This window comes from Microtus oregoni, unplaced genomic scaffold (assembly GCF_018167655.1).
Source record: "Microtus oregoni isolate MIOR12 unplaced genomic scaffold, Mior012 000014F_ref0000157, whole genome shotgun sequence".
Taxonomy (NCBI): domain Eukaryota; kingdom Metazoa; phylum Chordata; class Mammalia; order Rodentia; family Cricetidae; genus Microtus; species Microtus oregoni.
Window position 1 is genome coordinate 39,281,200 of NW_024543073.1, and position 111,916 is coordinate 39,393,115.

At 41.6% G+C, this 111,916-nt stretch overlaps 1 protein-coding gene and 1 non-coding gene across 4 annotated transcripts; one reads left to right on the plus strand and one right to left on the minus strand.

Moving 5' to 3' along the window:
* Window positions 1-17,221: 17,221 nt before the first annotated feature.
* LOC121455795 (gamma-tubulin complex component 5) lies at window positions 17,222-65,079 on the plus strand. Of its 3 annotated transcripts, none has more exons than XM_041663480.1 (23): window positions 17,222-17,367; window positions 18,734-18,787; window positions 18,885-18,993; window positions 20,388-20,484; window positions 21,269-21,348; window positions 22,521-22,656; window positions 26,755-26,869; window positions 27,466-27,555; window positions 28,355-28,448; window positions 29,189-29,435; window positions 31,767-31,969; window positions 36,709-36,824; window positions 37,490-37,758; window positions 49,750-49,948; window positions 50,503-50,691; window positions 51,544-51,726; window positions 54,947-55,031; window positions 55,115-55,235; window positions 56,328-56,506; window positions 57,733-57,858; window positions 58,742-58,830; window positions 63,991-64,091; window positions 64,942-65,079. In XM_041663480.1, the coding sequence occupies exons 1-23, from the start codon at window positions 17,222-17,224 to the stop codon at window positions 64,986-64,988; spliced, it is 3,075 nt and encodes a 1,024-aa protein (XP_041519414.1). In that variant the 3' UTR covers window positions 64,989-65,079. The 3 variants fall into 3 exon arrangements, 2 of the variants coding, with proteins under 2 accessions (XP_041519414.1, XP_041519415.1); XM_041663481.1 differs by having other exon boundaries at window positions 17,238-17,367; window positions 26,752-26,869; window positions 37,490-37,761; XR_005975544.1 differs by lacking the exon at window positions 64,942-65,079 and having other exon boundaries at window positions 57,733-57,815.
* LOC121456007 lies at window positions 25,039-25,145 on the minus strand. The gene has a single exon (XR_005975561.1). It is a non-coding gene; the product is annotated as a U6 spliceosomal RNA (small nuclear RNA).
* Window positions 65,080-111,916: the final 46,837 nt, after the last annotated feature.

Sequence of the window (111,916 nt, forward strand, 5' to 3'; positions counted from 1 at the left end):
TATAACCCCAGGAACACAGACATTGAGAGAAAAACAATTGATAAATGGAACCTCCTGAAAGGAACAGTTTCTGTAAAGCAAAGAATATGGTCAACAAGACAAAACAACAGCCTACACGATGGGAAAAGATCTTCACCAACTACACATCGTACCAAGGACTGATCTCCAAAATACACAAAGAATTTAAGAAATTGATCATCAAAAGAGCAAATAATTCAATAAAAATTGGTAACAAACTTAAACAGAGAACTCTCAACAGAGGAATCTAAAATGGCCAAAAGACACTTAAGAGAATATTCAACATCCTTAACCACCAGAGAAATGCAAATCAAAACAACTCTGAGATTCCATCTTATACCTGTCAGAATGGACAAGATCAAAAACACTGATGACAACTTATGCTGGAGATGATGGGATTAAGGGAACACTCCTCCACTGCTGGTAGGAAAACTGCAAACTTTTACAATGACACAATTATAAAATTCTTTGGGAATTTCATGCATGTATACAGTGTATTTTGATTATATTTCCATTATAAACCACTTGCTAATGGTTTCTAATCACTCTCTTAATTCCAACATTCCTAAATTCATACACTTTTTTATTTAAATAATCTACCTAGGGCAACATTGCTTGCCCATATGCTTGTAGGGATAAGTCCCGCCCCTTGGGGGGCGTGTTCGCCTTGGGCTAATGTTTGCCTATAAATTTGGCGAGCTTGCTCCCAGGCGTCCCTTCTGCTTTCCTGGTCTCCGTGGGAATGGTGGTTCTGTAAGTCTATTTCGCCATTAAAGCTACATATATTTTTTTACAATCTGTCTGCATTCGTTTATGCCATTACATTTTGGCGTCCAACGTGGGCTATTTTGCCCCCGGCTCAAGCTGGTAGTCCGCTACCTAACACAGCACCCTCCCGGGTTCTGTTTTTTAGTTCGTGACTAGGGCCCCAGTGCCGAGTCCGAGACACACTCAGCCACACAGGCCCATTCTGCCTGCCTTGGCTAAGTTTGCAGCGGAACCCCACTGCCTGAATTAGCCGAAGCTCAAGTACCTGTGGTTTTGCAAAAAAGCCGCCACAGTGGCAGATTTGGTCTAATACAAAGTGACTTGGCCGGGCGGTGGTGGCACATGCCTTTGATACCAGCACTTGGGAGGCAAAGGCAGGGGGATCTCTGTGAGTTTGAGGCCGGCCAGGTGGTGGTAGCGCATGCCTTTAATCACAGCACTTGGGAGGCAGAGACAGGTGGATCTCTGTGAGTTTGAGGCCAGCCTGGTCTACAAGAGCTAGTTCTAGGACAGGCTCCAAAAACACAGAGACCACCACTGGCAGGAACCGATCATTGCAGGTAAAATTTTTTCTTTTATAAATAAAATGTCTGCACACATTAGTATTCAAGAATTTAACAGTTTTTTTAATTGTACCATGTGGGAGATTTTACAAGAGGTGTCTATCACCCCACATCTATGGATCCTTCTGGGATTCATAGTTTTCATTGTCACTAAATGGTTTGATAATAGAAATATGATAAAGTCTTTACAAGATGAATCCAGGATTCTTAAGGCAGAGATCGAATGCTTAAAAACAATTGAGAGTGACAACAATCTTCTCAAGAATCAGTTTGAAGTTCTCCAGGCTGATGTTAAGGAGAAATTAATTACTATGGAAGAGGGAACAGCTGATTTGGATCATAAGCTTCAGTCCATTTCAGTAGGAACTAAAATATTAGTGGCTGATATTAAGGAGAAATTCATTACTATGGAAGAGGGAACAGCTGATTTGGATCATAAGCTTCAGTCCCTTTTTGTAGGAACTGAAACATTAACTGAGAGAATCAAAACTGCTGAATGTGACAATCGAATTTTGTCTAAAGCTTAAGAGAGATTGACGGAAAGATTGTCAATGCAAGAAGGCACGGTTTATGCCATAAAAATTATGTCCAAAGATGAGATGTTATCTCTAATGGACAAACTTCATACTTTAGAATCCTCAGTGAAGGCTTTGGAACATAATTCTGGACAGGAGATTCAGACATTGCAGAAGGCAATGGTGAATAGAATTGAAAAGATTGAGGAATTTCTAAATTCTGATGAAGAAGAGCAAAGGGTAGAAAGGCAAATTTTAACTACATTTATGGGTAAATCCCTCCGGGACAATTCCCACAAAGCTCCTCCTACAGCTCTACCTGCCTTTCCAGAAATAACAACAGAGAAGGTGATTGGTTCCAAAAACCCTAGGGTCATCAAGGAGGATACATGGGAGCCTGTTCGTATGAATGATCTCAAGGAAATAAAACAGGCTGTCATGACTTTTGGGATGCAAGCCTTGTTTGTTAAAGAGATGCTAAGATCTTGGGCCACAACAAGCAGAGCAACCCCCTCGGACTGGCTTCAGCTGAGCTCTGTGGTTCTTGAGAGTGGACCACAATTGAAATGGAAATGCTTATTCAGGAAAGAGGCTAGACTGTTAGAACAGCAGGAAAAGGCGAAGGGAATTGACATTTCCCTCGATAAAATTCTAGGTGAAGGGCTCTTTTCCGACCCTCAGGAACAAGCTAATTTGGATGAAAACACACTCTCCATGTGTACTACTGCAGCCTTAAGGGCTTGGGACAGGGTACAAGACCCAGGACAGAGAATGGAATCATTTGTCAGAGTTAAACAGGGTCAGAGAGAACCCTTTAGTGACTTTTTACAAAGACTAACTGAGGCTGTACAAATAGGGATATCTGACCCAGAAGCAGGACGTATAATGATTGAGTCTTTGGCTTATGAAAATGCAAATGTGGAATGCAAAAAGATTTTGGGGCCTTTAAAGCTCAGATCAGCACCCTTGGAAGAATGGGTCTTGCATACACTGAGTGTTGATCCATTTGACTATGGCACTGAAGCATGGGTAGAAGAAGCAATTTCCAATGGTAAAAGGAGACACCAGAATACAAATGTTTTAATTGTGGCAAAATGGGTCATATGAAAAGGAATTGTAGACAACGGATTTTCAGAAATAATAATAATAATGCATCTTTCAGAAATAATAATAATAATAATGCATCTTCTAGAAATAATAGGAATAGGAGGACTCAGCCTTCAGGTTTATGTAGAAGATGTGGAAAAGGCAGACATTGAACGAATGAATGCAGTTCTACATGAGATAGACAAGGCAACCTGATACAGACAGGAAACGTGAGAGAGGGGCCTCACAGGCCCCCATGGCAAACATGGTTCAGTCATTTTCAGTTTCTACAGAGAACGTGCCTCGTCAGGACAATTAGGAAACCCCATGCCTACTGTTACAAGCAATAATGATCAGAAAGATAAGTTACCTGTGTTTTGGCAAACTTCTGTAAATGATCAAAGACCTAAACTGAGAGTGTGTGTAAATGGCATTTTTATTACTGGCCTGCAGGACACAGGTGCTGATGTAAGTATCATTACCCCAGAATCTTGGCATCCATATTGGCCTTTTCAGAATGTAAATGTTCAGCTCCTAGGAATTGGAACCCTATCTCGAGTAAGGCAGAGCATGAGATGGGTTTTACTTCGCTGACCTTGGACTCACAATCCTCCCACCTCAGCCTCCCAAGAGCTAGAATCTTAGGTGTGTACCATCACACTTTGGAGATACTCTCTATAAGCACAAAATTCCACCTTGGAGAGATGAAAGAAGTTATGGAGATGAGATCGCCAGTCTTAAAGGCTATTTCATGTTTACTGGCTGGTCTTGTGTGACAACTTGATATAAATTAGAGTCATCAGAAGAAGGAGCCTCAGTTGAGGAAATGCCTCAGTGAGACCCAGCTGTGAGACATTTTTTCATTTAGTGATCAATGTGGGAGGGCCCCCAGCCATTCCTGGGCTGTTGGTCGTGGGTTCTATAAGAAGGTTGGCCGAGTAAGCCATGGGAAGCAGGCCAGTAAGGAGCTCCCCTCCATGGCCTCTGCATCAGCTCCTGCCTCCAGAAGCCTGTCCTGTTCGAATTCCTGTTCTCACCTCCTTCAATGGTGACCATCAGTGTGGAAGTGTAAGCCGAATTATCCCTTTTACCTCTACTTGCTTTATGGTCATGGTGTTCAGTGCAGTCATAGAAACCTTAAATAAGACATAGGTGAATATGTATTTTGGGTCACCTACTGACAAGCTAAAGCAGAAAAATTTGGCAACTGTGTAATGCAAATTGTTACCATGATAAGGTAAAGCCCTCAAATACATTGCTGGCAGCTTTTCAAAAAAAATGAATAACACGTTAAATTTATCATACATTTAATACAGTTTGCTGATAAAAATTACAGATGAAAACCAGCGTGAGATGCTAACAGATACCAATTAGATTGCTGAAAGTAGTGACTGAATAGATGAATAGTTAAATATCTTCATAATTCCAAATGCTGGTGTGCATGGCACATACAGAGTTCTAAAGCTCACTTAGTGGGGGTGCAAATGTGCAGTGACCTGGGGAGCTGTTTGCTAATTCACACAAACTCAGACCTGCTGGAGCATGCATGAGCAACTTAGAATCTAAATATATTATTTACCCAAGTGAAACAGACTCACTAGCCAACAGACTCCGGCTTGTTCATGTTTATAGCAATCTTAGTTCACAGATCCCTAAACCTACCTGGTGACTGGGCACAAGGGAATCACAGGAAAAAAGCTCTCAGTGACACAAAGGGCCACACTAGAGACATCACAGAATCACATGGACGACCCTCCATTGCTACGCTGGAGAGAAGTCAGACCTTAAAGCCTGTGCTGAGTGACATGAGAACCCATCTGATTTTCAAGGTTATTTTCATCTTTTTATTAGTTCTTGGATAATTTTGTGAAGAGTATTTTGATCAGATCTCCCTGTCCCATTTTTTCTAGATCCATCCCCTTTCCCTACCTACCCAAGTTTGTACCCTTCATATTTTTTTAAAGATTTGTTTAAGTATCAGATCACACAGTAGATGACTGTGAGCCATCACGTGGTTGCTGGAAATTGAATTTGGGACCTCTGGGAGAGCAGCCAATGTTCTTATCTGTAAGCCATCTCTCCAGCCCTGATCCCCTTTCTATTTTTTTTAATTTATTTATTTTTTAAGGATTTCTGCCTCCTCTCCGCAACCGCTTCCCATTTCCCTCCCCCTCCCCCGATCAAGTCCCTCTCCCTCATCTGCTCGAAGAGCAATCAGGGTTCCCTGACCTGTGGGAAGCCCAAGGACGGACTGCCCACCTCTATTCAGGTCTCGTAAGGTGAGCATCCAAACTGCCTAGGCTCCCACAAAGCCAGTACGTGCAGTAGGATCAAAAACCCACTGTGATTGTTCCTGAGTTCTCAGTATTCCTCATTGTCCGCTATGTTCAGCTAGTCCGAATTTATCCCATGCTTTTTCAGACCTAGGCCAACTGGCCTTGGTGAGTTCCCAATAGAACATCCCCATTGTCTCAGTGTGCGGGTGCACCCCTCGTGATCCTGAGTTCCTTGCTCGTGCTCCGTCTCCTTCTGCTCCTGATTTGGACCTTGAGATTTCTGTCCGGTGCTCCCATGTGGGTCTCTGTCTCTGTCTCCTTTCATCGCCTGATGAAGGTTACTATTCATGAGGATGCCTATGTGTTTGTCTTTGGATTCACCTTCTTATTTAGCTTCTCTAGGAACATGAATTATAAGCTCAATGTCCTTTATTTATGGCTAGAAACCAAATATGAGTGAGTACATCCCATGTTCCTCTTTTTGGGTCTGGCTTACCTCACTCAGGATAGTGTTTTCTATTTCCATCCATTTGTATGCAAAATTCAAGAAGTCCTTGTTTTTTACTGCTGAGTAATACTCTATTATGTATATATTCCATACTTTCTTCATCCATTCTTCCGTTGAAGGGCATCTAGGTTGTTTCCAGGTTCTGGCTATTACAAACAATGCTGCCATGAACATAGTTGAGCCTATACTTTTGTTGTATGATAGGGCCTCTCTTGGGTATATTCCCAAGAGTGGTATTGCTGGATCCAGGGGTAGGATGATCCCGAATTTCCTGAGAAACCGAAACACTGCTTTCCAGAGTGGTTGTACAAGTTTGCATTCCCACCAACAATGGGTGAGGGTACCCCTTTCTCCACAACCTCTCCAGCAAAGGCTATCACTGATGTTTTTTATTTTAGCCATTCTGACAGGTGTAAGATGGTATCTTAAAGTTGTCTTGATTTGCATTTCCCTGAACGCTAAGGAAGTTGAGCATGACCTTAAGTGTCTTTTGGCCATTTGAAATTCTTCTGTTGAGAATTCTCTGTTCAGCTCAATGCCCCATTTTATAATTGGGTTGATTAGCCTTTTACGGTCTAGTTTCCTGAGATCTTTATATATTTTGGAGATCAGACCTTTGTCAGTTGTGGGGTTGGTGAAAATCTTCTCCCAGTAAGTGGGTTGCCTTTTTGTCTTAGTGACAGTGTCCTTTGCTTTACAGAAGCTTCTCAGCCTCAGGAGGTCCCATTTATTCAATGATGCCCTTAGTGTCTGTGCTGCTGGGGTTATACGCAGAAAGTGGTCTCCTGTGCCCATGTGCTGTAGAGTACTTCCCACTTTCTCTTCTATCAGGTTCAGTGTGTTCGGACTGATATTGAGGTCTTTAATCCATTTGGACTTGAGTTTTGTGCTTGGTGATAGATATGGATCTATTTTCATTCTTCTACAGATTGACATCCAGTTTTGCCAGCACAATTTTTTGAAGATGCTCTCTTTTTTCCATTGTATACTTTTAGCTCCTTTAACGAAAATCAGGTGTTCATAGGTTTGTGGGTTAATGTCAGGGTCTTCTATTCGATTCCATTGGTCAACTTCTCTGTTTTTATGCCAATACCAAGCTGTTTTCAATACTGTAGCTCTATAATAGAGTTTGAAGTCAGGGATGGTAATGCCTCCAGACGCTCCTTTGTTGTATAAGATTGTTTTGGCTATCCTGGGTTTTTTGTTTTTCCATATAAAGTTGATTATTGTCTTCTCCAGATCTGTGAAGAATTTTGATGGGATTTTGATGGGAATTGCATTGAATCTATAGATTGCTTTTGATAGAATTGACATTTTTACTATGTTGATCCTCCCAATCCAGGAGAAAGGGAGGTCCTTCCATTTTCTGGTGTCTTCTTCAATTTCTTTCTTCAAAGACTTATAGTTCTTGTCAAATAGATCTTTCACTTCCTTGGTCAGAGTTACCCCAAGATATTTTATGCTATTTGTGGCTATCGTGAAAGGTGATGCTCCTCTGATTTCCCTCTCTGCTTCCTTATCCTTAGTGTATAGGAAGGCAACTGATTTTTTGGAGTTGATCTTGTATCCTGCCACATTACTAAAGGTGTTTATCAGCTGTAGGAGTTCTTTGGTAGAATTTTTGGGGTCGCTTATGTATACTATCATATCATCTGCAAATAACAAAAGCTTAACTTCTTCCTTTCCAATACGAATCCCCTTGATCTCCTTATGTTGTCTTATTGCTATTGCTAGAACTTCAAGCACTATATTGAAGAGGTATGGAGAGAGTGGACAACCTCGTCGTGTTCCTGATTTTAGTGGGATGGCTTTGAGTTTTTCTCCGTTTAATTTAATGTTAGCTGTTGGCTTGCTGTAAATAGCTTTTATTATATTTAGGTAGGACCCTTGTATCCCTATTCTCTCCATGACCTTTATCATAAAGGGGTGTTGAATTTTGTCAAATGCTTTTTCAGCATCTAATGAAATGATCATATGGTTTTTTTCTTTCAGTTTATTTATATGCTGGATTACATTGATAGATTTGCGTATGTTGAACCAGCCCTGCATCTCTGGGATGAAGCCTACTTGATCATAATGGATAATTTTTCTTATGTGTTCTTGGATTCGGTTTGCCAGTATTTTATTGAGAATTTTTGCGTCGATGTTCATGAATGAGATAGGTCTGTTATTCTCTTTCTTGGTTGGGTCTTTGCGTGGTTTTGGTATCAGGGTAACTGTAGCTTCATAAAAGGAATTTGGCAATGACTCTTCTGTTTCTATATTGTGACATACATTAAGGAGTATAGGTATTAGTTCTTCTTGGAAGTTCTGGTAGAATTCTGCATTGAAACCATCTGGTCCTGGGCTTTTTTTCGAAGGGAGATTTTTGATAACCGTTTCTAATTCTTCACGAGTAACCGGTCTATTTAGATCATTCACCTGGTCTTGGTTTAGCTTTGGTATATGGTACTTATTTAAAAAAATGTCCATTTCTTTTGTATTTTCCAGTTTTGTGGCATATAGTCTTTTGTAGTAAGATCTAATGATTCGCTGAATTTCCTCTGTGTCTGTGGTTATGTCCCCCTTTTCATTTCTGATCTTATTTATTTGCGTGTTCTCTCTCTGTCGTTTACTTAGTTTGGATAGGGTTTTGTCGATCTTGTTGATTTTCTCCAAGAACCAGCTTTTTGTTTCATTGATTCTTTGGACTGTTTTCTGTGTTTCTATTTTGTTGATTTCAGCCCTCAGTTTTATTATTTCCAGTCTTCTACCTCTCCTGGGCGCGTCTGCTTCTTTTTTTTCTAGAGCTTTCAGGTGTGTTGTTAAGTCCCCAATGTATGCATTCTCCGTTTTCTTTAAGTGGGCACGTAATGCTATGAACTTTCCTCTTAGCACTGCTTTCATTGTGTCCCATAGGTTTGAGTATGTTGTCCCTTTATTTTCATTAAATTCAAGGAAGACTTTAATTTCTTTCTTGATTTCTTCCTTGACCCAGGTGTGGTTCAGTAGTTGACTGTTCAGTTTCCATGAGTTTGTCGGGTTTTGGGGGGGTAGCGTGGTTGTTGCCTTCTAACTTTAATCCGTGGTGATCTGATAAGACACAGGTGGACACTGATATTTTTTTGTATCTGTGGAGGTTTCCTTTGTTTCCGAGTATGTGGTCAATTTTTGAGAAGGTTCCATGAGCTGCAAAGAAGAAGGTATATTCTTTCCTATTTGGGTGGAATGTTCTATAGATATCTGTTAAGTCCATTTGCTTCATTACCTCCAATAATTCTCTTAATTTTCTATTAGGTTTCTGCCTGATTGACCTGTCCCTTGGAGAGAGAGGTGTGTTGAAGTCTCCTACTACTAGTGTGTGTGGTTTGATGTCTGCCTTGAGTTCTAGTAATATTTCTTTTACATAAGTAGGTGCTTTTATATTGGGGGCGTAGATATTCAGGATTGAGATGTCATCCTGATGAATTGTTCCTGTTATGAGTATAAAGTGACCATCTCGGTCTCTTCTGATTAATTTTAGTTTGAAATCAGTTTTGTTAGAAATTAGCATGGCCACACCTGCTTTTTTCTTAGGACCATTTGCTTCAAACACCTTTTCCCAACCCTTTACTCTGAGTAGGTGCCTGTCTTTGTGGTTGTTTCTTGCAAACAGCAGAATGTTGGATCCTGTTTTCGTATCCAATCTTTTAGCCTGTGCCTTTTTATAGGTGAATTGAGCCCATTAATATTAAGTGATATTAATGACCAGTGGTTGTTTACTCCGGTTATTCTTATTGCTTTTGGTAGTAGAGATTGTGTGTCTCCCTTCTTTGAGATGTGCTGGTGACGGGTCACTAGATGCCTGGGTTATTGTAGGCAGTGTTGGCAGTGTTGGATTCCTTGGGTTGCGATTTTCCTTCTATTACTTTCTGTAGGGCTGGATTTGTGGCTACGTATTGTTTAAATTTGTTCTTTTCCTGGAATGTCTTGCTTTCTCCATTGATAATGAACGATAGCTTGGCTGGGTATAGTAGTTTGGGTTTGCATCCATGGTCTCTTATCTTCTGCAGTACCTCTATCCAGGACCTTCTGGCTTTCATAGTTTCCATAGAGAAGTCAGGTGTAAGTCTGATCTGTTTACCTTTATAAGTTACTTGCCCTTTTTACTTTGCAGCTCTTCATATTCTTTCTTTAACCTGTATATTTTGTGTGTTGATTATTATATGGCGAGGAGATGTTTTTCTTTGATCCATTCTGTTTGGTGTTCTGTATGCTTCTTGAATATTTAAATGAATATCTTTCTTTAAATTGGGAAAGTTTTCTTCCATAATTTTGTTGAAAATATTTTCTGGGCCTTTGAGCTGTGACTCTTCTTCTATTCCTATTATTCTTAGGTTTGGTTTTTTTATTGTGTCCCATATTTCCTGAATGTTTTGTGTTGAGAATTTGTTGGCTTTGCTGTTTTCTTTGATCTGTTCGTATATATATGAAAAAGGAAAAGAGGATCAATTTTGTGACTCAATAGGCCCATGCACTAGCTACATTTCTGAACATGGTGGGAGGTAGGCTGAAAACTGGACACATCTGAGTTTATCCCCTGGAGCAGAGTTGAGATCCTCTCTACAGAATTAGGACAACAAAATCAAAAGTTGAGAACCTGTGGATTGCTTTCCAGGCGTATATGTTTTCATAGACCATGCTCCCCTGAAAGGTCACTGTGAACACCCTCAAAAAATTACTTCATCCAACTGCTGACTGAGATGAACCTAGCTCGCAGGATACACCATAAAAGACCCGAATAACAGCGCTCCCCCAATCAGCAGGAAGCAGTATAGACAGAACTATGTTCATATTACCAAAGATTGTTTATAATTGTTCTTTTACATTTAAAGGGGAATATGCTATAGAGATTTGCATTGATATGGATCTTGGTTTATTGATACAAATTTAAGATCAATTTTCTTATATGTATATGTATTTCTGATCTTGATTAAGGTATTGTGATTGTGTAGCTCATTTGAAATTTAATGTATAATTAAGAAATACAGATTAATAGATAATCATCTGTAATAGTCAAACCTGTAGTCATGTTAGTAAGATTTTCTAGATGTGCATAGATATATTTCAGATAGATAGGCATTCTTCATATTTTTCAAAGACTACAGAATATGGCATTTAAAATGTTTTAAGAACTTAGGATTTTTCATGACAGTGAGACACGTCTGCTCCTGGCAGCACCAATTACTTTGAGAGGAAGACGGGCATCAAAGAGGCTCCTTAGCCATTTGGGCAAGAAACTGCTCTTGCCTGAACTGCTGAAATGGACATGCAGTACCTGCAGAAAAATGACTGCTGAACTTGCCTAAAAATGAGATGATCCTTCTGGATTTCTGCTTCATGAAAGACTGCAAGACATTCTGCAGGATACAAAAAAAAAAGTGACTGAACTGGCTTTAAAATCTCCTGCATCGTCAAAAAGTCTGCTAGATACTATGGGCCTGAAGGTCAAAGATGGATGCCCCAACGGTACAGAAGAACTTTGAGTGACTGTCCAGGCAGTGAGATGTCTCTGTCAATTCTAGAGTTTTGGAAGTTGTTCACAATGCACTTCCTGTTTATTTAGGTAATATTATATCTTTCTGGAGTCTTTGATGGAGCTGAGGAATAGATAGATAGTTATAATTATAGTTTTCCTTAGTTATGATAAGATAAAGTAGTTATAAATATTGTAACTGTAATTCTTGCTTGATACATGTTATATGTAATTTTATTATGGTAAAGTTAAAACCTTCCTTTTTATTTAAACAGAAAAGTGGAGGTGATGTGAGAGTCCCCTCTGTGTGTTGCTTGTAATGGTTAATGAACAAAGAAACTGCCTTGGCCTGATAGGGCAGAACTTAGGTAGGTGGAGAAGACAGAAGTGAATTCTGGGAGGAAGAAAGCAGAGTCAGAGGGATGCCATGAACCCGTGGCCAGAGATAGATGTGCTGAAACTTTTCTGGTAAGCCACAACCTCGTGGTAATACAGATTGATGGAAATGGGTTAAATAAAGATGTAGGAGTTAGCCAATAAGAAGCTAGAGCTAATGGGCCAAGCGGTATCTAATTTAAAAAAACCATCCATAAATCCAGGGGAATCTGATGCCTTCTTCTGATTTCTGAGGGCACCGGGCACACATGTGATTCAAAACATGCATGTAGGCAAAATGCTCGTAAACATAGAATTAAAGACAAGAAGGTGTGTCATCTAGACATGTAAAACCTGAAACTGCTCAGTAAGTTCTAGGTTTCAAAACATTTTAGATTTTAAACTTCTGAATGAAAGATATTCACCCTGAGGAAGACAGATTATTACTTAATTAAGTAACCAGTGGGGGACGGACCATATTGGTGACAAAGACTTTATGTGGGAAAGGACTATTTCTAATTGTCAACAAATTGGAAAATACGAAATGATATTCATGTATGTATACACACACACACACACACACACACACACACACACATATATATATCAATGTACATTTGTATATGAATATATGTGTGTAGAAATTCATATTTGCTTTGGTCTTATATATATTCGTGTGTGATCTATGTGCGCACTGGTGTGTGTAGGGATGCTAACCTGTGCATATGGAGGCCAGAGGAAGACTAGATATCTTCCTTTCACTTTCTACATTCTGTTTTCAAGACATGTAGTAATATGAGCGGCGGGCTGCATCCCTGGCACCCGGCCGCCCCCACGGCTAGCTTTACCCGAAATAATAACACGGACACTGTATTCTTTTAATCACTGCTTGGCCCATTTCTATCTAGCCTCTTCTAGGCTAACTCTCGCACCTGGACTAGCCCATTTCTAATATTCTATGTAGCACAGCTAGGTGCGCTTACCGGGAAGATTCTAGCCTATGTCCATCCTGGGTCGGAGCTTCATTGCATGTGTCTGCCCAGGAGCCTGTCTGAGGCGTCTTACCTCACTTCCTCTTCCTCCCAGCATTCTGTTCTGTTTACTCCACCCACCTATGTTCTAAGCTATGAGCCCAAGCAGTTTGTTTATTACTTAACCAATGAAATCAACAGATTGATATATGACACTCCCACATCAAAGACACAGTCTCCAGTTGACCTCAGAGCCCCCCATTTTGGCTAGATTTGGAGGCCATCAAACTCTGGATTTCTGACTGATTCCACGCTACCTCGCCCGTTTTTATATTAATGTGAAGTCTGGCGATCTGAACCCAGGTCGTTTGCTATTGCAGCAGCCACTTCACTCATTCATCTCCCTTGACCCCAATCGTGTATTTTTCTGACACAGATGAGAAACAGGGACTGAAATATCAAGTAAAAAATATCACTACTGCCCTTTCAGATAGTGAAGGACATTTGGGAAATTCAGACAACTTTAAGTGACTCAATCTTACTGTTAAAGTCAGGAAAATTTTATTATAAAAATTTTTTCTTTAAAAAATGTTCATACAATATATTCTGATCATGGTTTTCCCTCCCTCACCTCCTCCAGATGCTCTCCACCTCCCTCCCCATCTAACCCCATGCCTTCTTTCTCTATCTCTTCAGAAAACAAGCAGGCTAATAAAACAAACTAGCCTGATGTTTAAAAAGAAAAGGTATGAGAAACACACATATGAAAAAAAAACACATAAAAACACAAAGCTGGAAATAATTTTATACGAGACAAGGACGATGAAGGTTAGAAATGCTCACGCAAAGCCATAGGAGGAAAATCTCCAAAAATAGCAGGTGAGCACGGGGCCTGCCCTGAAGGGTAGTTTATAGACCCATGAGAAACTACTGGAGAAAATTATTCTTTCCTTTATAAGTTGTTTTCAATTGGAAATAACTTCTTGACTAGGGTTGTGCCTGCTCTCCCCTCTCAAGTGTTCCAGGGTCTCAAATCAAAGAAAAATTTTGAAGGCAATAATAGACTTACAGCCTTGGTGGTGGCTCATGCCTTTAATCCCAGCACTCAAGAGGCAGAGGCAGGTGGATCTCTGTGAGTTTAAGGACAGCCTGATCTAAAGAAAGAAACCCTCTCCTGAAAAACAAAACAAAGAAACAGAAAAACCAACAACAATGACCTTACGTACCTAAGAATTGTTGAAATGGAGGAATCCAAGGAAATCAACATGAATTTTATTTAACATTATACATGTACATGATATAATAATATACATGATATGTTACAGCATGTCAATGAACTAAAAGACATAACATAATCAAAGCACCCATTATCCAAAAACTGGTCCATGAATTCAAGCAATTGTAGACAATATTTCAATAAAAGATTTCACACACACAGATTCCAACAGCTATAAATTGAGAAGCTAAATCTCATGTTTATAGAGTATAAAGCAGAAGAGAAAAGTCAAGAGAATTTTGAACTGCATGACTATTAGCACTGAGGCACACCACTGGCCCTGCTCCTTGGGAATCTGCCACAGTGCATCAAGCCCTGTTCCCTGTCTCATGTCTGGCAGACAGTACTCTGTCCCTTTAAGAGACAAGCCCAACCTACTCCTGCTGTCTTCCTGCTCTCCTTTCTTTCCTTTGTCTGAGGAGGCAGCTTTCTGTCCTTCTGTCTCTCTCTTCTTCTTTCTCTCCCCCCTCCCATTCCCTCTTTCCTCTCCATTCCCTTTGTCTCAGTAAACTCCACACTCAAGGTCTATCTGTATGTCATATTTGTCCCTCACCAGTGAAGGTCCCGACTTGCCCACTTATCATAACATGGACGATTTGCAATAAATCCATGGAAACAGAGCCATTGCCTACACAGTTAGAATAAAACTCCCCCTATAGCAGCAAGAGTTAGACATTCCCAGCCTGGGAGTCTCCACTCCAGGTCCCCTGAGAACGCAACACCAGGGGTCTGTTGCTGTCCCTATATTGTCCATCATCATGTGGTCTTCCTTCAAGCACTCTGCCCCATTGTTTGTTGCCTACCCCACCCTCTCCAATATCCAGTGTCAAGGAAAACTCTTGGGTGTGGTCAAAGGGGACCCCTTTTTCACTGTGCGGAAAATGCCACCCACAGGGAAGGATGATGGGGTAAGGGATGGACAGCAGCAGTCATTTATGGGGCATGTTGGTGTTAGGAATCCAGAAGTAACCCATAGTAGGTTGTAGTAATATGAGCGGCGGGGCTGCGTTCCCAGCACCCCGGCTGCCTGCTAGCTTATGCCCGAAATAACACACAAACTGTATTCATTTAATCACTGCTTGGCCCATTTCTATCTAGCCTCTTCTCGACTAACTCGCACCTGGACTAGCCCATTTCTGATCATGTGTAGCCCACGAGGTGGCTTACCAAGGAGGTTCTAGCCTACGTCCATCCTGGGTCGGAGCTTCATCGCGTGTGCCTGGGATCTCTCTGAGGCATCTGCTCCTGAGAGGAGAGCTGTCGAGTTTGAGCTCACTTCCTCTTCCTCCCAGCATTCTGTTCTGTTTATTCCTCCCACCTATGTTTTAACCTATCAGGGCCAGCCAAGCAGTTTCTTTATTTCTTAACCAATGAAATCAACAGATTGATATATGACACTCCCACATCAGTAGGTGACTGATCTTCAAGGAGCCTAACAGTGCCTGGGTCTGATGCTCCTCTTCCTGAGGCAGCCACTGGCCTCACCCCCTGCTTCAGGTAGGCCTTACATCTCTTTGTTCTTCAAAGAGACAGAGACAGATTTCTCCTGATAGCCCTATTGCTATTGCTGCTGCCGCTCTGGGGGGGGGGTGAAGGGGTGGTGGGTGAGGCCAAAAAGAGTTATACCTTGAGGAGAAAGGGAGGTGATGGTGCAGAAGGACCTATGTGCCCATGTACCCTGCAAGCCTGGGGCCAATCACTCTAGTTTAAAATCTGTGTCTTTATAGACACAAGACAATTTCAAACCAAACCTGTACTGCTGACTGATTCCAGTCAACTACTGTAGAAAATCCAGAAGAAACTGCCTTATGATCCTTCCTAGGCAAGGATTCACCCTTTTAATGCTGTATAGTTTGAAAGAAAACGGCCCCCAAAAGGGAGAGGCACAATTAGGAGTTGTGGCCTTGCTGAAGGAAGTTTGTCACTGTGGCAGCGGGTTTTGAGGTCTCATATATGCTCCAGCCACATCCAGTAAGACAGTTCACTTCCTATAGCCTGCAAAATGTAGAACTCTCATCTCCAGCACCATAAACGCCTGCACCCTACCGTATCCCACCATGATGATAACGGATTAGCCTCTAAACTTTAAGCAACCTCAATTAAATGTTTTTCCTTTTTATAAGAGTTGCCAGGGCCATGGTGTCCCTTCACAGCAATAGAAACCCTAACTAAGACAAATGCCCCAAAGAAGTTTTGGGAACAGAGCTGGGGATGCAGATAAGACAAGAGAGTAAAGCCTGGAGACAGTAGCATCCAAATTAACACAAGAATAAAGCCAAATTAGGGAGACTGGAATCTTCCCCATCTGATCCTTATAAAACAAAGACTGAGTCCTGAGTGTGTGTGTGCTGCGTCTTTCCACAATGTCAGAATTTGTTACTTTATTGGGGTCTTGGGAGGGAGGGATATGCTTTGCTTTTCTCCATCTAGTGTCTGACAAGACCTTGGGTTTGTTTACCTGATATGGTTGGACTATGCCATGTGCCCTCACAATTTCAATTCTCCCCCATTGGACTCACAGGGTGGCTCCCTCTCTATTCCCAGGGATAAGTTAACAGCCGTTGCTTGATAGGGGTGATTATGGAATGATGATTTTTCTGGGTCTACCTAGTAGCAAAATAAAGTCAAAAGCTTCTTAGGGCAAAGCACAGTGTGTGTGGAAAAACCTGTATTATACAATCGAGGTACCTTAGTCCTTCCTCTGATAGGGATCACCTATCAGATAATTACAGAAGCAGGATTACAGTTATGAAATCGTAATGAAATAATTTTTTGGTTGGGCTCACCACAACATGAGGAGCTGAATTAAAGGGTCCCAGCTTTAGGAAGGGTGAGAACCCCTGTAATAAACGGATCCTATTTCTGTTTTAACCGTGTCCCTGGTCTAATCAGAACCGTATATTTTAATGGGTGGCACCGAGAACCCAATTTGGATCATCTGGCGGAGAAACCGAAGCTCAGAGCATGAGTAAGTAAGTAATTTTTATTTATTTCTCTCGAAATATGATGGGAACCGTACACTAAAATAGAAACCCGGTTGCCCTCAGAATACGTCAGAACGCAAAGCATGAATCAAGGCTATCCAGAGACCCTTATTAAATACAATGATCATAAGAAATAACGTTAAAAACCCTAAGGACACTAATTTCCCAACGTGCAAGCAGAAAGAGCAAACATCCTCACCGCACAGGGACGCACTGCATCCCACCTAGACGGTGCTGCAAGCTAGTCCGCGTCACCCCCGAGCCCAACACGGCGGCTGCAGGGACTCCCGCAGGCACACTTCCGGCGTCGTCGGGGGCCGCCCTAGCCGGAAGTCTCGCGAGAGCAGCCGCCGGGCCGCGGAGACTCCTGATAGGCAGGTGGCGGGCATGGCCCGGCCTTGGGCTTCCGGGAGCCGGATGGACCGACTGCTGGAGCGCGATGTGTGTGAGCTCGTCCGGCGGGTCACTGGCCTGCGGGACCAGGCGGACCCCAACTTCCGACTGGCGCTGGACTTCGTGTGGTCCAACTTCAGGTGTGGGGTCTCGGCTGCGGGCGGGCGGACGGGCGGGCGGACGGGGGTGCGGCCTCCTGGGAGCCGCCGGCTGCTGCTGTGCCTCGATCTCCCCGAAGTGCCCTTGTGAGAAACGTGCTTTGAAAACGGAGTCATTCTGCTCTCACTACACATCAACAGTATTTTTTTAATTGCTGAGAAAATGAATGTTAAGTCTCAGCAACTCCTCTCTTCTTGCTCAGGCCGCTTGCAGATTTCCCCGATTCTGTGTCCTTCTTTCGCATAAAACAAACTCAGGTTCTACTACTGAACAACATGTAGCATGCCCATTAAAAGTCTCCTTGAACACGGAACAGTTTGTCAAAGTCTGCGATCTTGATTTATAAGCCCAGACATGAGTATCTTCCTAGTTTGTGAGGATACAGACCTCTCAGGTTCATGGAAAGCATGCCAACTGTCCAAAATCACAAGTGCAATTTTTAGTTGTAATCTATAATGATTCATAAGTCATGGAACTCAAAAAGTAATTGTGTCTTTAGCAATTTTTCTCATACTTCTAGCAGCAGGAGGCAGGTGTTCATGTTTGAGTTGGGAAAGAATTAAGATGTTGCATGGTATAATAACAGTAGCAAAAGCATATCTATCACCAGGAGAAAAGGTGTCTTTCACGTTGTATTACAACTACTTAAGGTTATTCCCAAGTGTTCTTTATTATTACATTAATGACAGTCTTTGATCCCACTGCTGATGTTAGGTTCTATTGTTTATGTGTATGAGTGATTTGCCTTTATGTACATGTGTGTGTGTGCCATTGCCATGTGTGTACTTGGTGCCCGTGGAGACCAGAAGAAGGTAGCTGCCTTGGAACTGGAGTTATAGACAGTTGTGGTTGCTGTGAATGGAAACTGGGTCTCCCGGAAAAATGGCAAGAGCTCTTAACCTCTGAGCCATCTCTCCAGACCCTTACCAAAGCTTTTTTAAATATTTGGTAATTATACTTGAATATGCTTGCTTTTCTTTGTATTTCATTTTGTGTGTTTAAAATGCAAAATTACTCAGAGGATGAGTGTTAAGACTTCCACAGGACTTCTCTCTTATATTGAAAAGACAAAAGCCAGGCATAATGACAGGCATAATGCAGCATTCGGGTGGCTCAGGCAGGAGGATTGCTGTGAGTTGCAGGCTATCCTTAGCTTCCCAGTGAGTTCTGAGCCACCTAACAAGACCTATCAAAAATCCTAGGAAACTTTGTTATACTGAACGTGGGATCTGGAGAACAGGGTTGTGAGGAGTATCGGGCGTATGTAGGAATACATAGAGCTATGGCTCAAGCATGCATGAGCTATATGGCAAAATTGGCATTAAAAATTGCATTTATCTTCACCAGATTTCATCGTTTCTTGGATGTCAACAGTCACAAGATACAAAAAACAATAGAAGGGTATGTTGAGTCTCTGTATATCTGCATATATTCATTCATTAATGTGTTTTCATTAAGATCCTTTGCTATCAGTTGATTTTTTTAAAAAATATTTTAGGATTTATGAAAAATTCACCATTCATTCTGACCTCGGCAAGGCTGCTAGTTGGAAGAGACTAACCACAGAGTTTCTCAATGTGCCACTCCCCGGTGTTGAGAAAACAAAGGTGAGCCTTCAGGCATGTGCTCTCTGTGCTGTGTTCATTCTTTCCTTGCTGTGTTTGTTTTCTGCAGTGCGGTTATCATCTGCTCGGCATCTCTTCCAGACATCCCCTGGCTGGAACAAGTTAGCTGTTGCCTCAGATTTGCTGTGAAGTGAGCAATGTGCTCTTGTTTGCTCTTCTCACTTGGTATTTGCTGCCGTTATGAAATCCGCGGTTGGCAAAGCTTACAACATTGCCTGGTTGCCTTAAACTTTTCAGATAGCACCTGCTACATCCCAAATGTCAGGAGCCCCAAGGTCTCCCTTAGGTGCAGTGATTTGCTACAAGAACTTTCAGAATTTCGAAGTCTGGTATTTTCATTGTTGTGGTTTATTACCATTTACAAATATAGACTGCAGTCATGAGAGACTGTGGAGGTGAATAGAGCAGAAATGAGCACGTATGTGATAGGCTGTGCCTTGAGTTTGTGTGAGTGTACTCTGTAAGGCTCACCCAAGACAAAACTACCTAATGATGTACTGTCTCAAAATGTTAAGTGAGTCTTGGTTGGTGAAATTGAGATTACATTATTTATTTGCTAGAATGAGGATGTGTGTGTGTTTGTGTTTGTGTGTTCTTGCGTGCTCTCCCTTATTTTTGTTGTTGTTGGTCTTTACTATGTCTTTTGAGAATTTCCTACAATGAGTTTTGACCATGTTCACCCCACACCAAATCCTCCCAGATTCATCCCTTCTTCCCTACCCATCCAATTTTGTGTCCTATTTCATTTTAACCCATCAAAGCTAATTTTTAAAAATAATTTGTTTAGTTTTATATCATATGCATTGGTGTTTTGCCTGATGTATGTCTGTGTGTGTGTCAGATCTTGTTGTTGCCATGTGGGTGCTGCAAACTGAACCCAGGTCCTCTGGAAGAGCAGTCAGTGCTCTTAACTGCTTAGCCATCTGAATCCCCCCATCAAATCTAGTTGTGCTGTCGGTGTAGGCGTGGGTGTGTGGCCTTTCACTGGAACACGGTCAGCCTGCTGGCAGTACTCCTAAGGCAGTGATAGTGTACAGTCCTTTAACCCAGCACCGGGAGGCAGAGGCAGGCAGATCTCTGGGTTCAAGATCCACCTGATCTACAAAGCATGTTCCAGGACAGCCAGAGCTATTACACAGAGAAACCCTGTCATGGAAAACCAAAGAGAAAAGAAAAGAAATAGAGAATCAGACTTAATGCCATTTAGATTTCACATCTGTATAAACATTTGGAATGTGAAGAACGTTTAGAGATAAGAATTGATTGGATGGTAACTCATGTTTTTTGAAACAAGGAAAGTGCGAGTGTAAATTACTCTCTCCTGCTCGGTCTATTCTGAGAAACGCTCACCAGCCATTCTCACTTTCTTTTTACAGACGGATACCCATTATTCCTTACTGTCCCTCCTCCTGTGTCTGTCTGATTCTCCTTCCAACCGCAGCTATGTGGAGACGCCAAGAGACAAAGAAGTGGGTATGTTATCAGACACAGAGTGATTTCATTTCCTAGTAATTGTTTGGATTTTTATTGAAAGTTGTAAAAAATCCTTGGCAGGGCTACACAGAGAAGCCCTATCTTGAAAACCAAAAACTTTTAAAATTGGGAAATTAAATTATTTCTGTTGCTTTGGATGGGCTTGCAAAATTTCACTTCAAATGTAAGATCTGTGCACTTGGAGAGATGGCTCAGTGGTTAAGAGCACTGACTGCTCTTCCTGAGGTCCTGAGTTCGATTCCCAGCAACCACAAGGTGGTTCACAACCATCTGTAATGAGATCTGGTGCCCTTTTCTGTCATAAAGGCATACATTCAGATAGAACGTTTTATGGTGAATTAATTGAAGTGATAAAAGATACATTAAATTTGGATTTATTGTTTCTTTCTTTTTCTTTCTTTTTTCTCTTTTTAAGACAAAGTTTCTTAAAAAGACACACCAAACTGGCTTCAAGCTCACTATGTAGGCAAGGGTAGCCTTGAATTTCCTTAAGTTCAAGGATTACAGGTGTTTGCTGCTGTGCCCAGCTAATGCAGTATTAAAGAGCCAGCCTATGGCTTCGTGCATGCGAGGCAAACATCAGACACTGCCCCAGTCAGAACTATCTCAATATTTGTTAACATGGTTTTTTTGAAGGTATTTTGAGTTTCATTTGGATTTCTTTTCCTGTAGTTTTGTGGTACTTAGGATTTTGTTGTTGTTTTTTTTTTTTTCTGCCAGATATTTATGATAAAGCTAACGAGGTTCCTTTGTTAAATTTTAGAAAAGAAAGATGATTTTGACTGGGGGAAATACTTGATGGAAGGTGAAGAGATTGGCCTTGGTCCAGATGTTGACACACCAGTAAGTGGCTGCGGTTTTGACACTGCACATTATATTATAAGTACATGCCCATTAGGCAGCAGTAGTCTTAGTGTGTCTCTCTGACATAGAACATGCTATTTAAACAGGACTTCTCTTCACTAAGCCGGTGAGTTTGGCTTCTCAGGTAAACCTTAGTGCCAAACCTGAACACCTGAGTTAGATGGAGAAAAGCAACTTGTGCAGATTCTCCTCTTACCTGTACGTGTGAGCCATGGTGAGCAGCTCATTTGTGTGTGTGCATAATACTCAGTCTCTCTGAGTAAAATTTAATAAAGTCATGCTTTAAAAATTAACTGTGGAAGATTTATTAGGATTTTGGGCCAAATCAATGTATGTCAATACAGTTTACAGATTATATAATACTGTAGCTGTTTGGTGTGTTTTCAAACAGAAGAAAAAGAGAAAACTTCTCAGGTTACAGTACCCTTTTCTAGAACAGAAATGTGAAGATAGGTCAGGGCAATAAATGTACCCAGTGACTGATCACGTCTAGTTCCTATTATACTGTAGGTCAAGGAATAGCTGTACCCAGTGACTGATCATGTCTAGTTCCTATTATACTGTAGGTCAAGGAATAGTTGTACCCAGTGACTGATCACGTTTAGTTCCTACTGTACTGTAGGTCAAGGAATAGCTGTACCCAGTGACTGATCACGTTTAGTTCCTACTGTACTATACTATTGATCAAGAAAATTGAAAAGCAAAACTTACTCTCATAGACACTGCCTCAAAGATGCATGCTGGATTCTTTAGAATTCGAATTATTTCTTGCTATTTCTAGTCTCAGAAATTTGAATTCACATATCCACAAAAAAATAAAACTGATGAAGTTCAAACTAGAAAAACTTGAGTTTTCTGTAGTCTTCGTGACTGACTCACAGACACTTTCGTTTGCATTCTGTCCTTCCTTGTCACCTGTTAGTCTCGCTAGGTCTCTGTTATGAGATTCGCCTTCATCTGCACTACGCACGTACATGTAGATGTCATACTTCAGTCTTGATTTTTATCACCTCAAACTATTCTATTCCCATTATGAAACTTTGAAAAGACAAAATTTTATTTGGCTTTTGCCTCTCTATGGAACTGTTCATTGTTTTTACAACTAAGTCACTGTAATTGCCAGTCTCAAGATCTCTTTCTCCTTCACTCAGAACTTGTCTGAAGACAGTGGTGATGAAGACGCACAGCAGCCCTTGAGCAGAGAAGACTCAGGGATACAGGTAGACAGGACCCCGTTGGAGGAACAAGACCCCAGCAAAAAGGGAGGACTTCATGTCGCCTGGGAAGGTATTCTACATGGCTGAGGGCTGGTTTCATCTCACTAGAGGTCTCAAGTGACAGGTTTAAGACTGCTGGTGTTGATGAGACTGTTGATAACCCCTAACAAGTAACAGGTTTAAGACTGATGGCATTGATGAGGCTGTTGATAAGCCCTGACATTGTTAACGAACCCTAAACTGTCTTAAGTGCGTGCCTAAGAAGTAGCACTGTAGCTTTTATCCCTTATATCACTTCAAATAAGAAAAACAGCACTATGAAATGTAGAATGTAGGGTTTTTCTAAATTTTTATTATTATTTTATGCGGGGGTGTTCCTTGTTTCTCTGTGTACCATGTGTATGCCTGGTATCCAGAGGTCAGAGGAGGGCATCAAAGCCCCTAGAACTGGAGTTACAGATGGTTGTGATCCACCATATGGGTGCTGGGGGTCACTCTTGGGTCCTCTGCAAGTGTAGCCAGTGCCCTTAACCACTGAGTCCTCTCTCCAGCTCTAAAAGACAGGTTTTCAGAAGTAGTTCTAACTGCCTAGTCTGAATGTTCTCTTTGTTGTTGTTGTGAAACCTCTCTTAGCAAGAGGAGAAAGAGGAGAGTTTATGTTTTACTTGAATGCTTATCTTTTTGTCAGTGAGCAATATGAATTGGTAGAAATTCTAAGAAACTGGAAGATTATAAAGTCATCCTATTGTGCATATCTTGTCAGCTTTTCTGATTCCCAGTTTTATTTCCTCTTTCCTGTCAGCTAGTTTTAACACTTGTTCTAATGTGTTTGCTGTCTATATGTGCCATTGTTTCTGCATTGTGAAACATGTTGGCTGGGGTGTTAAATTCCATGATTACCAGTAACTTGTCTCTGAACTTTTCTTAGGTCTCTCTCCTGAGACTCGCCCACATTGGTATGGGACTTTCCTTTCTCTGTTCCTGAAGTGTGGAAGATGCAGTTTCATCATCTCATCTCGTGTTCTGCAGAGAGCAGCATGAAGCCACACCTGATAATCAGCTTCTAATATTGGCTGGGGCCTGATCACGCAATGATTGTCAGCTGCTTGCATATGTGTGAACCTATAGGCAGTGCCCACCTGGCAATCCGGGATTGGCAGCCCATGCCTACTTAAGGGCTGAGAGAGGTTTGCCCAGAGAGAGAGGGGAAGAGAGAAGGAGAGAGAGAAAGTGAATAAAGTCCTGGAATAAACTGCAGTGAGAAGAGCTCTGGTGTGTCGCGCGTCTTCCTTGCTGGACGAGGTGGGGCGTGACAGGTGGTGGCCCAAGAGCTGATAATCATTGCGTGATCATAGCATAAGTCAAGTCTTAGCCGTCTCAGGAGTTGATTGTACATCTCCATCAGGTGTGGCTCTATGCTGCTTGCTACAGTATTCCCTTTTGATAGGCCTCAAGTTACCTGCACAGTCTGGACTTGTGTGAGAATTTGGCTGTGATCCACGTTCCTGCCCCCTTAGTCTCTTAAGTGTTGGATTAGGTCTGCCCCTCTGACTGGTTATTTAAAGACTCATGTTCTTGGTGACTTTTCTGTGTATTTCTTGATAACTGCTATTGTGTACTTGTTCCACTGGAGTTTAGGTTGTTTCTAGATAGGGTCTCTTTGTAACTTGAGCCCATCCTCATCCCTCTTCCTCCTGAGTGCTGGGATTAGAGAAGTGTACCATCATGCCTAGCTTCATCTGGGTTTCCTATCTGTTGCCCTCTTCCCCAGAGCTCTTTGTTGTGTCTGTAAACGGAAACTGCTTGTTTGTTTCCCAGCCATCCGGACCCAAATAATCACACAAAACTTTATTAATTACAACACTGTCCTATTATCTCAAGCTTCTTAAGTAACTCTTAAATTAACTCTTAAATTAACCCATTTCTATTAATCTGTGTATTGCCACAAGGATGTGGCCTACCTGTAAGGTCTCAGCTTGTCCTTCACTTGGGCAGCTACATTTGATCTTGACTCTGCCTATTCTCTATATCTCTTCCAGCCTGACTGTATTCTGCCTTGCACCCCTCACGGTCCTGAGTTCCTTGCTCGTGCTCTCTCTCCTTCTGCTCCTGATTTGGACCTTGAGATTTCAGTCCGGTGCTCCAGTGTGAGTCTCTGTCTCTGTCTCCTTTCATCGCCTGATGAAGGTTAATATTCAGGAGGATGCCTATATGTTTGTCTTTGGATTCACCTTCTTATTTAGCTTCTCTAGGATCGCGAATTATAGGCTCAATGTCCTTTATTTATGGCTAGAAACCAAATATGAGTGAGTATGTCCCATGTTCCTCTTTTTGGGTCTGGCTTACCTCACTCAGGATAGTGTTTTCTATTTCTATCCATTTGTATGCAAAATTCAAGAAGTCCTTGTTTTTTACTGCTGAGTAGTACTCTAATATGTATATATTCCATACAAAAAATATGGAACGCTTCACGAATTTGCGTGTCATCCTTGCGCAGGGGCCATGCTAATCTTCTCTGTATCGTTCCAATTTTAGTATATGTGCTGCCGAAGCGAGCACTAAAATTTAAAATTTTAAAAAACATTTCAGATGGTCAGTGTGTGGTCTTGGGATTTTTGCTTAAAACCAACATTTCCCTCTATTTCTATGTTTGTTTTATTATTGTTTCATTTGGGTATGGTTTTTGGTTTTATTTTTTGAGATTATAATATAATCGCATCATTTTTCCCTTCCCTTTCTCTCTATAAACCTTCCCTTTGTTCTCTTCCAAATCCATAGCTTTTTTCATTGTCATTACATATATAAATACAGACTACTCTGTATGTTTCTTGTATGTGCTCTTCCCTGGAGAAGACTACCCTCTCCAGCTTTCATCTCATTCCTTAATTTCTTAGAGTTCTTTGTGTGGGATTGAGGCCTCATGAGCTCTCTTGAATCCACATTAGTATGGTTGTTGGTGTTGTCCTTGTTCAGATCATGTTTAGGCAGCCATTTTGGTGGGACTTTATGTATCTATTTTCTGACATTCCTAGGAGACACAATCTCAAAGCAAACTTTCTCTTCTACAATGATCTCTGAGCCTTAGATGCAGTAGGCTTGTAGATGCATCAGTTGGGATTGGGCTCCACCGATCTGCCTTTTGGCTGGCTGTGGTTTTCTGTAGTGGTTTTCGTCTCTTGCAAAGAGGTTTCCTTGATGAGGGTGAAGGCTGCACTCACCTGGGTAGAGCCTGGAAAGGATCACATTTGGATTGTTTGGTCCGAGGTCTATGTCTTTATATGACACCAGGTTGAAGGATCTACTTACTGTCCAATGAGGCAGGTTTTCCAGCAGAATCGTTGTTTGGTGGTTTTGTCTTGATTGTGTATCAAGCTTTCATTTGTACTTTTTTACAGATCTTTTGTTTATTATTTTAGCGTTCGTCTACCCAGGAACAGACTTTTTTTGTGGCTTTGTTGTTCTGTCGTAATACATAGAATATGTATCCCATCCTTTGCACTTTATGAACTTAGACTCTTCCATGGACATTTAGAAGCAGTGTGTTAGACAAATCCAACTCGATTTTTTGATTAGCTTAAATTGGTAGAGTTAGCTTGGGGAGGCCAACAATACCTCCATTGTTTCTAATTATATTAAACTTAGAAAAGTTAATTATTATTTGCTTGGGGGAATTAAATGTAGAGCATTGTGAATGCTGAGTAAATGCTATGCCCTGAGCTATAATCCAGTCCTATGAAATTTGGGGTTTTTTTTGTTTATGGGTAATATTCTTTTCTAAATTCACAAGTATTCATCTAGTGATTTCTGCGTGTGCTACAGTTTTTATTGCTGAGAATCTTGAGCAGTTTATTTTGCTTTGTTTATATAGGGATAGGAGAATACTGTTGGTTTCTGCAGTTTGTTATACATTTTTGGTAAATCTTCATCTTAAATTTGGTAGTTTTTGTTTTTTTTTATGTGAGTGACTGGTATTGATCCACAGACCTCCTAGTTTTATCCCCTCCTTCTAATTCTTAGACCTTGCATCTTCTTTGTGACAGCACAGGTCAGCCCTCTCACTTACAGTCCAGGTAGGGGCCACGTGAAGTCCTCGTAGACAGGGCTCATCCCAAGTGAGCACTTCCCATCACACTATGAAAACTGATACCTAGTCCACTTCTTCTAGCAGATGAGCCAGATAGCCGGAGCTGGCTGGAGCAGCATGTCGTCCATCAGTACTGGACAACCAGGCGCTCCTGGATCCCACACAGTCTGCATTTACATTCCAATTTAGCTGCTGTCTGGTAAGCTAAACTTTTCGTTTAATATAATGATAAATATTTAAAGATTTGCTTTTGATTTGTGATGTAATCAAGTCCAACCTTGAATTGTAAGTCCCTTAGTTTTAAACAGCTGTAGTGGAGTACGTATGCATACATGTGGTGCTGGGAATGTGGTCGCTGGCCTTAGACACATGAGACACGCACAGTTTCTCTCAGCTGAGTCCTGCTCCCTTGAGCAGTCAGTTTGTAATTAGTATTGAGTATGGTGAAATTCCTTGATAGTAGTATTTTTATTATCAGTGTAAGTGGACTGGTGTACGCTAATGTATATCTAGTTTCCGTTTTAATGTGCTTTCTATAAAAATATGCTGATTTTTTTAAAAAAGCATTGCATAGTTTTAAGCGTTTGCTTATTGAATGATAAACAATTGTGATTGCTCTGACCATGCTTCACTACAAAGATTTCAGTGACTATGGCGAATTAATGTGGAGTGCCCTGAAGGCATTTCCTGTGTTTATTTGCTGATTGCTGAGTATAAAATTGCAGATATTCATTGAGGCAAGTAATGTTACCTAAAAACTTTTCTGTTGACCTTTTGGTGTTTGCTCTTTAATAGGGACCAACACCTGTACAGCAGTGATCCACTGTATGTTCCAGATGACAAGGTGGTGGTTACTGAGACACAGGTTATTCGAGAAACCCTATGGTAAGATTCATTTAGCCTGGGAGATTTTATTATTGAGAAGTAAAATAATATTCTTTTGCTCTTTAGGACTATAACTAAGGATTTCCACCTGCAGGCTAGAAACAGGCCTTAAAGATGAAGTTCAGACTTCAGATTTCACTGTGACAGTTGTGTGATTTTGATATATTCTTTCCCATTTTAAATAATTTGGGGTTGAGTTAGACCATCATTTTTGAATATCTGAATTCAAAGCAAGATTTGCTGCTTAGTGCTTTGATCTGAAATGTGTCTGTGAGGGATGTCTGTGCTAGTTCCCTAACACTACAAGTCCAATGCATCCTATGATAGCCCTGGGCCCAGAGGCTCCTGCCAAGAGCTGTACTGCTCACATTCTGTTAGCATTCTGACTGTTGCAGACATGCAGTGGTCTCATTGTATCCTCAGGAATGTAGGAGAGGTGTGTATGTGTATGTAGGGGTGACTGTTGAAGTTTGTTTGCTTGCTTGCTTGTTGAGACAGAGATTCTCTTTATGGAGCTCAATTTGTAGACCAGGCTGCCCTCAAATTCACAGAGATCTTTCTTCCTCTGCCTCCCAAGTACCGGGATTAAAGGTGTGCATCACCGCCACCCAGCTAACTGTTGAATTTGTAGAGTAGTGTTAGAATATCTTGAGTCTTAGCTTAATCCCATGAAGTTTATGATCTTGTCATCAAGCTATTTTGTTTCCCAGTTCGGGTTTTCAAAATAAATTTCTCAGCCATACTTTTAGTGATGGTTTTAGTAAAATTTGAGTATATTGATCTTTTTATTTCATTTCAGGTTACTTTCAGGGGTAAAAAAGCTGTTTATATTTCAGTTGATAGATGGAAAGGTAACTGTGAGAAACAATATTATCGTAGCTCATTTGACACATGTAAGTATTTGTATTTATTGTCACTTAAAAATTATAACTAAGCAGTATTTTAAATGGTAATATAACTTTAGAACATTATACAATATCACATTGAATATAGTAAAAACTCTAAAAATCAAAATTAAGTAGTGCATCATTGCAGGGCTTAGCCAGTTCTTAAGTATTATTGGTGACATTTAAGTTTTTTTTTTTTAAATATTTATTTATTTATTTATTATGTATACAGTATTCTTTCTGCGTGTATGCCTGAAGGCCAGAAGAGGGCACCAGACCTCATTTCAGATGGTTGTGAGCCACCATGTGGTTGCTGGGAATTGAACTCAGGACCTTTGGAAGAGCAGGCAATGCTCTTAACCGCTGAGCCATCTCTCCAGCCCCCGGTGACATTTAAGTTTCATTTCATTCTCTACTTTCTTTAATCTGTACTGAGAAAGCTGTATAGTGTAATGATTTTTCCTGTACTTCCTGTGTGTTTTTAAAAGGTATAAGTCATAATTGACGTTCATTGTATCGTTTGAATATGAGCTAAACTCACATGTTACTCTGTCCTGTACCAAAGTTTTAAACAGCTGTAGAAGCAGTCTTTTTCAGTGTGAGAGGTTAATGTAAACTCACATGTTACTCTATCCTGTACCAAAGTTTTAAGCAGCTGTAGAAGCAGTCTTTTTCAGTGTAAAGAGGTTAATGTAAACGTCTGTGGAAGACGAGATACGAATGATTATGCCTGGCTTTTGTTGCAGAGCTGTTTGCGATCTGTGCTTGAGCAGATAGCAGCATATGGCCAGGTTGTGTTTCGGCTCCAGGAGTTCATTGATGAAGTCATGGGGCACAGCTCTGAGAGCCTGCCACCCGGAAATTGCTCTGGACCCAAGAAGCCTCCTGAAGCTCCATTTAGAACATACCAAGCATTCATGTGGGCCCTCTACAAGTATTTCATCAACTTCAAAGAGGAGCTTGCAGAGTTTGAGAAGTGCATCATCAGTAGTGGTAGGGAAATTTCATTTAATTCATATGCTATCTAATTCGTTTTGAATATTAATGGAGTTATTTATTTTTGATAAAAGGTTTCAAAATTGTATTGCAAGTCAGTAATCCTCATGAATTTTAAAATTCATTTTAAAAGTGATTTAGGGTGGGGGAGTTAGCTCGTCTGATAAAGGTATTTGCTACCAAACTTTACAACCTGAGTCCAGTCTGTAGGCCTGCGTGATGGAGAAAACCAGTGTCTGTGGTCTATGTCCTATCTGTAGGCCTGCGTGATGGAGAAAACCAGTGTCTGTGGTCTATGTCCTGTCTGTAGGCCTGCGTGATGGAGAAAACCAGTTCCTGTGGTCTGTGTCCTGTCTGTAGGCCTGCGTGATGGAGAAAACCAGTTCCTGTGGTCTGTGTCCTGTCTGTAGGCCTGCGTGATGGAGTAAACCAGTGTCTTTGGTCTATGTCCTGTCTGTAGGCCTGCGTGATGGAGAAAACCAGTTCCTGTGGTCTATGTCCTGTCTGTAGGCCTGCGTGATGGAGAAAACCAGTTCCTGTGGTCTGTGTCCTCCCTCCACATGTGCCCTGTGGCACACATATCTACCTACCTCCCCCACCACCCATGCCCACGTGTACACACACACAAATATGGAAACCATTTGTCTCTCTAAAACATACAGAACAACTTCCAACGAACAGTTTTTCTTGCTCTAGGTCCCCCTCCCAAGACAAGCAGCTTCTTGTGCATCCTTTTAGTGGCTGCTGAGTGTGCCTATAAGAGCTCCCATATTTCTTTTTACAGTAACTGTTTTGTTTCATACTATAGCCCAGTTTTCCCCTTTGCTGTTATCAGTGTAGCTGCAATGATTACCACATATACACTACAGTAATTACACATGTGTAATGGAATTAATAAGTAAGAGAATATATATAATCACATATGTGGCTTCTAGATTTTTATGTATTTCTCTACAATTAAATATAAGTACATTTGTGCTCTGTGAGCAGAATCTTGTTATATGTTACTAAACAAATTTTTTCTTCACGAATATGACAGGTATAAGTGGCCAACCAGTGTGTGTTTTTTTTTTCCATCTTTAATTTTCGATTTTATTATTAGTACTTTTTTTTTTTAACTAAAGACTGAGTAGCACAAGAGCTCCTGTGTTCCCTTGTTTCTCTCAGTGATAAAATTTTCCATAATTAAAGAATCAGCTAGGACACCCAAATGTCACAGCAGCACAGTAGCCAGACCGCAGGCCCAGCAGTATGGGGCAGCATAGTGTCGTTGTGACTTGCTACTCTGCCACACGGATAGACCTGAACAACTGCCCTGATGTTCAAGAACTTGACTGAGCCCCACTTTGTAGCTTCCTTGCCCCTCACTGAACTAGGCTGTGGTAGGGGAGTTTGTGTATAGTGTATCGTGTAGTGAGGAGGAGTTTGTGTATAGTGTATCGTGTAGTGAGGAGGAGTTTGTGTATAGTGTATCGTGTAGTGATGAGGCAAGCAGGCCTGCTTTCCTGCCGCCCGGCTAGCTTATGCTCTGAAATAACAACACACAAACTGTATTCATAAAAACACTGCCTGGCCCATTATATCTAGCCTCTTCTAGGCTAATTCTCATGTATTAATTTAGCCCATTTCTAATAATCTGTGTAGCACTGCTAGGTGCGCTTACCGGGAAAGATTCAGCATGTCTGACCTGGTGGCTTGCTTCATCGCGTCTGCCCGGGAGAGGGGAGCATGGCGTCTGAACTCACTTCCTCTTCCTCCCAGCATTCTGTTCTGTTTACTCCACCCACCTATGTTCTAACCTTTTAGGCCAAGCAGTTTCTTTATTAATTAACCAATGACCTTCCTCCATCAAGGAGAAGCATGGTGATTGTCTCATTTCCCTCTTCCTCCCAGCATTCTGTTCTGTCTACTCCACCCACCTAAGGGCTGTCCTATCAAATGGTCCAAGGCAGTTTCTTTATTAACCAATGAAATCAACACAAAAAGAAGACCCTCCCACATCAATATAGTGTGATTTTAGTTTATGCTCTTTTAAGTGAAGTTGAGTACCTTTCCGTTACATTAAAAGTCATTGTCTTTCCTTTTCTGAGATCTGTCAGTTACCTTATACATTATTTTTGTCTGAATTATCTTTTCCTCCTTGTCTAATTGGAGTTTCTTCTTTAAGGAAAATGTAATGTTAAAGATACGGTATTATGATACGATGCCAAAACTTTCTTTCCTCCATTTGGCTATGCCTTGCCATATGTCAAAGAAATATTCTTATTAGCATTGTTATTATATGTTGGTCACAGATGTTTTTCTTTGCTGTTGTTTGATATATAACAGATACCACGGTAACACTTGCAATTGTGGTAAACAAGTTGGCCCCTCGATTGGCTCAGCTAGAAGTCCTGCACAAAGTGTTCAGTACTGGAGTAGCAGAAGTCCCTCCTGACACTCGCAATGTCGTCCGGGCATCTCACCTGCTTAACACCCTCTACAAGGCGATTCTTGAATATGACAATGTGGGAGAAGCCTCTGAACAAACGGTATATTGTATTTCTGCCTTATCTAAAGTGCACGATAATAAGGTAGTGGAGAACCTGTCCTAATTCCTTGATAAATGAGGTTTAAGTTATGGTATGCCAGACAGTTTTTCAAAGTTTTACAGTTAGCTTCCAAATTAATGTCTGACTTACTAGTTTTAATTACAAACAAAAGAGAAGAAAAAAAAAAAAACAGAAGGATGAAACAAGATGCAAAAAAATACCACTTTGCTTATATAGATATTTATAATAAACCCTTTTTACATAAAACACACCCACAATTGGTGGTGCATACCTTTAATCCTAGCACTCAGGAGGCAAATGCAGGCAGATCTCTGAGTTGAAGACCAGCCTGGTCTACATAGCAAGTTACAAGTCATCAGGAGCTACATAGTGAGATTCTGTCTTAAAAACAAAGGAAACGAAAGAAAGAGGTCAAAAAGTGAGTTACAGGACAGCCAGGACTGTTAAACTGAGAAACTCTGTCGCAAAAATCCAAACCAAACCAAACAAAAAAGTAGTATACCATTGAAGGAACCCAGGGTAGTAACCTGACTGCAGAGACTGAAACAGAAGACATGGGGGAATGCTGCTTACTGCCCAGCCTGCTCAGTTGGTAGAGCAGGAGACTCTTAATCTCGGGGTCATGGGTTCAAGCCCCACATTGGGCACCATTTGTTGACTGAGTTTCTGACCCGCCCAGTCCCACAGCTGTTCAGTCCCAAGGAAATACACAGAAGTCTACTATATTAATTAAACACTGGTTGGCCTATTAGGTCAGGCTTCTTATTAACTAATTCTTACATCTTAAATTAGCCGATTCTTCTTGTCTGTGTTAGCCACGTGACTTGGTACCTTCTTCAGCAAGGCATTCTCATCTTGCTTCATCTATGGCTGAGTCATGACTGCAGACTGCACTTTCCTCTTCCCAGAATTCTCCTGTTCTCATTGCCCCACCTCTACTTCTTGCCTGGTCGCCCTGCTTATACTTCCTGCCTGGCCAACTGGCCAATCAGCATTTTATTAAACAAGTACAAAAAACAATCTTTACAGGGTGAAACCATTGTCCCACAGCAACTCTGTGGGCTTTATTCAACAACCTAAGACCCCATGTCCAGAGTGAAATCACCCCCAATGTAGGCCCTCCATAGCAATCATTCATCAAGAAAATGCCCCATAAGCTTGCCTATAGGGAGTCTGATGGAGGCACCTTCCCAAAGTATGGCTTCCTCTTCCCAGTTGACCCCTTATCAGTTTGACACACAGACACATCACTACTTAACCATGACCATTTTGTTCTTGTTTATCCCTAGCATCTCATGTTATTGTCACAATATGAAACACTATAACTTTAAAAGTTCAGTCCCTTTAAAACAAAGCATCTCTAAACATCCGAAATCTCTTAACTTTGGTCTCTTTGTGTATGATCAGAAATAAGCTACTTCTTATTCCAAAAGAGAAGAACAAGGGCACAGGGATAATCTGAACAATGTAAAATCCAGCTCTTAACTTTACAGTAAACCCTGTGGCTCAGTGCCCTGCATCTGGGATTCAGTTACAGTTCTCCGGGCTCCAAAGAGCGTGGGTCTCTCTAGCTCTTGGCTTGTCCATTTAAATCACACAGCTCATCTCATAGGTTCAAGTTAGCTTCACTTACAGCTGCTGCTGTGCTTGGTAGCTGTCCCTCTGTCCTGGCATCTCTGGTATGCTGGGGTTTCTACCGGCTGCACCTTTACCAATGGGCTCCTGCCATCTCTGCCTTCAGGGACTCTGACCCTACCACAAACTCTGTCCATCCTACAGCCTTCACTACAACGGAGGCTATACCATCACTAATGGCCTCTCTTTGCTTCTGTGGTGCAAGTCTCAGCTACTCTCCATGTCCTCTTCATACCTTTAAAGCCAGTACATCCTTACATGGTGCCAAGTTCAGCTGCCAGCATTCAGTGTAACCCTAGCTCTCTCTGGACCACAGCTTCTGTGTTCTGACCCTGAAGATTCTGTCTCAAAGATGCTGGTCTCCTCTTAATCATAACTGATTCTTCAGCACTAGCTGACCAGATACCACACTTTTTTTTTTTTAAATTATTTAAATCACTGCTTGGCCTATTAGCTCTAGCTTTTTATTGGCTAGCTCTTAAATTTTTGCTTAACCCATTTCTATTATTTTACATTTTACCGTGAGGCTTATGGCCTACCTGCAAGGTAGCAGTTTGCATCTTTCTCCTCTGGCAGCTTCATGGTTTCTTCTGACTCCACCTTCTTTCTCCCAGCATTCAGTTTAGTTTTACCTGCCTAGCTCTGTTCTGTCCTGTCATAGGCCCAAGCAGTTTCTTTATTCATTAATCAATAAGAGCAATACATAGACAGAAGGAGTTTCCAAAGCATTTCCCATTTTTTGTTTAAATAAAAAGGAAGGTTTTAACTTTAACATAGTAAAATTAAATATAACAAGACAGGTATCAAGCAAGAATTACAGTTACAGCATTTATATCTATCTTTTATCATAACTAAGGAAAACTATAATCATGGCTGTCTATTCTTCAACTCCATCAAAGACTCCAGAGGATATAATATTACCTAAGTAAATAGGAAGTGCATTGTAAGCAACTTCCAAACTCTGGAATTGACAGAGACTTCTCGCTGCCTGGACAGTCTCCCAAAATTCTTCTGTATCTTTGGAGCAACCATCTTGAGCCTACAGGCCCATAGTATCCAGCAGACTTTTCCATGAAGCAGGAAATTTCAAAGGGTGTTCTGACTAAAGGTAGTTTGTCAGTTACTTTCTTCTGTGTCCTGCTAATATCTAACAGACTCTTTCATGAAGTAGGAACTCCAAAGGATGGTCTCACCTTTAGGCAAGTTCAGCAGTCATTTTTCTGTGGGTCCTGCAAGTCCAGTCAAGAAGTTCTGGCAAGAGAAGTGTCTTGCCCAAATGGCTAACAAACTCCATAAGGAGCATCTTCAATGCCCATCATCCTCTTGGTGCTGCCAGGAACAGATGTGTCTCACTGTCATGAAAAGTCCTTAGTTCATAAAACATTTATATGCCATATTCCGTAGTCTTTGAAAGTTTTGAAGAATATCTAGCTAACTGAAATATATCTCTATATATCTAGAAAACTTAACATGACTACAAGCTTGACTATTATAGATGATTATCTATTAGCCTATATTTCTTAATTATACATTGCATTTCTAAATAAGCTGCACACACAATACCTTAATCAAGAGCAGAAATATACATATAACAAAATTGACCTTAAATTTTTATCAGTAAACCAAGATCCATACCAATGCAAAGTATCTATCTCTATAGCAATCCCCCTTTAAATGTAAACAAGCATTTATAAACGATATTTGGGAATTTGGCATAGTTCTGTCTAAACTGCTTCCTGCATTTTGTTGAGCAAAATATTTTTTTGGTGGTGTTCACAGTGACTTTTTGGGTGGTCTTGGTCCATCAAACCACATCAGTTGGAAAGGATTCTAAAGGTTCTCATCCTCTGTGGAAACAAGCAGAACCTCTTTTCCAAAGCAACAAATCCTTACACCCAAATTTTGAAGTCAAGATACCTCTAAAACATATATGTTGATTTAACTTAGCAGCCCATACAATGAAATGTCTCTCTGTACTTAGTTTATTCATAGTCAAAATATCAAAGAAAACACAATAATATAATCCAGACTCTGTATATTCCATTTTTATGCACCACACATTCTTAATTTGTTTATGTCATGTGAATATTCCCAGTGGAGTTTTAGAGGCATTTTCAGACTTGTCACTGAATCTTCCTAAGCCAGGTCATCAACTGCATTGATCTTTCTTTGTTTTTCGAGACGGGATTTCTCTGTGTATCTGTGGACCAGGCTGACCTCACACTCACAGACCCCCCTGCCTCTGACTCTGTGGACCAGGCTGACCTCACACTCACAGATCCCCTGCCTCTGACTCTGTGGACCAGGCTGACCTCACACTCACAGACCCCTTGCCTCTGCCTCCTGAGTGCTGGGGTTAGAACTCAGTCTGTGGACCAGGCTGACCTCACACTCACAGACACCCTGCCTCTGCCTTCTGAGTGCTGGGGTTAGAGATGCACCACCCTGCCCAGATCTTGTCTGCTGTGCAGTCTGCGCAGCTCCTGCCATAGTAAGCACCATGACCAAAGGCTGCTGGGGAGGTGAGGGTTTGTTTGGCTTACACATCCCTGTTACAATGCGTAGTCAAGGAAGCCAGGGCAGAAACTCAAGGCTCCTGGGAGCAGAGCAGAGGTAGGAGGAGGCTTGGAGGAGTCCTGCTTACTGGCTTGCTCTTCATGACTTAGCTGTTTTTTGTTTGTTTGTTTTTTTTTTTTTGAATGCAACCCGGGTCACCTGCCTAAGAATGGTCCTACCATCAGTGGGCTGCACCAGTCCACATCTATCAAAATCAGGATTGTGCCCCACAGCTACCTGATGGAAGAATTTCCCTCTTCTTAGATGACCCTAGCTTGTGTCAAATTGACAAAAAACAACTCAGCACAGGAAGTTTCTCCTAGGAATGATGAAGTTTACATTTATCCCATATTTAGATGGATTTCTTAGTAAGAATCTTAAAGTGTATGTTTGAGAATTTCAGCTTTTTTGTTTAAAAAAAAAGGTAGAAATAAAGCCACTTTTAAAGGCATTTTGAAATGTTTAAACTTAGTCTTAGCCTAGTGAGAGGAGCTGTGAAGAGTGACCAGGCAAGCTCTCATCCTTAGGTCTCGCTCATGTTCTCTCTCTGGGTGGAAACAGTGCGGCCCTACCTACAGACTGTAGATGAATGGATTGTGCATGGACACCTGTGGGATGGTGCAAGGGAGTTCATCATACAGAGGTGAGGATTGTGTTGAGTCCAGGGGATGCTAGGTGCTGACATGGGTTTGACACCACATCAAAACTGAATCTTTGGGGAATTTCCCACAGAACCGAGAGAGTGGTTGGTGATAGAGGTTTACTGGTACCATAACACAGGCTCACTCTGCAGCATCTTTAGAAAGATGCCAGGCCCCAACCAATGAGTTCTATAGCCGTTCACATCTTTTCATAGCAGTTTATACTTCTTCTATAAGATGAACAACTATTTCAACAGCAGTATAGGATTTTAAGGTATTTATTTCTTAAAATAAGCAGCGTATTATCTTATTAACACTTAATAAAACAAATAAATATCTTAATCCATTTATAACTATTTCCCTCTAGTTGACTCCTCTAAATTTATAAACTACAATGGAAAACTTTGTATTGTTTTAAAGGGAACTAAATAGTCATATTCTGTTTAATTCCAATTCAGGAAAATATTTCACTTAAATTTTATTTAACTTGAGAGTATAATTTCTGTATATCAAACAGAATGAGGTTCAATGAAAACAGCTCTTATTATTCCTGAAGATCATTTTACTAACATTGATATTACTGCTAGATTTCCTAGACTAAAGCAAAGTAGACTGTTGTTTTAAAGGAACATAAATTAACACTTAAAATTCTTTTGAATCTCCATAGGAACAAAAATGTTCCGGTAAACCACAGAGACTTCTGGTACGCAACATATACACTGTACAGCGTGTCAGAAAAGACAGAAAATGAAGAGAAAATGAGTGACAATGCCAGCGCCAGTTCTGGCAGTGACCAGGGTCCCTCCAGCCGGCAGCACACCATGGTGTCCTTCCTCAAGCCTGTCCTGAAGCAGATCATAATGGCCGGCAAGTCCATGCAGCTGCTGAAGAACCTGAACTGTGCCGAGGGCTCTGCATGCCAGGCAGCAGCCAGAGGTAGCCCGTTCTTTCTGTCCATGTCCCCTTGGCTGGTCTCACTGTCTCACCCACCGTTGTTGTCCCCAGACATGGACCAATGCTGTCTGTTTATGTCAGTGGGACTTAGCACCTGCTTCTTTGTTGGTCTGGTTTGGTTTTTTGAGGCAGGGTTTCTCCTCTAGCCCTAGAACTCACTCTGGAATTCAGAGATTCTCGTGCCTCTGCTTCCCAAGAGCTAGGATTAAAGGTGTTGGCTGTCATGGTGTCTCACTCATACATCACCCTGTTTTGTTTTTTTATAATAATATTTTTCTTTTAAAATTTCATACTTCTATGCAATATATTTTACATCCATTTATCTCTGAATCTTCCCTGTTCAGCTCTTCCTTGGGTTCCCCCAGCACATCTCCTTCCTAATTTTGTGTTCTGTTAGTATTGCTTTTATAACCCACTGAGTCCGGTTAGTTCTGCTCATAGGCGCGTGGGTATGGGCACCCTAACACTGACCACGCCCCTCAGTAACCGTTGGCCTTAGGTAGCTCATCCACTCAAGAGTGTGACCTTGGGAGCCTCTCCCTCAGTTTAGCTGGTGGGTTTCATGCAGGTAACCCCTGCATGAGTTGATAATTGCGGGGCCATGTCATGTCACGTCATTTGCATCCTTTAGCTCTTACGTTCGCTCCTCCCCTCTTTCTGGAAGCTCTCTGAGCCATGGGGCAGAGAGGTGAGATTGACACCGATGTCCCATCAGTGGCTGAGCACATGTCAGATTGGACAGTTAAGAGTCCTACCCACTGCCAGAGAACCTGGACAACGGTGAGGACCCTAAGAGAGACATACATGATCTCCTGAGTAAATTGGGAGCATGGGGACCATGGGAGAGGGTTGAAGGGGAGGGGAGCAGAGAAAAATGTGGAGCTCAATAAAAGTCAATGAAAAAGATGAAATCCAAATCCAATATACTACCAAAAAGAGTTCTACCCTGAGGAAAAAGAAGCTTATTTGACCAAAGTTGAGAATAAGATAGATCTATGGTGTTGTGGTGATTTTTGTCAGCTTAACACAAGCTAGAGTCATTTGAGAAAGCTCATTCATGTGATTGTTTGTATACAAGTCTCTGGGACTCTTATTATTATCATTAATGATTGACACAGAGCACACATGGTCCTGAGTTGTGGAAGAATGCTGACTGAGGAAGCCATGGGGAACAAACCAGTGAGCAGCATTCCGCCATAGCTTCTGCTTCAGTTCCTGCCTTGAGCCCCCTTCATGATGGACTACAGCTATAACCTAAATAAACCCTTTTGTTTCCAAGTTCTGGTCATGGTATTTAACACAGCAGTAGAAACCCTAACCAAGGCATATGAGTATAAACAAAAATGTTTACAAGGCACTTTGACAGCATAGCTGTTTAGCAAAACAAATGGTAGTTCCTGATTGGGCCTGCGGGTCTCTGACCAGGTTTACAGTGCCAGCATGAATGGCTTCCTGTGGAGCAGGCCTCAGATCACCCAAAGGCAGCTGGCCACACAGACTTCATGCCACTGTTGTGCCCCTGTGCATGTTGCATAGCTTGTTTTCCCCAGCACCCTGGACGACCCCTCCTGCTGCCATAACAGCTAGTTTGAGATTGGTTTCAATATATCCACATGCAAAGTCTGTGCTGTCTTCAGCAGTGGGGCCTTGCCATTCAGTTGAATGACCAGCAGCAATGGTAATCTGTGTCGCCATGATTGAATTCTCTGCCGTTTCTTTTTGTTCTTGCGAATATAATTTCCATTTGATTTTATTTGTTCTGTTCTTCTGTCCTATGGCTCCATGGGCTTTGAGTGGAGGTCATGGGGCAGCACCAGTAGTTTAAATCATGGAGTGTTTTCTTCTCTAGGGCTTCATGAGACAGTTTCCTGACCACCTAGCTATGGGTGGCACAGGCCACACAGAAATGCAGCTTGTCCCTGGTGGTGGTGGCCTCTGCTCTTTGTTTTATGTGTATGAGTGTTTTGCTTGCTAATATGTCTGTGTACTACATGTATGCCTGGTGCCCTGAGAGGTCAGAAATGGGTCTTGGGTTCCCTGAATTTGTAAGTTGCTATGAGGGTGTTAGAAATTGAGCCTGGATCCTCTGTTAGAACAAGTACTTTAGCCAATAAGCTGTTAACTCTCCAGCGGCCCCAGTCTTCCTAATGACCTTGTCCTTGTCCTCTGGCACACACTGGCTGTGGTTCATAGTAAGTTGGCCATGGTCCCACTGTTTGTCATTTTGGCCCAAGATAGAGCCAGTATCTGATAGTGGAACCAGCGCCTCTGGCATTTTCAGTGTGGTACAATTTTGCTTTTAGATGGGCCCTGGCAAGTCTGAATTTGGTAATTCAGTTCATGCAATGCTCAGACTTCGAAGGATTTTTTTTAACTGTTGTAAAAATACAATTTAAGTAATTTAAAGCTTTAGAAGCTGGCTGAAAAATCTTGAATGGGGTCCACATTGTTTTTAATCAACGCAGTGCTCTATCTTATTTTTGCCATATCTATCTTATATATTTTTGCTTTGTGAAAGATTTCCTTTTTAACTAACTAATAAAGTATAATGAGTTTCACTGGGCCAGTGCTAGGAGTATTTTTTTTTTTTCAAATTATATTCACTCCAGTAAGTCTTCCTTAAACAGTATGGTAGTAATTTAAGTTTAAGTACTTTTCTTCAAGTATTATCCTGTTCAGATTAAAATTAGCTTTTATAGCAGGATAGGTGATGAGAAATGTTTCAGTTTAACTGAGACTGAAAAGTGGTTTGGCTGTACTGTAAAGATAAAAGTGAAACAAACCAGTGATAGACTTTCACGGATGAGGGAAAACTCTCAGGCTCTACAGATACGAAATTCCTTCTTTATTTTTTTAGTTAATGCCAGGTCTTAGCTTGACTTGTTGCCCTCCACTTTTTTTTTTTTTTTTTTTACTGAGCTCGACATTTTTTTAAGTTATAAAAAATTTTATTTTCAATAGATGCCTTTTAATCATTAAATAATTTGATCAGTATCCATACATAATTTACTTCCTTATAAACAATTATATAAAATACTTATATTCTCAGTTAGATGTGAGAAATAAAAATTATGCATATGAAGAAATATATGCAAGAGAAAAATGCCAAAATTTTTCTTATGAGGAAACCCATGAGGCTATGAGGTGAAGATTAAATTTTTTATAGACAAAGGTATATTTATAGTTTTTTACTAAATTTATTAAGAATGTTTCTTCTTCATTTTGACAATAATTTCTAAAACATATTGAAATCTTCATGGAACAAATAAAAATACAAAATTATTCTTGTTCAAGTACTAGACTATTTATTCAAGTCTCATCTTCGTGAAAGAAACGTAGGTTTTTATTAAATTTTATTGGTTTTCTAAAAACTTTAATAATTGTTAAATATATTAGGAGAAGATTATAAAATTCTTCTAATCCTCTGGCTCTTATACTCTCTCAAAAAATAAAATAATTTTAAAAAAATCACTTTCCTGGAAGGCAGTGAGAAACTGACATACAGAATTAAAGCGAAATATTTTCTGCATATGAGAACATCATTGTCTCATGACTATATTAAACAAAAAGCTACTTAGGGATTTTTATATATTTGTAGTAGCTTAAAACATGAAAATTTATTTAGTCTAAAAGGGGTTTTAGATTCTGAGAAATATAAATATGAACTATGTAAATACATATCTCCATTTTTTAATAGAATATATATTTTTTTATTTTTCCATTCAAAAATTTCCACTTCCTCCCCTCCTCCCATTCACTTCCCACTCCTCCTCCTCCCTCCCACTCCAGCCTTAACAGAGGGCGGGGTACCCTGCCCTTTGGGAAGTCCAAGGCCCTCCCCCCTCCATCCAGGCCTAGGAAGGTGTGCATCCAAATAGACTAGTGTCCCAAAATTCCAGTACATGCAGGAGAAACAAGTCCCAGTGCTTTTATCAATGGCTTCTCACTCAGCCCCCCTTGTCAGCCACATTCAGAGAGACTGGTTTGATCACATGCTTGTTTAGTCCCAGTCCAGCTGGATTTGGGGAGCTCCCATTAGATCAGGCACACTGTCTTAGTGAGTGGACCAGCCCCTCACGATTGGTCCTGACTTCCTTGCTCATCTTCTCCCTCCTTCTGCTCTTCAGCTGGACCTTGGGAGCTCAGTCCATTGCTCTGATGTGGGTCTCTGTCTCTATCTCCATCCATCGCTGAATGAAGATTCTATGGTGATACTCGAGATAATCATCAGTGTGATTATGGGGCAAGGCTAGTTCAGGCTCCCTCTCTTCTGCTGCCCAAGGACCTAGCTGGGGACATCCCCGTGGACACTTGGGATCCCCTCTAGAGCCAAGTCTCTTACCAACCCTAAAATGGCTCCCTTAATGTAGATATCTTCTTCCCTGCTCCTACATCTGCCCTTCCTCCATCTCAGCCCTCCCACTCCCTCAAGCTCTCCCCAATCGTTCCCTTCTCACTTCTCTCTCCCTGCCTCTTCCCTTCCCCTAACCCCACCCCTAGCCCTACTCCCACCCTTATGCTACCAACTTTTGCCCAGCGTTCTTGTGTGCTTCCAGTTTCCAGGGGGATCTATATGTTTTTCTTTGGGCTCACCTTGGTATTTGGCTTCTCTAGGCTTGTGAACTATAGCCCAATGTCCTTTGTTTATGGCTAGAGTCCACTAATGAGTTAGTACATACCATATTCATCTTTTTGGGTCTGGGTTATCTCACTCAGGATAGTGTTTTCTATTTCCATCCATTTGCATGCAAAATTCAAGATGTCATTGTTTTTTACCGCTGAGTAGTACTCTAATATGTATATATTTCACACTTTCTTTATCCATTCTTCCATTGAGGGGCATCTAGGTTGTTTCCAGGTTCTGGCCGTTACAAATAATGCTGCTATGAACATAGTTGAACAAATGCTTTTGTAGTATCGTTGGGCATCTCTTGGTTATATTTCCAAGTGTGGTATTGCTGGATCCTGAGGTAGGTTGACTCCCAATTTCCTGAGAAACTGCCACAATGATTTCCAAAGTGGTTGCACAAGTTTACATTCCCCCTAGCAACCTCTCCAGCAAAGGCTATCATTGGTGTTTTTGATTTTAGCCATTCTGACAGGTGTAACATGGTATCTCAAAATTGTTTTGATTTGCATTTTCCTGATCACTAAGGAAGTTGAACATAACCTTAAGTATTTTTTGGCCATTTGAACTTCTTCTGTTAAGAATTCTCTGTTCAGTTCAGTACCCTATTTTTTTTAATTGGGTTATTTAAATTTTTAATGTCTAGTTTCTTGAGTTCTTTATGTATTTTGGAGATCAGACCTTTGTCCTATGTGGAGTTGGTGAAGATCTCCCATTCAACAGGATGTCTTTTTGACAAATGACAGTGTCCTTTGCTTTACAGAAGCTTCTCAGTTCCAGGAGGTCCCATTTATTCCTTGTTGTTCTTAATTGTCTGTGCTGCTGGGGTTATACATAGGAGGTTGTCTCGCTGCCCATATGTTGCAGTCTACTTCCCACGTCCTCTTCTATGAGGTTCAGTGTGGTCAGATTTATATTGAGGTCTTTAATCCATTTGGACTTGAGTTTTGTGCATGGTGATAGATAGGGATTTATTTTCATTCTTCTACAGGTTGACATCCAGTTATGCCAGCACCATTTGTTGAAGATGCTTTCACTTCCTTGGTTAGTATTACCCCAATATACTTTATATTATTTGTGGCTATCATGAAAGGTGAAGTTTCCCTCATTTCCCTCTCTGCTTCTTTATCCTTTGTGTATAGGTGGGTTACCGATTTTTTTTTAGTTGATCTTGTATCCTGCCACATCACTGAATGTGTTTATCAGCTGTAGGAGTTCTTTGGTAGAGTTTTTGGGGTCACTGATGTACAATATCATGTCATCTGCAAATAATGAAAGTTTGACTTCTTCCTTTCCAATTCGAATCCCCCTTGATCTCCTTATGTTGTCTTATTGCTATTGCTAGAACTTCAAGCACTATGTTGCAGAGATATGGAGAGAGTGGACAGCCTTGTCTTGTTCCTGATTTTAGTGGAATGGCTTTGAGTTTCTCTCCATTTAATTTGATATTAGCTGCTGGTTTGCTGTATATTGCTTTTATTATATGTAGATATGATCCTTGTATCCCTAATCCCTCCAATGCCTTTATAATAAAGGGGTGTTGAATTATTTCAAGGTTTTTTTTTTTTGGCATTTAATGAAATGATGATATGGTTTTTTTCTTTCATTTTATTTATATGATGGATTACATTGATAGTTGTTCATATGTTGAAACAGCCCTGCGTCTCTGTGATGAAGCCTACTTCATCATAATGGATATTTTGTTGTTGTTGTTGTGTTCTTGGATTTGGTTTGCCAGCATTTCACTGAGAATTTTGCATCCATTTTCATAAGTGAGATTGGTCTTTAATTTTCTTTCTTGGTTGAGTCTTTGTGGTTTTGGTATCAGGGTAACTGTAGCTTCATAAAAAGAATTTGGCAATGACTCTTCTGTTTCTATTATTTGAAACACATTAAGGAGTATAGATATCAGCTCTTCTTGGAAGTTCTGGTAGAATTCTGCATTAAAACCATCAGGTCCTGGGCTTTTTTTGGTTGGGAAGTTTTTTGGTTTTTTTGTTTGTTTGTTTGTTTATTTTTATTTATTTATTTTTTTGTGGTTTTTTTGAGACAGGGTTTCTCTGTGGTTTTGGAGCCTGTCCTAGAACTAGCTCTTGTAGACCAGGCTGGTCTTGAACTCACAGAGATCCGCCTGCTTCTGCCTCCCAAGTGCTGGGATTAAAGGCGTGCGCCACCACCACCCGGCTATTTGGGAGTTTTTTTATGAGAGCTTCTATTTCCTCATGACCTGTAGGTCTGTTTAAATTGTTCACGTGGTCTTGATTTTGTAAGACTTTAAGACAATCCTGAAGCCATTTTTGACAATTCTGAATCCTCTCAGCCTCTGTGCCATAGTGCTTCCCCTCCTCCCCTGGGAACCAAGTACCTAACAGCTACACTAGCACGTACTCAGTTCCTGAACAATTACCCATATACGTATGTTTTGGTTCGGTCCCCTGGGAAACGGGGTCAAAATGACCTTTTACCTCATCTGATCTGGCAACAGCTCTCCAGTCAATTATTGGTAATAGCCCTTTCAAATAAGCCAATCAGAATAGACAAAGAACAACCCCCCTTGCTTCTGTGGCCCCTTTAAAAGTAGACTGTACCAGCTATTCGAGGTCCCTCTGCTTCCCGAATGCTGGGGGACCCTGTCATGACAGAATTAATAAAATCCTCATGCTTTTGCATCGGCTGTGGTGTGTGGTCTCTGGAGGCGACTCCTTCTCCGTGTTTGGACGCTAGAGTCCAACAATTTAATTTTGGTTTATGGTACTTATCCAAAAAAAAATGTCCATTTCTTTTACATTTTTCAACTTTGTGGCATACAGGCTTTTGTAGTAAGACCTAATGATTCTCTGAATTTCTTCAGTGTCTGTTGTTATGTCCCCTTTTTCATTTCTGATCTTGTTAATTTGTGTGTTCTCTCTGCCTTTTGATTAGTTTGGATAGGGGTGTGTCAATCTTGTAGATTTTCTCAAAGAACCAGGTCTTTGTTTCATTGATTCTTTGGATTGTTTTCTTTGTTTCTATTTTGTTGATTTAAGTCCTCAGTTTGAGTATTTCCAGTCTTCTTCTCCTCCTGGGTAAGTCTGCTTCTTTTTTTTTTTTTTCTAGAGATTTCAGGCGTGCTGTTAAGTCTCTAATGTGTGCTTTCTCCATTTTCTTTATGTGGGCACTTAGTGATATGAACTTTCCTCTTAGCACTGCTTTCATAGTGTCCCATAGGTTTGAGTATGTTGTGTCTTTATTTTCATTGAATTCAAAGAAGACTTTAATTTCTTCCTTTATTTCTTCCTTGACCCAGGGGTGGTTCAGTAGTTGACTGTTCAGTTTCCATGAGTTTGTAGGCTTTCTGGGGGTAGAATTGTTGTTAAATTCTAACTTTATTCCATAGTGATCCGATAAGACACAGGTGGTTACTCCAATTTTTTTGTTTTTGTATCTATGGATGTTTGCTTTGTTACCGATTATGTGATCAATTTTTGAGATGGTTCCATGAGATGCTGAGAAGAAGGTATATTCTTTCCTATTTGGGTGGAATGTTCTATAGATGTCTGTTAAGTCCATTTGTTCTTATTTCTCTGTTAGGTTTCTGTCTGATTGACCTGTCCATTGGTGAGAGTGGAGTGTTGAAATCTCCTACTATTAGTGTGTGGAGTTTGATGTGTGCTTTGAGTTCTAGTAATGTTTCTTTTACATGTATGGGTGCTTTTATATTAGGGGCATAGATATTCAGGATTGAGACTTCATCCTGATGAATTGTTCCTTTTATGAGTATAGTGTCCATCTCCATCTCTTCTGATTGATTTTAGTTTGAAATCAATTTTGTTAGATATTAGGATAGCCACAACTGCTTGTTTCTTAGATCCATTTGATTGGAAATTTTTTTTTCAACCCTTTACTCTGAGATAATGTCTGTCTTTGTGGTTGAGGTGTGCTTCTTGTAAACAGCAGAATGTTGGATCCTGTTTTCATATCCATTCTCTTAACCTGTGCCTTTTTATAGGTGAATTGAGTCCATTGATAATTAAGTGATAATAATGACCAGTGGTTGGTTGTTAACTCTGGTTGTTTTTTTTTTTTTTTTTGGTTGTAGAGTTTGTGTGTTTCCCTTCTTTGAGTTGTGCTGTTAGAGGGTTGTTAGATGTCTGTGTTATTATGGGTATTGTTGGCTTCCTTGGATTGTGGTTTTCCTTCTAGTACTTTCTATAAGGCTGGGTTTGTGGCTACATATTGTTTAAATGTTTTTATCCTGGAATATCTTTTTTTTTCTCCATCGATAGTAAAAGAAAGCTTTGCTGGGTATAGCAGTCTGGGCTTGTATTCATGGTCTTTTAGAGTCTGCAGCACATTTATCCAAGACCTTCTGGCTTTCATGGTTTCCCTAGAGAAGTCAGGTGTTATTGTGATAGGTTTACCTTTATATGTTACTGACCTTTTTCTTTTGCAGCTCTTGAAAATTCTTTCTTTGTTCTGTATGTTTTGTGTTTTGATTATTATATAGTGAGGGTTTTTTTTTTTTTTGATCCAGTCTATTTGGTGTTCCATATGCTTCTTGTACCTTCATAGGAATATCCTTCTTTCAGTTGGGAAAGTTTTCTTCTATAATTTTGTTGAATATAGTTTCTGGGCCTTTGAGCTGTAATTCTTCTCCTTCTTCTACCCCTATTATTCTTAAGTTTAGTCTTTTTCATGGTTTCCCAGATTTCCTGGATGTTTTGTGTTAAGAATTTGTTATATTTGCTGTTTTCTTTGGTCAATGAGTTTATTTCCTCTATAGTATCTTCTGTGTCTGAGATTCTTTCTTCTATCTCTTGTATTCTGTTGTTCCTGTTCATTTACCCAGATTTTCCATATCCAGCCTTCCTTCGGTTTGTGTTTTTTTCTTTGCCTGCATTTCAGTTTTCAAGTCTTGAACTGCTTCCTTTACTTGTTTGATTGCTTTTTCTTGGTTTTCTTGGGTATCTTTGAGGGATTTATTCATTTCTTCTAACTTTTTAATTAGTCTTCTCATCCATTTCTTTAATGGAGTTTTTCACATCCTGTTTAATGGTCCCTATCACTTTCATAATGTTACATTTAAAGCTGATTGCTTCTACTACTTCTGAATTGTGGTGTTCAAGTCTTCCTGTTGTATGATCTCTTGATTCTGGTGTTATCATGTTGCTTTTCAGGTTGTTGGAGGAATTCTTGCATTGGCACCTGCCAATCCCTTCCTTCAGCTGCGGTCAGGAGAGTCTTGGTGATTTGGTCCAATCTTTGCTGTGGCCAACTGTATACTTGGGGGTTTATCTTGTTCTGCCCTCTCTTAAGTCCCCTCAGCCCTGGAGTTGGCTCTCAGATCTACTCCTCCCTGAAGTAGGCTGTGGTGGTGTGGATCTAAGGACCCCACGGATGGAAAGGAATGCTTGGGGGCAAGATGGATGGGATAAATAGAGAAAGCCAGAAGCCCGGGAGAAGCCCCACTGAATGGCCAGAAAGTTTAGGGGATTGGAGGGTGCCTGTACTCCGTTTCCAGGGTAATGGGCGGGCACACACTTACCTGGTACTGGATGTGAGCTCTGCATTTTTCTCGGCTCCCCTCCCTGCCTTTCCCCTTTCCCTTTCAATCCTCTCCCAAGGTCCCCATGCTCCCAATTTACTCATGATATCTTGTCTTTTTCTACTTCCCATGTAGATTAGATCTATGTAAGTCTCTCTTAGTGTCCTCATTGTTGTCTAAGTTCTCTGGGATTGTGATTTGTGGGCTGGTTTGCTTTGCTTTATCTTTTAAAACCATTTATGAGTGAATACATGTGATAATTGTCTTTCTGTGTCTGGGTTACCTCACTCAAAATAATGTTTTCTATCTCCATCCATTTTCCTGCAAAATTTAAGATTTTTTTTTTCTGCTGTGTAGTACTCATCCATTGTGTAAATGTACCACATTTTCCTTATCCATTCTTCAGTCAAGGGGCATTTAGGTTGTTTCCAGGTTCTGGCTATGACAAACAATGCTGCTATGAACATAGTTGAGCACATGTCCTTGTGGCACGATTGAGCATCCTTTGGATATATACCCAAAAGTGGTATTACTGGGTCTTGAGGAAGGTTGTTTCCTAATTTTCTGAGAAATCGCCACACTGACGTCCAAAGGGGCTGTACCAGTTTCCACTCCCACCAGCAATGCAGAAGTGTTCTCTTTCCCCACAACCTCTCCAGCATAAGTTGTCATCAGTGTTTTGACCTTGGCCATTCTTTCAGGTGTAAGATGGAATCTCAGAGTTGTTTTGATTTGCATTTCTCTGATGACTAAGGATGTTGAACATTTCCTTAAGTGTCTTTCATTCATTTTAGATTCCTCTGTTGAGAATTTTCTGTTTAGGTCTATACTCCATTTTTTTTTTATTGGATTATGTGTTCTTTTGGTGTCCAATTTCTTGAGTTCTTTGTATATTTTGGAGATCAGACCTCTGTCTGATGTGGGGTTAGTGGAGATCTTTTCCCATTCTGTTGGCTGTCGTTTTGTCTTGTTGACCATGTCATTTGCTTTACAGAAGCTTTTCAGTTTCAGGAGGTTCCATTTATTAATTGTTTTTCTCAGTGTCTGTGCTACTGTAATTATATTTAGGAAGTGGTCTCCTGTGCCAATGTGTTCAAGTGTACTTCCCATTTTCTCTTCTTTAATGTTCAGTGTGGCTTTATGTTGAGGTCTTTGATCCATTTGGATTTGAGTTTTATGCATGGTAATAGATATGGCTCTATTTTCATTCTTCTACATGTTGATATCCAGTTATGCCAGCACCACTTGTTAAATATGCTTTGTTTTTTCCATTTGATATTCTTTTGCTTCTGGGTCAAAAATCAGGTTTTCGAAGATGTATGGATTGATATCTGGATCTTCTATTCAGTTCCATTGTTCCTCCTGTGTGTTCTTATGCCACAAACTTCTTCTTTTAAGCTCTTTATAACATTGACTTTGTGTGTGTGTGGATTTGTATTTTGTATGACATGTATGTATGTGAAGGCCAGATTGGGCATTGGATTTCCTGAAGCTGGAGTCACAGGCAGTGTGAGCCACTTGAAGCAGGTGCTGGGAACCAGACTCCGGTCCTTTGCAGGAGCAATATGCTTTCTTAGCCCCTGAGTCTCTTCTCATCTCCACCCCCAGCTTTATATGTGTGTGTGAGCGTATGTGAGTAAGGGTGGTGCGGGAGGACAGGCGAGGCTGGCAGATGCTTTTGTGAGCATTCTGATGTTGTCACCGGGAACCAAACTGACCCTCTGCAGGAGCAGTGGGAGCACTGAGCGCTCATCCCTCCAGCCTTGAGACATACCTAGACTGCTTTTGAGAACAAAATCCATCATATGTGTTTGTATTTCAGATGCAGAAAGAAAAAGCTTATATACCCTCTTTCTGGAATCTATACAGTTGCGTCTTCAACATGGAGAAGATTCCACTCCACACATTCTTATGGAACAGCAGACTACCAAAGAGAACCTAATAAAGATGCAGTCCATTGCTGAAAGGCATCTGGAGCTAGACGATGCTCACGACCCACTGCTGGCCATCAACTTTGCGAGGTGATACATGCATACCGTGCTTGCAGGGACTGAGATAAGCTTTGATTAGTGCAGAGTGAGTGGTTGTCATTATTTCTGCCAGCTGGGTCTTTGTGTCTCAGAAACAAACCCTTTTCATTGCTAACAGATGGGTGCTAGACGATGTGTTCACCTGTGCCAGCTGTGTAGTCCTCGTTAATGGACGTGTACAGATGTCACCCAGCTGACATCTCTGTACCCTGCCCCTAAGAATATCGTAGCTCACCTAGAACATGCTGCCAAATGTCTGGACAGGCTCCGCACTGTCTCCTGTATTACACAAAAAGGGCCTTAGAATCCTTCTAGGACTAACTCCAGTGGAATGACTTCATGTCTGATCACCATTCACGGCATAGCACTATCGGAAGGGCTAATCCAGCACTGACCCAGAAAGGATGTGCTGGGAGAAAGATTTCGTCCTGTAATAACTGATAATCTAAAGCTAAAGGCGAAAATGGGGCTCTAGGTTTGGTTTATTAGAATTCTGTCAACAGCAGCTCACACAATCAATGCTCATTAATGTTTTAATATTGAAGGTTGTATTTGGAGCAGAGCGACTTTCATGAGAAGTTTGCTGGTGGTGACATTTGCGTGGATAGATCATCAGAGTCTGTGACGTGCCAGACTTTTGAATTAACGCTAAGGTCTTGCCTCTACCCTCACATTGAGAGACAGTATCAGCATTGCTGTGGAAACCTCATGCAAACCTTAAAAAGAGATTTCAGGTAAAAAGAAGTAATTTAGCTCTGGAAGTGATCAGTTGTTAATAACTAGTGGATGTTTTCCCTCTGCTTCCCTTATATTTCCTTTCTATCTTTCTTTTTGGTTTTGTGTCTGTTTGTTTTTGGTACTGAGAGTCAAGTATTAGATTGAGCGTTAAAGTCTATTTCAATTAGAGGATGGAGATGCAGTTAACAGTCTTCCTTTTCAAAGAACAGTTAGCCATCAAGGTTTAAATATATTGTAACTAATTCATTATGTGAGAATCTGTGTCAAGAGACACACCAGAAGAATAAAAGAAACCCTCAAAACATATGCATAAACTGTCCTCTCTGGAGGAAAACATAAACCTACTTCTAGTAGATGACTAGCTCTAACTCTGACTTACTCTTGTTCATGTGCAATCTCCATAAAGCTCATAAGATTAAGTGTCCTCATTTGCTTTCTCTTGCTGTGATAAAAACAGTGACCAGAAGCGACTAGGGAGGACAGGATTTATTTGGCTTACACTTAGAATTCATCATTGAGGGGGCTGGAGAGATGGCTCAGCGGTTAAGAGCCCTGGTTGCTTTTCCAGAGACCCTGAGTTCAGTTCCCAGTAACCACACAGTGGCTCACAACCATGTGTAATAGCATGTGATGCTGTTTTCTGTTGTTCAAGTGCACATGAAATATACATAAGATAACAACAACAGTTCATCCCTCTGGGAAGGAAGTCAAGGCAGAAACCTGGAGTCAGGAGCTTCTGAAGCAAAGACCACAGAAGAACACTTCTTATAGATTTGCTCACTTTGCTTTCTTATAACCAGCCCAGGCAGAGATATACGTGTGTGCTCTTCCATGTCTTTCTTTTCAAGGTTGGTGGAATATTTGCAGGCCATGAGGAATTTTTTCTTGATGGAAGGTGGAGATACCATGTATGATTTCTATACTTCAATTTTCGATAAAATAAGAGAAAAGGAAACCTGGCAGAATGTATCTCTTCTGAATGTCCAGCTCCAAGAAGCGGTAGGACAGCGCTATCCTGAAGATAGTTTACGGTAACTATGGGGACACCTCTCACTTTAAGAAGTATAAAGTGAACCATTTGCCAAGAAATCAGCTAAATTACCAGTGACCAAAATACCTTACAGAAGCAAGTCCAGGGTAGTTTATTTCAACTCACAGATTGAAGGACTTGTGTGTTTCATGGCAGGGAGGATATAGCTAAGCAGAGCGATTTTTGTCCTGGACAAAGGAAAATAATAATACCATAGTGGGGAGGATAGGAAACAGCACCAAGTATAACATACTCCTTAGGACATGTCAGTGAACTGCTTGTTCCTGCTGAGCCCACCTCCTAGCTTTCCAGACTCTCCCAAATTAGCTCTCACTTTCTAAAGATCAAGCCACACATATGGAAGACTTCACTACATGTATTTTATCTTCACTTTAACCCTACAGATTACTTTGCAGATTAGAAACTCAAAGCTGAGCCAAGCAGAGATGGCACAAGCCTTTAATTCCAGGCAAAGGCAGGCAGAACTCTGAGTTCAAGGCCAGCCTGGTCTATAGAGCTAGTTCCAGGATAACCAGGGCTGCCCAGAGGAACCCTGTCTCAAAAAAAAAAAAAAAAAAAAAGGAAGGAAGGAAAGAAAAGAAAAGAAAAACAAAACAAAAAAAAAATCAAAGCTGGGAATTCCTGTGGTACCGGGTACTTGAGGTCTGAAACGAGATCATTTGAGCCTGGGAATCTGAGGCCAGCTTTTATCTCCAAACAAAACAGAGAAGAGGCTAAGGGGGTGGTTCAGTGGGTAAAGGACTTGCTGCAGAAGCCTGAGGAGCACCCACATGATATAGCCATATGGGCATGATGTTCCAGCTGTAATCCCAGCGCTTGGGAGGTGTCAGGTGGTAGGGAGAGAATCTTTAAGGCAAGCTGGCTGTCAAGGTCAGGGTCAGTGAGAGCCTTGCCTCACTGGAGTAAAAAGTGATTAGCCTCTGACCTATATACATAGACACACACAAATACACAGACACATTGCACACATGGTACATATATGCCCCTCTCACTCCCCAAAAATGGAAGAAGGGGAGGGGTGAGTTAAATTGGCAGCTGAGGGGGCTGGAAAGATCGCTCAGAGGTTAAGGACACTGGCTGCACTTAAAAAGGTCCTGAGTTCAATTCCTGGCAACCACATGGTGACTCACAACCATCTCAACCATCAGTAATGAGATCTGGTGCCCTCTGCAGGGACATATGCAGGCAGAACACTGTATACTTAATAAATAAATCTTTTAAAAAATGGCAGCTGATATGGACTGCTCAGTGAGAGGGTGAGTGGGTGGAGAGTTGCCTGCCGACTTGTTGGGGATGATGGCCTCTACTTTCCTATTGCTAGCCTTCACCAACCCTCCCTCCTTGAAGCCATCCATAGCCTCTCTGGCAGACCTCCACCACAAGGGACTTGACCCTCAGAATGGTAGCCATTACTTACAGAGGCCTCACAGCATATGGAGAAAGCTTTGCACTGTCTGACTTCACCTTCGCAGCCTCCTGTCTTACATGCTTAAACCATGTTCAGCCTTACACTGCATCTCACACTGCAGGGGTGTGCAAATGTGTGCTGCTATTCCTCACTCCTAGGCCTTCTTCCGTGGTGTGCTCACCCTCTCATGGCCTAGCAGTCAGTCTGTTTACTCATTAGCAAACCTTGTGTTTTCTGTGCCATGCAAGTAGCTCTGCTGACCTCAGATTCCATCATCTGCATAGTAAGCACTTAAGTGAATGTCGATGGAGCAAACCACTGAAAACTACAGTAGTTTCCTCAAGTTCCTGTGCTATGGAATACATTGGCTGTTATTCACACACTGCCTTTGCCTCTTCCCTGGCTTTCCTATTTTAAATCATCCATGACCTGCATCAGGGTTATCATCTGCTAGTATCTCAGTAACAGTAGCGAGATTGATCGCTACAGGACCTGGAAATCACATGAGGAAAGAACACCTTCTTGACTGGCACGTGGATATTTCTGTTCTGTGTTGCTTTCTCTCTTGGGAAAGCAGTATTCAAACCTATCCAGGTGCACAGATAGAGCAGTGCACAGCAGTGTCCAGGTGTGCAGGTAGAGCAGTATACAGCAGTGTTTACACCCGTCCAGGTGCACAAGTAGAGCAGTGCACAGCAGTGTTCACACCCGTCCAGGTGCGCAGGTAGAGCAGTGCACAGCAGTGTTCACACCCGTCTAGGTGTGCAGGTAGAGCAGTGCACAGCAGTGTTCACACCCATCCAGGTGCACAGGTAGAGCAGTGCACAGCAGAGTTCATACCCGTCCAGGTGCGCAGGTAGAGCAGTGCACAGCAGAGTTCACACCCGTCCAGGTGCACAGGTAGAGCAGTGCACAGCAGTGTTCACACCCGTCCAGGTGTGCAGGTAGAGCAGTGCTAGTACCTGAGCAAATGCAGACCCCATGGTGCATGACTCATGGAGACTTACCAAGGATCCAGTGTTCTAGCCCTTCTGCCAGCACCTGAACTTAAGGCTCAGTCTTTTTAGCCTGACTTTGAGGAGAATTAAGCTCCCAGTCTATCCCCAAGCTGTTTTTAATTCTAATTAAGTGGCTAACATTGTCAAGTATCTTTTTTATAACAAAACCCATTATTTTAAAACTAATTGGATGTTGGTGCACACATACCTATAATCTTGCATGACACAGGTTGGGAGTCATGGGGATCTCAAGGCAACCTACAATTCAGTCAGAGACTGTCTTGGAATCCAGACAGGGTAACTCAAACATTTGGGAGGCTGAGGCAGGGAGGTCTTTGCATTCCAGGTTGGATACATACCAGGACCTTGTCTCCGAAAACAAAATTGCTGGGTGAAGCAGCTCATATTTGTAATTCTAATGTTCCGGAGGCTGAGGCAGGAGGATGGCCATACACTTGAGGTAAACTTGAGCTTTACAAGGAGACACTGTCTCAAGAAGTGGGCGCAGAGATAAGGGGGACCAAAAACAACTGCCATTCATTTCTAAAACCAAACTCTAGTTCTGAGGTGCTGGAAAATGTAAGTTTGTCTGCATATTTATATTGAATGGAAGTTCTAGGGGGATTGGTTATTGTGTGGAACTATTATTGTCAGGACCTCAGTCACAGTACCCATGTGTTGTACCCCTGAGGGATGCTCCCTGCCCATGAATCCACGAAAAGTGTTAGAACATCTTATATGAACTTTATGTGAATTTTATTATCACAAACTAAATCTGAAACTTCTTCATTTAGTTTATCTATATCGTTTGAAAATGTTGATACAGCTAAGAAGAAACTACCCGTTCATATCTTAGATGGTCTTACCCTGAGCTACAAGGTAAGCGCTAATTATTTTTTATAAAAACTGTTTTTTTATTGAGACTAAGTTGTGCATGTAAAATTTTATTTTTGTTTTTGTAGGTCCCATGGCCTGTGGACATTGTTATAAGTGTGGAATGTCAAAAAATTTATAATCAGGTCTTTCTTCTCCTATTGCAAATAAAATGGGCAAAATACAGCCTGGATGTTCTACTGTTTGGTGGTAAGATTTGATTTCAATAAACTAACTAAGTCTAGTTTGATTTTGGTCCTGGAAAATTTTGTATAGGTTTTCATCTTTTCTATATGTGAACAAATACCAGCCTGGCACAGGAGTATGGCAGCAGGTTTACCAAGCCTACTACAGGAATGAAGTGGGATGGAGGGGAGCTCACCAGTGGAGTGCTTGCTGCTCTTCCAGAGGACCTGTCTCAAATAGCCTGCAGCTACTTCCGACACCAGTGCATACACACAAACACATAGAGCATTTATTCACAGCTCTGAAGAGCGTAGGGCCCCTTTGTTCCATCCAGCCCCCCTAACTTACACCCGAAATAATCACATAGAAATTGTATTAATTAAATTACTGCTTGGCCCATAAGCTCAAGCTTCTTATTGGCTAACTCTCACATCTTGATTCAACCCATTTCTGATAATTTGTATGTCACCACGAGGTCATGGCTTACCGGGAAAGATTCAGCATGTCTGACCTGGCAGCTTCCTGGTGGCTTGGCTCAATCTGCTGCTTTCTTCCTCCCTGAATACAGTACTGTCTTCTCCGCCTATCTAAGTTCTGCCCTATCAGGCCAAGCAGTTCTTTATTGGTTAACCAATGAAAGCAACAAATACTGAAGAACCTCCTACACCAATTCACTCATACAATATCTGCTCCTGCCTACACAAAAATAATAAAGGGTCAGGAACTCATAGGATTTATCTTAAATGTAATAACTTATTAGGAATTGACATCCAAAAAGTTGTGTAAGGGTCTGACGGAATTTGCATCTCAACAGTGATAGCAAGGATTTAATTATTATTTATCTGCCCTCCCTTTGTCTACTCAGTGCTTGGATAGCTGGTTTATTCGGTGCTGGTAAGTGAACCCAGAGCCTCAGCATGCTAGGCAAGCACTCGACCAACCGAGCCACAGCTACAGCATCTTGAAATTTAGTATTTTATCTTCCCAAGGCACAAATGTGCCCTTTAGGTTCCCACCCTGCTGATACTGCATTGCTCATCTCTTCATGTAAGGCTTCGTATGGCGGCTTTCCCTTAATTCTTTTTCTGCCTATTTTCTTCTTTCAACATTTTGTAGAGCTGGCTAATACTGCTGAAAGATCTCAAGCAAAAGAAGGCTCTCCACGTGAACAAGATATACTCTCCCAGTTTGGAGCACCGAAAGAGTCACTGAGGCAGCAGATCCATCGCATGTTTCTTTTACGTGTGAAGCTCATGCACTTTGTGAATAGCCTGCACAACTACATCATGACCAGGGTTGGTGTCTGTCCGTCTCCTCGGTTCTTTTGTCCCATGTAGGCAGTAGTTCAAAGAAAACACTGATGATGTCTTTCTAACTACAGAAGAACCATTAGAACACTTAGAGATTGAAAAAAATGAAAGCTAGATGTAATTTCATCATAAAATAGCATGGCAGTGGATGGTAATATATTTTTCAATAAATGTTTTTGTTGTTTGAGAATTTCATACAATGTATTTGGTCATATGTATCTCAGTCCCTCCCTTGAACTACTCCCAGATCTACTTCCACACAGCTTTGTGTCCTGTTTAGTTTTACTTTTTTTTAAATATTTATTTATTTACTTATTATGTATACAATATTCTGTCTGTGTGTATGTCTGCAGGCCAGAAGAGGGCACCAGACCTCATTACAGATGGTTGTGAGCCACCATGTGGTTGCCGGGAATTGAACTCAGGACCTTTGGAAGAGCAGGCAATGCTCTTAACCGCTGAGCCATCTCTCCAGCCCCCTGTTTAGTTTTACTTAACACGTGAACTCCACTTGGTGCTGTCCATGCATTCCTGGTTGGCGGCACCATCCATGGACAGCATGTTTGGCCTATTACAAGCCAAACTCCTAAAAATCTTGACTCTCCCTCCCCCAAAAGCCATGAGCTGTGCACAGCTGCTCAGATATGGGAACTCATGACTCCCTTCCCACTCTGCTAGAATGCTGACAGGCTTGATCGTCTGTCAGCCCCACAGCTGCAGCGAGCTCCTACAGTCAGCAGTCCTATCCTGTCTGTCAGACTCTGTTTGTTCTGCCCTCTCATCACCTGGCTTTTAACTGTCTCCTTATTTCCTCCTGCACTGAGAGAGAAGAGGCTGACAGGAAGGGCAGGTAGCTCAGTTGGTAGAGTACTTGCTAAAAAAGCATTTATGATTGAGCTTGAACCCCCAGTACCTACATAAAAAGTGCTGTGGCTTAGCAGTGATGGCACACACCTTTAACTCCACCACTTGGGATGCAGAGGCAAGCAGATCTCTGTGTTTCAGGCCAGCCTGGTCTACAGAGTGAGTACCAGGACTATACAGAGAAACCCTGTCTCAAAAAAGCAAAAACAAAAAAACTTCCAAGTGTGGTTACACACACCTAAGGAAGGAGGCAGAGACAAGAGAATCCTGGGGCTTGCTAGCCATGCAGTCAGGACACACGGACAAACGGGTAAGTGCTAACTACGCTCTTGTCTTTCTCTTTCAAGATTCTCCACAGTACAGGGCTGGAGTTTCAGCATCAAGTTGAGGAAGCCAAGGATTTAGATCAGTTGATTAAAATTCACTACAGGTATTTGTCAACCATCCATGATCGGTGTCTGCTGAGAGAAAAGGTGTGTGATGGAGGAAGGTCATTGGTAATAAACAAACTGCCTTGGCCCATTTTGATAGGCTATCCCTTAGGTGGGTGGAGTAGGCAGAACAGAATGCTGGGAGGAAGAGGAAGTGAGCTCAGACTGGATAGCTCTCCTCTCTGGGGCAGATGCCTCAGAAAGAGGCCATGCTCCCCTCTCCCAGGCAGACACGATGAAGCAAGCCGCCAGGTCAGACATGCTGAATCTTTCCCAGTAAGACTGGTGCTACACAGATTATTAGAGATGGGTTGATTGGGATATGAGAATTAGCCTGTAATGGGTAGAGTTAATGGGCCAAGCAGTGTTTAAAAGAATACAGTTTGTGTGTTGTTATTTTGGGGTATAAGCTAGCAGGCGGCCGGGGTGCTGGGGACGCAGCCCCGCCGCTCCTATTACAACAGGTGTGTACCAGTAGGGCAAAAGGGCCATATCTTCCTGCTGTGGGATTTTGAATTCTAAAACTGCTGTCCTGTGCAGTCATCTCATGGGAAAGGACAGGGTTACAGATGTGTGCCCACTACCAGCAGTAACATTAAAGAAAACATAACTGTACAGAACTGAAAACTTGAGTCTGCAGTTAGGCAGTGGGTTTGCACTAATGCATTATGAATATGTAGAACTGATAGTTTTACAACCACTGGGACTTGTGTCTCACTGCCTCTGATGAATATAAATGGCTTTCAGGAGTGAAAGCTCGCATGCCGTTCTGGAATGCAGGTTGACAATCCCATGTACCTTTCTATACATAAAAGACAGTCATTGTGATGTGCTTTTTCTGTGATGTAAGTTAGGAGAAAATATCGGTGTCATTGTCCAAATGTAGTCACCAAGCCCATATTGTGTCTCAAACATTGATCTTTAGGTCAGCTTCGTGAAAGAAGCCATCATAAAAGTGCTGAACTTGGCGCTCATGTTCGCAGAAGGCTGGCAGGCAGGCCTAGGAGCTTGGCGGTAAGTGTGTGCTATGTGATGACCCATATTGTGACCATTTCAGCAAGCAGGCCTAGGAGCTTGGCAGTAAGTATGTGCTGTGTGATGACCTGTATTGTGACCATGTCAGCACCCTTCTGACAGGCTTCATTTGAAGAGTCCACACCCAGTCCTGGTAATGGTTCACATACTTTTGTAACTAAGAATTCAAGTTTTTAATTTGAAGAATGGAAGTATAGTTCATTGGCTTGCCTACCATGCATAAGGCGTGAAATTGAATCCTATGTGCAACCAATACTAGAATTTATTTAGTTAAACTAGATAGCATAAGGTTAGTTTTCTTATAAGAAGCAAAACAGTTTTTTTTAAAAAAAATGAGGTCTTTTAATTAAAATGAGGAAACAGTCTTAGAGTATAAGACTTGATTTTATTATAGATACCTCCAAAAGTATGGAGAAGTGTAAAGTCTGTGTGACTAACCACAGTAGTTTCTGAGGTGACCAACCCCTCACACTTGCTGAGACATTTTAAAGTGAGTTGTGGGTGTCGCGCCGGGTGCTGTCCAGACCTCCATGTCTGTAGGCTCTAAAAGGCAGTATGTGTTCATAGAGTGTTTTCACCTGTGTAATATAGAAAGGCAAATGGCTTAAAGTCAGTATACAGGAAGAGGCCAGGAGTCTTTCTTCCATTCTGGCAGGAATGTTGTAGGCTGAAGTGGGCTGTGTCCCACCGTCCGGCTAGGTTAGCTCCCAAAATAACCACACAGAAATTGTATTAATTAAATTACTGCTTGGCCCATAAACTCTGGCTCTTATTAGCTAACTCTCACATCTTCATTCAAGCCATTTCTGATCATCTGTATGTCACCATGAGGTCTTGGCTTACCGGGAAAGATTCAGCATGTCTGACCTGGCAATTGGCTGCATGGTGGAAATCTCTGACCCTGCTTTCTTCCTCTCAGAATTCAGTTCTGTCCATCATGCCTACCTATGTTCAGCCCTATCAGGCCAAACAGTTTCTTTATTAATTAACCAATGAAAGCAACACATAGATAGGAAGGACCTCCTACACCACAGGAACATCTCCAGTTTGTCCTGTTTTTATGCTAGGAGTTGAACTCGGGACCTTCGTGTGCTGTGTGAGTGGTTTACCACTGAGCTATACTACTAGCCCGGCTATCTTAATATGTTAATTTGAATATAAATTTCAGTGCTTAGCCTCTGTCTCATTTTTGGATTATATGCGATGGTATTTCACTTTGCTGAAATAAAAGTTCATGTCTGATGGACTGGAGGTTTTGTTTGTGTGCCTGGGCTTATCTGAAGTATATTTACACAAATATGTGAAGGTATCAGTCGCGAGCTGGTGAGATGACTCAATAGGTAAAGGGATTTGCCACACAAGCCTGACAGCCTGAATATAAAGGGAGAGACAAAGCTTGTTGCCTAAAGTTGTGTCCTGATATCATCATGCATGCGATGGCATACACACACATTACTCACAGACATGTTCAGTAGTAGTACACCCAAGAAGAAAATCAGGGTCTGGGAATGTAGCTTGTTTGTGAAGCACTTGTCCAGGGTGGCCCATGCCCTGAGTGCCATTCTTGGCAATGCAAGAGAAAACAGAAGCTTTTCTTGCTTGGTGCTGTCCTCTCAGAGTATACAAAACTCCTTTTCTCAGTAACACTGAGGCAGGTGAGAGAATGGCTACTTCATATGCTTCCTAAATTTCTGTAACAAATGACAGCCAAAAGTAGCAGTGGGGAGGACTTCAGCACCTCAGAGCTGGTGTGGGGGACATAAGTCTTAGCCTACTTGGAAAGTGGAGGCTGAAAGATCATGAGTTGTAACATGGACGGGCCTGTCCTGCTTGTTGTTGGGGTTTTTTGTCCCACCCGGTTCCCCACAATTCTTTAGCCCCAAAGAAAATCACACATAGGTCTCTATAAGTTTTAAAGCTGATTGGCCCATTAGCTCTAGCCTCTCACTGGCTAACTCTCACATCTTGATTAACCCATTTTTCTGATCTATGTTAGCCATGTGGCTCAGTACCTTTTTGTAGTGGGGCAGATGACATGCTGCTGCTTCGGTGGTCTGGGCAGGAGTGGGAGGAATCAACTTCCTCCTTCCCAGAATTCTCCTGTTCTCATTACATCATTTCTACTTTCTGTCTGGTTTTTCCGCCTATATTTCCTGCTTGGCCTGTAGTAAATAGGGGCGGCAGGGCTGCGTCCCCAGCACCCCGGCTGCCTGGCTAGCTTATGCCCAAAATAACAACACACAAACTGTATTCATTTAATTACTGCTTGGCCCATTTCTATCTAGCCTCTTCTAGGCTAATTCTCACATATTAATTTAGCCCATTTCTAATCATCTGTGTTGCGCCCCTAGGTGCGCCTACCGGGAAGATTCTAGCCTGTGTCCATCCTGGGTCGGAGCTTCATCGCGTGTGTCTGCCTGGGAGCTGGGAGCATGGCATCTCTCTGAGGCGTCCACTCCCGAGAGGAGAGCTGTGGAGTCTGAGCTCACTTCCTCTTCCTCCCAGCGTTCTGTTCTGTTTACTCCTCCCACCTATCTTCTAACCAATGAGGGCCAAGCAGTTTCTTTTTATTTAACCAATGACCTTCCTCCATCATTGGCCAATCAGCATTTGTTTAAAACATGATTGACAGAATACAGACAATTCTCCCCCACCAATGAGTGAAGGTTAGCCTGGGTAACAAAGCGACTCTGCCCACCAGTGTTGACGGATGTTTGCATGTTTCAGTGTGGGACTGCAGACATGGCTCAGTAGTTGGGGGGGGGGTCACTGACTGTTTTTCCAAAGGACCCAGGTTCAATTCCCAGTACCGAGACACCTGACACCCTCACACTGATATACACGGAGGCAAAACATCAATGCATATTGAAAAAAATTTTTTTTAATGTATCAAATTTGCTTCTAAGTAAATACTGTGGTAAGGCTGAGGAAAAGTTGTTGGCTCTTGGTAAGTGACTGACAAAGATAGTTGATGAGTTGTTGTGTGGGAGACACACACACACACACACACACCTGCTCACCCCAGAAAGGGAATGCATGACAGACCAGTAATGGATGCACCCAAGTCCAACTTGGTGAACAGTGAGTACACGCTGGGGATATTAACAGGGTTAATAACGGATGAAGGTTACTTAGAAGAGCCCACCAGGACATGGGTAATGCTTCATCAGAGCTTCCCTGGAGCTCCTGCAGGGTCTGCAGGCAGCTTGACAGAACCTCCGCTCACCTCCTCTGGGCAGCCTCCTTCCTCAGCAGTTATTTACCTAATGTAACGTGGAAGGGGACAGCAGAAAGCTTCCTAGTTTCCACTCTGCCAGACATGTGACCTAGCATCTCCCCTCATGCTTTGGGAGGGTACTGATTCCAGGAAATGTGTCAGTTTAGAGGAAACCCCTGTACAATATGAGCATATTATGAATGAAGTGTTTTCCTGTGTATATTGCTTATTTCCCTATTTAAAAAGACAAAGTCATATCTACTGATGACATGAAAGTAAAAGCTAACCTGTCAGGGGAACATATTTCCATGAACGTGACCTGATGTGACCCTGGGTATTGTAAACTGTTTCCTAAGAAGGGCTGCAAGCTCACTCATTGAATATATATACTGTGTGCAACTATAAGAACCTGAGTTTAGCCCCCAGAATCCCCATAAGAAGGGAGAATGTGCTTGTGTGCACTTGTAATCTTAGTGATGGAAGGGTAGAGACAGATCCCAGGGCATGCTGGCTGTCAGTTCAGGGATAGACCTCATCTCAAAAATCAAGGTGGCATGTACATACCACTAAAGTGGTTTAAAAATGAGTACATAAAGTTAGGAAAGGAAAGGGCTGGGAGAACAGGAAAGCTGGAGGTCGGAGGTGGAGGCGGGGCTAATCAAAACATATCATGTAGGAAATACTCAGACAGTTCTTTAAAAAATAAGACTGGGTGTTGGTGGCTCATTTCCTTAATCCTAGCACTCAGGAGGCAGAGACAGGCAGGCAAATCTCCGAATTTGAAGCCATCCTGGTCTACAGAGACAGTTCCAGGATGGCCAGGGCTACACAATGGAACTCTGTCCTGGAGGAAAAAACAAAAATAACCAAACCAGACAGTGCTGAAGAATAACACCAGTGGTTAACCTTTGATTACCACATCACGTGAACACTTATGCCCATGTTCACCCACACAGGCAAATACAAGCACATAGACAAAACATTCCTAAAATATGATAGTTGTGTAACACTAAGCATAATTACTGCCTGTGAGTTTCACACTAAAAATAGTTAAAATGGAACATCTTATGTGCTACGTACTTTACCATTTTCTAAAGGTCTCTTAATTATTTCACATTTTAAGAGTGTATTCCTAAGTGTATGCTTTACTTTATAAATAATATTTGTTTGTAAAAATATGTATTCAGAACTAAATAAAGGAAAAGGGAATATCTCTAGTCAAGGCTTCAGAATTAAGTGCTAACCAGAAAATGGTTGATTTTATATCTTAACTGAATCTTTCCTAGGGACTTATTTTTTGAGGCATTGTCTCATGTAGCCAAGGCTAGTTTCAGATTTGCTGTGTAACTGAGGGTGATCTTGAACTTTGGAAGGTTTATTTCTTTTACTTTATGTGTATGGGAGTCTGGCCTATATGCACGTCTGAGCACTGTCTCCATGCTGTGCCTGTGAGGGCAGAAGAGAGTCCTGCAATTACATGTGGGTGCTGAGAAGAGCCTGGGTCCTCTGTAAGAGCAGCTACTACTGCTCTTAACTGCTGAGCCCTCTCCAGCCTGCCTCTGCCTCTGGAGAGCTTGGGACTAGAGCGTACCACACCCAGTTTCATGTGGCTCAGGAGAGCACCCAGGGCATCAGACATGAGGCAAGTGACAGCCCCTAAGGACTTTTCATATTAAAGAAAGACAGGATGGAGTTCCAGAAGCCTGGGAGCTAAGGCATTAAGATTTTAAGTTCCTGTCAGTCCTAGCCAACATAATGAGACCTTATCTGTGAAAACTAATGCAAACTAATGTATACTATGATGTTGCATATTTCATAATCTTTAGGTTTAGGATTATAGAAATTACTTCATTGATAATATAGCCTGTCTATTACTAGTTTCACTGAGTTTAATATAAATCAAAATTTCCTTTCTTCCTTAGGATGGAGTCTATAGAGAAAATGGAATCTGATTTTAAAAACTGCCACATGTTCCTCGTAACCATTTTAAATAAGGCTGTCTGTAGAGGATCCTTTCCCCATTGTGAGTACACCATCCTATGTAGTCACTGTGTCATGACCTTAGTGTAACTAAATCTGTGTGTCAGTAGCTGTTACTAGTCCCATGGAGAGTTTGCACTTCTCCCATTTCAAAACTGGGAAGTACAAAGCCATGGTTTGAATTGGTGTTGCAGAACTGTGATGGGGTGGGTAAGTACCAGATGGCTGGCACTAACCTGAAGGTCCTGATCGTTTGTGTGCCTTTTATTCCCATGGGTTCCTAACATGGAAATGTAGGACTTGGAGAGTCAGTTTCTCACTTCTGACTGCCGTGCAAAGTCACTGTAAGATACAGACCCTTAGCAATTTCAGAACTTAAAAGACTGTCTTCTTGCAAAGAAGTGTGGATTTTACAGTTCAGAATCTAGGGTGTGAGGGAGCTGAGCGATTTCTGAGAATGGTTGAGGAGGCTTCAGGCTGTGGAGACAGACTAAGTGGTGTCTGCATCCATGCTCTCCCCTTTTTTTTAGTAAAGACCGTATGTACTTTGAATCTCTTCTCCATTTGTGTGTACTCTGACCGCAATACACTACTAAACACAGCCAGATGTGAGCTGTGAACTGCCTGCTTAGGCGGTAACATTTATGCATTTGTTCATATTCGCCCATAGATTAGAATACGATACTGCATTAGGAGCTCTCCTGGGTTGTGCTGCTTCAGTGAAATGAGTCAACATTTAAAACTCGGAAGTGCCATTTATAATAACAAATGATGGTTTTAATTAAAACTATAATAGATCTTTAAACACTTTAAGTTTTGAATTCACTGCCTTAATTAAACATTTAAACAAATTTAGAATTAATTTTTAACCTTTTTTCTTCTTCTTCCCACAGTGGAATCTCTAGCACTGTCCCTCATGGCCGGCATGGAGCAAAGTTAAATATCTCTAATGTAACAAGTACCTTAGACTTCATCATCGTCCATGTACATTTTCACTGTTTGCAGCTGAGAAATAAAAATATTTTTATTTTTATTTATTATCCTATCTAGACAAATGAATTATAGGGATTTTCTCTAGAGATTGTTTGCAAGTATGTAGAATTATGTATATAAGGTTTTTGTATCTAATTGCACTATATATAGGTATTATATAAAAGTAAATTATTTTCTCATTTGTTTTATTTTATATATAAAAGTAATTGCCTGCTTATACATATGTGCACCATGTGCATATGGGTGCCCAGAAGCAATGAGAGGGCAGCAAGCTTTACAGTTACCCGTCCCTAAAGGTGTCCTAGATTTGACTGTCCTTGAAGTATTTAAGCTTTTATGTGCACAGAAAGGTCCCAAAGGAAAATAACAACTAATATCAGTGTACAATCCCAATTTTACTATGGCCGTCTGTCATGTACCAATGTATATAATATCTAACCATGTATATACTATGTCAAATAAAATTATGTCTACATTTAGTTTTCCACATTTTTCTTGTGTTGCTCAGTAGACACTGTATAGGGACAGATGAATAATGTAGACAGATAAATTCAGTAAGGATATAGAACTGAACTCTAGCCAGCTAGGTCAAACTGACAGTCCTCATCCACCCATAACTGAACCTAAGCTTATTTAAGCTTATATAGTGATGGAGGAAGGTCATTGGCTAATAAAGAAACTGCCTTGGCCCATTTGATAGGCCAGCCTTTAGGTGGGTGAAGTAAACAGAACAGAATGCTAGGAAGAAGGGAAGTCAGCTCAGACAGCATGCCTGCTCTTCTCCAGGGCAGACGCGATGAAGCTCCGACCCAGGATGGACTTAGGCTAGAATCTTCTGGTAAGCGCACCTCGTGGTGCTACACACATTAATAGAAATAGGCTAAGCAGTGTTTATATGAATACAGTTTGTGTGTTGTTATTTCGGGGTATAAACTAGCCAGGCGGCCGGGAGCTGGGTGGCAGGAACGCAGCCTGCAGCTCCTTCAACAGAATGTGGATGACTGAACTCCACGTAAAGCCTGAGAAAGCATGTTTTCTTGGTAACAGCAATTTCTCAGGTCTGCTCTGCCTGCTAGAGGCAAGTAAGCTCTCTCATCTAAGAGAGGCTTCCTGACTCAGCTTTGGCTGCAAAACTCTGCAGCTCGAAACACTTAAACAGTGTTGATGAAAAGCTGAACACATGCTTTTTGGTTTTCAGCTGTAGCAGGAAAAAAGCTGTGCCGTTTAAAAATGCTGGCTTTCTGGGCCGTCCATATGGCAGGAAGTCAGATCATGTTTATAGACTCTAGTGAGTAGGTACACTAGGTTGCCTGGTGTTCTTTCAGTCTTTCTGTTTGGGGTTGAGGGTCAAGCCTCTAGGGCTTCATGCATGCTTGGCAAACACTGTGACCAATGGCCAATAGCCCCATGTTTGGATTTTGGCAAGTTAAAACAACATAATTAAATATGACATTGAAAAATTCCAGTTCTGCAGGACTACTTTTAATAATATCCGCATATGTGTGTGTGTGTGTTGCCTTTATATTGAAAACTACAAAATATCATTCTGTGTAACTGAACTAACTATATATTTTTTGGAGCTGGAGAGATGACTAAGGAGTTAAGAGCCTGACTTTTCTTCCAGAGGAACTGGATTTGATTCCCAGCACTGACGTGATGTCTCACATTCACAGCCATCTGTCCTGATGAACCCCACACCCCCATCTGGCCTCCACAGACATGTGATTCACAGACATGCAGACAGAACACCCAAAACCAATAAGTAAGTTTTGTAATACCCCCCATTTCATTCAACCTACTGTCTCTGAGAAGTATAAATTATAGGATGCCAACAGTTATGCTTCCTTATATAATATTGAATTGAACAAATTGCAACCTTTTTCTATTTTTGTATATTTTCAAATAAAAACTTTTTTTTTAAATATTTTATTTATTATGTATACAATATTCTGTTTGCATGTATGCCTACAGGCCAGAAGAGGGCACCAGACCTCCTTACAGATGGTTGTGAGCCACCATGTGGTTGCTGGGAATTGAACTCAGGACCTCTGGAAGAGCAGGCAGTGCCCTTAACCTCTGAGCCATCTCTCCAGCCCTCAAATAAAAACTTTTTAAGCCACACAGAAAAACACTGCATTTGTGAATTAAGATATTTACACCTAAGATGTCAGTTCCTCAACTGATGAATAGAATTGGCATACTTCACATTTATTCCAGTGGGAAGTCTGTAAAACCTTGCCAACTGAGTGAACAATGATATACCAAGACCTAGAATAACCAGAGCCATACTGCAAAGGCAGGCAGGAACAGTGTAAAGCAGTGGCTTGAACCTTTGGGGGCCATTCTCTTTCAAACTGTCACATGCCTTAAACAAAAATCAATGCTGATTACAGGCAGACTTCAAAGCATCTATGACAAAGGTAATGAAATCCTATCATAAAGTTAAAGCAAGAAAGGAGCTGCCATGTGAAATTATAAAAGTAAGCATTGAGGAGCTGGAGAGATGGCTCGGCGGTTAAGAGCATTGCCTGCTCTTCCAAAGGTCCTGAGTTCAATTCCCAGCAACCACATGGTGGCTCACAACCATCTCTAATGAGGTCTGGTACCCTCTTCTGGCCTGCAGGCATACACACAGACAAAATATTAAAAAAAAAATATAAGCATTGAGACTTGGGTATGGGGCTGCACATTGTAATCCCCAAAATCAGGAAATCTATGAGTTAAATGATAGCCAGGAGCATATAACAGAGATATAGGTAAAGGACATGCTATTAAAGTAGCCATCTAGCCTCAGACTGGGGGAATGTATTTAATATAAGACTCACATGGGATAGGTATCCAGAGTCACACAAATGTTTATAAAATCAGTAAACAAACTTTTTGTGAGCAAAATATTCAAGAGGTAAAGCAAATACCAAAAGTGACCAATTAAAAAGTACAGTGAGGCCTGATAGTGGTAGTGTACACCTTAAATCCCAACACTCAGGAGGCAGAGGCTAGTGAATCTTCACGAGTTTGAGGCCAGCCTGGTCTACAAGAGCTAGTTCCAGGACAGCCAGGACTACAGAGAAACCCTGTCTCAAAAACAAATAGACAAACAAACAAACAAAAGGTAGAGTGAGACCCCTTGGTAATACATCAGTTCAACCCGATGAAAGAAATGAAGAATCAATAGGTTATGCTTTCTGAAAAGCAGCTGAAACCTAATTTATTTAGACAGTTGTGTTCTCCACGCCCTCCTCTCTGCACCCTCCCCACCCTCTACACTCTCTGTGCTGGCAGTCAGAAGAACAACGAAGAGACCTACCTGCCTGTGGAACCCAGGCTCTCAGTTAAGATCCCAAAGGCCTCCACTGACAAACCTTCTTGCCCCACCACCCATTATTGCTGGCATGCCCTCTCACCTGTACAGGCAGATATCACATCGACGGGAAAAGAGACTCCATGTTGGACCAAAGGCTACCAGAAGTCCAGCCCCCAACTCTATCATGATAGAGACTCCCTGCTAGGCCAGAGGTCACCAGCTGCCAGAAATGCTAACCACAAAGACAGAAGACCAAAGAGGAAACACAAACCAAGGAATAAAACATCCATCCAACTAAGACAAACTCAGAAATCAGGACCTAGACATGCAATCCTTCCAAACCCAGATGCCTAGACACCAGTGTAAGAACACAACATCCAGGACAATATGTCATCACCATAGCTCAGCTATCCTACTACAGCAAGCCCTGACTATTTCAACACACCCGAAGCACAAGAAAATAACCTTAAACCAACTTTGTGGAGATGATAGAGGTCCTTAAAGAGAAAATGAATAAATGCCTTAAAGAAATCCAGAAAAGACCCAAAGAAACAATTGTAGTGAATTAATAAATCCCTTAAATAAATACAAGAAAAAGACAAGCAAACAGATGAGAAATGAATAAAACTAGCTGGATGGGTGGTGGCTCAAATCTTTAATCCCAGCACTCAGGAGGCAGAGGCAGGAGGATCTCTGCAAGTTTGATGTCAACCTGGTGGACACAGTGAGTTCCAGAACAGCCAAAACTGTTTCACAGAGAAACCCTGTCTCCAAAAAAAACAAAAAACAAAAAAAAACAAAAAAAAAGAAAAAGAAAGTAATAAATAAAACTGTTCCAAGATCTGAAAATGGAAATAGAAGCAATAAACAAAACAAAAACAGAGGGAATTCTGGAAATGGAAAATCTAGGTAAGCTAACAGGAACTACACTGCAAGAATCACCAACAGACAAGAGATGGAATAGAGAATCCCAGGTATAGACAATATGATAGAAGAAATTGACACACTGGTCAAAGTAAATATTAAATCTAAACATTCCTGACATAAAACATGTCCCAGGAAATCTGGGACATTAGAAAAAAACCAAACCTAAAAATAATAAGAATAGAAGAAGGAAATTCCAACTGAAAAATCCAGAAAAAAATTTTAACAAAATTACAGAAGAAAAATTTCTGACCTTAAACAGGACATGCCTAGTAAGGTACAAGATGCTTACAGAACACCAAATAGATTGGACCAGAAAAGAAAACCCATCCATCCCTGTCATCTCCACCCCCACTGCTACTGTCATGTAATAATTAAAACACTATACATGCAGAAAAAATAGTATTAAAAGCTGCAAGGGAAAAAGTTCAAGTAATATATAAAGGCAGACCTATTAGAATTAAACCCAACTTCTCAGTGGAGACTAAAAGCCAGAAGGGCTTGTATAGATGTCCTGCAGACTCTAAAAGACCACAGATGTCAGCCCAGATTACCATAACCAACAAAACTTTCAATCACCAAAGATGTAGAAAACAAGATATTCCATAACAAAGTCAAATTTAAAAAATATCTGTCCACAAATCCAGCCCCACAGAAGGTACTAGAAGGACAACTCAAACCCAAGGAGTTACACACATTAAAACACAAGAAATAATCTTACACCAGCAAAACATACACACACAAACCATCTCCACAAGTAACAACTTAATTACAGAAATTATTATTGATCATTAATATCTCTCAATATCTATGGATATTGACAACAGACACAATAGAAAACCTATAAACTCTCTATTTAATGACTATGGGTCAAAGAAGAAATACAGAAAGAAATTAAAGACTTCTTAGAAGTCAATGAAAATAAATGCATATTGTACCCAAAACTGGTGGGATACACTGAAAGCAGTGCTAAGAGGAAAGTTCATGGCACTAAGTGCCTGCATAGAGAACATGGAAAAATCTCACACTAGCAACTTAACAGCACACTGAAAGTTCTAGAAAAACAGAAGCAAACTTATAGGAATGGAATAGATGGCAGGAAATAATAAAACTGAGGATTGAAGTCAATGAAATAGAAACAAAAAGAAAAATACAAAGAATCAATGAAACAATGTTGAAGTACGGAGCGGGGGGCTGTGTCCCGCCACCCGGCTAGCTTTACCCGAAATAATTACATGGAAACTGTATTCTTTTAAACACTGCCTGACCCATTAGTTTCAGTTTCTTATTGGCTAGCTTTTACATATTGATCTAACCCATTTCTATTAATCTCTGTAGCCCACGAGCTGGCTTACCAGGAATGATCTTAACCTGCGTCTGTCTGGAGTGGGAGAACCATGGCGACTCCCTGACTCAGCTTCTTTCTCCCAGCATTCCGTTCTGTTTACTCCGCCTACCTAAGGGCTGGCCTATCAAATGGGTCTAGGCAGTTTCTTTATTAATAAGAAATCACTCCCACATCATTTCCCCTTTTTCTGTTTAAACAAAAAAGAAAGGCTTTAACTTTAACATAGTAAAATTACATATAGCAAAACAGTTATCAAGCAAGAATTACAGTTACAATATTTATATCTATTTTATCTTTTATCATAACTAAGGAAAACTATAACTATCTATTCATTCTTCAACTCCATCAAAGACTCCAGAAGGATATAATACTACCTAAGTAAACAAGAAATAAGAAAACTCTAGAAATGACAGAGACATCTCACTGTCTGGACAGTCACTCAAAGTTCTTTTGTATGGTTGGGGCATCCATCTTCAGCCTTCAGGCCCATAGTATCCAGCAGACATTTCCATGAAGCAGGAAATTTCAAAGACAGTTCAGTCACTATCTGCTGTGTCCTGCAGAATGTCTCGCAGACTCTTTCATGAGTCATGAACCCCAAAAGACCTTAGGCAAGTTCAGCAGTCCTCTCTCTGCAGGTTTTCTGTGTCCATTTTATGCAACAGTCCAGGAAAGAACAGCTTCTTGCCCAAATGGCTATCCAACTCCATAAGGATCCTCTTCGATGCCCATCTTCCTCTCGAAGTAGATTGGTGCCACCAGGAGCAGATATGTCTCATTGTCATGAAAAGTCCTAAGTTATTAAAATATTTTAAATGCCATATTCTGCAGCCTTTGAGAGATATGAAGAATGCCTATCTGAAATATATCTCTATATATCTAGAAAATCTAAGTGACATGACTACAAACTTGACTATTATTTATAACTATCCATCAACAACCTATATTTCCTAATTATACATTACATTTTAAAAATGAACTACACAATCACAATACCTTAATCAAGATCAGAAATACATATACATATAACAAAATTGACTGTAAAATCCACACCAATGTAAATTACTCATACCTATATCATTTCCCCCTTTAAATGTAAAAGAACATTTACAAACAATATTTTGGGAACATGGGCGCAGTTTTTTCTCTCCAAACTGCTTCCTGCTGAATGGGGGCACTGTTAATCAGATCATTTAGGGTGTAACCTGTGTGCCAGGTTTATCTCAGTTGCCAGTTGAGTGAAGTAATTTTTTGAGGGTGTTCACAGGAACTTTTCGGGAGGTCGTGGTCTATCATACCATATCGGGATAGATGCAATCCACAGGGTCTGGTCCTCTGTGAAAACAAAAGAAGACCCTTTCCAAAGCATCATATCCTTAGACCCAAATTCTAAAGTCATACCCTCATGATATCTGTTTTGGTTCCACTTGGCAGCCCATAGAATGAAATGTCTCTCTGTACTTAGCTCCTTCACAGTCAAAAATTTTAAAGAAAACACAATGTACATAATCCAGACTCTCTGTGAATTTTTCATTTTTACGTGGCTTATTTTTCTTTATTTCTTTTAATCTCTTAACTATCTGTACTCTGTCTCTTTAAAGACTTTACCTTTTTTTTTAAATCATTAACTTTATTCTCTATATTCTTTTTTTTTCTGTCTCTCAAGCCTACGTACATTCATCCAACAGTGTGGTCTTTTATGTCTGAATCTGTTTTATTGTGAATCTGTAACATTTTTTTTTACTATCCAGGAGCATTTCTTAAAATGTTAAGCAGTTCTTAAAAACTTAAGTTGCGCCATGTACAGGTAATACGGTACCGCCTGTGTCCTGCCCAGTTGAAACCTTAACTGCGCTGTTTTTATGGTAATTACGGTAGTTCCTGCCTGAGACCAGCACAGTTCAGCATGGCAGAGCTGAGCCAAGCCGCTCCTGCCTCAGAGCCATTTGGTGCCCCTGAGCCACACACAGTTCCAGGCACACAGCAGTCCACATTGCCATCAAGCAAGCCGTAGAGCTTTACTCCAAATGCTCCATTCAAAAGCTCTGTCTCCCACAGGAGCCAGACAGAGATCGCAATGGCAGCACAGCCCAGAAAGCCGGCATTTTAAAACAGCCAGTTTTTTCCTGCTGTTGAGTCAGGACAATTTCTTTGCGGCACGCAACCCACAAACAGCAAAAAGCTGTCTTAAATTCTCTCTCTCTCCTTTTTAAGCCCTCTCAGGTTTTACGTGGAGTTCTTTAGCATGTTGGGTACCACTCTGTTGAAGTACGGAGCGGAGGGCTGTGTCCCGCCACCCAGCTAGCTTTACCCGAAATAATTACACGGAAACTGTATTCTTTTAAACACTGCCTGACCCATTAGTTTCAGTTTCTTATTGGCTAGCTTTTACATATTGATCTAACCCATTTCTATTAATCTGTGTAGCCCAAGAGCTGGCTTACCAGGAATGATCTTAACCTGCGTCTGTCTGGAGTGGGAGAATCATGGCGACTCCCTCACTCAGCTTCTTTCTCCCAGCATTCCGTTCTGTTTACTCCGCCTACCTAAGGGTTGGCCTATCAAATGGGTCTAGGCAGTTTCTTTATTAATAAGAAATCACTCCCACATCAAAACAAAGAATAGATTATTTGAGAAAATCAACAAGATAGACAAATCCTTAACCAGTTCAACTGAAAGATACAGAAAAAACATCCAAATTAACAAATCAAAAGAGAAACAGGTCATAACAACAGACACTAAGGAAATCCAAAGAATCATTATGTTATATTTTTAAAACCAGCACGCCACAAAATTCGAAAATCTAAAAGAAATAAACCATTGCCTTGATTAATACTACTAACCAAAGTTAAATCAAGATCAGATAAACAATTTAAATAGACATATAAACCTTAAGGAAATAAATAAGAGTCATTAAAATTCTCCCAACCACAAAACGTCCAGGGCCAGATGGTTTTAGTACAGAATTCTATCAGACTTTCAAAGAAGAGATAATACCAATACTCCTTAAATTATTCCACAAAACAGAAACAAAAGAAACTTTGTCAAATTCGTTTTATGATTCCAAAGTTACCCTGATACACAAACTACACAAAGATTCAGCAAAGAAAGAGAATTACAGGCCAATTTCCTTCATGAACATTAATGCAAAAATACTCAATAAAATACTTGCAAACTGAATCCAAGAACACATCAAAAAGATCATCCACCATGATAAAGTTGATTTCATCCCAGAGACAACATATGAAAACCTGTCAGTGTAATCAACCATATACACAAACTGAAAGAAAAAAAAACACAACACATAATCATCTCTTTAGATACTGAAAAAGCCTTTGACAAAATACAACTCCACTTCACGCTAGAAATCCTGGGAAGTTCAGGGCTATAAGCAACATACTTAAATGTAGATGTAAGTCACAATACAATCCTACACCAGTTTGAAATTATGATTAGTAAAAGGGTTATTTATTTAAGGGGGAAACCTACAGATCACTGTCCAAGACAATAGCCCTCTGCACGATCAGGAACAGAGTTGCAGGGCCAGAAGCAGAGCTGGAAGCAAGAGAGAGAGAGCAGGGCTACATCTGCTTTTTAAAGCAAAAGAGACAACCCAAGTGGGCTGGTATCTTAGAGGCTATGACAGAAGGAGTGGAAAGAGCTCCAGCAGCACTTCCCCCTTTTGTTTATGTAAGAGAGTTCCAAACAGGATACAAAACAATATATACAATATTATATACTGATTGGGCTACCAGGCATCCCCGTTTAGGTGCTGAGGAGTTCCATCTGGACGGGTGAGTGTGTGCTATCCAGGGGCAGATTGTCCCGGAAGAGAACGCAACCCTCCTCCCCCAGCTCCTGCTGCAGGGCTATCTTTCTTACACACGAACCAGCACCCCAGCCCTCCCGCAAGCCTGCCCTGCTCTCTGCTATGACCTTTGCTCAAGAACAGTTTTCCGCTCCTACACTAAGGCTACCCACTGAGAGCGGTGAGTACCTGCATACCTGGCAGGCCTCAAGGTCCCCTGCAAGGGAGCACAGCACCTTCAGCTTGTGCTGCAGGGTCTCCTGTGCTCTGCTGGACCCCTCCCTGCCTGCCACATTCTCCCTTTTGTCCCCAGCTCATTGGGATACCAGGCGTCCCTGTGTAGGTTCTGAGGAGTTCCATCTGGATGGGACCCAGTCCCCCACCTCCCCCCAAGCCTGTCCTGCTGTCTGCAAGGTCCTTTGCTCAAGAACAGTTTTCTGCTCCTACACTAAGGCTACCCACCCAGAGCAGTGAGTGCCTGCCTACCCGGCAGGCCTCAAGGTCTCCCAGAAGGGAATTGGGCACCTTCAGCTTGTGCTGAAGGGACTCCTGTGCTCTACTGGACCCCGCCCTGCCAGCCACATTCCTCCTTTTATCCCTGGCTCATTGGGCTACCAGCCGTCCCTGTTTAGGTGTTGAGGAGTTCCATCTGGATGGGTGAGTGTGTGCTATCCAGGGGCGGATTGCCCCAGAAGAGAGCACAACCCCCCCTCTAGCCCCTGCTGCAGGGCTGTCTTTCTTACACATGACACCCCCGCCCAAGCCTGCATTGTCTGCAAGGTCCTTTGCTCAGGAACAGTTTCCTGCTCCTAAACTAAGGCTACCCACCCAGAGCAGTGAGTGCCTGCCTATCGGGCAGGCCTCAAGAACCCCCAATAGGGAGCGCGGGCACCTTAAGCTTGTGCGGCAGGGTCACCAGGGTCACTCGACCCCACCCTGCCCCCCAAGTTCTCCCTTTTGTCCAGAGGTCATTGGACTATCAGGCATCCATCTTTTGGTGCTGAGGAGTTCCATCTCCACAGGAACGGATCCTGCTTCTACACTGAGGAGATACACCCAGAGAGTCAGTCACAGCAGAGACTGGACCAAGACACGAGGCCTCTCCTGGCTCCATTTGAAGAAAGAGATGGGAAGGCGCCAATGCAAGAATTCCTCCAATAACCTGAAAGGCAACATGACACCACCAGAATCCAGGGATCCCGAAATAAGAAGAATTGTACACCCTACTCCAGAAGAATTAGAAGAAAATGACTCAAAAGTGAATTATATGAAAATAATAGAGGACCTTAAACAGAAGGAGAAGAACTGCCATAAACAATTAGAGATTACAAAAAAATGGTAGAGGAAATGAATAAATCTCTCAAAGATACCCAAGAAAACCAAGAGAAACAAAAAAAAAGTGATCAAACAGGTAAGGGAAGCGGTTCAAGACTTGAAGAATGAAATGGAAGTAATGAAGAAAACACAAACCAAGGGAAGGATAGAGATGGAAAATCTGGGTAAGTGAACAAGAACTACAGAGACAAGTACTACAAACAGATTACAAGAGATAGAAGAAAGAATGTCAGACACTGAAGATACCATAGAGAAAATAATCAAAGAAAACAGCAAAACCAACAAATTCTCATCACAAAACATTCAGGAAATCTGGGACACAATAAAAAGACCAAACCTAAGAATAATAGGGGTAGAAGAAGGAGAAGAAGTACAGCTCAATGGTCCAGAAAATATATTTAATAAAATAATAGAAGAAAACTTTCCCAACCAAAAGAACGATATTTCTTTGAAGGTTCAAGAAGCATACAGAACACCGAATAGACTGGACCAAAAAAAAAAAAAACATCTCCGCACCATATAATAATCAAAACACAAAACATACAGAATAAAGAAAGAATATTAATAGCTGCAAAAGAAAAAGGTCAAGTAACTTATAAAGGTAAAAATATCAGACTTACGCCTGACTTCTCTATGGAAACCGTGAAAGCAGAAGGTCCTGGGTAGATGTACTGCAGAAACTAAGAGACCATGGATGCAAGCCCAGACTACTATATCCAGCCAAGCTTTCGTTCACTATAAATGGAGAAAACAAAATTTTCCAGGATAAAAACAAATTTAAACGATATGTAGCCACAAATCTAGCCTTACAGAAAGTAATAGAAAGAAAATCACAACCCAAGGAGTCCAACAATGCCCACAATAACTCAGACATCTAATGACCCTTCACCAGCACAACTCAAAGAAGGGAAACACACAAACTCTACTACCAAAAAAAAAAAAAAAAGAAAGAAAGAAAGATAAAAAGACCGGAGTTAACAACCACTGGTCATTAGTATCACTTAATATCAATGGACTCAATTCACCTATAAAAAGGCACAGGCTAAGAGACTGGATACGAAAACAGGATCCAACATTCTGCTGTTTACAAGAAACACACTTCAACCACAAAGACAGACATCTATTCAGAGTAAAGGGCTAGGAAAATGTTTATCAAGCAAATGGACCTCAGAAACAAGCAGGTGTGGCCATACTAATTTCTAACAAAGTTGACTTCAAACTAAAATCAATCAGAAGAGATGGAGAGGGACATTGTTTACTCATAACAGGAACAATTCATCAGGACAGAGTCCCAATCCTGAATATCTATGCCCCTAATATAAAAGCACACACTTACGTAAAAGAAACATTACTAAAACTCGAGGCAGTCAAAAAACCATAAACACTAATAGTAGGAGATTTCAACACTCTTCTCTCACCAATGGAGAGGTCAATCAAATAGAAACCTAACAGAGATCACTCCACCCAAATAGGAAAGAATATACCTTCTTCTCTGCAGCTCATGGAACCTTCACGAAAATTGACCACATACTCGGTAACAAAGCTAACTTACACATTTACAAAAATTATTAGTAACCACCTGTGTCTTATTGGATCACCATGGCTTAAAGTTAGAATTCAACAACAATGCTACCCTCAGAAAGCCTACAAACTCATGGAAACTGGACAGTTCACTACTGAACCACACCTGGATCAAGGAAGAAATAAAGAAAGAAATTAAAGTCTTTCTTGAATTCAATGAAAATAAAGACTCAACATACTCAAACCTATGGGACACTATGAAAGCAGTGCTAAGAGGAAAGTTCATAGCACTAAGTGCCCAATTAAAGAAAATGGAGAAAGCATACATTGGAGAGTTAACAGCCCACCTGAAAGCTCTAGAAAAAAAGAAGCAGACTCATCTAGGAAGAGTAGAAGACTGGAAATAATCAAACTAAGGGCTGAAATCAACAAAATAGAAATACAGAAAACAATCCAAAGAATCAATGAAACAAAAAGCTGGTTACTGGAGAAAATCAACAAGATTGATAAACCCCTATCCAAACTAATCAAACGGTGGAGAGAGAATACGCAAATTAACAAGATCAGAAATGAAAAGGGAGACATAACCACAGACACAGAGGAAATTCAGAGAATCATTAGATCTTACTACAAAAGCCTATATGCCACAAAACTGGAAAATGTAAAGGAAATGGACACTTTTTTAGGTAAATACCATATACCAAAGTTATACCAGGACCAGGTGAACAATCTAAATAGACCTGTTAGTCGCGAAGAATTAGAAGAGGTTATCAAAAACCTCCCTACCAAAAAAAGCCCAGGACCAGATGGTTTCAATGTGGAATTCTACCAGAACTTCCAAGAAGACCTACTACATATACTCCTTAATGTATTTCACAATATAGAAACAGAAGAGGCATTGCCAAATTCCTTTTATGAAGCTACAGTTACTCTGATACCAAAACTGCACAAAGACTCAACCAAGAAAGAGAACTATAGACCAATCTCACTCATGAACATTGATGCAAAAATCCTCAACAAAATACTGGCAAACCGAATCCAAGAACACAACAGAAAAATTTTCCATTATGATCAAGTAGGCTTCATCCCAGGGATGCAGGGCTGGTTCAACATATGAAAATCTAGCAATGTTATCCAGCATATAAATAAACTGAAAGAAAAAAATTATATGATCATTTCATTAGATACTGAAAAAGCATTTGACAAAATTCAACATCCCTTTATGATAAAAGTATTGGAGAGATTACGGATACAAGGGTCATACCTAAATATAAGAAAAGCTATATAGAGCAAGCGACAGCTAACATCAAATTAAATGGAGAGAAACTCAAAGCCATCCCACTAAACTCAGGAACAAGACAAGGCTGTTCACTCTCACCATACCTCTTCAATATAGTGCTTGAAGTTCTAGCAATAGCAATAAGACAACATAAGGGGATCAAGGGGATTCGAATTGGAAAGGAAGAAGTGAAACTTTCGTTATTTGCAGATGATATGATAGTGTATATAAGCGACCCCCAAAACTCCACCAAAGAACTTTTACAGCTGAAAAACACCTTTAGTAATGTGTCAGGATACAAGATCAGCTCCGAAAAATAAGTTGCCCTCTTATACACAAAGGATATGGAAGCAGAGAGGGAAATCAGAGAAGCTTCACCTTTCACGATCGCCACATACAGCATAAAATATCTTGGGGTAACTCTAACCAAGGAAGTGAAAGATCTATTTGACAAGAACTTTAAGGCATTGAGGAAATAAATTGAGGAGCATACCAGAAAATGGAAGGACCTCCCTTGCTCTTTGATTGGGAGGATCAATATAGTAAAAGTCGCAATACTACCAAAGGCAATTTATAGATTCAATGCAATCCCCATCAAGGTCCCATCAAATTTCTTCACAGAACTTGAGAAGACATTAATCAACTTTATATGCAAAAACAAAAAAACTAGGATAGCCAAAACAATCTTATACAACAAAGGAGTGTCTGGAGGCATTACCATCCCTGACTTCAAACTCTACTACAGAGCTACAGTATTGAAAACAGCTTGGTATTGGCATAAAAACAGAGAAGTCGACCAATGGAATCAAATAGAAGACCCTGACATTAACCCACAAACCTATGAACACCTGATTTTCGTTAAAGGAGCTAAAAGTATACAATGGAAAAAAGAGAGCATCTTCAACAAATTGTGTTGGCAAAACTGGATGTCAACCTGTAGAAGAATGAAAATAGATCCATAACTATCACCAAGCACAAAACTCAAGTCCAAATGGATTAAAGACCTCAATATCAGTCCGAACACACTGAACCTGATAGAAGAGAAAGTGGGAAGTACTCTACAACACATGGGCACAGGAGACCACTTCCTACGTATAACACCAGCAGCACAGACATTAAGGACCTCATTGAATAAATGGGACCTCCTGAGACTGAGAAGCTTCTGTAAAGCAAAGGACACTGTCGTTAAGACACAAAGGCAACCCACTGACTGGGAGAAGATCTTCACCAACCCCGCAACTGACAAAGTTCTGATCTCCAAAATATATAGAGAACTCAGGAAACTAGACTTCAAAGTGCTAATTAACCCAATTAAAAAATGGGGCACTGAACTGAACAGAGAATTCTCAGCAGAGGAAGTTCAAATGGCCAAAAGACACTTAAGGGCATGCTCAACATCCTTAGCAAGCAGGGAAATGCAAATCAAAACAACTTTGAGATATCATCTTACACCTGTCAGAATGGCTAAAATACAAAACTCCAATGGTAGCCTTTGCTGGAGAGGCTGTGGAGAAAGGGGTACCCTCATCCATTGCTGGTGGGAATTCAATCTTGCGCAACCACTTTGGAAAGCAGTGTTTCGGTTTCTCAGGAAATTCGGGATCAACCTACCCCTGGACCCAGCAATACCACTCCTGGGAATATACTCAAGAGATGCCCTATCATATGACAAGAGCATTTGTTCAACCATGTTCATAGCAGTATTATTTGTAATAGCCAGAACCTGGAAACAACCTAGATGCCCCTCAATGGAGGAATGGATGAAGAACGTATGGAATATATACACATTAGAGTACTACACGGTAAAAAACAATGACTTCTTGAATTTTGCATGCAAATGGATGGAAATAGAAAACACTATCCTGAGTGAGGTAACCCAGACCCAAAAAGATGAATATGGGATGTACTCACTCATAATTGGTTTCTAGCCATAAATAAGGGTCACAGAGTCTACAATTGGTGATCCTAAAGAAGCTAAGTAAGAAGTTGAATCAAAGGAAAAACATATAGTTATCCTCTTGGCTAAGGGAAGTAGACAAAATTGCCGGGGAGAAAATTGGGATCTTGGGGGTGGAGTGTGATGGGGAGAAGGGGAGAGAAAAGGGAGAAGGGGAGGATGGGGGGAACTTGGGGAAAAAGGAAGATTGGTATAAAGGAAGGTAGGATTGGGGAGCACGGAAGCACAATTCTTAGTTAAGGGAGCCACCTTAGGGTTGGCAAGAGACTTGAACCTAGAGTGGGTCCCAGGAGCCCAAGCTGAGGTCCCCAGTTAGTTCCTTGGGCAGCTGAGGATAGGGAACCTGAAATGGCCCTATCCTATAGCAATACTGACGAATACCTTGCATATCATCATAGAACCTTCATCTGATGATGGATGGCGATAGAGACAGAGACCCACACTGGAGCACTGGACTGAGCTCCCAAGGTCCCAATGAGGAGCAGAAGGAGGGAGAACATGAGCAAAGAAGTCGGGGCCACGAGGGGTGCACCCACCCATTGAGACAGTGGAGCTGATCTACTAGGAGCTCACCAAGGCCAGCTGGACTGTGACTGAAAAAGCAGGGGTTAAAACTGGACTCTCTGAACATGGCGAACAATGAGGGCTGATGAGAAGCCAAGGACAATGGCATGGGGTTTTGATCCTACGCAATGTGCTGGCTTTGTGGGAGCATAGCCAGTTTGGATGTTCACCTTCCTAGATATGGACAGAGGGGGGAGGACCTAGGACTTACCACAGGGCAGGGAACCCTGACTGCTCTTTGGACTGGAGAGGGACGGGGAGAGGAGTGGGAGGAGGGAGAGAAGGGTGGGAGGAGGGGGAGAAGGGTGGGAGGAGGGGAAGGGAAATGGGAGGCTCGGAGGAGGTGGTAACTTGTTTTTTTCTTCCTTTTCTCAATAAAAAAATATATGCAGGCTAAAAGTTAAAGTTCTTAAAGTAACAAACAAAAAAAAAGGAAGAAAGAGAGTAGTTGGGTGTGGTAGTACACACCTTTAATCCCAACACTTGGGAGGCAGAGGGAGATTGACCTCTGTGACTTCAAGGTGTGGTAGCACATGCCTTTAATCCCAATGCCTGGGAGGCAGAGACAGAAGGATCTCTGAGAGTTCAAGGACAGTCTGGTCTACAGAGTTTTTCCAGGACAAAGATATAAAGAAAACCTGTCTCAAAAAGTAAAAATATAGAGCAAAGGCAGAGAGGGAGAAGTGATGAGGAGGTGAAAGATCTATTTGACAAGAACTTTAAGTTTTTGAAGAAAGAAATTGAAGAGGACACCAGAAAATGGAAGGACCTCCCTTGCTCTTTGATTGAAAGGATCAACATAGTAAAAATGGCAATTCTACCAAAAGCAATCTATAGATTCAATGCAATCCCCATCAAAATCCCATCCAATTTCTTCACAGAACTTGAGAAGACATTAATCAACTTTATATGCAAAAGCAAAAAAACCAGGATAGCCAAAACAATCTTATACAACAAAGGAGCGTCTGGAGGCATTACCATCCCTGACTTCAAACAGAGCTACAGTATTGAAAACAGCTTGGTATTGGCATAAAAACAGAGAAGTCGACCAATGGAATCAAATAGAAGACCCTGACATTAACCCATAAACCTATGAACACCTGATTTTCCTTAAAGGCGCTAAAAGTATACAATGGAAAAAAGAGAGCATCTTCAACAAATTGTGCTGGCAAAACTGGATGTCAACCTGTAGAAGAATGAAAATGGTTCCATATCTATCACCAAGCACAAAACTCAAGTCCAAATGGATTAAAGACCTCAATATCAGTCCGAACACACTGAACCTGATAGAAGAGAAAGTGGGAAGTACTCTACAACACATGGGCACAGGAGACCACTTCCTACGTATAACACCAGCAGCACAGACATTAAGGACCTCATTGAATAAATGGGACCTCCTGAGACTGAGAAGCTTCTGTAAAGCAAAGGACACTGTCGTTAAGACACAAAGGCAACCCACTGACTGGGAGAAGATCTTCACCAACCCCGCAACTGACAAAGTTCTGATCTCCAAAATATATAGAGAACTCAGGAAACTAGACTTCAAAGTGCTAATTAACCCAATTAAAAAATGGGGCACTGAACTGAACAGAGAATTCTCAGCAGAGGAAGTTCAAATGGCCAAAAGACACTTAAGGGCATGCTCAACATCCTTAGCAAGCAGGGAAATGCAAATCAAAACAACTTTGAGATATCATCTTACACCTGTCAGAATGGCTAAAATACAAAACTCCAATGGTAGCCTTTGCTGGAGAGGCTGTGGAGAAAGGGGTACCCTCATCCATTGCTGGTGGGAATTCAATCTTGCACAACCACTTTGGAAAGCAGTGTTTCGGTTTCTCAGGAAATTCGGGATCAACCTACCCCTGGACCCAGCAATACCACTCCTGGGAATATACCCAAGAGATGCCCTATCATATGACAAGAGCATTTGTTCAACCATGTTCATAGCAGTATTATTTGTAATAGCCAGAACCTGGAAACAACCTAGATGCCCCTCAATGGAGGAATGGATGAAGAACGTATGGAATATATACACATTAGAGTACTACACGGTAAAAAACAATGACTTCTTGAATTTTGCATGCAAATGGATGGAAATAGAAAACACTATCCTGAGTGAGGTAACCCAGACCCAAAAAGATGAATATGGGATGTACTCACTCATAATTGGTTTCTAGCCATAAATAAGGGTCACAGAGTCTACAATTGGTGATCCTAAAGAAGCTAAGTAAGAAGTTGAATCAAAGGAAAAACATATAGTTATCCTCTTGGCTAAGGGAAGTAGACAAAATTGCCGGGGAGAAAATTGGGATCTTGGGGGTGGAGTGTGATGGGGAGAAGGGGAGAGAAAAGGGAGAAGGGGAGGATGGGGGGAACTTGGGGAAAAAGGAAGATTGGTATAAAGGAAGGTAGGATTGGGGAGCACGGAAGCACAATTCTTAGTTAAGGGAGCCACCTTAGGGTTGGCAAGAGACTTGAACCTAGAGTGGGTCCCAGGAGCCCAAGCTGAGGTCCCCAGTTAGTTCCTTGGGCAGCTGAGGATAGGGAACCTGAAATGACCCTATCCTATAGCAATACTGACGAATACCTTGCATATCATCATAGAACCTTCATCTGATGATGGATGGCGATAGAGACAGAGACCCACACTGGAGCACTGGACTGAGCTCCCAAGGTCCCAATGAGGAGCAGAAGGAGGGAGAACATGAGCAAAGAAGTCGGGGCCACGAGGGGTGCACCCACCCATTGAGACAGTGGAGCTGATCTACTAGGAGCTCACCAAGGCCAGCTGGACTGTGACTGAAAAAGCAGGGGTTAAAACTGGACTCTCTGAACATGGCGAACAATGAGGGCTGATGAGAAGCCAAGGACAATGGCATGGGGTTTTGATCCTACGCAATGTGCTGGCTTTGTGGGAGCATAGCCAGTTTGGATGTTCACCTTCCTAGATATGGACAGAGGGGGGAGGACCTAGGACTTACCACAGGGCAGGGAACCCTGACTGCTCTTTGGACTGGAGAGGGACGGGGAGAGGAGTGGGAGGAGGGAGAGAAGGGTGGGAGGAGGGGGAGAAGGGTGGGAGGAGGGGAAGGGAAATGGGAGGCTCGGAGGAGGTGGTAACTTGTTTTTTTCTTCCTTTTCTCAATAAAAAAATATATGCAGGCTAAAAGTTAAAGTTCTTAAAGTAACAAACAAAAAAAAAGGAAGAAAGAGAGTAGTTGGGTGTGGTAGTACACACCTTTAATCCCAACACTTGGGAGGCAGAGGGAGATTGACCTCTGTGACTTCAAGGTGTGGTAGCACATGCCTTTAATCCCAATGCCTGGGAGGCAGAGACAGAAGGATCTCTGAGAGTTCAAGGACAGTCTGGTCTACAGAGTTTTTCCAGGACAAAGATATAAAGAAAACCTGTCTCAAAAAGTAAAAATATAGAGCAAAGGCAGAGAGGGAGAAGTGATGAGGAGGTGAAAGATCTATTTGACAAGAACTTTAAGTTTTTGAAGAAAGAAATTGAAGAGGACACCAGAAAATGGAAGGACCTCCCTTGCTCTTTGATTGAAAGGATCAACATAGTAAAAATGGCAATTCTACCAAAAGCAATCTATAGATTCAATGCAATCCCCATCAAAATCCCATCCAATTTCTTCACAGAACTTGAGAAGACATTAATCAACTTTATATGCAAAAGCAAAAAAACCAGGATAGCCAAAACAATCTTATACAACAAAGGAGCGTCTGGAGGCATTACCATCCCTGACTTCAAACAGAGCTACAGTATTGAAAACAGCTTGGTATTGGCATAAAAACAGAGAAGTCGACCAATGGAATCAAATAGAAGACCCTGACATTAACCCATAAACCTATGAACACCTGATTTTCCTTAAAGGCGCTAAAAGTATACAATGGAAAAAAGAGAGCATCTTCAACAAATTGTGCTGGCAAAACTGGATGTCAACCTGTAGAAGAATGAAAATGGTTCCATATCTATCACCAAGCACAAAACTCAAGTCCAAATGGATTAAAGACCTCAATATCAGTCCGAACACACTGAACCTGATAGAAGAGAAAGTGGGAAGTACTCTACAACACATGGGCACAGGAGACCACTTCCTACGTATAACACCAGCAGCACAGACATTAAGGACCTCATTGAATAAATGGGACCTCCTGAGACTGAGAAGCTTCTGTAAAGCAAAGGACACTGTCGTTAAGACACAAAGGCAACCCACTGACTGGGAGAAGATCTTCACCAACCCCGCAACTGACAAAGTTCTGATCTCCAAAATATATAGAGAACTCAGGAAACTAGACTTCAAAGTGCTAATTAACCCAATTAAAAAATGGGGCACTGAACTGAACAGAGAATTCTCAGCAGAGGAAGTTCAAATGGCCAAAAGACACTTAAGGGCATGCTCAACATCCTTAGCAAGCAGGGAAATGCAAATCAAAACAACTTTGAGATATCATCTTACACCTGTCAGAATGGCTAAAATACAAAACTCCAATGGTAGCCTTTGCTGGAGAGGCTGTGGAGAAAGGGGTACCCTCATCCATTGCTGGTGGGAATTCAATCTTGCGCAACCACTTTGGAAAGCAGTGTTTCGGTTTCTCAGGAAATTCGGGATCAACCTACCCCTGGACCCAGCAATACCACTCCTGGGAATATACTCAAGAGATGCCCTATCATATGACAAGAGCATTTGTTCAACCATGTTCATAGCAGTATTATTTGTAATAGCCAGAACCTGGAAACAACCTAGATGCCCCTCAATGGAGGAATGGATGAAGAACGTATGGAATATATACACATTAGAGTACTACACGGTAAAAAACAATGACTTCTTGAATTTTGCATGCAAATGGATGGAAATAGAAAACACTATCCTGAGTGAGGTAACCCAGACCCAAAAAGATGAATATGGGATGTACTCACTCATAATTGGTTTCTAGCCATAAATAAGGGTCACAGAGTCTACAATTGGTGATCCTAAAGAAGCTAAGTAAGAAGTTGAATCAAAGGAAAAACATATAGTTATCCTCTTGGCTAAGGGAAGTAGACAAAATTGCCGGGGAGAAAATTGGGATCTTGGGGGTGGAGTGTGATGGGGAGAAGGGGAGAGAAAAGGGAGAAGGGGAGGATGGGGGGAACTTGGGGAAAAAGGAAGATTGGTATAAAGGAAGGTAGGATTGGGGAGCACGGAAGCACAATTCTTAGTTAAGGGAGCCACCTTAGGGTTGGCAAGAGACTTGAACCTAGAGTGGGTCCCAGGAGCCCAAGCTGAGGTCCCCAGTTAGTTCCTTGGGCAGCTGAGGATAGGGAACCTGAAATGGCCCTATCCTATAGCAATACTGACGAATACCTTGCATATCATCATAGAACCTTCATCTGATGATGGATGGCGATAGAGACAGAGACCCACACTGGAGCACTGGACTGAGCTCCCAAGGTCCCAATGAGGAGCAGAAGGAGGGAGAACATGAGCAAAGAAGTCGGGGCCACGAGGGGTGCACCCACCCATTGAGACAGTGGAGCTGATCTACTAGGAGCTCACCAAGGCCAGCTGGACTGTGACTGAAAAAGCAGGGGTTAAAACTGGACTCTCTGAACATGGCGAACAATGAGGGCTGATGAGAAGCCAAGGACAATGGCATGGGGTTTTGATCCTACGCAATGTGCTGGCTTTGTGGGAGCATAGCCAGTTTGGATGTTCACCTTCCTAGATATGGACAGAGGGGGGAGGACCTAGGACTTACCACAGGGCAGGGAACCCTGACTGCTCTTTGGACTGGAGAGGGACGGGGAGAGGAGTGGGAGGAGGGAGAGAAGGGTGGGAGGAGGGGGAGAAGGGTGGGAGGAGGGGAAGGGAAATGGGAGGCTCGGAGGAGGTGGTAACTTGTTTTTTTCTTCCTTTTCTCAATAAAAAAATATATGCAGGCTAAAAGTTAAAGTTCTTAAAGTAACAAACAAAAAAAAAGGAAGAAAGAGAGTAGTTGGGTGTGGTAGTACACACCTTTAATCCCAACACTTGGGAGGCAGAGGGAGATTGACCTCTGTGACTTCAAGGTGTGGTAGCACATGCCTTTAATCCCAATGCCTGGGAGGCAGAGACAGAAGGATCTCTGAGAGTTCAAGGACAGTCTGGTCTACAGAGTTTTTCCAGGACAAAGATATAAAGAAAACCTGTCTCAAAAAGTAAAAATATAGAGCAAAGGCAGAGAGGGAGAAGTGATGAGGAGGTGAAAGATCTATTTGACAAGAACTTTAAGTTTTTGAAGAAAGAAATTGAAGAGGACACCAGAAAATGGAAGGACCTCCCTTGCTCTTTGATTGAAAGGATCAACATAGTAAAAATGGCAATTCTACCAAAAGCAATCTATAGATTCAATGCAATCCCCATCAAAATCCCATCCAATTTCTTCACAGAACTTGAGAAGACATTAATCAACTTTATATGCAAAAGCAAAAAAACCAGGATAGCCAAAACAATCTTATACAACAAAGGAGCGTCTGGAGGCATTACCATCCCTGACTTCAAACAGAGCTACAGTATTGAAAACAGCTTGGTATTGGCATAAAAACAGAGAAGTCGACCAATGGAATCAAATAGAAGACCCTGACATTAACCCATAAACCTATGAACACCTGATTTTCCTTAAAGGCGCTAAAAGTATACAATGGAAAAAAGAGAGCATCTTCAACAAATTGTGCTGGCAAAACTGGATGTCAACCTGTAGAAGAATGAAAATGGTTCCATATCTATCACCAAGCACAAAACTCAAGTCCAAATGGATTAAAGACCTCAATATCAGTCCGAACACACTGAACCTGATAGAAGAGAAAGTGGGAAGTACTCTACAACACATGGGCACAGGAGACCACTTCCTACGTATAACACCAGCAGCACAGACATTAAGGACCTCATTGAATAAATGGGACCTCCTGAGACTGAGAAGCTTCTGTAAAGCAAAGGACACTGTCGTTAAGACACAAAGGCAACCCACTGACTGGGAGAAGATCTTCACCAACCCCGCAACTGACAAAGTTCTGATCTCCAAAATATATAGAGAACTCAGGAAACTAGACTTCAAAGTGCTAATTAACCCAATTAAAAAATGGGGCACTGAACTGAACAGAGAATTCTCAGCAGAGGAAGTTCAAATGGCCAAAAGACACTTAAGGGCATGCTCAACATCCTTAGCAAGCAGGGAAATGCAAATCAAAACAACTTTGAGATATCATCTTACACCTGTCAGAATGGCTAAAATACAAAACTCCAATGGTAGCCTTTGCTGGAGAGGCTGTGGAGAAAGGGGTACCCTCATCCATTGCTGGTGGGAATTCAATCTTGCACAACCACTTTGGAAAGCAGTGTTTCGGTTTCTCAGGAAATTCGGGATCAACCTACCCCTGGACCCAGCAATACCACTCCTGGGAATATACCCAAGAGATGCCCTATCATATGACAAGAGCATTTGTTCAACCATGTTCATAGCAGTATTATTTGTAATAGCCAGAACCTGGAAACAACCTAGATGCCCCTCAATGGAGGAATGGATGAAGAACGTATGGAATATATACACATTAGAGTACTACACGGTAAAAAACAATGACTTCTTGAATTTTGCATGCAAATGGATGGAAATAGAAAACACTATCCTGAGTGAGGTAACCCAGACCCAAAAAGATGAATATGGGATGTACTCACTCATAATTGGTTTCTAGCCATAAATAAGGGTCACAGAGTCTACAATTGGTGATCCTAAAGAAGCTAAGTAAGAAGTTGAATCAAAGGAAAAACATATAGTTATCCTCTTGGCTAAGGGAAGTAGACAAAATTGCCGGGGAGAAAATTGGGATCTTGGGGGTGGAGTGTGATGGGGAGAAGGGGAGAGAAAAGGGAGAAGGGGAGGATGGGGGGAACTTGGGGAAAAAGGAAGATTGGTATAAAGGAAGGTAGGATTGGGGAGCACGGAAGCACAATTCTTAGTTAAGGGAGCCACCTTAGGGTTGGCAAGAGACTTGAACCTAGAGTGGGTCCCAGGAGCCCAAGCTGAGGTCCCCAGTTAGTTCCTTGGGCAGCTGAGGATAGGGAACCTGAAATGACCCTATCCTATAGCAATACTGACGAATACCTTGCATATCATCATAGAACCTTCATCTGATGATGGATGGCGATAGAGACAGAGACCCACACTGGAGCACTGGACTGAGCTCCCAAGGTCCCAATGAGGAGCAGAAGGAGGGAGAACATGAGCAAAGAAGTCGGGGCCACGAGGGGTGCACCCACCCATTGAGACAGTGGAGCTGATCTACTAGGAGCTCACCAAGGCCAGCTGGACTGTGACTGAAAAAGCAGGGGTTAAAACTGGACTCTCTGAACATGGCGAACAATGAGGGCTGATGAGAAGCCAAGGACAATGGCATGGGGTTTTGATCCTACGCAATGTGCTGGCTTTGTGGGAGCATAGCCAGTTTGGATGTTCACCTTCCTAGATATGGACAGAGGGGGGAGGACCTAGGACTTACCACAGGGCAGGGAACCCTGACTGCTCTTTGGACTGGAGAGGGACGGGGAGAGGAGTGGGAGGAGGGAGAGAAGGGTGGGAGGAGGGGGAGAAGGGTGGGAGGAGGGGAAGGGAAATGGGAGGCTCGGAGGAGGTGGTAACTTGTTTTTTTCTTCCTTTTCTCAATAAAAAAATATATGCAGGCTAAAAGTTAAAGTTCTTAAAGTAACAAACAAAAAAAAAGGAAGAAAGAGAGTAGTTGGGTGTGGTAGTACACACCTTTAATCCCAACACTTGGGAGGCAGAGGGAGATTGACCTCTGTGACTTCAAGGTGTGGTAGCACATGCCTTTAATCCCAATGCCTGGGAGGCAGAGACAGAAGGATCTCTGAGAGTTCAAGGACAGTCTGGTCTACAGAGTTTTTCCAGGACAAAGATATAAAGAAAACCTGTCTCAAAAAGTAAAAATATAGAGCAAAGGCAGAGAGGGAGAAGTGATGAGGAGGTGAAAGATCTATTTGACAAGAACTTTAAGTTTTTGAAGAAAGAAATTGAAGAGGACACCAGAAAATGGAAGGACCTCCCTTGCTCTTTGATTGAAAGGATCAACATAGTAAAAATGGCAATTCTACCAAAAGCAATCTATAGATTCAATGCAATCCCCATCAAAATCCCATCCAATTTCTTCACAGAACTTGAGAAGACATTAATCAACTTTATATGCAAAAGCAAAAAAACCAGGATAGCCAAAACAATCTTATACAACAAAGGAGCGTCTGGAGGCATTACCATCCCTGACTTCAAACAGAGCTACAGTATTGAAAACAGCTTGGTATTGGCATAAAAACAGAGAAGTCGACCAATGGAATCAAATAGAAGACCCTGACATTAACCCATAAACCTATGAACACCTGATTTTCCTTAAAGGCGCTAAAAGTATACAATGGAAAAAAGAGAGCATCTTCAACAAATTGTGCTGGCAAAACTGGATGTCAACCTGTAGAAGAATGAAAATGGTTCCATATCTATCACCAAGCACAAAACTCAAGTCCAAATGGATTAAAGACCTCAATATCAGTCCGAACACACTGAACCTGATAGAAGAGAAAGTGGGAAGTACTCTACAACACATGGGCACAGGAGACCACTTCCTACGTATAACACCAGCAGCACAGACATTAAGGACCTCATTGAATAAATGGGACCTCCTGAGACTGAGAAGCTTCTGTAAAGCAAAGGACACTGTCGTTAAGACACAAAGGCAACCCACTGACTGGGAGAAGATCTTCACCAACCCCGCAACTGACAAAGTTCTGATCTCCAAAATATATAGAGAACTCAGGAAACTAGACTTCAAAGTGCTAATTAACCCAATTAAAAAATGGGGCACTGAACTGAACAGAGAATTCTCAGCAGAGGAAGTTCAAATGGCCAAAAGACACTTAAGGGCATGCTCAACATCCTTAGCAAGCAGGGAAATGCAAATCAAAACAACTTTGAGATATCATCTTACACCTGTCAGAATGGCTAAAATACAAAACTCCAATGGTAGCCTTTGCTGGAGAGGCTGTGGAGAAAGGGGTACCCTCATCCATTGCTGGTGGGAATTCAATCTTGCACAACCACTTTGGAAAGCAGTGTTTCGGTTTCTCAGGAAATTCGGGATCAACCTACCCCTGGACCCAGCAATACCACTCCTGGGAATATACCCAAGAGATGCCCTATCATATGACAAGAGCATTTGTTCAACCATGTTCATAGCAGTATTATTTGTAATAGCCAGAACCTGGAAACAACCTAGATGCCCCTCAATGGAGGAATGGATGAAGAACGTATGGAATATATACACATTAGAGTACTACACGGTAAAAAACAATGACTTCTTGAATTTTGCATGCAAATGGATGGAAATAGAAAACACTATCCTGAGTGAGGTAACCCAGACCCAAAAAGATGAATATGGGATGTACTCACTCATAATTGGTTTCTAGCCATAAATAAGGGTCACAGAGTCTACAATTGGTGATCCTAAAGAAGCTAAGTAAGAAGTTGAATCAAAGGAAAAACATATAGTTATCCTCTTGGCTAAGGGAAGTAGACAAAATTGCCGGGGAGAAAATTGGGATCTTGGGGGTGGAGTGTGATGGGGAGAAGGGGAGAGAAAAGGGAGAAGGGGAGGATGGGGGGAACTTGGGGAAAAAGGAAGATTGGTATAAAGGAAGGTAGGATTGGGGAGCACGGAAGCACAATTCTTAGTTAAGGGAGCCACCTTAGGGTTGGCAAGAGACTTGAACCTAGAGTGGGTCCCAGGAGCCCAAGCTGAGGTCCCCAGTTAGTTCCTTGGGCAGCTGAGGATAGGGAACCTGAAATGACCCTATCCTATAGCAATACTGACGAATACCTTGCATATCATCATAGAACCTTCATCTGATGATGGATGGCGATAGAGACAGAGACCCACACTGGAGCACTGGACTGAGCTCCCAAGGTCCCAATGAGGAGCAGAAGGAGGGAGAACATGAGCAAAGAAGTCGGGGCCACGAGGGGTGCACCCACCCATTGAGACAGTGGAGCTGATCTACTAGGAGCTCACCAAGGCCAGCTGGACTGTGACTGAAAAAGCAGGGGTTAAAACTGGACTCTCTGAACATGGCGAACAATGAGGGCTGATGAGAAGCCAAGGACAATGGCATGGGGTTTTGATCCTACGCAATGTGCTGGCTTTGTGGGAGCATAGCCAGTTTGGATGTTCACCTTCCTAGATATGGACAGAGGGGGGAGGACCTAGGACTTACCACAGGGCAGGGAACCCTGACTGCTCTTTGGACTGGAGAGGGACGGGGAGAGGAGTGGGAGGAGGGAGAGAAGGGTGGGAGGAGGGGGAGAAGGGTGGGAGGAGGGGAAGGGAAATGGGAGGCTCGGAGGAGGTGGTAACTTGTTTTTTTCTTCCTTTTCTCAATAAAAAAATATATGCAGGCTAAAAGTTAAAGTTCTTAAAGTAACAAACAAAAAAAAAGGAAGAAAGAGAGTAGTTGGGTGTGGTAGTACACACCTTTAATCCCAACACTTGGGAGGCAGAGGGAGATTGACCTCTGTGACTTCAAGGTGTGGTAGCACATGCCTTTAATCCCAATGCCTGGGAGGCAGAGACAGAAGGATCTCTGAGAGTTCAAGGACAGTCTGGTCTACAGAGTTTTTCCAGGACAAAGATATAAAGAAAACCTGTCTCAAAAAGTAAAAATATAGAGCAAAGGCAGAGAGGGAGAAGTGATGAGGAGGTGAAAGATCTATTTGACAAGAACTTTAAGTTTTTGAAGAAAGAAATTGAAGAGGACACCAGAAAATGGAAGGACCTCCCTTGCTCTTTGATTGAAAGGATCAACATAGTAAAAATGGCAATTCTACCAAAAGCAATCTATAGATTCAATGCAATCCCCATCAAAATCCCATCCAATTTCTTCACAGAACTTGAGAAGACATTAATCAACTTTATATGCAAAAGCAAAAAAACCAGGATAGCCAAAACAATCTTATACAACAAAGGAGCGTCTGGAGGCATTACCATCCCTGACTTCAAACAGAGCTACAGTATTGAAAACAGCTTGGTATTGGCATAAAAACAGAGAAGTCGACCAATGGAATCAAATAGAAGACCCTGACATTAACCCATAAACCTATGAACACCTGATTTTCCTTAAAGGCGCTAAAAGTATACAATGGAAAAAAGAGAGCATCTTCAACAAATTGTGCTGGCAAAACTGGATGTCAACCTGTAGAAGAATGAAAATGGTTCCATATCTATCACCAAGCACAAAACTCAAGTCCAAATGGATTAAAGACCTCAATATCAGTCCGAACACACTGAACCTGATAGAAGAGAAAGTGGGAAGTACTCTACAACACATGGGCACAGGAGACCACTTCCTACGTATAACACCAGCAGCACAGACATTAAGGACCTCATTGAATAAATGGGACCTCCTGAGACTGAGAAGCTTCTGTAAAGCAAAGGACACTGTCGTTAAGACACAAAGGCAACCCACTGACTGGGAGAAGATCTTCACCAACCCCGCAACTGACAAAGTTCTGATCTCCAAAATATATAGAGAACTCAGGAAACTAGACTTCAAAGTGCTAATTAACCCAATTAAAAAATGGGGCACTGAACTGAACAGAGAATTCTCAGCAGAGGAAGTTCAAATGGCCAAAAGACACTTAAGGGCATGCTCAACATCCTTAGCAAGCAGGGAAATGCAAATCAAAACAACTTTGAGATATCATCTTACACCTGTCAGAATGGCTAAAATACAAAACTCCAATGGTAGCCTTTGCTGGAGAGGCTGTGGAGAAAGGGGTACCCTCATCCATTGCTGGTGGGAATTCAATCTTGCACAACCACTTTGGAAAGCAGTGTTTCGGTTTCTCAGGAAATTCGGGATCAACCTACCCCTGGACCCAGCAATACCACTCCTGGGAATATACCCAAGAGATGCCCTATCATATGACAAGAGCATTTGTTCAACCATGTTCATAGCAGTATTATTTGTAATAGCCAGAACCTGGAAACAACCTAGATGCCCCTCAATGGAGGAATGGATGAAGAACGTATGGAATATATACACATTAGAGTACTACACGGTAAAAAACAATGACTTCTTGAATTTTGCATGCAAATGGATGGAAATAGAAAACACTATCCTGAGTGAGGTAACCCAGACCCAAAAAGATGAATATGGGATGTACTCACTCATAATTGGTTTCTAGCCATAAATAAGGGTCACAGAGTCTACAATTGGTGATCCTAAAGAAGCTAAGTAAGAAGTTGAATCAAAGGAAAAACATATAGTTATCCTCTTGGCTAAGGGAAGTAGACAAAATTGCCGGGGAGAAAATTGGGATCTTGGGGGTGGAGTGTGATGGGGAGAAGGGGAGAGAAAAGGGAGAAGGGGAGGATGGGGGGAACTTGGGGAAAAAGGAAGATTGGTATAAAGGAAGGTAGGATTGGGGAGCACGGAAGCACAATTCTTAGTTAAGGGAGCCACCTTAGGGTTGGCAAGAGACTTGAACCTAGAGTGGGTCCCAGGAGCCCAAGCTGAGGTCCCCAGTTAGTTCCTTGGGCAGCTGAGGATAGGGAACCTGAAATGACCCTATCCTATAGCAATACTGACGAATACCTTGCATATCATCATAGAACCTTCATCTGATGATGGATGGCGATAGAGACAGAGACCCACACTGGAGCACTGGACTGAGCTCCCAAGGTCCCAATGAGGAGCAGAAGGAGGGAGAACATGAGCAAAGAAGTCGGGGCCACGAGGGGTGCACCCACCCATTGAGACAGTGGAGCTGATCTACTAGGAGCTCACCAAGGCCAGCTGGACTGTGACTGAAAAAGCAGGGGTTAAAACTGGACTCTCTGAACATGGCGAACAATGAGGGCTGATGAGAAGCCAAGGACAATGGCATGGGGTTTTGATCCTACGCAATGTGCTGGCTTTGTGGGAGCATAGCCAGTTTGGATGTTCACCTTCCTAGATATGGACAGAGGGGGGAGGACCTAGGACTTACCACAGGGCAGGGAACCCTGACTGCTCTTTGGACTGGAGAGGGACGGGGAGAGGAGTGGGAGGAGGGAGAGAAGGGTGGGAGGAGGGGGAGAAGGGTGGGAGGAGGGGAAGGGAAATGGGAGGCTCGGAGGAGGTGGTAACTTGTTTTTTTCTTCCTTTTCTCAATAAAAAAATATATGCAGGCTAAAAGTTAAAGTTCTTAAAGTAACAAACAAAAAAAAAGGAAGAAAGAGAGTAGTTGGGTGTGGTAGTACACACCTTTAATCCCAACACTTGGGAGGCAGAGGGAGATTGACCTCTGTGACTTCAAGGTGTGGTAGCACATGCCTTTAATCCCAATGCCTGGGAGGCAGAGACAGAAGGATCTCTGAGAGTTCAAGGACAGTCTGGTCTACAGAGTTTTTCCAGGACAAAGATATAAAGAAAACCTGTCTCAAAAAGTAAAAATATAGAGCAAAGGCAGAGAGGGAGAAGTGATGAGGAGGTGAAAGATCTATTTGACAAGAACTTTAAGTTTTTGAAGAAAGAAATTGAAGAGGACACCAGAAAATGGAAGGACCTCCCTTGCTCTTTGATTGAAAGGATCAACATAGTAAAAATGGCAATTCTACCAAAAGCAATCTATAGATTCAATGCAATCCCCATCAAAATCCCATCCAATTTCTTCACAGAACTTGAGAAGACATTAATCAACTTTATATGCAAAAGCAAAAAAACCAGGATAGCCAAAACAATCTTATACAACAAAGGAGCGTCTGGAGGCATTACCATCCCTGACTTCAAACAGAGCTACAGTATTGAAAACAGCTTGGTATTGGCATAAAAACAGAGAAGTCGACCAATGGAATCAAATAGAAGACCCTGACATTAACCCATAAACCTATGAACACCTGATTTTCCTTAAAGGCGCTAAAAGTATACAATGGAAAAAAGAGAGCATCTTCAACAAATTGTGCTGGCAAAACTGGATGTCAACCTGTAGAAGAATGAAAATGGTTCCATATCTATCACCAAGCACAAAACTCAAGTCCAAATGGATTAAAGACCTCAATATCAGTCCGAACACACTGAACCTGATAGAAGAGAAAGTGGGAAGTACTCTACAACACATGGGCACAGGAGACCACTTCCTACGTATAACACCAGCAGCACAGACATTAAGGACCTCATTGAATAAATGGGACCTCCTGAGACTGAGAAGCTTCTGTAAAGCAAAGGACACTGTCGTTAAGACACAAAGGCAACCCACTGACTGGGAGAAGATCTTCACCAACCCCGCAACTGACAAAGTTCTGATCTCCAAAATATATAGAGAACTCAGGAAACTAGACTTCAAAGTGCTAATTAACCCAATTAAAAAATGGGGCACTGAACTGAACAGAGAATTCTCAGCAGAGGAAGTTCAAATGGCCAAAAGACACTTAAGGGCATGCTCAACATCCTTAGCAAGCAGGGAAATGCAAATCAAAACAACTTTGAGATATCATCTTACACCTGTCAGAATGGCTAAAATACAAAACTCCAATGGTAGCCTTTGCTGGAGAGGCTGTGGAGAAAGGGGTACCCTCATCCATTGCTGGTGGGAATTCAATCTTGCGCAACCACTTTGGAAAGCAGTGTTTCGGTTTCTCAGGAAATTCGGGATCAACCTACCCCTGGACCCAGCAATACCACTCCTGGGAATATACTCAAGAGATGCCCTATCATATGACAAGAGCATTTGTTCAACCATGTTCATAGCAGTATTATTTGTAATAGCCAGAACCTGGAAACAACCTAGATGCCCCTCAATGGAGGAATGGATGAAGAACGTATGGAATATATACACATTAGAGTACTACACGGTAAAAAACAATGACTTCTTGAATTTTGCATGCAAATGGATGGAAATAGAAAACACTATCCTGAGTGAGGTAACCCAGACCCAAAAAGATGAATATGGGATGTACTCACTCATAATTGGTTTCTAGCCATAAATAAGGGTCACAGAGTCTACAATTGGTGATCCTAAAGAAGCTAAGTAAGAAGTTGAATCAAAGGAAAAACATATAGTTATCCTCTTGGCTAAGGGAAGTAGACAAAATTGCCGGGGAGAAAATTGGGATCTTGGGGGTGGAGTGTGATGGGGAGAAGGGGAGAGAAAAGGGAGAAGGGGAGGATGGGGGGAACTTGGGGAAAAAGGAAGATTGGTATAAAGGAAGGTAGGATTGGGGAGCACGGAAGCACAATTCTTAGTTAAGGGAGCCACCTTAGGGTTGGCAAGAGACTTGAACCTAGAGTGGGTCCCAGGAGCCCAAGCTGAGGTCCCCAGTTAGTTCCTTGGGCAGCTGAGGATAGGGAACCTGAAATGGCCCTATCCTATAGCAATACTGACGAATACCTTGCATATCATCATAGAACCTTCATCTGATGATGGATGGCGATAGAGACAGAGACCCACACTGGAGCACTGGACTGAGCTCCCAAGGTCCCAATGAGGAGCAGAAGGAGGGAGAACATGAGCAAAGAAGTCGGGGCCACGAGGGGTGCACCCACCCATTGAGACAGTGGAGCTGATCTACTAGGAGCTCACCAAGGCCAGCTGGACTGTGACTGAAAAAGCAGGGGTTAAAACTGGACTCTCTGAACATGGCGAACAATGAGGGCTGATGAGAAGCCAAGGACAATGGCATGGGGTTTTGATCCTACGCAATGTGCTGGCTTTGTGGGAGCATAGCCAGTTTGGATGTTCACCTTCCTAGATATGGACAGAGGGGGGAGGACCTAGGACTTACCACAGGGCAGGGAACCCTGACTGCTCTTTGGACTGGAGAGGGACGGGGAGAGGAGTGGGAGGAGGGAGAGAAGGGTGGGAGGAGGGGGAGAAGGGTGGGAGGAGGGGAAGGGAAATGGGAGGCTCGGAGGAGGTGGTAACTTGTTTTTTTCTTCCTTTTCTCAATAAAAAAATATATGCAGGCTAAAAGTTAAAGTTCTTAAAGTAACAAACAAAAAAAAAGGAAGAAAGAGAGTAGTTGGGTGTGGTAGTACACACCTTTAATCCCAACACTTGGGAGGCAGAGGGAGATTGACCTCTGTGACTTCAAGGTGTGGTAGCACATGCCTTTAATCCCAATGCCTGGGAGGCAGAGACAGAAGGATCTCTGAGAGTTCAAGGACAGTCTGGTCTACAGAGTTTTTCCAGGACAAAGATATAAAGAAAACCTGTCTCAAAAAGTAAAAATATAGAGCAAAGGCAGAGAGGGAGAAGTGATGAGGAGGTGAAAGATCTATTTGACAAGAACTTTAAGTTTTTGAAGAAAGAAATTGAAGAGGACACCAGAAAATGGAAGGACCTCCCTTGCTCTTTGATTGAAAGGATCAACATAGTAAAAATGGCAATTCTACCAAAAGCAATCTATAGATTCAATGCAATCCCCATCAAAATCCCATCCAATTTCTTCACAGAACTTGAGAAGACATTAATCAACTTTATATGCAAAAGCAAAAAAACCAGGATAGCCAAAACAATCTTATACAACAAAGGAGCGTCTGGAGGCATTACCATCCCTGACTTCAAACAGAGCTACAGTATTGAAAACAGCTTGGTATTGGCATAAAAACAGAGAAGTCGACCAATGGAATCAAATAGAAGACCCTGACATTAACCCATAAACCTATGAACACCTGATTTTCCTTAAAGGCGCTAAAAGTATACAATGGAAAAAAGAGAGCATCTTCAACAAATTGTGCTGGCAAAACTGGATGTCAACCTGTAGAAGAATGAAAATGGTTCCATATCTATCACCAAGCACAAAACTCAAGTCCAAATGGATTAAAGACCTCAATATCAGTCCGAACACACTGAACCTGATAGAAGAGAAAGTGGGAAGTACTCTACAACACATGGGCACAGGAGACCACTTCCTACGTATAACACCAGCAGCACAGACATTAAGGACCTCATTGAATAAATGGGACCTCCTGAGACTGAGAAGCTTCTGTAAAGCAAAGGACACTGTCGTTAAGACACAAAGGCAACCCACTGACTGGGAGAAGATCTTCACCAACCCCGCAACTGACAAAGTTCTGATCTCCAAAATATATAGAGAACTCAGGAAACTAGACTTCAAAGTGCTAATTAACCCAATTAAAAAATGGGGCACTGAACTGAACAGAGAATTCTCAGCAGAGGAAGTTCAAATGGCCAAAAGACACTTAAGGGCATGCTCAACATCCTTAGCAAGCAGGGAAATGCAAATCAAAACAACTTTGAGATATCATCTTACACCTGTCAGAATGGCTAAAATACAAAACTCCAATGGTAGCCTTTGCTGGAGAGGCTGTGGAGAAAGGGGTACCCTCATCCATTGCTGGTGGGAATTCAATCTTGCGCAACCACTTTGGAAAGCAGTGTTTCGGTTTCTCAGGAAATTCGGGATCAACCTACCCCTGGACCCAGCAATACCACTCCTGGGAATATACTCAAGAGATGCCCTATCATATGACAAGAGCATTTGTTCAACCATGTTCATAGCAGTATTATTTGTAATAGCCAGAACCTGGAAACAACCTAGATGCCCCTCAATGGAGGAATGGATGAAGAACGTATGGAATATATACACATTAGAGTACTACACGGTAAAAAACAATGACTTCTTGAATTTTGCATGCAAATGGATGGAAATAGAAAACACTATCCTGAGTGAGGTAACCCAGACCCAAAAAGATGAATATGGGATGTACTCACTCATAATTGGTTTCTAGCCATAAATAAGGGTCACAGAGTCTACAATTGGTGATCCTAAAGAAGCTAAGTAAGAAGTTGAATCAAAGGAAAAACATATAGTTATCCTCTTGGCTAAGGGAAGTAGACAAAATTGCCGGGGAGAAAATTGGGATCTTGGGGGTGGAGTGTGATGGGGAGAAGGGGAGAGAAAAGGGAGAAGGGGAGGATGGGGGGAACTTGGGGAAAAAGGAAGATTGGTATAAAGGAAGGTAGGATTGGGGAGCACGGAAGCACAATTCTTAGTTAAGGGAGCCACCTTAGGGTTGGCAAGAGACTTGAACCTAGAGTGGGTCCCAGGAGCCCAAGCTGAGGTCCCCAGTTAGTTCCTTGGGCAGCTGAGGATAGGGAACCTGAAATGGCCCTATCCTATAGCAATACTGACGAATACCTTGCATATCATCATAGAACCTTCATCTGATGATGGATGGCGATAGAGACAGAGACCCACACTGGAGCACTGGACTGAGCTCCCAAGGTCCCAATGAGGAGCAGAAGGAGGGAGAACATGAGCAAAGAAGTCGGGGCCACGAGGGGTGCACCCACCCATTGAGACAGTGGAGCTGATCTACTAGGAGCTCACCAAGGCCAGCTGGACTGTGACTGAAAAAGCAGGGGTTAAAACTGGACTCTCTGAACATGGCGAACAATGAGGGCTGATGAGAAGCCAAGGACAATGGCATGGGGTTTTGATCCTACGCAATGTGCTGGCTTTGTGGGAGCATAGCCAGTTTGGATGTTCACCTTCCTAGATATGGACAGAGGGGGGAGGACCTAGGACTTACCACAGGGCAGGGAACCCTGACTGCTCTTTGGACTGGAGAGGGACGGGGAGAGGAGTGGGAGGAGGGAGAGAAGGGTGGGAGGAGGGGGAGAAGGGTGGGAGGAGGGGAAGGGAAATGGGAGGCTCGGAGGAGGTGGTAACTTGTTTTTTTCTTCCTTTTCTCAATAAAAAAATATATGCAGGCTAAAAGTTAAAGTTCTTAAAGTAACAAACAAAAAAAAAGGAAGAAAGAGAGTAGTTGGGTGTGGTAGTACACACCTTTAATCCCAACACTTGGGAGGCAGAGGGAGATTGACCTCTGTGACTTCAAGGTGTGGTAGCACATGCCTTTAATCCCAATGCCTGGGAGGCAGAGACAGAAGGATCTCTGAGAGTTCAAGGACAGTCTGGTCTACAGAGTTTTTCCAGGACAAAGATATAAAGAAAACCTGTCTCAAAAAGTAAAAATATAGAGCAAAGGCAGAGAGGGAGAAGTGATGAGGAGGTGAAAGATCTATTTGACAAGAACTTTAAGTTTTTGAAGAAAGAAATTGAAGAGGACACCAGAAAATGGAAGGACCTCCCTTGCTCTTTGATTGAAAGGATCAACATAGTAAAAATGGCAATTCTACCAAAAGCAATCTATAGATTCAATGCAATCCCCATCAAAATCCCATCCAATTTCTTCACAGAACTTGAGAAGACATTAATCAACTTTATATGCAAAAGCAAAAAAACCAGGATAGCCAAAACAATCTTATACAACAAAGGAGCGTCTGGAGGCATTACCATCCCTGACTTCAAACAGAGCTACAGTATTGAAAACAGCTTGGTATTGGCATAAAAACAGAGAAGTCGACCAATGGAATCAAATAGAAGACCCTGACATTAACCCATAAACCTATGAACACCTGATTTTCCTTAAAGGCGCTAAAAGTATACAATGGAAAAAAGAGAGCATCTTCAACAAATTGTGCTGGCAAAACTGGATGTCAACCTGTAGAAGAATGAAAATGGTTCCATATCTATCACCAAGCACAAAACTCAAGTCCAAATGGATTAAAGACCTCAATATCAGTCCGAACACACTGAACCTGATAGAAGAGAAAGTGGGAAGTACTCTACAACACATGGGCACAGGAGACCACTTCCTACGTATAACACCAGCAGCACAGACATTAAGGACCTCATTGAATAAATGGGACCTCCTGAGACTGAGAAGCTTCTGTAAAGCAAAGGACACTGTCGTTAAGACACAAAGGCAACCCACTGACTGGGAGAAGATCTTCACCAACCCCGCAACTGACAAAGTTCTGATCTCCAAAATATATAGAGAACTCAGGAAACTAGACTTCAAAGTGCTAATTAACCCAATTAAAAAATGGGGCACTGAACTGAACAGAGAATTCTCAGCAGAGGAAGTTCAAATGGCCAAAAGACACTTAAGGGCATGCTCAACATCCTTAGCAAGCAGGGAAATGCAAATCAAAACAACTTTGAGATATCATCTTACACCTGTCAGAATGGCTAAAATACAAAACTCCAATGGTAGCCTTTGCTGGAGAGGCTGTGGAGAAAGGGGTACCCTCATCCATTGCTGGTGGGAATTCAATCTTGCGCAACCACTTTGGAAAGCAGTGTTTCGGTTTCTCAGGAAATTCGGGATCAACCTACCCCTGGACCCAGCAATACCACTCCTGGGAATATACTCAAGAGATGCCCTATCATATGACAAGAGCATTTGTTCAACCATGTTCATAGCAGTATTATTTGTAATAGCCAGAACCTGGAAACAACCTAGATGCCCCTCAATGGAGGAATGGATGAAGAACGTATGGAATATATACACATTAGAGTACTACACGGTAAAAAACAATGACTTCTTGAATTTTGCATGCAAATGGATGGAAATAGAAAACACTATCCTGAGTGAGGTAACCCAGACCCAAAAAGAGGAACATGGGATGTACTCACTCATATTTGGTTTCTAGCCATAAACCAAGGACATTGAGCCTATAATTAGGGATCCTAGAGAAGCTAAATAAGGAGAACCCAAAGAAAAACATATAGGCATCCTCCTGAATAGTACCCTTCAGCAGGCGATGAAACGAGACAGAGACAAAGACCCACACTGGAGAGCCAGACATAAACCTCAAGGTCCAAATCAGGAGCAGAAGGAGAGAGAGCACGAGCAAGAACTTAGGACCGTAAGGGGTGCACCCACACACTGAGACAATCGGGATGTTCTACTGGGAACTCACCAAGGCCAGCTGGCCTGGGTCTGGAAAAGCCTGGGATAAAACTGGACTCTCTGAACATAGCGGACAATGAGGACTACTGAGAACTCAAGAACAATGGCAATGGGTTTCTGATCCTACTGCACGCACTCGCTTTGTGGGAGCCTAGGCAGTTTGTATGCTCAACTTACTAGACCTGGATGGAGGTGGGGTTCCTTGGAATTCCCACAGGACAGGGAACCCTGATGTCTTTTTGGGCTGAGGAGGAAGGAGGACTTAATTTGTGGAGGGGAAGGGAACTGGGAGGTGGTGGCGGGGAAGAGACAGAAATCTTTAATAAAAAATTAAAAAAAATAAAATAAAAAAATTAAAAAAATAAAAAAAGCAAAAATATACAAAACAGAGTTAAAATAAAGCCACACAAAGATGGAAAATACATAGAGAATCTTGATACTGTATGCTATTATGCTCTCTTTGAATTGTTTGAATGCTGAGAAAAGAGCAGCAGCTTCTAAAAGATATTTGTTTATAAATGCTTCTGAACTAATCCAACATAGATATTTTGAAAATGCCTTGATTTTGAAATTTGGATCTAAGGACATGATGCTTTGGAAAGGAGTTTCTTATTTTGTTTTCATAGAGGGTGAAAGTCTGTGGATTGCTTCTATCCCAATATGGTATGATGGACCACGCCCTCCTGAAGGGTTGCTGTGAACACCTTCAGAAAATTACTTCGCTCAAAAAAAAAAAAGAAAGAAAATTACTTCGCTCAACTGCCAACTTAGATGAAACTAGCACACAGGTTAAACCATGGAAGACCTAATTAATGATGTCACCATTCAGCAGGAAGCAGTTTGGAGAGAAATAACTGTGCCCATATTCCCAAATATTGTTTATAAATGTTCTTTTACATTTAAAGGGGGATATGATATAGGTATGAATAATTTGCATTGATATGGATTTTGCTTTAGTGATTTAAATTTAAGGTCAATTTTGTTATATGTATATGTATTTCTGATCTTGATTAAGGTATTGTGATTGTGTAGTTCATTTAAAAATGTAATGTATATAGGTTGTTAATGGATAATCATTAATAATAGTCAAGTTTGTAGTCATGTTAGTTAGAATTTTTAGATATATAGAGATATATTTCAGTTAGATAGGCATTCTTCATATCTTTCAAAGACTAAGGTATATGCTATTTAATGTTTTAATAACTTAGGGTTCCTCATGACAATGAGATATGTCTTCTCCTGGCAGCACCAATCTCCTTCAAGAAGAAGATGGGCATCGAAGAGGCATCTTATGGAGTTTGATAGCCATTTGGGCAAGAAACTGCTCTTGCCTGGACTGTTGCATAAACTGGACACAGAGAACCCGCAGAGAGAGGACTACTGAACTTGCCTAAAGGTGAGATGATCTTTCGGGGTTCCTGATTCATGGAAGAGTCTGCGAGACATTCTGCAGGACACAGCAGATAGTAACTGAACTGCCTTTGAATTTTCCTGCTTCATGGATATGTCTCTGGATACTATGGGCCTGTAGGCAGAAGATGGATGCCCCAACGGTATAGAGGAACTTTGGGTGACTATCCAGGCAGTGAGATGTCTCTGTCATGTCTAGAGTTTTGAAAGCTGCTTATTTCTTGTTTAATTAGGTAATGTTATATCCTTCTGGAGTCTTTGATGGAGTTAAAGAATATATAGATAGTCATAGTTTTCCTTAGTTATGATAAAGGATAAAGTAGATGTAAATATTGTAATTGTAATTCTTGCTTTATAACTGTTTTGTTATATGTAATTTTTCTATGTTAAAGTTAAAGCCTTCCTCTTTTTGTTTAAACAGAAAAAGGGAAAATGATGGAGGAAGGTCATTGGCTAATAAAGAAACTGCCTTGGCCCATCTTATTGGTTAGAACATAGATGTGTGGAGTACAAAGAACAGAATGCTGGGAGGAAGAGAAAGTGAGCTCAGAAATCATGCAGCTCCTCTCAGAGCCAGACACGATGAAACTCCCACCCAGGATGGACATAGGCTAGAATCTTCCCGGTATTCTCACCTTGGGGTGTGACACACATTATTAGAAATGGGCTAGTCCAGGTGTGAGAGTTAGTTGAGAAGAGGCTAGATATAATGGGCCAAGCAGTGTTTAAAAGAATACAGTTTGTGTGTTATTATTTCGGGCATAAGCTAGCCAGTGGCGGGATCTTGGTGGCGGAATGCAGGCCCGCAGCTACCACAACAAAATGCTAGGCACCAAGAGTATGATTTGGCCTTTGTGACATTTTCTGTGGCTTCTCCACCATTACCCAGCACAGCTTCTCACAAATCAGTTACTTACCAACTCCCATTATATGGACTTTTCTCCCACATCTAAGATGGATCTTTGAGGAAGAACACCCAGAAAACCTGAGGCAATAATATCTCCTCACCTGAATCCATATCTTTGTAGTCTGTGTCAAAATGTATCCACTGGAAACCACAAACTGGGCCCAGGTCCCCTTCCTGTCATGCAGAGAATCCCAGGCTGTCCAGAAAATCTCAGGACCCATTGGCATCCCAGATTCTCACTCCTTTGGAGGACAGTTTCTTAGCATTTGTGGATCCCTGAAAGATGGAGAATAGAATATGCACACAGGAGGACTCTGTGTCACTCATCCCCTACCCATGGTACACTATCCACATGCAGCCTAGCTTTAAGCATGCTGGTCCTGGCCAGGCTTCTGAGGGAGTATAGAACAGTCTTACCCTATTAGATATTTCCTCAAGGTATTTCTTCTATTCCCTTCAACTTTCCAAAGTCTTTGTGTATGTATACATACATGTAAGCATGCCATGGTGCATGCACACAGGAGCTGGTTCTCACCTTCTACCTTATTTGAGTTGGGTGTCTCTCTTGTTCCTGTTGCTATAATACCTACCCCAAGCTAGCAAGTTGTGAGCTTCCAGTAGATTTCCGTCTCCATCTCCCATAGAAGTTCCAGGATTAGATGGCACTATCACACAGAGCTTTTTTGTTGTCTCAAGACAGGGTTTCTGTGGGTAACATCCCTGACTGTCCCGGAACTTGCTTTGTAGAGTTGTTGTTGTGGGGCCCCATCTTCTTCCTGGAAACTTCAAATATCACTTCAGGAAAACTTAAACATTAATCATATAGACATATATATATATATATATATATATATATATATATATATATATATATATAGTCAATGAAGGGCATGATAGATATATTCAATGAAAAGTATGATAGATATGAAGAAAAGCAAAGATGTTTTCTAAACTCATATTTCTTTCTATCACATATCATGGCTCTTGACATGAGACAGAAAGTCCAGAAACTCTGGGTTTTTCTCTTACTAACAGGCTTGAAATTGGAGAGGGACTGAGCCAGAGTCCAACTTCAAAACCAGCTCTACATATTTATAAAGAAATATTTAATAAGACACACATATATATATATGTATGTATATATATATATATATATATATATATATATATATAAATTAATACTTACAAAATGTGTCCATCCATCAGTAATTAAATATTCAGGGTCCCTTAATTTCTTTGAAGATGGGTATTTTCCTGTGGAGATAAGAAAAGAACCCTGCCTCCAACCTATCTGTATTTCTTACCATCAGTATGCTCGCCATCCTTATGAAAGAATTGTTATTTATCTTTTCCAAGTGGCTTATCTTCTTCAAACTGAACCTTTATTAATTTTGATGGTATCCACAATTTTTCCTCACCTGTGGAGATAAGAGCAAAACCCCTTCCCCAACGTAGCACATCTCCTGGTTTCCATAGTGAGGTCAGCACATTCTTGAAATAAACTGGTTGATTTAGTTCAGTAGACTTTTCCATTATCCAATGTCTTTCTGCAGCCGTTGTTCCCTTCTCATTAGCGTTGAGAAAATTCAAGGTTAACAAAGCATTATGTAACCTATTTCTGGGGGTATTTTCCACCCATTTATGTTTGTTCAACATATCCTTTATAGTTCGATTTGATCTTTCTATGACTGCTTGACCTGTAGGATTGTATGGTATACCTGTAACATGCTTGATAATGTAATAATCAAAAAACCGTTTCATTTTCCTAGAGACATAAGCAGGACCATTATCCATCTTTATTTGTGTACGTATACCCATGATAGCCATGACTTCTAATAAATGAATGATTAGTGAATCAGCTTTTTCTAAACTTAAAGCAGTTGCCCACGGGAAGCCTAAATAAGTGTCAATGGTGCGATGAACATATTTTAATTTGCCAAATTCTGCAAAGTGGAACACATCCATCTGCCAGATTTCATTCCTATGGGTGCCCTTCGGATTAGCCCCTGCTGGCAGTGGCATTTGGTTATAGAAAGAGCAGGTAGGGCATTTCTTTACAATCTCCTTAACTTGTTGCCACGTAATTGAAAACTCTTTCTTCAAACCTTTTCTATTAACATGATGTTTTTTATGAAATTCAGAGGCTTGTAGCACACTACCAATCAATAATTGATCAATTTTTGCATTACCTTGTGCTAGAGGACCTGGCAGACCCGTATGGGATCGGATGTGTGTTATGTACATAGGGCAAAGCCTGTTCCTGATAAAATCTTGAACCTGGAGAAACAATGAGGTTAGTTCTGTATCATCAGGTATAAATTCAGCAGTTTCAATATGTAAACTAACTCTTTCTGCATATTGTGAATCAGTGACTATATTAATAGGTTCTTTAAAATCCCTGACCATCAAAAGAATGGCACATAATTCTGCCTTTTGAACAGAATTATAAGGACTTTGTTCCACCTTACCCAAGTCTTCTGATTTGTAACTTGCCTTCCCTGATTTACGGGCATCAGTATAGAATATACGGGCTCTAGTTATTGGAGCATCACAGACGATTCGAGGAAGAATCCAAGAAGTTCTCTTTATGAAGTTAAGCCTCTTGCTTTTTGGATAGTTGTTATTAATGTCTCCCATAAAATTAGCACAAACTCTTTGCCATGGTTCATTATCTTCCCATAATTTCTTTAGTTCATCAGCAGTGAAAGGCACTATAATTTCTGCTGGGTCTATGCCTGCTAGTTGACGAAGTCTCAGCTTGCCTTTTATAATTAACTCAGAGACTTTTTCCACATAAGTTTTCAGTTTCTTACTTGGTTTATGTGGTAAAAAGATCCATTCCAGAATAATATCATCTCTCTGCATTAAAATTCCTGTAGGAGAAATTTTTGATGGTAGTATGACGAGAATACAATCGAGCTCTAGATTCACCCTGTCCACATGTGCCTGTTGTAATTTCTCCTCAATCATTGTCAGTTCCTTTTCTGCTTCAGCTGTTAATTCTCTGGGACTGTTTAAATCTTTATCACCATCCAAGGTTTTGTTCAAATGAATTATTAGATCAGGTGTTATTCCAATAGCTGGTAATAGACTGGAAATGTCTCCAAACAATCTTTGAAAGTCATTAAGAGTCCGTAGGCGATCTCTCCTAATTTGTGCTTTTTGTGTCTTAATTTTGTGCAAACCTATTCTATAACCTAAATACTTAACACAATCTCCCTTCTGAATCTTTTCAGGAGCGATTTGCAATCCCCATTTAGGTAAAAGTATCTTTATTTCTTCAAACAGTCTGTTCAAGGTATCCATGTTTGAATCGGATAACAAAATGTTGTCCATGTAATGATATATTATTGATTTGGGAAATTTCTTGCGGATCATTAGCAGTGGTTGATGCACAAGAAGGGGCTATTAAACATACCCTGGGGGAGGACGGCCTAGTGGTACCTCCTGGAAGGTTGAGAATTGTTATAAGTAGGCACTGTGAAGGCAAATTTTTCTCTATCTTCTTTTTGTAAAAGTATAGTGAAAAAACAAATCTTTAAATCAATAACTATGAGGGGCCATCCTTTTGGTAATAAAGAAGGCAAAGGGATTCCAGATTGCAGAGGGCCCATAGGTTGAATAACCTTGTTGATAGCTCTGAGATCTGTCACCATTCTCCATTTACTTGATTTTTTCTTAACAACAAATACAGGAGAATTCCAAGAGCTGGTAGATTCTTCTATATGTCCAGCATCTAATTGTTCTTGTACCAGCTGTTCTAAAGCCTGTAACTTTTCCTCAGCTAAAGGCCATTGCTTTGTCCATATTGGTTTCTCAGTCAACCATTTTAGAGGCAAGGCTGTTGGTATCTCTGAAGGGACATCAATTGCTTGTTCTTGCATAGCCCGAATGGCTGGTTTTCTCCGTTTGTAATATCTTTTAATATTATTCTCAGAAATATAGGCTCTAGACATAGCAGGAATCTTAATTTGTGTATTCCATTGTTGTAATAAGTCACGACCCCATAAATTCATTGCAGTATAGGCTACATATGGCCTTAATTTTCCTATTTGTCCCTCACGCCCTATACATTCAACCCATCTCATGCTCTGCCTTACTCGAGAAAGGGTTCCAATTCCCAGGTGCTGAGCATTTACATTCTGAAGAGGCCAAGATGGATGACAAGATTCTGGGGTAATGATACTTACATCAGCACCTGTGTCCAGCAGGCCAGCAATAAAAATGCCATTTACTCACACTCTCAGTTTAGGTCTTTGATCATTTATAGAAGTTTGCCAAAACACACGTAACTCATCTTTCTGATCATTATTGCTTGTAACAGTAGGCATGTGGCTTCCTAATTGTCCTGATGAGGCACGTTCTCTGCAGAAACTGGAAATGACTGAACCATGTTTGCCATGCGGGCCTGTGAGGCCCCCCCTCTCACATTTCCCTTCTGAATCAGGTTGCCTTGTCTATCTCTTGTAGACCTGCATTCATTTGTCCAATGTCTGCCTTTTCCACATCTTCTACATAAACCTGAAGGCTGAGTCCTCCTATTTCTGTTATTTCTAGAAGATGCATTATTATTATTTCTGAAAATCCGCTGTTTACAATTCCTTTTCATATGACCCATTTTGCCACAATTAAAACATTTGGTATTCTGGTGTCTCCTTTTACCATTGGAAATCGCTTCTTCTACCCATGCTTCAGTGCCATAGTCAAATGGATCAACATTCAGAGTATGCAAGACCCATTCTTTCAAGGGCACTGATCTGAGCTTTAAAGGCCCCAAAATCTTTTTGCATTCCACATTTGCATTTTCATAAGCCAAAGATTCAATCATTATACGTCTTGCTTCTGGGTCAGATATCCCTATTTTTACAGCCTTAGTTAGTCTTTGTAAAAAGTCACTAAAGGGTTCTCTCTGACCCTGTTTAACTCTGACAAATGATTCCGTTCTCTGTCCTGGGTCTTGTACCCTGCCCCAAGCCCTTAAGGCTGCTGTAGTACACATGGAGAGTGTGTTTTCATCCAAATTAGCTTGTTCCTGAGGGTCGGAAAAGAGCCCTTCACCTAGAATTTTATCTAGGGAAATGTCAATTCCCTTTGCTTTTTCTGCTGTTCTAAAAGTCTAGCCTCTTGCCTGAATAAGCATTTCCATTTCAATTGCGGTCTACTCTCAAGGACCGCGGAGCTCAGCTGAAGCCAGTCTGAGAGGGTTGCTCTGCTTGTTGTGACCCAAGATCTTAGCATCTCTTTAACAAAAGAGGAGTGCATCCCAAAAGTCATGACAGCCTGTTTAATTTCTTTGAGATTATTCATACGGACAGGCTCCCATGTATCTTCTTTGATGACCCTAGGGTTTCTAGAACCAATCACCTTTTCTGTTGTCATTACTGGAAAGGCAGATAGAGCTGTAGGGAGAGCTTTGTGGAAATTGTCCCAGAGGGATTTACCCACAGATGTAGTTAAAATTTACCTTTCTACCCTTTGCTCTTCTTCATCAGAATTTAGAAATTCCTCAATCTTTTCAATTCTATTCACCATTGCTTTTTGCAATGTCTGAATCTCCTGTCCAGAATTATATTCCAAAGCCTTCATTGAGGAATCTAAAGTATGAAATTTGTCCATTAGAGATAACTTGTCATCTTTGGACATAATTTTTATGGCATAAACCGTGCCTTCTTGTATTGAAAATCTTTCTGCCAATCTGTCATAAGATTTAGACAAAATCCGATTGTCACATTCAGCAGTTTTGATTCTCTCAGTTAATGTTTCAGTTCCTACAGAAAGGGACTGCTGGAGCTTACGATCCAAATCAGCTGTTCCTTCTTCCATAGTAATGAATTTCTCCTTAACATCAGCCTGTACCTTTTCTAAATTTTGCTCAGTTAACCGAGTCATGTTAGACAAAGATCTGTTCTCTTCCTGGAGAACTTCAAACTGATTCTTGAGAAGATTGTTGTCATTCTCAATAGTTTTTAAATGTTCATCTTCTGCCTTAAGAATCCTGGATTCGTCTCTTAAAGACTTTATCATATTTGTATTATCAAACCATATAGTGCCAAGGAAAACTACGAATCCCAGAAATTTCCATAGATGTGGGGTGATAGACAACTCTTGTAAAATCTCCCACATGGTACACTCAAAAAGGCTGTTAAGGTCTAGAACAGTAACGTTTTCAGACATTTTATTTATAAAAGAATTTTCTTTACCTGCAATGACCAGTTCCTGCCAGTGGTGGTGAAAGAGTCCACTTGAGTCCACGTGGCCTAAATCTGAAATAAATGACTCAAAAACAAAAATTGGAGCAGACACCAGACTGATAAATAACAATTGGGCCGGAAGGGGAACAGAGAGAAAGCTGCCAAAGTGAAAAAGTCAAAGGGACGCATGGTGCGGAGCCAGCTTGCAGGGACTGCAGCGCCTCCTCACTTCCATCACGTGACCTGAGCACCGGGCGGATGTCAGAGGGGAACAGAGCAGAGCTGTGTACTGATCACGCTGTTACAGAGCCGCTCGTACCAATATCGGCAGGGCGGGGCACACAGACTCGGCTGATTCCAAACTGCCGGGGAGGGCTAATTCTCCTGTCCCGTTTGGCGACTTTCTAGCAGGCGCCAGGAAATATCGAGTCGCTCAGAATCTTAGCTGCTTCTAGAAGCAGTGCTGAGAGGGTACA

Coding starts and splice junctions, on each gene's coding strand:
- LOC121455795 (XM_041663480.1), top strand. CDS start 17,222: ATGGCCCGGCCTTGGGCTTCCGGGAGCCGGATGGACCGACTGCTGGAG. Junction 22,657..26,754: donor ACTTCATGTCGCCTGGGAAG/GTATTCTACATG, acceptor TTCTTCTAGCAG/ATGAGCCAGATAGCCGGAGC. Junction 28,449..29,188: donor TCGTAGCTCATTTGACACAT/GTAAGTATTTGT, acceptor CTTTTGTTGCAG/AGCTGTTTGCGATCTGTGCT.